Below are 111,250 nucleotides of genomic sequence, written 5' to 3' on the forward strand. Positions count from 1 at the left end.
GGGGCCCGCACCCCAGGCCACTAACAGGTGGGAGCCCAGCAGGAAAGCCAGCAGCCACTGCTCAGCAGTGCAGGTGGGGCCCGCCTGGCCGGGCTTTCTGGACTGGGCTTTAGGTGCCACTCAAGCCCCCTCCGAGGAAACCACCCTCCATCCCGGGTGAGGCCAGGGAAGGAGGAGGGCTCCACCCCCAGGTCCTGCCCACAAGTCCAGAGGGGTGGGGACCCATGTGTCCCGGGTCCCTGGGTCTCAGAGGAGCCTCGTCTGTGCCACAAGAGTTTGCCGTGCCCCACCTGTCGGAGGAGGACGTGGATAAGGGGCCGTCCACGCCTGGGCTGTGGGTGGCAAGCCCACGCTCCACCTGCCGCTGTGTGGCTGCCAGCAGCTCCCAGAGCCCCTGCTCCCTGTCGGCAGGGCCTTGGGCTACCTATAAAGCACCTCCTAGCCCTTGCCTGTGTCACCTCACAGTCACCCAGTGAGGGAAGGAGGGCCAGCTGTGCATGCCCACAGAGGGGGAAAGTGGACCTCAGAGGGGGCAAGAGGCAGGCTTCCAATCCAAGACGACTGGAGTTCAAATTCCTCCTCTAGTGTGACCTTGGGCAAATTACTTAACCTTTCTGAACCTCACTATGAAATGCAGGCAACCCAAGTTCCCACCTCACTAGGTTCAATGAGCTAATGTATCTGCAGGGTTGAAGCACATAGTCCTGTGCAGATGTAGGTCATCACCGTGGTCATTCGTCCAAGCTGTGTGTCCACACACACACACACACACACACACACACACACACACCTGGCTGGAGTTCCAGAGCTAGAGCTGGGGTGGGGGGCAGGGCTGGAGGGACCACAGGCTTGCACCTGGGGTGGAGGGGGGTCCCCACCAGCTTCTGCCCTCACCCGTCACCCTGGTGAGGCTCTGGCTGCTGTGCCAGGGACCCCAGGAAGGCAGGCAGACAGACAGACCCCAGGCCTGGGCCAGCCCCGGAGCCCACCCGTGGCCTTGGGACCGGTCCTGTACACAAAGGCGGGGAAGCGCCTGTTTGTTTTCCTGGGGCTCCTCGGGCATTTTTAGCTCCTCCAGATGAGGAAGAGGATGTGGATGTTTGGACGTCATGGTCTAGTGGCCCGGCAGCTCCCTCTACTCGCCTTGGACGCTGGCAGAACTGGAGCCAAGCCCTCCGGGGTAAGGGGAGCCAGGCTCCGTGGCTGGGAGATCCCGCGGGGCTGGGTGGAGCCACCCACCTCGACACAGGACAGCAAGGTCACCTCTCCCAGAGAAGACAGGTCCACCTGGGCCTCTGCGGGGATGGGGGCTGGCCCGGAGGAGCTCCCGGGCCCCGGTACTGAGCACCAGGGCTGTGTTCCTGCCGAGGCCCGCAGCCCGTGAGGAAGGAAGCATGACCAGCCCCTGAGTCCTCCGCTCTGCCCTGGAGGGCTGGTGCTTAGAGGATGCTCACACCTGGAGAAGAGGAGACTGAGGCTCAGAGAGGCAAACCAGCTGGCCCAGCACCCCCCAGAAAGGAAGTGGCAGCACCAGCATTTGACCCAACGCTGTGATGCCAAAGCCATTTCCATGTTACAGGAGGCTTCCCCATGGTGGGCAGAGTGGCCCGTACTGGTTATCCTGGTGACTCTGACTTGGGAGGCTGAGGCAGGAGGATCACAAGTTTAAGGCCAACCTCAGCAACTTAGGGAGACCTTATCTTAAGATTTTAAAAAAGGAGGGCTGGGGATGTGGCTCAAGCGGTAGCGCGCTGGCCTGGCATGCGTGCGGCCCGAGTTCGATCCTCAGCACCACATACAAACAAAGATGTTGTGTCCGCTGAGAACTAAAAAATAAATATTAAAAATTCAAAAAAAAAAGGGGGGGGGCTGGGCATGCAGCTTACTAGTAAAGTGCTGCTAGCTTCCATCCCCAGTACCCCCCTTCAAAATATTAACTCAGTGCATCCCCGTGTGGACTAATGGGGGAGGCCCAGCCTTTTCCTCATCCTGAGGCACCGGGGAAAGGTAAGAGCTGGTGAGGAGCAGAGTTCCGGGGCCTCCAGCACCCACCCATCTCCCCAAGGCAGGAAGCCGTGTGCTACCTCGGGAGAGAGGCTGTGTCCTGGATGTGGGTTAACTTGCCCTCTGCAAATCAGGGCGTCCTCCTGCCCCTCCTAAGGAGCCCATGGGGGATTCTGGAAGGGACAGGGCCGGAGAAGCCCAGGCAGGGAGGGGGCAGCCTCTCTTGCCAAAGACAACTCCTTGTAACCTCAGGGAACCTGCCTGTCAGAAGAATGGGAAGCAGCCAGGTGTAAAAGGCACAAATGATCACTATCCCATCTGAGCAAAGGCACCATGACACTGTCGGGCAGCTGCTCCAGGCCCGGGAGGTACCGTCACTCATTCAAACTGCACAGCGTGCCTTCGAGAGCTCGGCCGTCACCACCCCTCTTACAGATGGGGAAACCAAGGCCTCCGGCGGCTTTGCCAGGGTTGGGGTGACGAGGAGAGAGCTGGGATTCGAACCCAGGCAGCCCGGCACCAGCAGCACCCCATGAACCTCTCCCCCACCCACCCGACAGGCCAAGCGAAGACCATGTCTGCCCTGGCACCTCGGCTGCCCTCACTGCGGAGTTTGACAGGCTACCTCTGCACCTGGCTCATAGTTGTGCTGGGAACCTAAAAATAAAGCCTCTCTCTTTTTTTTAAGGCAAACATGGTGATGCTGCATGGTTCACTCCTACATCAACTGCCCGGACCTCCCAATAACCTAGGGAAGGTTTGTTTTCCCCACTTACAGACAGAAAAACTGAGTCCAAGGCCTCCGTGTTCTTATCTGTAGAATTGGGGTGCAGATGAGCTGGTTCTGGGGAGTATGTGCAGATGAGCTGGTGCCCTGAGGGTGTCCTCACAGAGGAAAGGTATGACTACCAGCTCACTGTCGGGGAGCCCCTGTCCTGGAGGCAGGCCTACAGGCCGAGGCAGACAGACAAGTGCACACACAGCTGGGCAGCGGTCACAGGAGTGGGTAGCACAGGTAGGGCAGGTCACCCAGCAGGTGTGACTGACTGTCTCAAGAATGCTCGGTGCTCCTTGGGGGCAGATGTACTCCCAGTCACCGTGCACATCCCCTGAGGTCACCCAGGTATTGTCCGTGGTCCTAGATGGGGGCTGGAGGCCCCTCCCCCTACCCCAGGGCTGTGACACTCTTCCTTGGGTGAACACAGGGCTGTTGATGTTGTGGGACCACATCTGGAACCTGGTGAGTGGACACTGGTGCTCAGCACGGAGAGGGCTGGGGAGTGGGTGCCTGGTTCCAGTGCCCCTGCTGGGGTGGGGCTCCCGGGTCACCAAACTCACTCCATCCCCACAGTGGCATGGGAATGGCCTGCCCGCGGCACAGAGGGGAAAACCAAGGTCAGGAGGGAGACAGTGATTTCTAGATCGCTCAGCTGCCTAGAGCTGGAGCTGGATCCTAAGTGCCCGGACTCCCAGAACAGGGCTCCAGGGAAGGAAGGGGAGGCTTGGGGACCGAGCCGGCTGCAGGTGGGATCTGGCTGGTGCGCAGGAGGGTGAGCCTGGGTGGCGGGGGGCAGCGGGCCTGGGGAGATAGGCGGCTCTGTGTGTGCACCCCAGCTACACAGGCCTGTAAACGCGGAGACTGGCCGGGCAGGTGACACCCGGGTGCCAGCCCTGGCCACCCGGCCATGAGCCCCGCGCAGGCCCCAGGAGCCTGCCCTCCAGAGACCACCGCTGGGTGGAGGATGATCTCAGCTCCCTCCGTCCCCCACCCCCCCCCAGCTCCTTCCTGTTTTGATGGAAGGAAAAATTTTCAGCTTTTCCTTCTTTATTTTTCCAGACGGGTGACTCGCTGGGGAAAGGAATTCCCCCTCCCCACACCGCCGTCATGCCTGGTATCGATGCCATAGATCCAGGCCCATCCTGTTGTGCTGGGACAGTGGCAGTTATTTTTGGGTGCCTTGCGGGGGTGGCGCCCCAGGGGAGGGGACGTGGGGTGCCAGGCTGCCTCCTTCCAGTCCTGGTCCCCCCCAGGCTCCTCCCCGCCCCCACCGTCCTCCGGCCGCGCTGGGGGGAAGGAAGTCCGGCTCCCTCCGCGGGGTATAAATAGCCCAGGTGGTTACTCAGCCGCGGGAACATGATAACATGAGTCACCCGCGAAATCAAGACAGCGCCGTCAGCCCGGGCACCGCCCCGGGCACCGCAGAGGTGGGCTCCCGGGAGGGGCTGCGGTGCCGGGACAGCACCCTGCGGGGTCCCAGCCGGCGGAGAAGCTGCCAGGCCACAGGCGGAGTGGGACAGCTCGGCGTCCCAGCCCTCTCTGCGCATCTGGAGGGGCGGCTTCCTTCCCAGGGCCCTCCCTAGCCAGGAAGGAGGAGGAGGGCAGGGGCCACACTCCCAGCATCCTTGGGTCCTCTCCCTGTGCCCGTCACATGTGGCGTACAGAATAAGTCCATTGGAACTTTTGGTCCCCTCGCCCCATTTCCAGGACAAGTGGCTTTTGGGGTCCCCTGGGCCTCGATGGGGACCTGTGGGATGGAGCAGGGGGTTGGGCAGCAGCAGAAGGGCCTGCGGGGCCGCGCCCACCACAGTGGCCCTGAATCGAGGACACTCTGCCTAACACCTTCCTCTGCGCCTGGCTGCAGCGTGGGCCCAGAAACAGGACACCCTCAAGGACCTCGGGCGGAGCCATGTGACCAGCCAGGCGGCAAGGCCAGGGCCTGGCCCTGCAGGCTGGATCAGCAGCCACCCAGCTCCGGCTCCTCAAGTCCTCTGCTCCAACTCATCTCCAGAGCCACACAGGCCTGGACCCCGTTGCCATGGCAACGGGCTCTGGAGCCAGCGCAGGCCAGGCCACGTCTCCCATCCTCCTCGGGCAACCAGGCCTGGTGGGGACAGCAGGGCCACATGGGAGGGAGGAACCCACCACACCTGTCCTGGTAGGGGAGTGTCTGGCAGGGCAAGGCGGGGCACAGCGGGTCTTCTGTCCAGGCCGCCTGTCAAGGCACTAGGGTGACCATGTGACCACATGGCTCTGTCCCTGGGACTGAGCCTTAGGACCCCAGAGTCAGGGGGAGATCGTGAGTCTCCTGGCTGTTGGGAGGTGGCACAGCTGAGGGCTGAGCACTGGGACCCCAGAATCCCCACCTCGGCCATGCAGCACCCCCACCATCTCTGGCCTTTGTCCAAAGGGAGCCCCCAGAGCCGCGCCCCTGGCTCCCAACCCTGGCCTTGTCTCTTCTCCAGGAGACACAGCCCCACCCTGCCCCTGCCCCCTGCATGCCCAGACAGCTTGGCATGGCCCGGACCCCGCCATTCAATGGGTAGCCTGCCCTCTGGCCCCTCACACAATAGGGACTCCAGGAATACTGTCCCCCAGGCTGAATCAAAGGCTCTAAATTTAGCCCATCTGCTACTGCGAGCTTCCTGCCCCTGCTCCCTCCTTTCCAGGCGATGAGGTCACCCCGGAACCGCCTGCCCCTGCAGCCAGGCTGGGGGGTTTCCAGGTCCGGGGTGTTCTGCGGCTCTTGGGGAGAAGGCCTTGAGCGTCCTCCTCCCTCCAGGGCCCTGGGGCCCCTCCTACTCCTGGCCCTGCGGCCGACGTCCTCCTGGCAACCCCGGCCCGGCTGAGTCCCGGGAATGTCACCAAAATGACTTATGGAGAGTCCAGTCCACGCTGGCCCTGCGCCCAGGAGAGGGCAGCGGACCGGACCGGGACATGTCCTGCCCTCTCGGCAGGGACAATCAGCAAGTAGACCATAAACCAACCAGACAATGTCACTCACGGAAAGTGGCATGAAGGAAATAAACGAGAGATGCCATCACGCACCAGGGTGAGCGGAGGGCATCGCCTAGAGGGGTCAGGGAAGGCCCCGGGTGACACCTGAGCCGGGGCTCGGATGACCAGAAGAACTATTCGAAGATCTGGGTGGGGCTGCACCCTCCAGGCCAGCGGAGGGTGAGGCAGACACCGGGAAGAGCCCCCTGGCTCCGGGCACAGCTGGGGGGAGGTGGCTGCGAGGGGGCCGTGTGCGGGACGGCCAGCAGCCCGACTCAGTTTTAAAAAGCTGTGTCGCTGGCACATGGACAGGACGAGGAAGGACAAGAACTGAGCACCCTCAACTGCGGGCAAAGGCACCTTGAGGAGTTTCCTCCTTTAGTCCCTTCATGAATCACAGTGGTCCAGAGAGGATATGTGTCCCACAGCAGGTCAGCTGTCCCCGGGACACTGCTGAGAGCAGGTAGTAAGAGGCACTTGTCACCTGCCTTCAGCCAGCAGCATCCCCACCTCCAGGCTGAGCTAGGGTCCCGACCAGGCTCCATGTGGGGGTGAGGGTAGGCAGAGCCCGGATGCCCGATCCCTGAGGGGGGAGGGTCCCCTGTCTCCTGCCGGCTCCCTCCCTCAGCACTGACCAGCAGCAACCTCCCCTCTGTCCCTCCCTAAATGGCTCCACAAAGCCCCTCTCCCCCACTCTGCCAGGAACCCAGGGTAGGCAGGGAGTGCCTACCCTACCAGGGAGTGCTGGAATGTGGCCTTCTGATGCCACACTGTGTGCCAGCCTCGGCAGAGACCTGGGGGGCACACAGAGGGACCATCAGCTCTCTTCCAGAATGGGGAGGCTGACAGGGGCCAGCCGAGGAGGGCAGGGTCTCAGCTGGGGGACATCTCCTGTTGGAGCTGCTGTCCCTGCTTCCCCCAGGGTGGGAGCTGAGACCTAGCAATGGTGACCCTACCCACCCCTGCAGTGTCTCTTGCCACAAGGGCTCAGTGTGAGCATTTAGGAGGTGACAGACCCCAACCCAGGCCAGGCTTATCCTAGCACTCCTGATCTCCCCAACCTGGCCCTGAGAGGACATTGAAAACCTCTCTGCTGGCCAGGGGAAGCCCAGGGAAGGTGGAGCGAATGGGAAGTGGGATACTCAGTGAGGACCCTGACTCCAGCTGTGTGACCTTGGGCAAGTGACTAAACCTCCCTGAACCTTGGTCTCCTCATTTGTCTAACAGCAATAATTATGGGGCCTAACCCACTGGGGTTCCTGGGGCAGAGCGTTTTCCTTAGTGAATAGCTGGGGGTAAGAGGATGTTGGGGGTTCATGCCCCCTCAGTGGTCCCAGGGTGCTGGAAACCTCTGGTGAGGGTAAGGAGCAGCTGGAGGAGCCGGGGCCAGGAGAGGTGGCGGACATCCACCCAGTCCAGGTCCACGGTGCGCGGGCACTGGCTCAGCCAGGCTGTGGCAGGATGGCAGGCGGGTGAGGACTCCTCGCCCGGCGGCTGAGCCCCCTCCCTCCACAGCAGGACCCAGGCCAAGGAGGCTTTATTTTTAAACCTCAAACAATGGCTGGCCCGGCTCAGCCTCTCCTCCGAGGACAGAGAGAGCGTGGAGCGGAGGGGCCAGGCTTCCTGGGCCAGCATTCCTCCCCAGAGCATGCCGCCCTCCTCCAAGACAGGCAGGGAGCCGGCTGGACCCTCCTTCTCAGCCGCAGGGGGTCGGGATTCCAGAATCTTCAGCAGCCCCCCGGCCCGCCCCGGCCAGGCCACCCACCCCCACCCCCACCTGACAGACGGGGCCCCTCCAGCCCTCGCCGCTCCCCGGGGGCTGCCGCGAGGTCAGAGAAACACGAAGCTGGGCGCCGGGTGACCCCAGAGTGTGGAGGACACCGGGCGTGTCGGGACAGGAACGGGCACCAGGCTGGAGGTGCGGATCTGCACGTGGGCCACAGTCCCGCGTCCTGGGCGAGGCTGTGTCCAGGCCTGGGGCCTGTGTGGGCTGCAACCTTGGGTGAGCGCCGGGGGGGTCAGGGGGACACGAGGAGGGCGTGCAGGGGTCCCCTCCTGGCCAGTATCGTTTCCTGCTGGACGGGGAGCACAGGTCACCAAGGTCCCCTCTCTCCCGAGCTTGGCCCCCCCACCCCAGAGGGACGTCCCGGGGAGAAGGGCAGGGCTTGGCGTCTCCTGCCTGGGCATCCTGGCTCCCTGCCTGTGACACTGCGAGTCGTCCTTGGCCATCCCCCCATCCTGTGGACTCTCCTTTGTCCACTGCGGGGACCCGGTATCCAGAACAACGCCAGGCACATAGTAGGTGCTCAGCGAGCTACGAAACTGCCACCTCCGTGACCAGGCCCAGAGCGTCCCGCTGCCCCAGGGCCCCTCCTGCCCCTTTCCCGGGCCGTCCCTCTCCAGCTCCCTCCCAGGCAGCCCCGACCTGCCCTCGGGCACCTGAATTTTGCCTTTTCTAGAATTTCTCGTAAGCAAGAGCGTGTGACCGCCAACACCTGACTCTGCAGAGCCAGCTCCCGTGGCCACAAGGGTCAGAGGAGGGGCCCGTCAGAAGGTGACAGGTGACAGGCACAGGTGACAGGCCCAGGAAAGGTGAAGGGAGGCTGGCTGGAGAACTGATTTGGGAGGACTCTGTGGCCAGGTGGGAGTCTGGGCCTGGGGCAGCTGCCCAGATCTAAGAAGGGCTCCTCAGCAGAGGCCAGGAGAAGTTTTGGGGGGGCGCTCACAGACACACACGCAAGTGCGCACTCACAAGCACGTGAGCACACTCCTGCTCACACATACAAGGAGGAAAGCAGGCCAGGCCCAGAAGGACGGCTCCGAGGCAGACGCACGAGGTCCAGGCCGGGGCCTGCTTGGTTCCTCTTCGCTGCCCAGGAGAACCCCCTCCAGGCTGCCCAGGGAGGAGCCATGGGCTGGCCAGGGTGGGCTGGCTGAGTGGAGCGAGCTCCTTGGCCCCTGAGGCTGTCACGGGAAGCAGCACTTGGTTCTCTGGACGCTGGCCTCTGCAGCCCCAGGCGGCCACGCTAGGACACTCAGCCGCCCACACAGTCCCAAGTCCAGCCACTGACCACAGCTGTGTGAGACCCCAAGCCACACAGCCTTGCTCAGCCCTTCCTGACTTCCTGACTTTCTGACCTGCAGAAGCTACGAGAACAAGCTACTTCTTGTAAGTTTTCTTTTCTTTTCTCTTTTTTTTTTTTTTGGTGGGTGGGGAGGGTACTGGGGACTGAACTCAGGGGCACTCGACCACTGAGCCCCATCCCCAGCCCTATTTTGCATTTTATTTACAGGCAGGGTCTCACTGAGCTGCTTAGGGCCTCACCATTGCTGAGGCTGGCTTTGAACTTGTGATCCTCCTGCCTCAGCCTCCCGTGCCACTGGGATTACAGGAGTGTGCCACCAGGCCTGGCTTCTTGTAAGTTTTAAGCTACTAAATTTGGGCTGGTTTGTTACGCAGCAGTAGCTGACAGATCATGATCCACTGCCAATCCTGTTGGATCAATGGTCAAAATAACCCACCACCAGCACCCAAAACCAGGCCACTGTGGTCTCCTGCCTGGCCTCCCCCGCTGTCCTTGACTCTGCCATCCATGCAGCACCACAGCCAGAGACTCTGCTCAAAGCCCCCAGTGACTCCCTCGGAGCCCAGACAGGGACGCATGGCCCTGTGCAACCCCACAACCTCCCTCTCCTCAGTCCCCCCACTCCCCTAACTCACTTCCACTCCAGCTCTGGGGCTTCGGGTTCTTCCCCAGACTCACCAAGCACACCCCTTCCTCAGAGCCGCCACCCACGCTGTGCCCACTAGCTGGGATCTCCCTTCCCACCGGCTCCCACATTCTGGAATGTGAGATGCCACCAATCAGCAGGCCTCCCCGATGCCTGCCCCTGCCTCCAGTACCCCCAGCCTTCACTTCCTGCTCCTGCTCCTGCTGAGGCTGGTAAATCGTGCTCGGTCTTTCGCTGCCTGTCTTTCTTGTATTTCTGCAAACCCCTGCCAACGGGGACTTTCTATGGTTTATCTTCAATGCCCAGAGCAGTGAGTGAGCGGATGGATGCATGCATGACTCATCTCACCCCTGATGGTGACAGGGTGACAGGGAGAGCACTGAGCCTTTCAAGACAGGTTGCTCACAGGAAAAAAAAAAAAAAATCCAGCCAGGCACCATGGCGCACACCTGTAATCCCAGTGATTCTGGGAGGCTGAGGGAGGAGGATCGCAGGTTCGAGGCCAGCCTCAGCAACTTGGCAAAACCCCATCTCAAACTAAAATTTGAAAAGGGCTGGGATAAGGGTCCGTGGAGAGCACTTGCCTATCGTGCACAAGTCCCTGGACTCAGTCCCGAGTACCAAGGGGAAAAATTCCACTAAGAAGTGCACAGAGGACCTGAATAGACATCCCTGCCAAGAAGACCTACAAAGGCCAATATGCACGTGGAGAAATGTCTGCATCACGAATCACCAGAGAGACGCAAATCAAGCCCCCGGAGAGCTCGTGACCCCGTCAGTGTGGCTATCATCAAAATCACAAGAAATATCAAATGCTGGGTGAGAACGTGGAGGAAGGGAGAGTCCCAGACCTGTGGCCAGCACCGGCAGGACAGCCCGCAGAGCGGAGGTTCCTCAAAACACAAGACCGCGCTCTGCTCCCCTAACCCCGCCGAGGGGCCCAGAGCCGGGCCAGGAGCACAGCAGGTCCGAGGTGTGCACTCCGCGGTGATCCCTGCAGCGTCCTTCACGGTCCCAAGAAGTGCCCTCCACCCCAGCGTCCATCGGGGGATTAGTGGCTAAAGAAAACATGGCCTGTCCACAGTGGCCTCCCACGCAGCCAGAAAAGAGGGTGATTCTGTCATCTGCAGCAACACGGGTGAGCGGGAGGAAGTGGCGTGTGGGGACGCGGGGACAGGGAGGGAAAGCCACGTGTGCTCACTGATATGCAGAAGTTGAGGAAGTTGCAGCAGTGGAGCAGCCCTTAGCAGAGCCAGGGTGGCGGCTGGAGCAGGGATGGTGGGGTCAGCGCTCAGGCTGGACAGGAGGGTGACCGCATGCTCTGCAGCGTCCTAGGATGGCCAGGGCCGAGGTCATTGAGAGAGTATTGCAACATCGTCAGGAGAAGGATCCTGAAAGTTCCCAGCACAAAGAAAGGATCCATGTTAAAGTGATTGACACGAGGGCTGGGGATGTGGCTCAAGCGGTAGCGCGCTCGCCTGGCATGCGTGCGGCCCGGGTTCGACCCTCAGCACCACATACCAACAAAGATGTTGTGTCCGCCGAGAACTAAAAAATAAATATTAAAAATTCTCTTTCTCTCTCTCTCTCTCTCTCTCTCTCTCTCTCTCTCTCTCTCTCTCTCTCTTTAAAAAAATAAAAATAAAGTGATTGACACGACAATCACCCTGATCAGCACACAGTGTGTGCATATAGTGAAATACCATGCCAAACCCCAAAATGCACAATAATCATGTCTCAATTAAAAATCAACATTTAGAGGTGCAGCGGCGCACGCCTATAATCCCAGCGGCTTGGGAGACTGAGGCAGGAGGATCGTGAGTTCAAAGCCAGCCTCAGCAACAGCAAGGCACTAAGCAACTCAGTGAAACTCTGTCTCTAAATAAAACACAAAATAAAAAGGATGTGGCTCAGTTGTTGAGTGTCCCTGAGTTCAATCTCCAGTACCCGCCACCAAATTAACATTTAGCAGGTTTGGTGGTGCACACTGTAATCCCAGAGACTCAGGAGGCTGAGGCTGGAGGATCGCAAGTTAAAAGCCAGTCTCAGCAAGAGTGAGGCCCTAAACAATTTAGCAAGATTCTGTCTCTAAATAAAAAGTGCTGGGGATGTGACTCAGTGGTCAAGCACCTGTGGGTTCAATCCCTGGTAGCAAAAAAAAAAAATTAACATTTAAATTTTTAGAAACTAGGTTGCTCTCCTGCCCATTCAAGCTACACCTCGTGCTTCAAAAAAGCTGGTGGGTCATTTGCCTGTTCAACAATGCTGGTACAGGGACAGGGTCACAGCATGTCAGAACTTTCTGGAACCTTTGAACCAGATCTTCTCCAGTCTCAGGGCTGCCACCCTCAAGCGTCGAGTTACCTTTGCCTTAGCTTTCACACGTTCACCAAGGGATGCCCCCCACACCCCAGGGGCATGGGAAGATTTACCCCGCAGCTGTGGAGCCCTGAGCCCCAGCACCTCCCGAGGAACCTCGCCCACCATGCTCACCATCACCCAAGTTTCCCTTAAAAGAAAATCTGGAGACTGATGCGCCTAATGGCCCTTAAGGCCCTGCCCTCAAGGTCATCCTGAGAAGCTGGCGAGTTACTGCCCTGGGATGGTGCCTGGCACAGAGTGGGCATCGAGGGCCAGCTCTGTGCTTGGAGCCAGGAGTCTTGGGTGAACAAGACGGACCACGCCCCGTCCCAGCGGAGCCCGTGTCCGGGCCTGGCCAGGCGGGCAGGTGGCCCCTGGGGGAGCCTCGACAGACCTGAGGGTGAAGGAGGAGGCCAGCGGCTGGAGGAGACCAGAGAAGCCAGGGTGCTGGGGGGCTTCCCTGTCCCCACCTCTGAGGGACAGCTGGGTGCTGCTCTGCCACCCCCTCCCGCTTTCTGAGCTCAGCCCCACCCAGCCCCAGCCCAGCCTCCACTTCCCCTTCCCCTTGAGACCACGAGGCCAGGGAGCACAGCCTTTCCTAGACTGCATTCCCCGCCCCTGCAGAGGGCGGAGCGGGCACAGCAGGCGCTGGACACAGCAGCTGACCCTCCTCCCCTTCCCCTTTCCCAGCCCTCCTGGGAACCTGGGGCTCCCCCATGCATCAGACACACTCTGGGCCTGGGCGCCCCTCCTGCCCTTCTCCATCTGACTGGAGCTCAGCTGTCACCTCCTCTTCCCGAAACTCCCTGAGTTATAAGAAGAAAATGAATCTTGTTCCTGTCTATATCCCAGCGCTTAGTGCACAGGTGGATGGGTAGATGGGTAGATGGATGGGTGGATGAGTGGATTGGTATATGGATGAGTGGGTGGATGGATAAATGGGTGGATGGATGAGTGGGTGGGTGGGTGGATGGGTGGGTGAGTGGGTGGATGGATGGATGAATGGGTGGGTGGGTGGATGGGTGGGTGAGTGGGTGGATGGATGGATGAATGGGTGGGTGGGTATATGGATGAGTGGGTGGATGGATGGATGAATGGGTGGATGGATGGATAGGTGGGTGGGTGGATGGATGAATGGGTGGATGGATGGGTGAGTGGGTGAGTGGATGGATGAATGGGTGGGTGGGTGGATGGGTGGGTGCATGGATGGATGGGTAGGTGGTGGGTGGGTAGATTGGTGGGTGGGTGGATGGATGGATGGATGGATGGGTGAGTGGGTGAGTGGATGGATGAATGGGTGGGTGGGTGGATGGGTGGGTGCATGGATGGATGGGTAGGTGGTGGGTGGGTAGATTGGTGGGTGGGTGGATGGATGGATGGATGGATGGGTAGGTTGGTGAATGGGTGGATGGATGGGTAGATGGGTGGGTGGGTGGATGGATGGATGGGTGGATGGATGGGTGGGTGGATGGAATGGGTGGATGGATGGATGGATGAGTGGGTGGATGGATGGAGGGTGGGTAGGTGGGTTGGTGGATAGGTGGGTGGGTGGATGGATGAACATTAGTTCACAAAGTGACCTCCTCAGAATCCTGGATCAGGGCTGCCACCCTCAAGCGTCGAGTTACCTTTGCCTTAGCTTTCACACGTCCACCAAGGGATGCCCCCCACACCCCAGGGGCAGTGGATGACTGGGTGGATGGATGGATGGGTGGACTGATGGATGGATGGGTGGATGGATGGGTGGATGGATGGATGGATGGGTGGGTGGATGGATGGATGGATGGGTGGGTGGGTTGGTGGATAGGTGGGTGTGTGGGTGGATGAACATTAGTTCACAAAGTGACTAATGTGTCCGAGGAAAGCCATGGGTCTATGAAGAGCTTCTTCGCATTTCCTGAAGCAGCAGCTGGGAGGGTCTAACCACTCTCAAAGCCCAAGTCACAGGGTCGACCTGAGCCAGGCAGCCTTGTTTCAAATCCTGGTCCTGCCCTTTGCTGACCTTGAGTGAATTTCTCAACCTCTCTGAGCCTCATTTCCCCGCCATCGGTGCCTGTCTAGCAGAATGGTTCTCAACATTCACAGAGGTGTCTGTGGGAAGCCGGGACCCATGAAGATCACTGGACACACATGAGTCCTTAATTAGGTCTGTGGCCCTGATCTGGGTCTATAGGATGGCACACACGTGTGTGCACACAACTACTACTTGTGAGAGCAGAGGAGGAGGCCAGGATGCCCCGACTGAGGTCCTCTGGCTCACAAGGCACCCTGGACAGAGGCCACCAGAAACCCCAGGCCCTATCCAGCTCCTGCTGGCCCAGGCTGAGGGGGTGTGTGCCACCTGGTTCCTGCTGGTGGACACACTGCTGCCCAGAGACGCCACCATCCTCCCCTCCCGGGCCCTCCCAAGGGTGATGGGGCAGGGGGACTGAGGGACACTGCAGGTGATCTCCTCCCAACAGACGGAGACCCCCTGGGAGACGCCCACCCTCACCGAGGACCCAGTCCCCCAGGGAACAGCGAATGGAATCACGGTCACAGCCAGAGTAAGGTTTCAGAGACCCTGGCCACTCAGGGGTCCCACTCAGCCTCCTGGTGCCTCCCCCGGAGGGCCGGGAGATGGCTTCGTGTAAAGAGGGAGTTTAGGAAACTTAGAGGCCTCTGGGCAGGGCCTTCTGCGGAGGACGCCCAGGCCCAGGAAGGTTGAGTGAGTCCCCACAGTCACAGCGCTGGGGAAGAGCCTGGCCGCAAGCCTGGACGCTGCCGCTGGCTGAGCTCCGCCCTCACCATGAAGTTCCTGGAAATCACCCCAGTTCAGACTCGGGGACAGCTGAACCTCTGGGTGCCAAAATCAATCCCGGGGACTCCCTGGCAAGAACACTAGCATCTTTTGGGGTGTCTGAGGCCAGAGCTGCTCTTCCAGGATCCGATAATAATGACACCACTGGACACACAGATGGTCAGGCCCATTTGACAGGACATACCACTGAGTCCCAAGGGGTTCGCCCAGGACCACGGCAGCGGCCCTGGTTCTGATACTCGGCCAGCACCTGCAAGCCCAGAACCCTCCCTGAGCCAGTGCCCCCGGGACTCGTGCAGCTGGGCAGGTCTCACACAGCCCCACCCCCGTTCCCAAAATGCTATTTTTTTTTTCATTTCTTTACTACAAAAGCGACAATACAAGCTTACTTACAAAATCTGAAAAATGCAGAAAAGTCAAAATAAGGAAGAAAGGTCACCACCCACTGCCCCCCACCCAGAGACCGTCATTGTTAAGGCGTGATGTATTTCCTCCCATAGTTTTTTTGTTTGAGGACTTTTTTTTAAAAAAACATGGCTGAGATCATACTGTATATTAAAAGGAAAAAAAAAAAAAAACGCCAACGGTGGCATCCTGCTTTGCAGCCCTGTCTTTAGATCACGGGCCCTTTTTTCGGTTATTTTGCCCCCATTTCTTTTTCCTTTCTCTGAGCTTCATTTTTATTGGCCGCCTAATATTTGGTCCAGTGGAAGTTCCATAGTTTATCTAGCCATTCCCTTCTTGTTGAACATCACGGTTATTTCCACTTTTTTGAAGTTATAAATAATAGTGGATTTTGATTGGTATCTCTGTATTGAAAGGCTTGTGTTTTCCATATTTAGGGACAACTCCTAGGTACCAGGCTGGTGCCCTCAGCCCAAGTGCCTCCCTGGGGACCTGGGCCACCCCCAGTGTACCAGTGAGCAGAGAGGCCCTCAGAGGTGAGAGCCCTGCCCCAGGCGGTCAGCAAGGCCCATAGCCTTCCTCAGCTTCCTGCCCTGCTGGTCATTCGTTCCTTCACCGAGTTCAACAGATGAGGGAAGCTACTCTGTGCCAGGGGCAGGCCTAGGCCCAGAGATACCACGGGGGACCCAGCAGACAAACCTGGGTCCTCAAGGCACTGCCACCTGCAAGGCATGATGGGAAGGAGGGCAAGTGCAGCCTTGGCAAACTGAGGTCTATTCATTTGCATATTGTCCATTTGCATACCATCTCATTTGCATGCCACCCAGGGAGAAGTGGGCAGCTCTGAGGGCAGAGCCGTGGTCTCCTGGGCCTCACACTCTTTCCTAACATCTGGCCTTCTCTTAAAAATTGGGAGATTTAACCAAAACCTTAAGGGGAAAGGCCACACCTTAAATGAGAGCACTTACCTGGGTTGATGTCACCAGGTGGCCCCAACCCTGGGGTTTTATTTTTTATACTGGGGATTGAGCCCTGGGGCACTTTACCAATGAGATAGTTCTCTGGTTTTTGTTGTTGTTGTTGTTGTTGTTGTTGTTGTTGTTGTTGTTTGTTTGTTTTGTTTTTGTTTTGAGGCAGGCTCTCACTAAGTTGCTGAGGCTGGCCTCAGACTTAGGATCTTCCTGCCTCAGCCTCCCAGGTCACTGGAATTGGTGTGCACCACCTGGCCGGGCCACCCCTCCTCAAAGGGTTTCTGATAAAAGAAGCCAGTGACCACGGGGGCAGTGCAGCCCCACCCCAGCCTCTTGCCTTCTGTCCAGGCCCAGCCAGGCCCAGCTCCCTGGGTTTCACCTCTCTGCGAAGGATCCTTCTCCCCAGATCCCAGGCTTCCTGCACTGAACAATGGGACCGGGATGTCCCTCAGCCTCTGGCCTGCAGGAGTGTGGGGACATCTGACCAGGACACCAGTCCCATTCCGGGATCCCAGGGAATGGAGCCATGGCGCCGGAGAGGGCCAAGGGGTGGCGGGGCCTGAAGTCCCTGTGCCCCTCACCGAGCGCCAGCCTCTGGCAGGGAGGAGCAGCATCAGGATGCGCCTGGCCTGAGCCAGGGCTCCACCCTGCTGGGCCGCGCTGTCCCCACTGCAAAATGAAGAATGACAAGGTCACCACCCCCACCCCCTCCCCCAGGAGCTGGTGCTCACTGTGAAGGCCTGGCCTTAGCCGGGTGGCGGGGGGCGGCTGCACCCAGAATGCCACCCTGCCTCGGGCAGAGTGTGTGGCCTTGGGCGAGCTGCTGAACCTCTCTGTGCCTCTGGTTCCTGGTCTGTAAAACGAGGCTGATAAATCAACAGCCCCGGGACGACTGCGACGGCAGTGTTTCACCTGCGAGGTGCTTGAAGGACAGGCTCAGGAACACGGTTTGTCCTCACCCAAAGTCACCTTGAGGCTTGGTCTCCAATGTGACGGTATTGAGAGGGTGGGACAGGATTTAAGAGGTATCAGGCCATTTCCAGAGAGCAACGCCCTCTTGCGGGACTGGGGTCACTCTCATGGCGGCAAGTTCTAAGGCCAAGCCCCTCCTGTTTCGTCTCTTCCACCTGCATCTGCTCGTTCTTCCTCATTTCCACCCGCAGGAAGCATGAGGCAAGCAGATGCTGACAGCACCCTGTTGGACTTCCCAGCCTCCAAAACTGTGAGCCCAAATAAACCTCTCTTCTTCATAAATTCACCGGTGTTGGGCATTCTGTTACAGTAACAGAAAACAGACTAAGACACGTGGTGATTTAAAACATTGCACACATCTTTGATCTCGCAATTCAAAAGGCCTGGATGTCGGCCGGGCTGTGTTGCTTCTGGGGGAGGACCCGTTCTCTCCCCTTTCCAGCTTCAAGAGGCCACCTGAGCTCCTTGGCTTGCGGCCCTGGCCTCCATCTTCAGATCTCCCCTCTGTCATCCCACCTCCCCTCTGACCCCACCCTCTTCTTTCCTTCTACTTTGTTAACTTTTAATTCTGAAGATCTTAGGTCCAAAGAAGGGGTTTCCAGGTACCCTACCAAGTCCCCTGAGGGCATCTCCATGACGTCATCACACTGGCACAGCAACGTCGCTCCGCTGGCTCCGTGAACTACAGACTTGATCCCGAGGTCACTAGTTTTTCTTTCCCTTTTTGGTACCAGGGATTGAACCCAGGGGAGCTTCACCACTGAGCCACACCCCCAGCCCTTCTTTTTCTAGAGACAGGGCCTCACTAAGTCACTGAGGCTGGCCTTGAACTTGTGATCCTCCTGCCTCAGCCTCCCAAGCCACAGGGGTCCCAGGCGTGCGCCACTGTGCCCAGCCGTCACCAGCTTTTCTGCTCATCCCTGGCCTTGTTCCCTAATTCCTTCAGGACCCCGTGGCATCTGGCCTTAGTCCCTTAGTCCCCTCTGTGTCCCCGTCTGTAGTGCTTCCTGACCCGTCCCTTCCAGGAGGACTGCTTGGGCACTGTGTAGGTGTCCCTCCATTTGGGGTTTTTCCGGCTGCTTTATTGAGACCCAGCTCACATGTCATACTGTTCGCCCATCTAGAACGGGCCGCTCAGGGCCGGGTCCCTCACCTGCTGACCGGTCGTGGGAACACGGACACACCTGGTTGTAGCCCTGCAAGTCTGGGGTCCCCTGCCTCCCGCCCATACTGACCTGTGATGGCGCCAGGCAGCCGGCCGAGGGACCTCAGCACTGAGTCCCTGGTAGGGTGGCCCACGGGCCCTGCGGGTCGGGCACGGTCACCTACGCGGCTGTTACCAGGCTCAGGTGCACCTTCCCGCCAGCCGCCTACGCCCAGGACCCCCTGAGCCCCTGCGGGACTTGGCTCCTAAAGGCCTGGTTAGCCCTGTCACTGCCATGTCCCCAGGGCCCAGATGGGGCCTGAGACAGCGACGCCAACGTTCCCCAGCAAGCGCTCTCCCCCGAGCAGGGTGACAGCACGTGAGTGTGACAGGGACCCAGCCCAGGGCCTTTCCCTCTCGCCTCATCCCAGCTCTTTCTATTTTTTATTTTGAGACAGGGTCTTGCTCAGGCTGGTTCACGAACATGGGATCCTCCCGCCTCCGTCCCCAGAGCCCCCATCACAGGCGCCGGCTGGAGCAGCTGTTTTATTAGGGGGGGAACCAGGGATTGACTTAGGGGAATCGACCATGAGCCTCATCCCCAGCCCCACTTTATATTTTATTCAGCTGCTTAGAGCCTCGCTTTCACTGAGGCCGACTCTGAACCAGCAGTCCTCCTGCCTCAGCCTCCTGAGCCACAGGGACCACAGGCCACGGCTCCCGGCAGAAGCAGTTATTTTTGAAGCAACCATCACACAGCGGCAGTGTCCTCGGGCTCCCCCACGTCCACACCGGGCACGGTGACCGGGTGACCGGCCGTCCACACCTGCCGCCGAATTTGCCAGGGCCTGACGGAATGCACCGCCCTCGGCTCCATTCACAGGTGCCCATGTGCATGCCCCCATGACAGGGACACCGTAGGCTGGGAGCCCAAGGGAAGAGACGCAGCTGTGAAAACCTGAAGTGACCCGAACCCTGGTAACTCGCCCCTGCTCCAGACCCAGTGTCCCCGCTGCAGGGACCGCACCAGAGGCCCCAGACTCCTCAAGAGCCAGGATCTGGTGGGCACTGCTGCCCGCGCCAGGATCCTCCAGGCACCTGACTGGCCCGTGCCCAGGCCACACTGGGTGTGACGGCTTTGAAATCTATGTTCTGCACATAGTAGGTGCTCAGTGAAAAACGGAGTGAAGGGGCCCGGCGCTCCCAGCTCCACCCCCAGAGCTCACCCCCACCCACTTCTCACCCCACCCATGGCCTCAAGAGGGACAGGCACTGGTGCTGCGGGCGGTGCCCGTCTCCGGGGCCAGTGGGTGACAGGGCAGCCGGGGCGGAACAGGAGAGCTGTGAGCAGCCTATCTCCGGAGGGAAGTGGGGCAGATAACAAGCTCTCACTTTCCCGCGGCCGCAGGCTGGAGATAACCCAGGAGGAGCCAGCCCCGCCTGAGCCCTGCGCACGGCCACCCACCTGCCCGGCTCCCACCCCGCTATCACCGACTCAGGCTGAAACCCAAGATGCAGCTCGGAAGAGTGGCGGGGACCTCGGCGATAACAGGGGACTTGCGTCGGAGGACAGTGACTCCCGCGTCCCTCGGAAAAGGGCTTCTAGGCGGCAGCTGCCCTTCCCCAAGCTTGTCCACCCCGTGCTCACCAGAGCTGCCCTAAGACACAGCCTCTGCCTGGACAACCCAGGGCCCTTCAAAAGTCCCCAGTCCAGCCCAGTGTGGTGGGGCGCACCTGTGATCCCAGCAGCTCAGGAGGCTGAGGCAGGAGGATGGCAAGTTCAAAGCCAGCCTCAGCAATGGCAAGGCACTAAGCCACTCAGTGAGACCCTGTCTCTCAATAAAATACAAAATAGGGCTGGGGACATGGGTCAGCCGAGTGCCCCTGAGTTCAATCCCTGGTACCAAAAAAAAAAAAAAAAAGAGCCCAAGGGAAGCCGATGCTCTGTCCAGCCCTCTTGCTAACTAATGAAGAGAAGCTGAAATCAGAGAGGTTGGGAAGCCTGTGCAAGTCACACAGCATTTTGACACCAGAGGAAGGACTTGAACACAGATCTCCCAGCCACTGCATGTTCCTCTTTAGCACATCAGGCTTCTGTCCTCAAATACTGTGAGGAGGGAGCCCAGGGGTCAGAGACACCAGATCTAATTCCAGAAGGAGGGTTGAGGATTGGAGAGGAAGGAGCCACAGGCATGGGGAGGAGCCCAGAGTCAGGAACGGGATCCCAGGTTTCTGTCCCCAGCTCTGCCACCGACTCACCGTGACACCTCCATCACGTCCCTCCTCCTCTCTGGGCCTCAGTGTCTCCATCTGCCCAAACAGATGGACGTGGGCTGTGGGGTCGCTCAGCACCAGCGTCGCCAAAAAAGAACAGGGAGGGTAACGACGGCTTCCCCGAGCGCCGTCCAGCGGGCCGAGGGACCTCCTCCGTCCCAGGGGCGCAGGACAGGGCCGCCCTCCTACAGGCTGCCCTGGAGGAGCCCCCAGCTGCTTCGCCCCCCTTCTGTCCACTGCTCCCCAGAGCTGCTTGAACCAGGGGCTGGCGGGTTGACGCGGTCCAGCCTCGGGCGCTGCCCCTCCGCGGGTTCCCGGAAGAGCCACCCCTGGGCCGTGCCTCCTCCTGGGGACCTCGAGGGTCGTGGAAGCTTCCAGCACCCAGGGCTGGGGGGATGATGAATGAGGAGGTGAACGTGAGAACCGGTGAGCCCCGCCAGGTCTGCAGCCACCGAGCCTCGTCCCTGGCGCCACGGCCACCTGAGCTAACCTGAGGCTTGCAGCAGAATGAAGCTGGCCGGTGGGGAGCCGAGGCGGGAGCTGGCGGTGCCTGGCTGGGCTCAGAGGTGGGGGCAGGCACGGGCCGGACTCGGGGCCCAGCTCTGCGGCCCGCGGTGCCAGGGGGCCCTGGGAGCCCACAGCCTCCACCCCACCACGGTGACAGGCTCCAGGGCCCTCGCCCTGGCCGCTGCCCCACAGCGCTGCCTCTGCCACCCTCCCGAGTGACTGAGCCTGTCACAGATGGTGATGACGACTGAATGAGACGCCGTCACTCAAATGGAAATTTCTCCAAAAGAGAAAAGATGGCCAGAGTGGTTGGTGTTTAGGGAAACGGGCACCCAACCACAGGGAGAGGCCCCGCACCCCCCGGGGGTGGCTGCAGGTAAAAGGCAATGACGACGTTGGTCGGACATGGACAAGTGGCGTCCTCATTTGCTGCTCTGGGGAACAACAGTTCAGCCACTTTGGAAAACCAGTTGGCAGTTCCTCCAAATGTGACATGTGGCCAGGCACCTGGAGTCCCAGCGCTCCGGAGGCTAAGGCGGAGGATCGCTTGAGCCCAGGAGTTGGAGACCAGCCTGGGTGACAGAGCAAGACCCAGAGACGCCATCTCAACATGTTCGACCCGGAGCTGCCGTAGAACCCAGCACTTCCCCTCCACACACGTGCGCAGACGCCAACGCCCAGTCATGCGCTCCTAATAGCGAAGGGTGGAAACGCCCCACATGCCACCAGCTGCTGAGCGTGTCAACTGTGGGAGAGTCACACAATGGAATACTATCCAGTCCTGAAAAGGAAGGGAGGTCACCAGGTGTGATGGCACATGCCTGTCTTCCCAACTACTTAGGAGGCTGAGACAGGAGGACTGAGGTCAGACTTAGCAATTCTGTGTCTCAAAATAAAACAAAATGGGCTGGGGGTAGGTAGCTCAGAGGTGCAGCACTTGCCTACCACGCATGGGCTCTGGGTTCAACCCCCAGTTCAAAAAAGAAAAAGAAAGAAGGAGGAGCTTCAGAAATGCACCAACATGCACTAAGGGAAGAAGTCCGACCCGAGAGGCCACAGATGGGGGGATTCCCTCTACATCAAATGCTCAGAACCAACCAATTTTCAGACAGAGAACATAGATCGGTGTTTCTGGGGCTGGGGGAGGTGACCTGGGGAGTGACGGCTGACGGACCGGCTTCCTTTGGGAGATGATGAAAGTGTTCTAAATTGGAGGGCGCGATGGTTGGACCTCTCTGCAAATACTCTCAAAACCACTGACTCACGGGCTTCAAATGCCTACGCTTTTTACCATCCGTGAATGACCCCTCGGTCGTGTGCTTAGGGGCCGGGTGTGGTGGCGCATGCCAGGCGGGCAGCTTAGCCAGAATCTGTCTCAAAAATAAACCCACGAGAAGGGCCAGGGCCGTGGCTCCACGGCAGAGCGCTTGTGTAGCTTGGGCGAGGCCCGGTTCGGTTCCCAGCACTACCCACTAAGAACCCCAGGTGCTGCACCACTGAGCTGCATCCCCAGCTCTACTCATTTTTTGAGACAGGGTCTTGGTAAATTGCCCAGACTGGCCTCAATCTTGCAGTCCTCCTGCCTCAGCCTCCTGAGTCACCATGCCCTGTTTAGGATCATTATTCTTGTTACTTTCACCATCATCACTTTTTTTCCCTTACACCAACCTATAAGGTGGGCGTTTGGCAGGGAAGGCAAAGTGAGTCCTGGAGAAGTGGGGTGTCCAGCAGGAGGTGAGGGGCCCCGACACCTCCCTTGGACATATGAGAGCAGGGCCAGGGCTGAGGGCCAGGCAGCCTTCTGGATGGGGAGGAGGGCGGAGCCCTCAGCTGCATGTCCTCCTGCCAGGCCCAGGGTAGACTGGGAGAGGGGACCCAAGGGCCCCAGGGCTGGCCCTCCTGTCCCTCCCACACAGGCCAGTTTTCCCATTTTTCAGACGGGCCAAGAGGAGATCTCAGCCACCCCAGAGAGGATGTCCCTAGGTCCCTCGGGTCCCTGTCTCCTCAGCCCTGGCCCGGCCCTGGAAGGCAGGATGTGGGTGGGGGGAGGAGGGCGCGGGGGCGGGCGCAGGAATCACATCCCAGGGACCAGGAGATGGGAACTCCAGGTGCTCCTGCCCCGCTTCCGCCGCAGCCTGGGGAAGAGGCCTCGCCGCCTCCCAGGACGCAGCGCCTGGCCCCGAGCCCAGAGCCCTTCCTGGACCCGGTGCCAGCCCTTCCGCTCCTTCTGGGGGGGGCACTGTGGAGCCCAGCCGGGGCCACAGGCCTGCGTGACCCAGGCGCCCACAGCCCCTGGAGGGTGAAGCCGCCTGTGCCAGGCGCCCGCGGAGAATGAGTGAGCAGTGGGCAGAGGCGGACCCCAGGCGCAGAGCCTGCTTGTCCCCAGAGTGGACAGCTGCCCCCGGCCCCGGCCAGCTGGGCTAGACCTGATTTTTCAAGAGAAGCCAGAAATGTACCTGGAATCTCCAGGTTTCGGACAGGCTGGCGAGCCAAGCACGCTCCCGGGCAGTGACAGGCCGCGGGCCACCCTCAGCAGCACTGGGCGGGTGGTGGACACCCAGTGAGGCCCAGCGGGGAGGGGAAGGGCCGGCGGAACCCTCAAGTTGCCGGGAGGGCTGGGGAGCAGGGCCCAGCCGCAAACCCAGGTCCCCCCAGACTCGCAAAGCTGCCCCACCAGGCGATTCCTTGGTTTAAAAAACAAACCGTCACCTTCTGCCCTCCATCTGTCCCCTCCGTCGGGCCAAGTAACAAAGGAGCACCCACCCAGGGCGGCTGCACGGGCGGCAGGAAGCACTTTGTGTGTGGTGCTGGTGGCCACCATTGTCCTGGACGCTGCCATCCAGGGGGCGTGTGTCTGGGGCAGAGCCAGAGGGCAAGAGCTCTGTGGCAGGCACCGCGAGGCCACCAGTGGCAGAAAGCTCGAGGACAGCCCAGTCCCGGTGGCCCTCCACGGCTTTGATCTCTGGACACGTGGACATCAGCTCCTCAGCAAGGGATCGTTGGGGTGTTTTGTTCTCCTTCCCCCTCATTCATCGTCCACTCCTGGGACAGGAAGGGGCACGTGGAGGGGCCTGGGCGGCTCCCTGGGAGCTGAGGATGGGGCAGGGGGCTCACCCTGGGTCACACAACCCAGGTCACGCAACCCGAGTCGTGGAATGTGGCTCTGGGGAGGGGCCAGGGGCGTGGCTCTTCCCCACTGGTCTCCCTCTCAGTGGAGGCTGGCCTCCAGCCAACCCGCCCCGGCTGCCTCCCGTTCCTTCCCTGAGCCACAGGGGCAGCCCCAGCCCCCAGCCAGGCCCCACGCTCCTGCCTGCCCAGCTGGACTTGGAGCAGCTGGACTCCTTCCGGGAATGGCTCAAGCCCCAGGTCCAAAGGCCACCTGTGTCCAGCAAGACATGTTCCCACCCCCGAATCTCCGGTCCAGCTGGGGCTACCACAGCCCCCAGCACCACCTGTGTCTGGGAACCCCAATACATCCTGCCCCAGGTGGGGCTTGCAGCAGGATGTCCAGGGGAGCTGTGGTGTCCCCTTGGGCCACGTCCAGCATTGCAGGAGGGGATCAGCACCCCATCGACTCCTCTGATGGAGAGACCAGAGAGATCAGGCCACTTGGTTAAAGTCACACAGCAGGAGGAAGATATCGCTGTGCTGGGTCAGGAGCCATGGAGGCCAGTTTGGTTCATAGAGCAAATATGCAGATGCCCTGGCCCACTGTTCCCTGTCCCTCTGCCCTGCCTCACTTTGTCCCCAGCAGTTGTCCCCTCTGGGATAGACCACAGAGTTGGATGTGTGACGTCATCTGTCCCCAGGAGGTGTGGTGTTGCGGGTCGAGTTGTGTTCCCAGCACCTTGAACCTTAGACTCAGATTATCTGGGGTTATTTGGGGGGCCCTATGTGAGCACAAGGGTCCCCCAGATGTGAAGAGGGACAGAAGAACGTCAATGTCAGAAACATTGGACGATCCTATGCTGATGGCTTTGTTTGCTGTTGTTGTTGGGTTTTGTTTTGTCTGTTTGTCTGTCTGTCTGTCTGTCTATTTGTTTGGGTGCCAGGGATTGAACCCAGGGGACTCCTAACCAGGGGAGCCACATCCACAGCCCTTTTTTCTATTTTATTTTGAGGCAGGGTCTCGATGAGTTACTTAGGACCTTGCTAAGTGGCTGAGGCTGGCCTTGCGCTTGCGACCCTCCTGCCCCAGCCTCCCAAGCCGCTGGGATCACAGGATAGCCCCCCATGGTTCACGCACATGCAGCCCCCTTGTCGTGTCCCTGGGTGGAGGACTGGCAGGCGTCCAGGGCCACTTTTCCTCTTTCACTATGACACACAGGCCACGAGGGTGCATGAGAGCACGTGGGCCAGTGTTCTCAAGAAACGCCTGGGCTGCCCCTCGCTGTGTGAGGCTGGGCCCGTCTCTCTACCTCTCTGAGCCTCAGTGTCCTCCGCTGTTGAATGGAGTACCTGATGAAGCCTCCTTCACCACAGCGTTCCTGGGCTGCACTGGCTCCAGGTGTCACCCCACCCTGCAGCTTGGCCTGGGCTGGGGCTGTCCCGTGGAGCCGCATACCCGCCCAGCCCAAGGCGCTTGGCCTGCAGCCCTGGGGCCTTCGAGGTCGGGGCTCCACTGAGCTCCACAGCGCTCACGGGGTCACATCCCAAGTGGGCTACTTCCTGCTGGGGACTTTGAGCCTGTCACTCGCCCTGTGGCTGGGTTTGGGCCTCCTCCCCTGTACAGGAGGCCGACGATGACCGGAGCCCTCTGAGGGGACACGGTGTGAACAGGGATGGGACAGACACACTTCCGGCCCTTCGGCAGCTCGGCCCCGGACCGTGGGAGCCCCCCGGGGGAGCTGGGAGCTCGGCCTGGGACCGGGGAGGACTTGCTGAGGACGGGGCACACCGAGGTCCTTGGGCAGCCGCTACACGGGGCGCTCTCCTGGGGGATGGGCGTCAGCTGTCCTGGGCCACAGGCGCCCGGGCCAGGCAGGAAGGTGGCGGGTTTCCTGGGTTCCTCAAGTTGGGGGACGAGGCCAGAGCAGGGCCGACCTGGCAGGTGGTTCCTTGTGGCCAGTGCTGGGCCTGCCCGGGAAGGCAGCCACCCTGGGCCCTCCCTGTCGCCAGCCAGCGGTCAGGCTCGGGCGGCCTGATGCCCCCTGTGCTGACTCATGTCCGCCCGGCTGGCCTTGGCGTAGGGAGGGGCCGACCCCACTCCAGGCTTGACCTTATCAGGCCTGGCTGTGTCCAGCGCTGGACATGGGCAGGGCCTCGGCACCTCCCCTCCCCCAGCCCTGGTTGGGCAAGGCCCGCATGAGCTCATGGGAGCCCAAGGCAAGGAAGGACAGGCAGGGCGGTGGCCCAAGAGGGACCAGAACCACAGCCCGGCTGGGGTGTCCTGTGGGCTTGCCCTCGGCCCCCTGCCCGCTGGGACAAGGCTGGGCACCGGCTATTTTTAGTTCCCAAATGAGGACCAGTGGGCCCTGGATGTGGCAGCTGCTGCACTGCCCTGGCCCTGCCCGGCCCGGGGCACACAGGGGCATGCGCCCAGCATGAAGCTCACGCAGGGGGACGCGCCCAGGCGCAATAGCACTCACGCGGCTGCACAAGCTCATACGGGGACAGGAATGGGCCCGGGGTCTGTCCACGGCCTCACACCTGCAGGTGTTCCCCCAGATGCTTCGTCTCACCTCGGACAGGCAGGCACCCTAACCCCAGGAGCCTGAGTGGCCGAGCGTCACTCAGCTGTGTAAGGGTCCCCAGAGTGCCACCCATGTCTACTCACACCTGTCCCCTGCTCCACAGACTTCAACCACTAGCTGGCCCTTCTGATGGTCCCCTCCAGAAGGCCTCGGCCTGGGGCTGTGACCAGGCAAAGACTAAGAGAAGGACCTTGGAGGAGACAGTGCAGATGGCTGGAGGTGCACAGAGGCGGGGCAGCCGGCCTGGTGGTCAGGGAAGGCTTCCTGGAGGAGGAGCTCCCCAAAGGAATGAGCAGTAAAGGGCTGTCTGTTTAAAAGAAGCCTGGAGTGAGGAATGTGCTACTGCTTAGACACTAAGGGTGACGATGGCATGACAGCTGCTGCCGGCCAAGTCCTGACGCAGCACCAGCCCCGCCCACATCAGCACACCTCACTGTCATCATCAGGCTGAGGGAGGCCTTGGCACAGGGCCGGTGAGCCTGCCTCCAGCACCACGCTCCTGACCCGGCCTGCGGGCTGCTGGTGACATGGCTGGTCATGGGGTTGTTCCAGCCACCTAATTCTGTGAAGCAAATGATGCCAAAATGTAGTGGCTTAAAACAAGAGTGGCCATTAGCTTCGCTCACAGATCTGCAATGAAGCCGGGCTTGGCATCGAAGACACATGTTTGCTCTCTGTGGGGTCCTACTGGGGCCACTTGGTGGGGGGCTGGACCGTTTGGGAGAGCTCTGCGGGGGGGGGGGGGGACAGCTGCAGCCCCTGTGCCCTGGGCGTGGGCCTTTCCCTGGGGCTGTTGAGCTTCCTCACAGCATGGCGGCCGATTTCCAAGCAGGGATCCTGGGGGGGGGGGGGGGAAGTTGCAGTTTATTACCATCAGGGGCCAGAAACTCACAGTGTCACTGCTGCCACATGGACCAAGCATTGGCAGAACCTGATTCCAGGGAAGGGCATGTAGACCCCCCACCTCTCAATAAGAGGAGTGATCAATAATTGCGGGGAAAGCTCGTTCTAGACCACCCTAGTGAAGATGGAAGGTGGGCAACTCGTGTCGAGCCCCCATCACTGTGCCCTGTCCCAGACCCCAGGACCCCACAGAGCCAGCCCTCGGTCCTGGTGCAGGCAGCCCCTGCCCTCTCCATTCACATTTTCTTTTGGGCCGAGCACAGAGAGGCCACTGTGTGTGGCCACAGAGCTCCACTGCGCGGGCATCTGGGCTACAAATGGGCAGCCCCAGTGCTGCACAAGAACAGGGTGCCCTAGGGCTGGGGATGTGGCTCAAGTGGTAGCGCGCTCGCCTGGCGTGCGTGCGGCCCGGGTTCGATCCTCAGCACCACATACCAACAAAGATGTTGTGTCCGCCGAGAACTAAGAAAAAATAAATAAATATTAAAAATTCTCTCTCTCTCTCTCTCTCTCTCTCTCTCTCTCTCTCTCTCTCTCCCACTCTCTCTTTAAAAAAAAAAAAAAAAAAAAAGAACAGGGTGCCCAGGCTGGGGAGTGAACTCCATCAGCCCTGCCAGAGGTCCCAAAGAAGTCCCCAGGGTTCCAGAGTGCCTGCCCTAGCTCTTGTACTTTCTCCTCACTCACCGCAGGGGATGGAAACCCAAGCAGGGTTTGGAAATTGGTGCCAGAATCAATGTCCTTCCAAGGTCCTCTACCCCTAAACCCTAGAATTCCATGAGTCTGGGTGGGAGGGACCCAACACTATCAAATCTGAGAGGCTTTTCCATGATCTTCTCCTTAATATTCTGTTTCTAACACTTTTGGGGGGTAGGAGGGTACCAGGGATTGAACTCAGGGACACGCGACCACTGAGCCCCAGCCCCAGCCCTGTTCTCTATTTTATTTAGAGACAGGTCTCACTGAGTTGCTTAATGCCTTGGCTTTGAACTTGCGATCCTCCTGCCTCAGCATCCTGACCGGCGTGCGCCACCACACCTGGCTCTAATACATTTTGACTCAGTTTGACAACATCCAGCAAATTGCAAATGAGCTTACCCTTTAAAAAAAAAAATTTAGTTGTAGATGGACACAACAAATTTATTTTATTTACTCATTTTTATGTGGTGCTAAGGATCAAACCCAGGGCCTCTCACGTGCCGGGCAACACTGTTCCTCTGAGCTGCAGCCCCAGCCCCAAGCTTATCCTTTTGATCCAGCGATTCTTCCAGGGAATCTTCCAGGCTTACATCAGGCATGGGCAAAAGAGACAATTCAAGGAGAAGCTGGGAATACCCTCCATGTCCATCAACGAGGACTCATTACCTGCGGGGTGATAGAGCCACACGTGGAGCTAACACCCTGAAAGGACAGAGTCAGCTTTGGGAGCAAAAACACGGAGCAGCCTGGAGTAGTGATGGCGTCCTGTAATCCCAGTGACTCCAGAGGCTGAGGCAGGAGGATCTCAAGTTTGAGGCCAGCCTCAGCAACTTAGCAAGACCCTGCCTCATTACAATATAGAAAGGGCTGGCTGGGTGACTCGTGGTGGAGTGCTTGTCCAGCACTGAGGCCTTGGGTTCCATTCTCAGGCCCACATGCAAAGGAAAAGAACACAGGTGGAGCCATCTCCCAGATAACACGCAGAAGGGGACAGAGCCCTGGTGGATGGACCAGGGTGTATACATACTGAAATTTCCAAATACACCTCTGTGTCTAGGCCACAGCTGTGCCTGGCTAGCAGAGAGAACCCCCGAGGGACACACAGCCGACTGGGAAGGCTGTGGCCTCTGGGTGTGTATCGGCTTCCTGTAGCTGCTATAACAAACGAGCACACACTGCCATCCACGCACACAGGCTGAAACAAGAGAACTTTATTCCCACAATTCTGGAGGCTAAAGTCCAAGAGCAGGGTTTGGGCAGGGCAGAGCACCCTGTGGGCTCTCGGGGAAAGCTCTGGCTGGTTCCACTCCTGGCTCACCATGCTCCCTGGCTGTGGGCCGGGGGCTCCAGTCCCGCCTTCTCTCCCGACTGTGTTCAAATATTTCTCCTCTCCCTCCTATGGGGTCACGCGTGGATTTGGGGACCACCCTAATCCAATGTGTCCTCATTCTGAGTGCCTACCTCTAAGTACATCAGCAATAGCCATGTTCTGAAGAGCCGGGTGGACATGGACTTGGGGGACCTGCTCACCATGGATAGGAGGGCAGGCACCCCTCCCCCACCCCTCGGTCTTGCTCCAAAGCTGGTGTGTCTGAGGCTCGGGTGGCACTCTGTCATCCCTTCCTTTAGGATCTTTTTACAATTCCAAATTCCCAGAAGACACGATGTCTTCAGAGATCCTTTGCCTCCCAAGCCCAATGTCTCAAGAGTCCCCTCCACCACGAGGTCACCTCTCCACACCTGCCCGGGATGACCAAGCTGGAGGTCACTGCGGTACAGTCCTGGGGCCTTGGGGGAAGGACTCCCTGAGTTCCTGGCAGGATGACCCTCAACACTCTCCGCCTGGCGCCTGCTCTGGGGGTGGGGACGCCATTGGGCAGCCGTGACCCACCTCCCCACGAAAGGGTCCTTGAGAGTCCTGGACGTTCAGGCCCCACCCCTCGTTGTGCAGACAGGGAAGCCGAGGTTGACAGGGCCTTGACCGAGGTCACCTCCTGTCCCATCCTGTCTCAACAGGAACCTGCCCCCCAGCCTCCTCTACCCTGCCAGCAGACACTCCCTCTCCCTGGTCACCCGGTGGGGACAGCAGGACAGGAACATCAGCCCTGATCACAGATGAGGGACCCTGAGGCTCGGGCGAGGGCCTGTCCTTTGTCCAGTCAGACACTCCTGGGCCCAGGCCTCCTGTCGTGCCACACTGAGTGCTGAGGACACACGGGGACTCCATGGCCCTGGGGGTCCAAACAGACCCGCGGACCCCAGCAGCCTCGCGCCCCATCTGGCTCTGGGTTCTGTCTTCTCCCCTCTGAGGGCCCCTCCTCTGCAGGCTGTGCTGTGGCCCGGGACCAGGAAGAGCAGGGTGGGCCGATGGCAATGACCAGGACTCCCCTGCTCTGTCTGGGGCCTGTCGGGTCCCATCCCTGGGGCTCCAGCACCTTGGAAAGGGGGTGGGGGCGGGGAGAGGGCACGCCGGCCCAGACATCAGGTGCACTCAACCGAGCCCCCATGGGTCTTGGGCAATTAATTAATCATCAGCTGCTTAAAGATTAACGAGGGCAGAACAGGAAAGGCTTGACCCCGATGGGGTGCAGAGCGGTGCCTGACCCTTTTCTGGACACCGCTGGCCCACGACACCACCCCTCCCGCCTCTGTCACCAGCCTTTCCTGGTCTCCAAGGAAGGAAAGCTGGCCTCACGCTGGGGAGCCGCTGGGCGGTGTGAGAGGGGACAAGGAAGCTCTTCCAGGAACCAGAGCCTGATCTCGGAGCCTGGCGTGGTGACAGGCCTGGAATCCCAGGGACTCTGGAGGCTGAGGCAGGAGGACTGAGTTCATAGCCAGCCTCAGCAACTTAGCAAGGCCCTAAGCAACTCAGCGAGACCCTCTCTCTAAATACCCAAAAAAAGGGCTGGGGGTGTGGCTCGGTGAAGCGCCCTGGGCTCCCTCCAGGTACCACGCAGCTCCACTGGGCTGCGGGACCCTCAGTGAGGCTCCCCCCAACCTCTGTTTCACCATCCACAAAACAAGGGCACCCGTGGCCTTGAGGATCCCAGGAGATGACACCTGCCAAGCTCTTAGGTGCTGGGTGTCCCCTGAAGACGGGACACGGAGTACCTGCATCCAGTACCCTGCCCCCATGGCAAGGTAACAGTCACCTTAGGTTCAAACCCCCAGGGAAGAGAAAATGGCCCTGTCCCCAGGACCAGGTGGGGGAGGTGAGTCAACTTCCTCACCTGGGCTGGCTCACATCTGAGCAGGGGCCACACCCCCAGGCCCCTGGTGGCCAGTGCCAGCAGCCCCCAGTCAGCGAGGGGGAGAGGGGGAGTTCCAGACGAGCCCCCAGAGAGGCCCGGGATCACCTTCATCTCAGCTCCCCAGAGGCAAGGCTGTAGCTGGGGACGGCGCCCTGTCCCCTTCCCCCCTCCCCTGCACGTCAGGTAGCAGAGGCCAGTCGTGCCCTGCATGGCCACCAGCAGAGCCAGCCACCTCCCCTTCCTCTGAAGGTGCCGAAGGGTCATGGAGTGAGCCGTGGTGACTCAGGTCTGGGAAAGACCCATGAGGTCATCTGGCCGCCTGGGCCACCGTGTGAGCTCAGGAGCCTGTCTCGGCCCCTGGACTCACTGGCCTGGCGGGGTCCCCAGGAAGGGCAGCATCTGCCCTGCGACTGCAGGATGGAGCCCTGCCCGCTGATGTGCATGGAGACTGACCCTGAGGTTCCCAGGCCCTGTGTCCACCGTGGAGAACAGGTCCGGCCACAGCCCCTCCCCGGCAGCCACCTGAGAGAGGAGCCCTTCTGGGCCTGGCACAGAGCTAGGTGTGGCAGGCGTCAGGGGCAGATCGTGAAGGTGACCGTGTGCTGAGCCTTCTGCCGAGCAGACCCTGATGACCAGACGAGCTGACAGTCCCTCGCCCGGGACCACCCCAGAGACGTGGGTGCCAAGCCTGCACCCCAGCTGCAGGCCCTGGAGCCTGGCCAGTTGCCCCTCTGGACCTCAATTGCTCATCTGGGAAATGGGGATCCTGAAGGCCGTCTGGCCCCGTGGCAGGGGACACTAAGGTGTGACTCCCCTCCTGGTCGGACACCAACTGCAGCAGGTCAGAGACCTGGGGAGGGGCTGGGGTCCACAGCTGGGCGGGTGGCGGGGGAGGGCCGAGGGGTTGGGGAGGCCCTGCAGAGGGGGCACAGGGCCTGAGGGGGCAGGAAGGCCAGAGCCACCCCTGGGCCGAGCCCACAGGGAGGGACCTGGCTGCAGGAGGCAGCCTCAGGCAGAGGATCTGGGGACGAAAGCTCTGCATGGGTAGGCTTTGTTCTGGGGACAGAGTCACGACCAGAACAGGCAAGTCCCGCTGCACGAGGGGGAGGAGGGGAGTGAGACATGGGGAGTCCCCTCGATGGGCTCAGAGACCCTTCACACAGACGGGGAGAGTGAGGCCCAGAGGGAGCGGGGACTCGCCTGAGTCCCCCAGCAAGTCAGTGGCACAGACAGCTGGTGCCCTTCCCTGTCACCCTTCCAAAGCCCAGAGGCCGCTCAGACTTGCAGGGGGTGGCACCAGGGAGACCTGGCCCCCGGAAACTCCCAGCCCCTGCCGTGCCAGGCTCTGACTCTGGACTGCGGTGTCAGGTGGGCAGGACGCCAGCCTCGGGCGCCCACAACAGGGGAGCCGGCCACAGGGGAGCGTCCCAGACAGGCCGGGTGCATTCCTGACGGGTGCCATTCTGCCCCCCCAGCGCCCCACCCTGTCCCCCATACACAGTGCCCATTGTCTGCCCCAGACACTTGGAACTGCCGCTCTGGCCCCAACACCTCCCGTGCCCTCCCCTTCCAGGTAGGTCCCGCAAGCCAAGCGCCCCTTCCAGGTCCCCAGACCCAAGGGCAGCCGAACAGCCATGCATTTATCTGGGAATCAAGCAAGGATCAGAGAGAGCCGGTGGCTTGTCCCAGGTCACACAGGCCAAGCCCAAAGCCCTGGGCCTCAACTCCTTCCTCTCCCCTAAGTGCAGGCCACGGGGCAGCCCAGCCGGCCAGCGCCAACCTGCACCCTGGTGGGCCAGGCCCTGCCTGTGAGCGTATCCCCCTTCTGCAGACCAGGAGCTGCTCAGGGAGGACAGAGGCCTGCCAAGGCCACCCAGCGAGGCAGCAGCATGTTGAGAGCCAACCCAGGTCAGCGTGGATCCCCGGCCCACGCGCTTTCCACCTCCCGCAGGGCACAGCTCAGCGCTGGAGGCGGAGGCTGGACGCAGCCAGGAGAAAGTGGGTCCAGAGCCGGCCCAGAGGGCGAGCCTGGTGCCGAGGCGGGACAGCTCTGCTGAAGACTGAGTTTGCTCCTCTGTCCACCCCGGTGGAGATGTCCACCCCGGGTGGAGATGGACTGATGGGGCCAGATGACAAGTGCTTGCTGGGCGAAGGAGCCCAGGGGACATCAGCCCGTGAACACCAGCCCCCCACCTCCACCCCTGGGGGTTTTCATTCCCCCGGGCCTTCTGTGACCTGTGGTGACCAGCCTCACTCTAGCGAGGAGCCTAGCATGAGGTCCCTCCCCGGGGACCCTCTCTCCCCCAGGAGCCTGGAGCCCCTTCCCATGCTCCCCTCAGGACCCTTCAGACACCTGCAGACTGGCCCCGTCCCCCGACACACCCAGCAGGCGTCCTCGGTCTCTCCCTTCCTGATGTCCATCTATGACGTTTTTACCTGTTTTTCTTATCCAATGTCTGCCTGCCCCCTCACCCCCCAACCAGAATGGAAAATGTAGAGTCGGGGTTTCGTGTCTTTTGCTGATGAAGAAAGAGAAGCATCAGGACGAGACCCTGATAGTCTCTCACCAGAGCACCCCAGCACCCTCCAAGATCAGGGCAAGAGCCTTCCCCACAGAAGCACCTTGCTCCAGTCAGTTGTACCCACCCCGTCCCCAAGGCTGCGCACTCTCTGTCACCAAGTGCCCCTCCTGTTCTTGACCTTCATGCAACAGGACCTGTGGGTGCCCCCCGCCCACACTGGCTTCTGTACCCAGTGAGATTCGGCCGTGCTGCTGAGGGTGAAGGGGTGACTCGTGGCCTCGGCTTCGGCAGCGAGGTGGAGTGGGTGCCTTCAGGGAGGCCAGGGTTCTGGACTACCAGGGAACAGTCCTGGGAGGCATGGAGGCCACGGGGCCAGGACCAGGCTAACGCAGAGCAACGCTTGAATCACCCCCCGCTGATGGCATCAAACCTGCAGCCACCAACTCCAGGCCACCTGCTCCAGCCACCTTCCGGCCTCCTCTCCACCGTAATGAGCCTAAAGGCCCTAGTTTGGAAATTGACCCCTAGTTCAAGATAAGAGTTGATGTCCAGCAAGGGACAGTAATTTTCCCGAGGTCACACTGCTGGGTAGGGCTGAGCCCAGGCTCCTTGCTCCGCCCTGGGGACCCCCACCCTGCCCTCTAGGTGTCCAGGTGGGCTGGGGAGGCCCAGCGCTCTCCCCGTCAGACCTCATCTATGCCCAGGGTCCAGGGGAGCCAGGACGTGTCTGAAGAGGAGGGTAAGCCCACGAAGCCCCCTCCCCCAGGAAGCAGGCCTGGCCCTGGGCCTGGGGAGCCTGGGGCAGGGTAACCCCCGCCTGAAGTCACTGTCTCCCCAGGGTGACATCATCAGCGAGCCAGAGGCTCCAGGGCAACACAGCTGGGGGACCAGGCAGGCTGGGGCAGGCCAGGTGGGTGTCTAGAAATACTCACCAGAAAAGAGAAAGAGGGACGTCTGCAGCCCCAGGGCCAAGCCCAACAGGGACAGAGACCCCACGCGCCTCGGAAACCAGAGCGAGGGGCCATCAGGCTGGGGAAGGCCTAACGGATGGGAAAACTAAGGTCTGCAGTGTGACAGCCACCCCATGTCACAGCAAGAGGGGTCAGACAGGACAGGAGCCCCCGACCCCCAACAGGGTGCTGTCCCTCAGGGAGCTCCCTGGGACATCTCACCCCCTGGCCCAAGGCCCCCTCCCTCACGCCCGCTGGGCCGGCTGGTCAGGGCGGCTGAGTTCGAGGATGACCAGAGTCGGCAGGGCCCCGAACCTTCCCTCAGTGGCTCCTCCCACGACTTAACTCCTTCAGCTGCTGCTAAATTTTCAGGAATCTTGCAACCAGCTTTTGAACACAGCTTTTGCCAGACATTAAAGTCTTCAAACTTCCGCTTTCAGGAGCCCTCCTCGCGCCAGTGTCTCCCGCTCTCCCGCTGCGTGTGCTCCCGAGGTCCCAGCGTCTCCTGCATCTGGACGGTGGCAATGCTGCAGAGTGATGTCACGGGGTGCTCCTATGCACGTCTCACCTACTGGGCCCAGCGGCTTGAAACTGACCCTGACCGTCCAGGCGCGGTGGCCCCCGCCTGTAATCCCAGCAACTTCGGAGGCTGAGGCCGGGGGATCCAGGTTTGAGGCCAACGATTTAGCGAGGCCCTAAGCAACTCAGCAAGACCCTGTCTCAAGATAAAACAAGAAGCTCGTGGTGCAGCCCCCGGGTTCCATCCTCGGGACTGGGGGGTAGGAGTATTTACACCACTGAAATTGGCACACGCTGCAATTGCTAAGCACTCAGCACCACTCTGCCCACACCCGGCCCATGAGCCAGGCTCTCCCTCGGGGACACCTCCAGAACCTGCCACCTCTACCCTCTGGGTCCCAGCCTGCGTCCTTTCTCACTGGGACCCCGTCGCACCCCCTGCCTGGCCACTGCCCATTCTGCGCTCAGCAGCCAGAAGCACCCTGTGGTTGTCAGGGATGGCTGGTGCCCCGACTGTCCTCCCACCACCCCAGCGTCAGGGTCTCCAGCTCATCTGCATGTCCCCGGGCGGTTCTGGCCTCTGCACAGCTCCACCAAGGTGTCTCCACCAAGAGATGCCCCTGAGCCCCCTGAGCAGCAGGCCCCAGCTGCTACCTGCCCAGCACCCGCTGCTTCCTCACAGGAAGTTCTCCACACCTCGTCTCAGGTGTCTGCGTGGACGGGATTTCTCTCTGCCCTTCCCCGGGCTGCAGCCCAGCGAGGGCTACTTTATTGAGCACCTACTATATGCCTGGCACAGGAGGCCTCTTGAACAGTGGCCACCTGAGCACGTGGGAGGGCTGAAATGATAGGGCTGGGGGATGAAGCCGGACCCTGTGCCCCCTCCTCCACCGTCCCCCTGCCAGGCCCCCCTGGCCCTGGGTCCCTTCCCTTCCCTCCCTGTCCCGGTTTCCAGCTTGTGCCGGGGCCCCTCCCACGGCAACCCCTTCCCTGGGGCCCACGGGGAACAGCGGCAGGAATTCCTGGCCCTGAGTCAGAGGAGGCGCCCCGGCAGGCAGGAGGCAGAGCGCAAGCCAGGGACCGCGCCGAATTCCAGCTCCCACGGCCGCTGAGAGCCCGCCAAGCAGGCCCCTGGGCAGCCGGAGCCCCTCCACCCAGGGAGCCGAGGAGAGGGCAGGGGAGCCGGGTGGAGGGGGTAGCCGAGGGCCCCCAGGGATCCACGCCAGCCCAACTCTTCCCAGAGATGGCCGGAGGGAGGCACGGAGGGAAAAGAACGGGGAGGCTGACTGTGACAGGGACGACACCCAGGGAGGAGGGTGACCCAGGGGCGGTCCCAGCTGTCCCCGGGAGCCCAGGGGGTCTGGGCGCTCAGTGGGGCCGCAAAGCCCCTCCCCACGCTGTGCCCGCCCCTGCCCAGCCCCGTGAGCGTGAGCGCAGCAGCAACAGCTGGGCACAGAGGAGGAAGGTCCCCTGCCTGGCCCCTGGGTCCCTCCTGTCGCTGTCCCCTCCTCTTCCTGGGTCAGGGCCAGTTGTGAGAGGCTCGGGCAGCGGCCTCTGCCCAGCTGTCAGCATCAGAGCTGCCGCCCACACCCACAGCAGCGCACCTGGCCGCCACCACCCCAGCCGGGCCCTCTCCTCCCCCAGACCCCAGCACCGGGACACCCCCACCTGCTAGGTGGCATCAGAGGGACACAAACAAGACGTCCAGGACCGCCAGGACCACAGGGCCTGGGAACCAGAAAACTCTAGACCCACAGTGGCTGTTGGGACGTTTCCTGTTCCCCTCCCAAGACATTTCAGGACCCCGTCACCGCCAGGATGCAGCGTCTGGCAGACGCAGATCAGACCCCAGAAACTTGGATTTAGGGACCTTAAGGAGCAGGGCTCTAAGGACCAGAAAACTGCTCAAATCCCAGTGTTCCACAGGACGGGAGCCCAGGAGGAGGAGGCCAGGAGGCTGTGCCTCCACAGGATGGCGGGAGGGCTGGGAGAAGCTGGGAACAGGCCCAGGAGCCGCGGCCCCCCTCCAGGCCCCGAGGCCAAGAGAGAGAAGCAGAGGAGAAAGACCAGGTGGATGCCAGGGGTTGGCGGCAAGCGGTGGTCACCGGGGGTGGCAGGCTCGCTCCCTCCTGGCTGCAGGAGCCTGGAATTTTCTCCGCAGGAAGGGCCCACCCTCCTAAGGATGGAAAACAATCCTTGGCATCTGGTCCCTGCGGCGGGAAGGCCTTCCACAATCGACCATTATTATCCTCCCTGCTCCACCCGCAGCCCGTCACCGGGGAAACCGAGGCAGGTGGGGTCTCGGGCTAGATCAGGAACCTGAGCTGGGCCTGGTAGCTCCTGCCCTGAATCTCAGCCACTCAGGAGGCTGAGATAGGAGGATGGAAAGTTCGAGGCCAGCCTCAGTTATTTGGTGAGGTCCTGAGCAACTCAGTGAGATCCAGACTCAAAATTAAAAAAAAAAAAAAAATCTGAATGAGCCCCCGGCAGACTCCCAGCCCTGACTGCCCAGTGGGAGCTGAGACCCCAGGGAGGGCCCTGGTCGGTCCCTGGCCGGGCAGGTGGGAGCTGAGACAGAGAGGGCAGCGGTTTGCCTGAGGTCAGCTGGTGCCCGCTGCTCTCATGCGCGGTCCAGCACTCGCAGGCCCCTCCTCCAGGACGCCCTCAGGGCTTCCACAGCTCCTCCGGCGGCCCCTCGGCCTTTATCACCCTGCCAGCCGGGTCCTCTAACTGCTCATCTAACGGCCCTGGACTTGGATGCTGGGTGCTGTGTGTGACTGTGTCCTCTTCACAGCCTGCGTCCCGCTGATGCTCCTGCTCAGACACCTCCCGTGGCTCCCCGCTGCCCAGGACCAAGTCTAAGAGGCCTCCAAGTGAGCTTGGGCCGCCCTCCACCGCCCCCGCCACCCCATCCTCCCGCCAGGCAGATTCTCACAGCCCCAGCGCCCCCTCCCTGGGGGCTTCGTCCTCTGGCCCAGCCGGGCTGCCCCTTCCCTCCGCCCTCTCCACTGGCCAGTTCTTCTGCACCTTCCTGGGAGCGGCCTCCTCTGGGTCCTCGGGCCTCCCCCCTGCACTAGGCGCCCCCACCTCCGCTGGCCTGGCCTCCCCGGGCTGGACCCTGGGCCGGGGAGGTTGACGAGGGCCTCCTCGCCTCCGTTCACCGCAGTCAGCCACGGCCCCGGACGACTCATCTCATTCCCATTTTCCAGGTTCCGAGACTGAGGCCCGGGGTGGTTGAAGGCTTCTCCAGGTCAGTGGCTGGTGGCAGAGCTGGGGTTGGCACCCAGCCAGGAGCTGCAGGCTGTGACCTCAGGCGTCCACTAGGGGCAGGACAGCAGCCCAGAGCCCAGGGCACCGTGGAGTCTCAGGACAGCCAGCGCCAAGGACCCAGAACCGTCAGGCCGGAGCCCCCCAGCGCCACCCACCTGGACCACCGGCCACCCCCCACCAGGCCCGGACGCACGCGGTCACACCAACATGGACGCGGCCTGGCCCGGGACCTGCAGGAAACGCTCGGCCGCCCAGGCCTGTCTCACTTCCGCTTTCCCTCAGTTTGCTGGGGAAGTGGCCGCGGCCTCCTCCTGCGCCCTCGAGCTCCACGCCACGTCCTTCCCACCCCCACTTGTCTGGCAGCCTGGAGGACAGTGGCCAAAAGAAAGGATCCCGCCCTGCCCTCCTGGGAGCAAGACAGTGAAGTGACGGGGCAGGGGACAGAGGAGCTGGCGCGGCCGAACGTCCAGGGCGCAGCAGGCCAGGGACCAAGCAGAGACAGTGCAAAGGCCCTGGGGTGGAGTCAAGCTGCCTTGCTAGAGCAACAGGAGGAGGCGGCTTGGCTGGGGCTGAAGGCAGAGACCACAGGGAGGTGAGATGGGGAGGCGGCAGGGCCAGGTGCTGACTCGGGCCTTTGCTCTGCATCCAGCAGGCACTCTGCAGGGCTGGGAGCAGAGGAGAGGTACAGTTTGCCCTGGTCTGGAATTTGCTTTGCTGGGCATGGAGCCCAGGGCTTGGGCCAGGCTGGGCCAGGGCTCTGTTCCAAGCTGCATCCAGCCCTTTCTTATTTTCTGTTTGGGGACAGGGTCTCGGCAGCGTGGCTGTGGTGTGGCTGCAGTGCCACCCTCTCTGGCCTCCTGGCTGGTCCCCCACCCTGCTCTGGACCCCACATCTTTTCACCCAGCCGCCAGCACCCGCGTCAGAGCCTGACACAGCGGTGTGTGCCTGTCATCCTGGCTCCTTGGGAGGCTGGGTGACCTCAAGTTCGAGGCCAGTCTGGGCACTTTGGCTCAAGAAGATCTCATGTGGCCGGGAAGATGGTCACAGAGCTGAAAGCAGCAAAAGGGGTGTTGGGGACAGTCAGGGAAAGGCAGAGGGCGAAAGGCCACATCAGGGGACCTTGGCACAGGAGCCTGGAGAGGCTCCCAAGAGGAGGTGACTGAAGCCAGGCCAGGAGGCGAGCAGGGTAGGTACGCCGCTCCAGAAGAGAAGGAAAGGCACCCAGCGGGCGCGGCCTGCGCGGAGCTCCGGGCACTGGCCCCTGCCTCCTGACCTTGCCTTCTCCCCTTCCTCCTGCCTGCCCAGGGGTTAGGAGCAAGTCAGAACCAGGACGGCTCCTGGCACACGACAGAGGGACGAGCCCCACTTCTCACCCCATCCGACTGCAGAAGGGGGCTCCTGAGACGAACTGCCTCCCTCGGAGGGCCTCCAGGGGCCCTGCGACCCACCTGCTGGCCTCTAGCCGCAGGCCTCTCTTACAACCCGCTCCTGGATTGTGACTTTCCTAGGTCATGGCGGCTTCCAGCCCAGGATTGCTCCTCAGGTGGCCCTGGCTGGGGCCTGGTTCATCCTCACACTCAGCAGGAGCCCCCTCCCGGGAAGCCCCTCTCCACCCGCACTGACCGTGGCCCTCAGCCTTCCCCGAGACCTCAGGTTGCCGACGAGGAAACCGAGGCCCAGGCAGGCCCCACCTCGCGTTCCCAGGGAGCTGGCACAGGGCCAGCTGTCCCCCCGCCCAGCCTGGCCGCTGTCCATACCCCACAGCCGTGGGGTTGACCATTTCGTATTTTCTTTCCTCTTTTTAACTTTTCACCTTGAGACAGGTGTCCCTCTGCTGCTCGGGCTGACCTTGAATTCCTGGGCTCCAGAGGCCCTCTCGCCCCAGCCTCCCCAGAAGCTGGGACTTCAGGTGCCCCCACCATATCCAGGGTGTCCTGGGGGGATTATACCATAGTTCCCACAAACCAAAGGACATGGGAAGGTCTCTCCATGTCCCGGGTGTCTCCCTGTGACTTGCTCTTTTGCTTGGTGACACGGTAGGGGTGAGGGGAGGTCCTGGGTCCCTCCTGTGGGACACAGGAGGCTCCAGGGCCTTGGTCTGTGCCAGGATGAAGCTCCCAGGCCTGGGAGGCCGCGCTGTCCTGTATCACTTCTGGCGTCCGGGACCTTCCGGTTCCTTCCCAGGACGGTGCCGTGGATCAGGCTTTCAAAGATAAGAGCCCAGCCGGCCAGCTCCTGAGGCTGAAGCCCCGCGTAACAGGAGCTCACGGGGCAGGCTCACGGGGCAAGTTCTGCGCTCATCCCTCTGCCCTGCCTTTGCCCCCCCCCCCCCCCCCGTCCCTCGCTGAGCACCTGCTTTGTGCTGGGCCCTGCTGACCTCTGGGACCACAGCACTTAGAGGCGGCCCAGCTCACAGGTGGGAGGACACCTGCAGGTCAGAGGGAGGTGCCCGGGTGATGGGCAGCAGCATCACAGCTCCAGGCGGATAGTGCCGTTGTCCCAGTTCGAGGGAAGATGGACATTTGAATTTTATGAAAGCTCCTGATTTTTCTTTTTTTTTTTTCCTTAGTACTGGGGATTGAACCCCGGGGTGCTTTACCACTGCGCTACAGCACCACCCTTTTCAGTTTTTATTTATTTATTTTTAATTTTATTTATTTATTTATACCTTTGGGGTTCTTAAATTTTTCTTTGTAGTTTGTAGGTGGACACCATGTCTTATTTCACTTGTTTAGTTATTTGTTTAATATGGCGCTGAGGATCGAACCCAGTGCCTCACCCGTGCTAGGCAAGTGCTCTGCCACAGAGCCCCACCCCAGCCCCTATTTTATTTTTATTTTGAGATAGGCTCTCACGAAGTTGCTTAGGGCCTCACTAAGTTGCCAAGGCTGGCCTTCAACTTCTGCCTCCTGCCTCAGCCTCCCAATTTGGGCACTTTGGATTTGGGGATTAGGAAATCTCAATTTTTCTGGTTACTAGTCCATGCAAATATTCAAAAATCTGAAAAACTCCCAAATCTGAAACACCCCTAGGCTGCAGCACTTCAGATCAGAGATGCTGAAGCTATCCACCACTTAACCTCCAGCACGGCCCTGGGCCCTGGGTTGGAGTCCCAGCAGGGCCCACACATCACACAGTCCATTAATTAACCACGAGCTCAGCCCTGAGAGCGGGAGTTTGGTGCTAGGAGGAGACTGAGCCCTCCAGCCCTGGCCAGCTCTCTCCCACACACCGAGCCAGGACTGCCGACAGGTCCTCGAGGCACAGGCTGGCGGGCCATCTGGTGTCTGTGTGGCCGAGGTACAGCAGCCTGGGGTGAGCTGGAGGCAGATGGGCCATGCCGGTCGCATAGTAGGTGCTTCATAAACGTTGCTGACATGAATAAATGAATGTGCGGTGCAGCCAGGGAGGCCGCTGGGCCAGGGAGGGCCCTGCACTGGACGAGGGGCGCACATTGGTGCTTGGAGGACAGTGTCAGGGGGCCCGTCTGTCCCTCCAGATCCTCGGGCTGCCCTTCCAGCCCCTGCTCTGTGCCCCAGAACACTGACCTCCAGAGATGATGGGTGACATCCACTGGCTACTGTGCTGCCCCAGGGGGGTTGGGTCCTGAGGGACCCGGTGGCTGGAAGCGGGGCCAGCCGTGTGCTGGTCCAGTAGCCACCTGGGGAGGAAAGGCCTGGTGTGTGGTGAACCAGCTTCCCTGGTGTATGCTTCCGCCACAGCGTGGGCATGGCGTCCTGATGGGCCTGGGTGCCGCCAGGCTGGTGTGTCCCCAGGCTGGTGTGTCCCCAGGCACTGGGCCATGGTGGAAACGGGGGTCCTGCTGGCGTTGGGTGTCTCTGGAGCCGTGTGCTCACAGGAGCCGGTGCCTCTCTGAGCTCAGACCTCGGTGGAGGGACCTCGTGGGACGAGGGACCCCTGCCTGGCCCAAGCCTGAGGTGTGCCGAGGCTCAGTGACAGTCACCATCGTGACCACCACCTGGGCCCCTGCGCTCTGCCCTGGGCTGGATGACCAGGCTCTGCAGTCTGGCTGGGTGCGGATGTCTGGGTGGAGGCCTTCTGGGGTGGCCACTGGCTCTGAGGTGGTGGCCAGCGGGATGGGGAAGTGGCCAGTGGCTATCTTTAGCGCCTTCGCTCACGGCCTCCTCCTCTGCCTGGCCGAGGGGGACTTGGCGGGGAGGGTCAGGGAAGCAGCCCTGCACCCCCTTCTGTGGAGAAAGCAGGGGCCATGAGGTGTCCTGAGACAGGGGCAGAGAACACAGAGTGCTGTGGGGACCCCTCCCTCAGGCTCTCCAGGGAGGGTGGAGCAGGGGGTGCTGGGAGCCTGGGTTCAAATCCTGGCCTCCCTCTCCTGCAGTCTGCCCTGAGGGAGCCATGCTTCATCTCTGTGCCTCAGTTTCCTCCTGTGGACTGTTGGGCTCATTCAGTGAGAACGAGCACCTAAGGAGCCTACTGTGGTCTAGGGGGCGTCTCTGGACCAGTCAGGCCTCACTCTCCATCTGTGAAGTGGGAATGGCGGTCACTGGGACTGATGAGACAACTCTGTGTCTAGCACGAGGCGTGGCACATAGTAGGTGTTCAATAAATGAGTCAAGATATGCCTTCTGTCCCCTCGTGGCACAGGGTGGGGGTGAGACGCTGCACCTCGGGCGAGTTACCTACCTTCCCTCAGCCTCAGCTTCTTCCTGGCAAGCTGGACAGTGGAACCTGCCTGAGGGACAGCCCTGCAGTCTCGGTGCCTGGTGCAGACACGCCATTCCCAGCTAGGTCCGCCTGTCCCTAGAGCGGCCTCAGTCAGCGTGAGGCTGGGCCCTGGAAGGTTCTGGATGCTTCCCCCCAACTGTACTCCAGAGAGCCTGTGGGTGTTCCCGTCCTGCCTCCCCTGGGTTTGGGGGCTTCTTCTCCGTGGTCCAGCCTGGGCTACTGCGCCTGCTCCTGAAGGGAAGGGGAAGCTCTTTGGGCTCCTGGGAGCTGACCAGAGGCTGGGCCCAGGAAAGGACTGTGATACTGGGTGGGTGGGCAGTTGGGGGGCATTGCCTAGAGGACAGGGAGGCAGGGCTGGACCACGAGGCCTCTGACGAGCAGCTGCCTGCCGAGAGCCATGGAGCAGGCGACGGCCCACTGCCCTGGCAAGGCCTCACCAGGCTCCAGGGTGGGAGCACTTTGGGGTGAGCCACCAGGTGCGGCCAGCTGGCCTCAGCTCTGCCCTGGGGCCATCCCCTGTGAGCTCTGCAGACTCTGGCTCTGACGCACCTTTTAAGGCAACGGCAACGGCGGCTCCTGCCACCACCTCCCTGTCCCCACTTGCTCAGAAATTCCCAGCAGGTTTTTTCTTTTCTTTTTTTCCTTTTCAGGGGGATTGGAATGAGACTCCGTGTTCTGTCGCCAGATTCCAGAGGCAGGTCTGGGAGTTCAGAACGTGACAGGAAGTGCACGCCATGCCACCTGGAGGGGCAAGGCACAGGAGCCAACGACCCACCCACTAGTCCCAGGGACTGCTGCAGGCCGGACCTGCCCAGGGCTCCGAGACCAGGGCGGTGCCCCTCCTGGAGCTCTGAGGACAGGGAGGCCTCATCCTGCCCCAGGGCTTTTGTGCTGCTCCTCTGCCTGGGTGTTGTCCCCACAGAGCTTCCAGGCTGGATCCCCCCAGGCCCGGGCCTTCCTCCTTTGGATCCCAGTGTCATGTTTCTTCAGTTTCTCTCTTCTAAAGCCACCCACCCCCTTTATTGTTCATCGTTTGTCTCCGGGAGTGGAACAGAGGTCCCTGGGAAGCTGGAGGTTTCTGCCATGTCCAGACAGCAGACTGTGCATCACAAAACCAAAACCCTGTGCCCCACCAGGCTGAGCCAGTGCTCTGCACTTGGCCTTCACAGCCCCAGCTGGACAGTGAACGTGGGGTCCCTTGAGGAACCATCCTGGCAGAAGGCCTGCCTTCCAGAGCTGGGACTTGAGGAGACTTAGGCTTGGAACTGCTGTGGAATGTGACCAGTCACCCCAACAGGGGGGGGGTCAGGGAAGGGATGTGGGGATGGTCAGTAGTGAGGGCCCTGCCCCTGCTCGCCAAGGCTGCCAAAGGCACCCTGTAACTTGGACAGGTGGACCTGCAGGGTGGCAGCCTCTACTGACGACCTGCAAGTGCCCTCAGCCTGGAAGCCACCCCAGGGGTCTTTGTTCTCAGGACCCCCACATCCCCATCCAGACACAACCACAACTGGACACCTAGCCCTGGGTAAGGGACAAGGCGCAGCCATTGTTCCTCAGACCAGCAAAGCCTTCCCTCCCCAAGCAGGAAAGGAGGTTCCAGAAGCCAAGGGTGGCCGCAATGGGAGGGGGTCTTGCCATAGCCCCAGCAGGCCTGGCTGAACCAGGAAGACCCGGAGGCCCCAGGGAAAAGGCCCTGGCCTTGGACAGTTTCTTGCCAAACTCTGCAACCCAAGGTACTGGTGACCTAGGGCCTGGAGCCCAACACCCTTTGCTGTGCAGTCAAGTCCCTGGACTGTGGGATGAGATCCTACCCCCCCATACCTGCAGCACAACTGAGGGGCTCCCCCTGGCGGCCAAAGACTTAAGTGCAGTGACAGCTAGGACCTTCACCCACAGCTGGGCTCCGACGATAACAGAACCTCAGGTAGAGCCACCTGCAGGCTGCAACCTCCTCCCCACTCATAGGTCACCCACTAGGCTGCCTGCAGTTCACAGGTCTCAGCACTTAAATCATGTAATGGGGACTTCAGCCTGAAGGTCACCTCATTTGAGAGCTACCAGGACCCAAGTTAAGTGGGGCTGAGCAAGGTAGGAATTCCTCCTGTTAACAGAAATGGCTGGGGGGGGGGGGCAAGTTCCTACAAGGGGTAGAGGTGGCACTCAACCCAAAACCCAGCTATAACATCAGGGTCTGTCCCAAAGGGAAAGACCTCAGCCCAGAATGGTCACTTTTAAGGACCTGGGTGCTGCTGCACCTCTAGGCCACATCATGCCTTTATAGAACCCTTCTAATTACTCCAGAAGCCATGAGGCACCACTCCTGCCTCTCCCACTGCTGTCTTGGATAAGGAACCTGAGCAAGCCACAACTGGAAGGCGCCCTGCGTGGATTAGCAGGATCACTGTGCACTGGATGGACCTCGTTTTGCCTCAGGCACCAGAACATCAAGTGCTCCTCTCTCCAAAGCCCTGGCATCACCCAAGCTGTGCAAACAGAACAGACTTCTATAGCTAAGGCTCAGCTGCCTCACCCTGGTGACAAACATCGACACAAAGCACCCCCCCCCCACACACACACACACACACAAGCTGGCTTTCCCAGGTGTGACCTTAGCTTCCCTCATATCTTGTCTACTCCAGAGATGGGGCCAGGTGGGCAGAAGGTCAGAGCCGACCAAAGCCACAGAGAGAGCAGAGAGAGCTGCAGAGGCCCCTCTGGCCACTGTGCACACAGGCCTTTGTCTCTGAGGCCTTGCTACTCCCAAGAAAAAAACAGAGGCAAATGTCACTAAGAAGGCTTTATTGGCCACAGCCAGCTGCTCAGGATCCAGACATCAAGCACCTTCCTCCTTGGCAATGCGGTCTTTCTTAAGTGGTCCCTGTAGAGACAGAAAGGCCAGAGATGAAGCAGGAGTAAGCACTCCCTAGGGGACCGAGGAGGGGAGCACCCAGGATGGGCCACCAGAGCCCCTAACCCCAGAGCAAGGTAGCTGGCAAAAGGGCTCACCATGAATGCTTTCTTCTCCTCCATGGTCTGGAAGCGGCCATGGCCAAACTTGGAGGTGGTGTCGATGAACTTAAGGTCAATCTTCTCCAGAGCGCGCCGTTTGGTCTGTACCAGCAAGGACTGTGGCAAGGGGGAGGGGGCTGTGACTTACAAAGGCCCCCCAGCATCTCAGCTCAAGGCCCACTGAGGCCAAGAACCCACACAGCACCATCTAGTGGCCCAAGCTCTGAACCTGTCCCATCAGGCAGAGGAGCAACAGGACCCTGAGAGCAGGATGACCATGAACACAGGAGCCCAACTAGCCAGACTAGGAATTTCCTCCTCCAGACTTCAAAGCTGGTGTCAAAGGGAAACCAACGGTCCGGTTTCCCCTTCCTCAACCCTCCCACCCTGGCTCAGCACCAAAAGCTAAGCCTGTGATTCTCCACAGGGGAGATCCTGAAAGGATGCGGGAGGTCACCCAGTCTTACCTTGCGGAGAGTGAGCACCCGCTTCTTGGTACCCACCACACAGCCTTTCAGCATGACAAAGTCATTGGTCACTTCACCATAGTGGACAAAACCACCCTGGGGAAAAAGCAAGGCCATGGGGTCAGCAGATTAAGCATGGAGGCAGCTGCCCTGCAGACCTGTGAGCTCTGCAGATATGGCAGACCTTTGGGGTCAGGTTGTCCCTGGCCATCTGACTGCAGGGTTTCTCAGAAGACAACAGGGAATGGTTCCTTGTCTGACTCCAGCGCCCGGTACACATTCTAGGCCTGATCACAGAACAGCTGGGCCTGAACCCCTACCTTTTTAGCCAGCCCCATCTAGAGGGACTAGACACATGACTTGCAAGGCACACAACAGGGTGCTGTGCAGGGGCCAATGATTGACTGCACCCAGCACCCCAGAGAGCAGGCCCCTCACCCCACAGCCAAGGCCCAGGCAGCTCCACAGGGTACCAGGGCATCTTTGCAGGTGGAGTCTGTCCAGCACTCACCAGAGGGTTGATGCTCTTGTCAGACAGGTCGTAGTCAGTGGAAGCATTATTCTTGATTAGTTTGCCATCCTTGATGAGGTAGCCCTGGCCAATCTTATAGATCTGAAAGAGATGCGTGAGGATCAGCACCTGGGAAGACAGGTCTGAGTGCCTCGGGGTGGGGTGTCAAGGGGGAGTCCCCCAAATAGGACAGAGTCCACCCTCCGCAAAAAAATAAATAAATAAATCACTAGGGGCAAGGTTAGAGCACTTGCCCAGCACATGTGAAACATTGGATCTGATCCTTAGCACCACATAAAAATAAGTAAATAAAATAAAGGTACTGTATTCGTATTCATCTATAAAGCTCAGGCAGGAGGATCTCAAGTCCAAAGGATTCCCAGCAACTTGGTGAGAACCTGTCTCAGAAGACTGGGGATGTATGTAGCTCAGTAGTCAAGCACCAAGCACCCCAGACTCAAGCCCTATCCCAAACAAAAGGACACTACTAGAGAAAATGATGCCCAGGTGCCCAGGGCAGGCCTATAAACAGAGGACCACTGCATCACCAGAAGAGTCGTCCTTCCTGGAACCATCTGATGGCATCCTGCAATTATCCTAACCCCCAAGAACCAGAACCATCCAAGACCAGTGAAGATCTGAGGCCCACTGACACACAACACAGGCTGCCACCCAAACAGCGACATGGACTACAGCCCCTCAGGGTTTCTCACCTTCTTATTGATCTCGGTGCGGTGATGGTAGCCTTTCTGGCCAGCCCGAGCCACAGAGAAGGCCACACGGGCAGGATGCCAGGCTCCAATACAGGCGACCTTACGCAGCCCTCGGTGGGTCTTGCGGGGAAGCTTTTTGGTGTGCCAGCGACTGGTGACCCCTGGGGAGAGAACAAAGCACTGCTACACCAGAGGCCTGGCACTCATACCACTGGCTCTTTCCTGCTGGGAGTGCCCAAGGGCAGAACCCCAGCCAGGCTGACCACAGGGCTGTTCTCAGAAGGAAGGCAACAGGGAATGGTTCCTCAGTCTGACTCGGGCGCTGTGCCCAGCGCACATTCCAGGCTTCATCACAGAACAGCTGGGCCTGACGCCACCTCCCCTCAGGCTCAGCACAAAAACATGAGCCTCTGCACAGCTTACCTTTGTAGCCTTTGCCCTTGGTCACTCCTATGACATCAATCATCTCATCCTGCCCAAACACCTGGTTCACTGGGACCTGCTGCTCTAGCCTCTCCCGGGCCCAGTCCAGTTTCTCAGCCACGGTGCCTCCATTCACCTGGATCTCCATCAGGTGGGCTTTCTTCTGGCGCAGAGGAAGCAGCCGCATCTAGGAAAGAGCAGGCACAGCTCAGCTCAGGCCTGGAGTCCCTCTGGTAGTAGATCAACGGAGGCTGAGACAGCCCTGTCCCCGTTACTGTCATTTTAGCCAGTTCATCTACTCTTGCCCTACTAACAAAGTTGATTTGGACAGGAAGGCCTGGTAAAGAGCAGACAGCAGGGGTGTGGCTCAGTATAGGAGTAGCTGGCTAGTGCACAAGGCCCTGGGTTCCATCCCCAGTGCCAAAAAGACAAACAAAAAACCTACACAAGGTGTTAAGGGTTAGAAAAAACTGCACCGAAGCACAAGCTGAGGGTTGCTGGTAAAGGTGTTTATCCTGTACCCCAGCTAAGCTTGGCCTCACATTCCTATAGTCCTAGTTACTCCTTATGGCAGGAGATCCCACGTTCAAGGTTAGCCAGGGGAACTTAGCCAAGACACTGTCTCCAAGAGAGCTGGGAATGTGGCTCTGTGTCTCCTGGTTCAATCCCAGTACAAAAAAAAAAAAAACCTCTATCGTCCATCCATTCACCCATCTAGTGATCTCTAACCTCACAGGGCTATAGAGGCCCTGAAGCTAGGACCGCACCACACAAGAGGCGCCTATTTTACCAAGCCAACAAAGGGCCCACTTAGTTCACATCAATGCAGCATTTCACAACTAACTTAACCAGTTGGGTTAACAAATTTGAAAGGGATTTTCCCAAATGAGGTATGGTTGCCTCACTCACGGTGAGGACACAGTGCCCTCTGCTGGAAAGAGAGACCTAGGCATATAGGGACCCTCCTGAGGATACCATTTGTCCTTGAAGGGACCTCATAAGGAATTGAGTCTTAAACTCAACCAATCCTGGTTGGGCACAAAACCCTTGTGAACTTAGATCTGAGCAGCACTTTTTTGGAAGACTCAAACCCTTACATGCTTGCCCACCATGCAAGAGGCCCAGGGTTCAATCCCCAGCATGAAAAATAAGTCTTACTTGATCAGGTACATCACCAACAAGATGACACAGCACATGCTTACCTGGGTGTGGGCGATAATGCGGATGACCTGGCAATATTTCTTCATGCTATTGAAGTCCTTCTCCAGTTGCTTCTTGCCCATATCATCCTGCCACTTCTTGCAGTATTTGGTAAAGGCCTTCTTCTTAGATTTATGCCTTCAGGAGCAGAGCAGAGTTGGGGAAGGGGCCGGGCGCAGACCTTCATCACCCTCGAGGGGGTGAGCGGAAGGCATACTGGCACCACCAGGGGATGGGGCTCATTGCCGGCTTCTAAGGAGCCTTTTCCACCGGCAAGCGGAGCCTGGATGAAGCTCATCGGGCAGAGCCGAGCGGAGCTAAGCAGAGGTCCAACAAGGTTAATATAAGTTACAGATATTCAAAGCACTATTCTTGCTCCAGGGTACCAGAAAGCTCCCTTTCTGTACCTTAGCAGGTACTATTCTCAGTTACTATTAAGAAACCAGGGTGCTAAGCCAGGGCTAGAAGCCCAACACTACCACTGCCTTATTTTGGGAGTTACAAACAGCCAAAGGAACACAGTCAACCAATTGCACTAGGCTGACCAGAATTAAGATGCCAGTTCTTAGATCAAGAACCTCCAGGTTTGGTTCTATTCAAGAGGCCAACTTAAAAAGGAGACAACAGCTTCCCACCACTAGAATTCAGGCTCTGTACAGGGTCTCCCTGCTCTGCAGCCCAATGTTGGAACTGCATATGTTCTGGCTCTTACCAGTTCTTATAGAAGCGCCTTTTGCACTCATCACTGATATGCTCAGCAAAGATGGTCTTGAAGGTTCGGAGGCCTCGAGGGGTTTCCACGTAGCCCACAATGCCTACAACCACCATGGGCGGTGTCTCCACTATGGTCACAGCCTCCACAACCTCCTTCTTGTTCACCTCTAAAGGCAGAAAATAGGACAGGAGTGAGCTGACACGAATGCCCACACAAGGTGGCCACACAACCTTCTCCTTGAAGTGTTTACATTTAACTTAAACCCAACATCAGGGCTCTAATACGGCTTCAGTTCTCTCCAGAAACCTAAGCAATCTCTAGGAACAGACAAATTTGTGACCTGGACAAGAGTCCCAAGTACAATGGTGTGTAATAACAGATCTAAATTTACTCAGGTAGACAATATAAACTAAGTGCTAAAAGCTTGTACTGTGGGCCAACCAAGTGTAAATAAAGGCAGTGTATATTCCAGCCTTGATAGTGAAAGGTCACCAAGTTATCACACACTCTATGCTGTGGCTCTTCACAAATTTACTCAGCATGTTCCATGCCTCCATAAGTACACTTAAACATCAGTCCTAAAATTTAACACTCCCATCCCCCAACTTAGACAACACAGTAGCATATACGTACTGGATCCTGGCCTATCAACTTCCCGGACGATGTGAGTCATGCCAGCCTTGTAGCCCAGAAAGGCTGTGAGGTGGACAGGCTTTGAAGGGTCATCCTTCGGGAAGCTCTTCACCTTCCCTCGATGCCTGCTGCTACGCTTTCGAGGCAAGAAGCCTAAGGATCCATGTCTGGGAGCGGAGAACTTCCTGTGAGACTGGGGGGGAAAAAATATATATATAAGCACCCAAACAAGAGGCAGCTCTCATTTCACTGCTTCCCAGCTGCTGACCTATACTCAACCATGAGGTTTTTTTTGGTACCAAGGATTGAATCCAACTGTGAGCCACATCCCCAGGTTTTTCATTTTTTATCCCAAGAAAGGGTGGAAGTTGCTCAGGGTCTCGCTAACACGGAGGCTGCCCTAGAACTTTTGCTCCTCCTGTGTCAGCCTCCAGAGTGGCTGGGATTACAAATGTGCCCCAGCACACTCATCCCACAATGTTGACTCTTAACTAGACATCCAGCAAGGCCAGGATCACCCACAACACACTGCCTCCTTCTGAATGTTGATTGGGAACTATTTTTACAAGAAACAAAGTCATCAAATGTGCTCTAAGAGAACTAGCATGTTAAAAACCGTGCTAACGGATGATTTGTCACCAAGATTCACACCAGTGAAGCGACTCACACGACAATAGCTGGTCACTAATAATGGTACCATAGTACTCTCCGGCCCCTGGGACAGGGCCAGCGTGGTACACAGTAGGCCAACAGGACTCACAGAGCCAAATCAGAACATGACAATCAGCACACAGATTCTGTCCGCCCGTCAATAAGTTCATCATGTGAGGTTTCTGGTGAGTCTAGAGGCTTTCAAGTTGCACCAAGGAATTTCCAAAGGGACCCTTTAAAACTCTTGCCAATAGTCTCCCCTCGCGCATGCGCCGGCCCCCGTTTACCAGAACACCGGGCGTCCCACTCAAGACCCTCCTGGCCCGGCAAATTGCTCTTGAGGATTAATAACAACTATCGCTAGAATCTGGCGAGGTCGGAGCCCAGAAACCATCTACGGCTTCAAGTGGGCGTCCAGGCCAGCTTCCGCCCCAAGGCCGCTGGGTGGCCGACTCGCAATCCCAGGGTATTCCTCCATAATTCCCTTCCCCACAGGCCTCGCGAGTTTCCAGAAAAATAGGCCTCACTGCAGTCCCTACTGTATCCCCTGCGCTCCCAGAACGAGCTCCCGGGACCGGCCAAGCCGAGATGGCGACGATGTGCGGCGGATTCCACGCCGACTTCGAAGCCAAGAGGAAAGACGCCATTAAGGGACTCACCATCGCCCCACCAAATCCCGCCGATAGAGGCCGATTGGGCCTTAGTACACGATATATAAAGAGCCTCTTGACACCGCCCCTTCCGGCGTGCGAGCGCGCGCCCGCGGCGGACGTCGGGTCGGAGGGGCGTACGGGGCGCCATTTCCACGCACGCTTTCCCACACCTAGCGTAAATTCTGAGAGGACGCATGTTTCAGAAAAAAAAAAGAAAATCTACTTAGAGGCCCTACGGCGAGCGGAAGAGTTCAGACTTATTAAAAAGATACTGAAACGCTGGGTGACTGCGCGGACTGCGACAGGTCTACGGTGTTCTGCAGCAGCCAAACTTTATGAGAGAGAAAAATGGCTGTAGTCGTCGGGGGTGGAATAACCCCGCTGTAGGCTTCTTTCATATGTGGTAGCCAGTTTTAAGCCTAACCACATGGGCGTTGTTGCCATTTTGTTTCGGAGTTGAAGAAGCAGCTCGATGGGGTGATCCACGGCTTTCGCGAGCTCTCAAGCCCTTCCTGGGACGTTCTGGTATCCAGCTGCAGGGTTCCGCGTCCCGAGCCCGCGCCACGACCTCGGGTCCTGCCCTCCAGATCTTCCCAGGAACCTGAGGTTTCCTCGGGTTCCGCATTACCCCCGAGGCTGCCGCCTGGCCTCGCTCGTGCCCCGACCTCCTCCTTCCCACCCGGGCATCGTGATCCTAGGCACGGCCTTGGCACCCACGGTGGGGTGAAAACCATTCTCTCATTTAACCCTCACAGCGTCCCTGAGAGGCAGCATTTGATAGGTCCTCAATCTATTACTGGAAATCGTTGGAGTCAGTGGTGTTTTGAAATCCAGCACATTTTGGATCTTTCGAAAGGAAACATGAGGGAAGGCGCGATGGCGCACACCTATAATCCTAGACTGCAGAGGCTGAGGGAGGCCGAGGCAGGAGGATCGCGAGTTCAAAGCCAGCCCAGTGCCCCTGGGTTCAATCCCCAGTACCTAGGGGAAAAAGAAAGAAGGTTAATATGATGCACATACTGTATACTGTGTTATCTATCCTCTCTGCACTCTTGACTGAGACACGTTAGCATTTCTACAGAGAAATGTGACTCCCTATAGTTGCTTTTTATCTGAGGGAGATATATTCCAAGACGTTCCTCTCCCTTGTCTGAGGCTGCAGATAGCATTGAATGCTATACACCATGCTATACACCATGTTTTTCATCTACATATGATACACACACACACAAACACACATCCCTTTGGTAAAGTTTAACATCAATTGGGCTGGGGATGTGGCTCAAGCGGCAGCGCGCTCGCCTGGCATGCGTGCGGCCTGGGTTCGATCCTCAGCACCACATACCAACAAAGATGTTGTGTCCGCCGAGAACTAAAAAATAAATATTAAAAATTCTCTCTCTCTCTCTCTCTCTCTCTCTCTCTCTCTCTCTCTCTCTCCTCTCTCACTCTCTCTTAAAAAAAAAAAAAAAAAAAAAAAAAAAAAAAGTTTAACATCAATTGAGCATTGTGAAATTATCAACCATAGCAAGTAATATAATAGAACAACTATTGCTTCCGGAGGTGGGGAGCACCTATGGTGCCCTCAGAGGCTGGTGCAGGAGGATCACAAGCTTGAGGCCAGCCTGGGCAGCTTATTGAGATCCTGTCTCAAAAAATAAAAAGCGTTTGGATTTTAGTTCAGTGATAGAGCCCCCATGGGTGGTTCAATCCCCAGTCTTGGGTAAATAGCAGGGGGAAAAAAAAGTGTGTGTGTGTGCGCACGCGAGCTATACACTATAGTAAAGACCACTTAAAATTTATGAATTTTTGAATCCCATTTCCCTGAGATTAGGGAGGGTTAGAGATTAGGGAGGAGCTGGGAGAGGGAAGAAAAGAAAGAACCAAGTCCATTTTAAAAGTAAATTGGAGTTAGTGGGAGGAAGGTTCTAGAAAAGCAGCGGCAGCGCCGGTCCTGTGTGGAGGTGCTCTTCAGCGGCAGTTCTCACTACAGCGCCAAGACGAATCCAGTTCGTGTTTGCGGAGATCTTTCTTATCTCACTTGCCTGCGGGAAATGGGGCTGAAGCGACTGATTCCGCGATGGAGAGAGAAAAGGTACAGTTCCGTAAACTCTTTATTGGTGGCTTAAGTTTTAAAACCACAGAAACTACTTCGAGCAATGGGGAAAACTTACAGATTGTGTGGTTATGAGGGATCCTGCAAGCAAAAGATGAAGAGGATTTGGATTTGTAACCTTCTCATCCAAGGCTGAGGTTGATGCTGCCATCGCTGCAAGACCTCATTCCATTGATGGGAGAGTGGTTGAGCCAAAAGGAGCTGTAGCAAGAGAGGAATCTGGAAAACCAGGGGCTCATGAGACTGTGAAGAAGCTGTTTGTTGGCGGAATTAAAGAAGATACCAAGGAACACCACCTTAGAGATTACTTTGAAGAATATGGGAAAATTGACACCATTGAGATAATTACGGATAGACAGTCTGGAAAGAAAAGAGGCTTTGGTTTTGTTACTTTTGATGACCATGATCCTGTGGACAAAATGGTATTGCAAAAATACCACACCATCAATGATCATAATGCAGAAGTGAGAAAGGCTTTGTCTAGACAAGAAATGCAAAAAGTCCAAAGTTCCAGGAGTGGAAGAGGAGGCAACTTTAGAGGAAGATCTGATGGATATGGAAGCGGAGGTGGATTTAGGGATAGCTCTAATGGATCTGGAGGAGGACCTGGAAGTGGTGATTTGGGAGATAGCCCTGATTATGGAGGAGGAAGAGGAGGCTATGGTGGTAGAGGATCTGGATATGGAAACGGGGTGGGGGCTATGGAGGTGGTTATGACAACTACGGAGGAGGAAATTATGGAAGTGGAAGTTATAATGATTTTGGAAATTATAACCAGCAACCTTCTAAATATAGTCTATTGAAGAGTAGAAACATGGGTGACCACGTAGTAGAAGAAATTATGGTCCTGGAGGAAGTGAGGGTTATGGTGGGAGGAGCCGATACTGAGCTTCATCCTATTTGCCTTGAGCTTCATTGTATAAGTAGGAGAGGATGAGAGCCCAAAGGTAACCGAACAGCTTCAGGTTATTGAAATAACAGTGTTAAGGAAATTCTTATCTCAGTCATACATAAATATGCAATGATATGGCAGAAGACACCAGAGCAGATGCAGAGAGCCATTTTGGAAATGGATTACATTATTTAATAACATTACCTTACTGTGGGGGAAGGATTGTAAAAAATAAAAATAATGAAAGCCTTTGAGACAGTTTCTTAGCTTTTTAATTGTTGTTTCTTTCTAGGGGTCTTTGTAAGAGTGTAGAAGCATTCCTTCTTTGATATGTTAAATTTGTAAGTTTCAGGTGACATGTGAAAACTTTAAGATTTTTCTCAAAGTTTTGAAAAGCTATTAGCCAGGATCATGATGTACTAAGACATGTTTTCCTTTAAAAAATTTAAGTGCATGTGTAGAGTTTTGTTTTGTTTTTTTTTTTTTTTTTTTTTTTTGAGAGAGAGAGAGAAAGAATTTTTAATATTTATTTTTTAGTTTTTGGCGGACATCTTTGTTTATATGTGGTGCTGAGGATCGAACCCGGGCCGCACGCATGCTAGGCAAGCGCACTACCGCTTGAGCCACATCCCCAGCCCCATGTGTAGAGTTAAGAAGCTGTTGTACATTTATGATTTAATAAAATCTAAAGAAAAAAATTTAAAAAAAAACTTATGAATTTTTAGTGCTGGCAGTATATCTTATTGGTAAAGCATGTGCTTTAACATACACAACGCTCTGAATTCAGTACCCAGCACCAAAACAACAACAACAAAATCTTATTAATTGTTTATTTCTGGAATTTTCCATTTAGTATTTTCAAACTGCAGATTACAAACCTTGGAAAGCAAAACTGCAGATGGGAGGGATGACAGTCACACATAGCAGGAGAAATACAAATAGCCGCACATTTGTCCCATGACCTCGGGTCCTGCCCTCCAGATCTTCCCAAGAACCAGGTGTTTCCTCAAGTTCCACAACAACGCTGCCTAATAATTTCAGGTTAGTTTAGTTTTTGCTGCCAAATTATTTAAGAAGTTTTTTGGTTTTGTTTTTGTGTTGAGATGTTATTCCCTTTTTACAGAGAAAATTAAGCTTAAGGCCAAGATATTGATAACTTGACAAAAGTCACACAATTAATGAAGGATGGAGCCCAAGTCTGATTCTAGTTTTGGATTTTCACCATATCTGACTTGGGAACCAAGAACACCCCCATCATTGGTGTGGTGGCACATGCCTATGGTCCCAGCTCCTAGGGAGGCTGAGGCTGAAGAATCACTTGAGCCCAGAAGTTCAAGACCAACCTGGACAATATAGCAAGACCCTGACTCAAAAAGTGGAATGTTCAGGTTTAAGAAGAGCCAGGCGTGGTGGCGCACACCTGTAATCCAAGCTACTTGGGAAGCTGAGGCAGGAGGATCACAAGTTGGAGGTTAGCCTGGGCAACTTGAAATCTTGTCTCAAAATAAAAAAGGGGGCTAGGGCTGTAGCTCAGTGGCAGAGCGCTTGCTTAGCATGTGTGATGCACTGGGTTCGATCTTCAGCACTATGTAAAACTAAATAAATAAAATAAAGGTATTTGTTCACCTAGAACTTAAAAAAAATAAAATAAAAAAGAACAGGTTTAAGGCTACTTACCAAGATGTATGCAACCCATCAAGGTTTGGGGGTGTAGCTCAGGGGTGGCACACTTGCCTAGTATGTGCATACCCTGGGTTCTATCCTCACTACTGCCAAAGAAAGAAAAGAAAAAAAGTTACACAGCGTTGTGGCCATGCCTATGATCCCAGCAACTCAGGAGGCTGAGGCACGAGGATTGAAAGTCTGAGGGCTTATTAACTTAGGGAAACTCTGTCTCAAAATAAAAGGGGCCAAGGTATAGCTTAATGGCAGAGTGCTGCTGGATTCATTCAGAGACAGTGAGAAAGAGATCCATGGAGATGTAGGATCACATTCAAAATATACATTTTCAAAATCAAGAGATCTCTGTGTTTGTGCCAGAGGTAAGTCGCCCTGCCGTTCAGTTCTGAACCTCCACATAGCCAAACCAAAAATGAACATTACTAACGTGATTCACAGCATCCTCATGATGAAAACGAACAAAGAGCCAAAGGAGTCCACTGTGCCTTTAGTGTTTGTTTGTTTTTTTGTTTTTTGTTTGTTATTGGGGATTGAACTCGGAGGCACTCAACCACTGAGCTACATCCCCAGCCCTACTTTGCATTTTATTTAGAGACGGGGTCTCACTGAGTTGCTTAGTGCCTTGCTTTTGCTGGAGCTGGCTTTGAATCCACAATCCTCCTGCCTCAGCCTCCTGAGTCACTGGGATGGATTACAAATGTGCACCACTGCGCCTGGCTTCAAGGGTTTAGATATTTCTCCTGGGCAGGGGGTTTCCTCCTAAAGGAGCCAGAGTGGGATTCAGCTGATGGTCCCCGGAATACCTCCCAGTGACACAGAGAGGCTGTGCACGCTCAGCCCAGCCAATCCCTTGTTAGGGATTGCAACCCCTCAATCCCTAACAAGGCACTTGGGTTGCGTGATTGGTGATTGCTAACTTAATTCAAAAGTGAAATCCAAAGTCTGGAAAGAAATGGATCGACTGTTTGCTGTGATCCTCCATCAGTACTGTTTTTCAAAAAGGAGCTTCTTGCAAGCAGTGGGAAAGGTCCAGGGTTTGGCTCTAATACCTGTAGGAGGGAGGTTCTCTGCTGCCAGGTAAAACCAGAGGTGTGTGCTTCAGCTGCACTAGAAGGTTCACAGGACCCATGGAGGACGGGAATGGAGAGACCTGGAGGGCCACAGAGGAACTGAGTGAGGCAGGTCATCGCCTTGCACAGACAAGACGGAGTCACGTTTGTCAGGAGAGGAATGGACATGGACACCCCAACACTCCCTATGGCAGCCTGCCTCGCCCGTGAAGCAACAATGCCCCTCTTGACAGGAGCTCCCACCCGCATCTTTTGTGCTGTCATTGATTGTTGCAAAACCACTCAGCCCAATTGACAGGCAGGGCGCTTGAAGCCGAGGTCAGTTAATATGGGCTTGTGGTATGAGTGCAGCCCCATTCCGCAGGGGCAGGAGCCTGGACCCAGAGCCTCCAGGTTATGAAAGCCCCTCACCCTGCTCCTCCGCCACCAGCTGTGGGGGAGAGGCCCTAGGGGGCGGGGCAGGCAGGAGAATCTGGCAGCTCCTGCTCCTGCTCCTGTTCCTGCTCAGCTTGGGCCTAGCGAACTTCTATGTGCCCCTCCTGGCGCTGCAGGCACAGATGACCAGCCCGGCCTCGCACTGCGTCTCTGTCTCCATCCTGGGCCTCTGCCTCCTGTGGTGCAGCAGCCTGCCAGTGGCAGGGGCGCTCACCTTCATCCTGGTCCACAGGCTGTGCATGGAGAGGCTGCTGACCGTGCAGCGGATCCTGTGGCAACGCCTGACCATCGCCAGGATCTGGAGTCTCCGGCTGCTCTCCACGCTGATCCGCAGAACCTGCCAAGGCACCCTGCGCCTCCTGCGGCACCTGCAGTGGGAGGCCAGCCTGACCCTGTTCTCCATGGCGCAGTGGGCCTTCTACAGCCTGGTCGACTCCCAGCATGAGAGCGACAAGGCCTTGGAGCTGCTGCTGCGGGTGGTGCTGCAGCCCGTGGTCATGGCCCTGCTGGCCCGCTGCCAGGACAGGCTGTGGGCTGCCGCGGCGTGGGTGGCCCAGGCCGTTCGGGGTGGTGGCCTGAAACTCCTGGGGCCAGCCAGGCTGTGCTGGGCAGGCTCCAAAGATCTGGATGCCGTCACCACCAGCCTCCCTGCCACCACGGTCCCTTTCAGCCAGCGCTTCCCTGGGCCTGACCCAGCCGTGCTGAGCAAGCTGCCATCAGCCTCCATCAGCCTGTGCGTTGTGAATGGGGACACAAACACCAGGCAGGGAGAAGGAGGCTGTGGTTTTGGGGCGACCAACATACCCCTCAGCACCAGGTTCCAGAGCAGCAGGCCGAGCCGCAGGGCCGCCAGGTGGTCATCCAGGCAGGCCCTGGCCCAGCAGGTCAAGGCCTCCTGCGTCCTCGTAGTCCTTCTCTATATCTACGCCGCGTCCGTCTTCGTGCAGATCTTAAAATAAAGTGATCTGATGTGGGCCAGCCCCGGCCGCCTCTCCTGCCTGGCTTTGTCGTGAGCAATTGAGCCATCCGTCCACTGAGGCGCATGCCCAGTTCAGGAGCAAGGAGGGGGTGCCTGGTGTGCACACTAGGGTCTGGGCTGGGGCCTGGGTCTCAACTTGTCACCACCGTGTCCTTGGGAGGGTTCCTTTCCTTCTCAGCCTCAGTTCCCTTTTCTGTAAAATACAGGTCACAGGGCTCCAAGGGGAGGGGATGGAGAGAATTTGTAAACTGTGGAGTGCTGGTCCCTCTTTAGGCACCCCCAAAAGAGTACATGAAGCCTCTCTGGCCAACAGTTTTATGTCCTGCCATAAATGGAAGGACACGACCAATTCATGAATGGACTTGTTTAATGTCTTTGAAATGTCAGTTATGCTGGGCGCCATGGTGCACACCTGTAATCCCAGCGGCTGGGGAGGCTGAGGCAGGAGGATCAGGAGTTCAAAGCCAGCCTCAGCAAAAGTGTGGCACTAAGCAATTCAGTGAGACCCTGTCTCTAAATAAGATACAAAATAGGGCTGGGGAGGTGGCTCAGTGGTCGAGAACCCTGAATTCAATCCCTAGTACCCCCCAAAATGTCAATTGCTTCTATATTGATCTATAAAGTCATTAGAGTTCCAATCAAAATCCTGGGGGATTTTTTTTTTTCCAGCAGGGTTGGGGGATTCAAACGGGTACTAATATGGTAAGGAAAAATCAAGGCCCTCAGAGCCAAGATGTGGATTGTCTACCAGATTTTAAGATATGTTACAAAATCCCAGTAGTGAAACAGTGTGGCAGTGGCAGAAATAACAGAAAAATGGAATAGAATGCAGAGCCGATGGAGGCCAAGATGGGAGCTTGGTACTCAAAGAGGGACTTCCCAAATCAGTAGGGAGGCAAGGGCTATTTAACAGGTGAGATCAGAGAAATCTGGTCACTACGTGAAGAAATAGAGAAATACCTAGTGGGGTGACTGGTGCTACCTAGGGGTAAGGCCACTGAGTGCTGGCATGGGGGCACACACCTACAATCCTAGCAACTTGGGAGCCTGAGGCAGGATGATGGCAAGTCTGAGCAGCCTTGGCAACAGTAAGACCCTGTCTCAAAATTTAAAATGAGGGCTGGTGTATAGCTCAGTGGTAGAGCACCCCTGGGTTCAGTCCCCAGTACCAAAAGAGGGGGAAAAAAGGATAAAAATACACCTAGAGGGCTGGGGATGTGGCTCAAGCGGTAGCGCGCTCGCCTGGCATGCATGCAGCCCGGGTTCGATCCTCAGCACCACATACCAACAAAGATGTTGTGTCCGCCGAGAACTAAAAAATAAATATTAAAAAAAAAAATACACCTAGAACCTGTGGATGTGGGTGGCCCTATTTGGAAAAAGGATCTTTGCAGGTGGAATTAGGCTAAGGATTTTGAGATCAGACCATTCTGGATTAGGAGGGGCCCTAAACCCAACATTATAAGAAAAGTGAAGCTGGGTACAATGGTGCACACCTGTAATTTCAGCAGCTCGGGAGGCTGAGGCAGGAGGATCGCAAATTTGAAGCCAGTCTCAGTGACTTAGGCTGTAAGCAACCTAATGAGATCCTGTCTCAAAATAATAAGTCTGGGGATGTGGCTCAGTAGCTAAGAGCCCTTGGGTTCAATCCCTGGTACTGAATCAATCAATAAATAAATAAAAAGAAGGAGAAGAAACAAAAAGTGAAGAGGAGGAGAAAACACAGAGAGGCCATATGAAGATTGTCACAGGTTAATGTGACTAAGCCAAGGCAGGCTAAGGGTTGCTGGCAGCCACTGGAAGTTGGGGGAGAGGCGTGGAATAGGTTGTCAGAGCCTCTAGTAGGAACCAACCTGCAACAACTTGATATTGGGCCTTCTGCATCCAGAACTATGAGAGAGTAAATTCTCTACTGTTCTAAGCCACAAATATTACGTAGTTTGTTATAGCAGCTACAGGAAACTAACACTGATTCCTACTTTGTATCTCAACTGTGAACCTAAGTTCCAAAAAATGTTTTTTAAAGTGTTACATCAATGTAAAGGTCATTTTGTATGCCAAAGACATTTATTATTTTGGGGAAATAATACTAGCCACATTTTTTCTTGGTGCTGGGATCAAACCCAGGGCCCACGCATGCTAAGCAACCCTCTGCCATGGGCTACACACCCGACCCCTCAGCTGCCATTTTTATTTATTTATTTTTTGGTGGTGCTGGGATTGAACCCAGGGCCTTGTGCATCCGAGGCAAGCACTCTACCAACTGAGCTACATCCCCAGCCCCCTGCCATTTTTGAAGGCAGAATAATCCTTTATCTCATTTCTCATCCCAGCAACTCTTTGAGGAAAACACGGTTCTGTTGATCTGTTTTATATCTAAGGAAACTAAGTTTGAAAAACTTATAAATTCCTGAAGTCACAGAGGAGCTCTGGCCTTGAACCACAGGCCTTGCAGCCCCTCCAGGTTCCTCTCACGCCCCTTTCCTACTCTTCCCTCTCCACTAGCGGACTTCCCAGTGTCCCTCCAGGCCTAGGGTAGTGCCTGCCAGCTGGAGCAGAGGATGACCAGCTCCAAGGCCAGAGGCCCTCTTAGGCCCCTCCCCCACCGCGCCCATTCACTTGCTGCTCAGGGAAACTGGTGGCTTCCTCACTTAGCCCACCACACCCAAGCCCTGTCCTCCTCCCCCTGGACTCCTGCGCCAGCCCCTGACTCGCCATCAGGGGAGAGAACCAACCACTCTTCTCTCCCAGCGTCCAGTGACTGCCCCCGGAATCCTGACCCAGCACCCAGAGAGGTTTTATTTATTTATTTATTAGTTATTGATGGGCCTTTATTTATTTATTTGTTTAGATGTGGTGCTGAGAATCAAACCCAGTGCCTCACACATGCTACGCAAGTGCTCTACCCACTGAGCCACAACCTCAGCCCCCAGAGAGGTTTTATTGACACTGTAAATCAGACCACGGTCATTCCACCAATTAGTACCCTCCAGTGACTCCCAGGAGTTTGAGGCCCATAGGGACTTTGAGCTACATCCAGGCACATCCCTGGGCTTCCCAGCATGGCTAACTCTTATTTTAAAAGTACATTTTGAAAGAAGATTAAGTTGATTAGTTTTTTGGGAGCAGGGGGGGTACTGGGGTTGAACTCAGGGGCACACAATCACTGAGCCACTCCCCAGTGTGTGTGTTTATTTAGAGACAGGATCTCACTAAGTTGCTTGGTGCCTCACTTTTGCTGAGGCTGGCTTTGAACTCCTGATCCTCCTGCTCAGCCTCCAGAGCTGCTGGGATTACAGGTGTGCACCACTATATCTGGTCAGTTTTTTGACTCTTGGTGGCAGGGCGCCTGCCCAGGCTTTGGGGCCAGTTCCCTAGTTTCCTTTCTCAGCATGAGGAAAGTTTGTTGCAGGGGAAAAAAAAGTTGATCAGGAAATTGGGGAGATGGAGACTTTAATTTTCTTTTTCTTTCTTATTTGTTTGTGTGTGGTACTCAGGATTGAACCCAAGTGTGCTCTACCACTGAGCTTCACCCCCAGCATTTTTAAATCTGTTTTTTAATTCTTTTAAAGATTTCTTTTTTAGTTATAGATGGACACAATATCTTCATTTTTAAAATTTTTTTTATATGGTGCTGAGGGTGGAACCCAGCCTCACACATGCTAGGTGAGCACTCTACCTCTGAGTCACAACCCAGCCTGTTTTTCAAATTTTGAGGCAGAGTCTTGCTAATTGCTGAGCCTGGCCTCCAGTTTTCTGTCCTTTGCCACCACGTCGTCCCTCTGGGGCTTACATTTTTCTTCATTTTGTCTTGGTGTTTATAATTTTAAAGGGCTCTGTGACAACACCCACTGGCTGGGATCTATTTGCAGGTATATAGATCAGGTTCCTTGCATCACTCTTCTTTATTGCAACGTACAGAGCCTTGAAATAGTCTAAGGGGAAGAAGAGCCTGTCGGGGACACAGGACCAGACAATCCCTGGGTGCAGCATTCATTGAAAGGAGTGTCAATCATCTCTTTGGTTTATTCCAAAATCTTCCCATCTTCCTTGCCCTCCTCTCATCCTCTCTCCTCGAAACCTTCCCCTGTCCCTCCTCCTCTGTCCCCCTCCCCTCCCTGTCCTCTTCTCAGCCCTGATCCTCCTCTTGAGATTCTAAATTGTCATTGTCAGCTCCACCAGCGATAGGGTCACCTCTGTGATGACCAGTACCGAGCACACAGTAGGGCTTCACAAGCATTTGTGGAGGAACGCCAGGTGAGCATGTTTGTGGGATTGTCGACAGCACCGGGTCCCCTCCCTCCCTTGAAGCTAAGTGGTGTCCCGTGGGAGGCTGGGCCACCCTTCCTCCTGGAATGGCCGTTTTGTGTCCTGGCCTTCAAGTCTCTAGGAACCTCCTCTTTGCCCTCCCCAAACACCGTGGGGGTGCCCCCAGCACTTTGCTATTCTAACAAAGTGACCAAATAGCCTGAGCCTTGGTTTCCTCTGGGTAAGGAGGGAAAGGCCTTATCTTGTGCGGTCACATGCCGGGGTCTGTTATAGACGTTACATACTATTCATTATAAAGTTCTAGTAGAAGTTTAAGATTGACTGTCTCATCAATCTTCAAAGTCCTCCAGAACAGTGCTCTTAAACCTGTGTTGTTTTTGCAGTGCTGGGTTCTAACCCTGGGCTTTGTGCGTGCTAGGCAAGGGTCCGCTACTGAGCTACCTGCCCGGGCAAAGTCTCCATAAATCACCTTCCAGCAGCTTACTACGTGGGTTCTGATCCCAGTGGCTAGGGAAACTGAGGCAGGAGGATCACGAGTTCAAAGCCAGCTTCAGCAACTTATCAGGGCACTTAGCAACTCAGCCAGACCCCGTCTCAAAATAAAATATTAAAAAAGGGCTGGGGGTGTGGCTCAGTGGTTAAGCACCCCTGGGTTCAATTTTAGTACAAAAAAAAAAGTGTGTTCTGGCCCAGGAGGACTGGGATGCTGAGGCTGCGGGTCGGAACACTCCTTAAGTAGCAAGGTCCTAAGTAGATCTTATTATCCCCATTTTGCATCCCAGATTACTAAGGCTCAGAGAGGTTGAGGGCCCCACAGCTGACAGAGGTCAACAGGAGATTCAGGGACAGAGTAAAGCCGAAGTCGTCAGCCTTGGCTGCCCATTAAATTCACCCAAGGAGATCCTAAAAATTCTGACTCCCAAGGTAAATTTCAGAACAACTAAATTACAATTTCCAGGGGCGAGAAGCAGGTGTAGAGTTTTGTTTGTTTGCTTACTTGTTCATTTTTTGTTTTGTTTTTGTAGTGGTGGGGGTCACATCCAAGGTCACACACATGCTAGGCAAGTGCTCTACACTGAGCAACATCCCCAGCACTCCTTATTTTATTTTATGACAGGATCTTTCCAAGTTTCCTAGGATGGCCTCAAACTGTGATCCTCCTGCCTCAGCCTCCTAATGGCTGGGATCACAGACCTGTTCATTCTCCTGGCCACCATTGGGCATTTTTAAAAGCTCTCTAGTAATTGCAAGGTAGAGTAAAAACTGAGAAGTACTGGACTAAAGAACCCAGTTTGCTGAAGTTAGGGCACATCCTAGCCCTTTTTGTTTTTTATTTTGAGACAGGTCTTGCTAAATTGCTTAGGCCTTTCTAAGTTGCTGAGGCTGGCCTTAACCTTATGATTCTCCTGCCTCAGCCTCTGAGCTCACGCCCACCTCTTTTTATTTATTTATTTATTTATTTATTTATTTATTTATTTATTTATTTTTAAAGAGAGAGTGAGAGAGGAGAGAGAGAGAGAGAATTTTTAATATTTATTTTTTAGTTCTCGGCAGACACAATATCTTTCTTGGTATGTGGTGCTGAGGATCGAACCTGGGCCGCACGCATGCCAGGCGAGCGCGCTACCGCTTGAGCCACATCCCCAGCCCCCACCTCTTTTTATTTAAAGTGTATTTTTATATTGAAAAGGGTCTCACGAAGTTGCCCACGCTGGCCTTAAATCTAAGATTCCCCTGCCTCAGTGTCTGGAGTCACTGGGATTATAGGTAGGTGCCACCACACCTGGTATAAGAGATATTCTCAGCTTAAAAGTTGAATAAAAGCTGGCAGCAAGCTGAATTTGGTGACCCAGAGGAAGAATACAGCCACCCACCTGGGAAATTATTTGCTTGTAAGGGCTGTGTAGAAAGACTAAAAAGAACTACAGATCAACAAGAAAAATACAGAAAGACTTCATTTCCCAGGCTCCTTTGCAGCTAGGAGTGGCCCGGGACTGCACTAGGCCAATGGAATGTGGGTTGAGAGATGGGCCCAGCCCTGCTGCCTGGGCCAGATCGCCAGCACCTGATCCCTTAACTTTTCTCTTTGCTTCCCCCCACCCCACCTGTGGATTGAACAACCCTGGGCCTTGTGCTGGTGCTAGCCAAGTGCTCTACCACTGAGCTAGCCCCATCACTTTTTTTTTTTTTTTTTTTGGTAATAGAGATTGAACCCAGGGGTGCTCTGCCACCGAGCTATATCCCCAGTTCTTTTTATTTTATTTTCAGACAGGGTCTAAATTGCTGAGGGTCTTGCTAAACTGCCAAGGCTGGCCTCAAATTTGCGATCCTCCTCCCTCAGCCTTCCAAGTTGCTGGGATTACAAGCACGTGCCACTCTGCCCAGTGTCACTCTTTTTTTTTTTTTTTTTTAGTACCAGGGATTGAACTCAGGGGCACTTGACTACTGAGCCACATCCCCAGTCCTATTTTGTATTTTATTTAGAGACAGGGTCTCACTGAGTTGCTTAGCGCCTCACTTTTTGCTGAGGCTGGCTTTGAACTCGCCATCCTCCTGCCTCAGCCTCTTGCGCTACTGGGATTATAAGTGTGTGCCAGTGTACCCGGCCACTCTTTCTTTTTCCAGTGTATTCTGCAGTATCACAGAAACCACACACTGAAGCCAAGCATGATGGTGCACGCCTGTAATCCCAGTGACTCCAGAGGCTGAGACAGGAGGATCACAGAGGCCAGCCCCCACAATTTTGTGAGACCTCGTCTCAAAATAAAAAATAAAAAGGGCTGGGAATGTGGGCATGTAGCTCAGTGGAAGAGCGCCTCTGAGTTTAATCCCCAGTACCACAAAAAAGGGGTGAGGCCAGGAGATGGAGGCTGGATGGTTTCAGTGGGAAAGTGGTTGCCTGGCATGTGTGAGTTCCAGGGTTTTTATCCACAGCACCACAAAAACAAAGACATGGTATCAAGGGGAAGTCCTTTTTTTTTTTTTTAAATTGTATTTGGACACAATACTTTTGTTTTATTTATTTTTATGTGGTGCTGAGGATGGAACCCAGTGCCTCACATATGCTAGGCAAGTGCTGTACCTCTGAGCTACAACCCCAGCCCCAAGGAGAAGTCTTTAAAGGCCAAACTGGGGAGGATTACACAAGATATTTTGAACTGATAATCTTTGGCCTCAGCGATCATCACAGGTGATGATGTGAGGTTGAACTGACAGTTGCGGGGTGGACGTCCTTGTGGAAGTACTTTTGCCCAAGACTGAAGTGGCTTTTTTGCACGGGTTAGTTCTGGCAGTCTCGGGTGGTGGTTAGTAGCAGGCAATCGTGTGTCAGACCCTTCCTCACAACCTCCTGGCTTTCGTTACTTCTTTGTCAGGGTTGACCCAAGCGACTCCATCTTTTTTTTTTTTTTTTTTTTAAAGAGAGAGTGAGAGAGGAGAGAGAGAGAGAGAGAGAGAAAGAGAGAGAGAATTTTTAATATTTATTTTTCAGTTTTCGGCGGACACAACATCTTTGTTGGTATGTGGTGCTGAGGATTGAACCCGGGGCCGCACGCATGCCAGGCGAGCGCGCTACCGCTTGAGCCACATCCCCAGCCCCGAGATTCCACCTTGATCATGGCAACTCTCTTATTTCTTTCCTGCGGACGCCAGCTGGGTAAACTAGAGCTCAACTCTAACGCCGCCTAATCCCGGGAACTAGTGCAGACCTTCCAGGTGAAGGGTCTAGCCTCCGGGGACTGCCCCTTGCTGCAGATGCCAGTCTCAATCCAGGTGGTAAGCTGTCTTCTGACCATCCCACTATAAATCAGAGCTCCCACACCCCACCGGGGCCTCGGTCACTTGCTAGGGGGGGCTCACGATGCTCATGCTTTGTTCCATTGCGTGGCTTATTATGAAAGATATTTCAGAATAGGAATGAAGAGACACGTGAAAAGGGACACCAAGTAAGGACCTGAAAGGTGCTGTGGGCAGGAGCATCTGTCTCCTTGGAGTTGGCATGTGCCACCCGGATCCATTCCCTAACCAGGATCCTCTGAGCCCTGCTTGTATTGTTATGGAAGCATCATCAATGATTGGCTAAATCATTGATCATCATCAGTGATCACCTTAACCTTCAGTCCCTCTCCCCTCTCTGGAGGTCAAGGCTGGGGCTGAGAATCCAACCTGGTATGCCCTGGTTGCTGTTCCCTTGGTTACTCTAGGAGCCCCCGGCTCCCAGTGATGTCGGTAGCACACGGAAAGATATTATCAACAGGACGTTCCGAGAGCGCTGGGGGCTGTGCGCCAAGAGACAGGACCCAGACGTTCTCATTTTCTGGTTGTTTCACGATGCCCACGGACACAGGATGAGAGCTGACTGAAGGGGGCTCACCAATGGTGGGCATGGGGGTGGGTGCGAAAGCAATCTTCCAGATGGTTCTGTATACCCTGCTATATTCTTCACAGTGAGAATGTACGCAGGATTAATTACTTGTGCAATTAAAAAAAATGTGTTCTGAAAAGAAACAAAACAAGGGAATCATCTGGGATTTTTTGAATTATAAATAAATACCTCCTGGCTCCTTCTGAATCAGAAGCTGGGGGAAGGGGAAACAGGGGTGATCGTGAAGACCCCAGGTATCGCTGCGGGGCACAGGGCTCTACACCACTCAGCTGGGGCTCGCAAACCAACCAAGCTTAGAACCCTAACTCCGCTGTCCCATGGTACCCGCCAGCAACCCCAGCTACTCAGGAGGCTAAGGCAGGAGGATTGCAAGTTCAAATCCAGGCTCAGTAACTTAGCAAGGCCCTAAACGACTTAGTGAGACCCTGTCTTTAAATAAAATATTTTTAAAAAGGCTGGGGGTGTGCCTCAGGGGTTGAGTGCCCCTGGGTTCAATCCCCAGGATCAAAAATAAATAAATAAATAAATAAACTGAAACTGGAGGCTGTGCAGACCCTGAGCCGGGGCCCCGGGCCCAGGGAGTCAGTGTCCCTCAGCTTTCTACCCATGGAGCTGTTGGCTTCTGAGCCTGGCTCAGTCTGTTTTATTTTCCCTTCTTATGTTTTATCCATGTCTCTCTGGGCATGCACCAGAGGCCTCTGGTGGCTTATTCTTATGCTGCTCCTAGTGCTGGTGACTCAAAACCCCTGCCATTTCACTCACTGCCTGTCGTGATGTTGTGCTGCAGGCATTGGGGCTCAGCGAGTCTTCTAAGAGGTGCCAACTGAGGTCCCCTGGAGGCATTGGACTGATTCCATGGGTTAGTCTGGAGGGTGACAGCAGGGGATGGCTGGAAGCTAGTCTCCCCTGGGACCCTTGGCAGGAGTATTTATAGGAGGTCTCCGTGGTCTCAGGACTTCTTGCTTGAAAGCTCAGGCTTAGAGAGTTCCAGTGAAAGCTGGTATTGTCTGTTATTCTGTCAATCAACCAATCACCAGCTGGTTTACATTCAAGGGTAGGAGACATAGACCCCTCCTCTCCGCAAGAAAAGTTTTTCTTTTTTTCCTTTTTTTTTTTTTGTACCAGCACTTAACCATCGAGGCACATTTTCATTTTTTATTTTGAGACAGGGTCTTGCTAAATTGCATAGGTCCTCACTAAATTGCTGAGGTTGACTTTGAATTTGCAGTCCTCCTGCCCCAGCCTCCCGCACTTCTGGGTTTAGAGGTTTGTGCCACCGAGGCTGGCCACGGGAGAAGTTCTGACGAATATGTGTCCATACTTCATTTGCCACCTTGCTTATTTTTTTAAATATATTTTTTAGTTGTAGATGGACACAATACCTTTATTTTATTTATTTATTTTTATGTGGTGCTGAGGCTCGAACTCAGTGCCTCACATGTGCTAGGCGAGCCCAGCCCAGAACACCTTGCTTATTTTCACTCCCTGGACCATGAGATCCTTATAGGGCAGAGATCATGCACAATGTCACTGTTGGATCCCAGGAGTCTTCAATTACCTGGCGAACCTCAGTGTTTCACATGCATTGAAGAAGTGACTGGCTGAGTGTGTGACACACAGGCTTGGCTTTAACCTCACCTGTGTGAATGTCCTTGAGAAAAGAGTGGGTCGCTGGGTTTGATGAGAGAAATATTGTTGAGTTGTGCTAAATTTCATTTCAAGGACCAGAGGATAGAGTAGGAAAGAAATGGAAAAATTTATCAGTTAAAATGAATCAGTAAGGGGGCTGGGGTTGGGGCTTGGCGGTACAGTGCTTGCCTCCCAGTTGAGGCTCTGGGTTCCATCCTCAGCACCACATAAAAATAAATCAACAAAACAAAGGTATTGTGTCCATCTACAACTAAAATAAATAAATAAATAAAACAAGAATTAATGATCGGCTCACATTACTGAATATATGTTAAACCTTACTCAGATCCATTGGCACCCATTGGCACCCTGAAGGGCCCACCACATCCTGCTAACAACCCCCAACCAACCCAGAAGCAGCGAGTCCTTCCTGTGGTCTAACCGTCCACCCCAAGCTTCTCTGATTCACATCATCCCACCCCCTTATCCGTAGCCGAGGAAGGTTTAGGGTGCTTTCCTTCCCCCAAGTCTACCTTATAGAAACCGCTTAGCTCTAGATCCAGCTGCTATTTAGTCCTGGAACTTGTCCCAGACCTGGTGTTTCTCTAGCGAGCGTCCGGAACCGTGCGTTTGTATCAGCCATCTCTGGGTGTCGAGACAGTTGAACACATCGGCAAACAGCAATCCAGAAAGGTCCCCGGGGATTGCATTAGGAGATCGCAGTTATGCCCAGGTGCTCCCGGCGCCGGGACCGCCCCGCCTCCGCCCAGTCAACTCCACCTCCGACCCGCACCGAAAACACCGCGGACGCGTCGATGCCAAACCGGCCTCTAGGGGGCAGGAGAGAGGCGGCGCGGCTGTCCGCGCCTCGGCCGGCGGGAAAGTGAACTCCGGCAGAGTGGGACGGGTTCCAGGCAGCCCCGGATTTGCAGCCTGACTTGCAAAACCAGCCTGACTTCCTTCTTTGGCCTCATCACTAGCACGGAACACATCAGCACAGATGGTCGGGGGATGTTTCCACACTGTGCAATGAGAGATCAAAAGTAGAGGTTCACGCGCAGGAGCGCGCCAACCTCCCCACTATCCATAGCTTGGAGTTCTAAGAAAATGCCTGGTGTGTTATCTTATTTAATTCCGACCATAATCTCCAGAGGCAGGTACTATCCTTATTTCCATTTTTCAGATGAGAAGTAAGGTCAGAGAGGTGAAGCCGTCCCCCCAAATATCTGATCTTGAAGCTCAGGATCCTAAACCCTTTCATTCCTTTGTATGATCAAGTCTTAATGCCAGTGGATTAAGGACAGTCTTAATTCTTCACCCAATGCCCCTATGGCTAGCACAAAGCCTGATGCAAATAAATAATTATTGAATAAAAAAGGAGTGATATTACTCATTGATCTGCACCACATTATACGTGCACATTTTTTTCTCCATTAAAAAAATTAAGGTATTCCCTTGTTTTCTTTTGTTTGGTACCAGCATTGGAACCCAGGGGTGCTTAACCCCTGACCCACATCCCCAGCCCTTTTTTGTTTTTATTTAGAGACAGGTTGTTGCTGAGTTGCTCAGGGCCTCACTGAATTGCTGGGGCTGGCTTTGAACTCATATTCTCCCTACCTCAGCCTCCCAAACTCCTGGGATTACAGGCATGTACCACTGCACCCAGCTCAAGGGGTACACCTATAATCTCAGCTACTTGGGAAGCTGAAGCAGGAGGATCACAAGTTCAAGACCACCCTGGTTCAAAAAAATAAATAAAAAGGGTTAGGGATGTAGCTCAGTGGTAAAGCACCCCTGTGTTCAATCCTCAGTACTAAAAAAAAAAAATAAGGTAGAATTTACATTCAATGAAAATCATCCCTTTTAATGGGAAATTGTGCAAATTTTAACACACATTTTCCATTTTATTAATAAAATATACTTGCTAGGTGCAGTGGCACATGCCTGTAATCCCAGCTACTTGAGAGGCTAAGGCAAGAGGATTGAAAGTTCAAGGCCAGCCTTAGCAACTTAGTGAGGCTCTGTCTCAATAAATAAATGCATAAATTAAATTAAAATAGGTATAATAATAAAAATATAAGAAGGGCTGGGGGTATAGCTCAAAGGGAGATTGGCATTCAGTTCAATCCCCATTACTACCATAAATAAATAAATATGCTTTATTTTCTTACTAAAATAAATAAGCAACTTTATTGTGTATCATCAACATATACAAGTATAGAATGTTTCCATCATCTCCCCAGAGTTCCCTCTTCTTCCTAGTAGTAAATCTTTTCCAGGCCCATAGCCCCTAGGAACCACTGATCTTTTTTCTGTCCTGATACTTTTACCTTTACAAGAATGTCCCATAACGCCAAGCCAAGTGCAGAGCACCTGGAGTCCCAGCTACTTACTTGGAAGACTGCAGCAGGAGGATTGCTTAAGCTCATAAAGCTGGTTTGGTTTGGTTTGGTTTTGGTACTGGGGGATTGAATTCACTCAGCTACATACCCAGCCCCTTTTATTTTTCAATTTTAAGACAGAGTATTCCTAAATTGCAGAGGCTGACCTCAAACTTGCGATCCTCCTGCGGAGGCCCTGGGATTCCGGGCATGTGTCACCATGCCCTGCTGCTCATGCTTTTGCCCCTAAGTGGAACTGAAATCTATTCTCCAAAGATTGGTTACAGCTCCCCTATTTGCAGGATGTTTAGGTTGTTTCCAGGTTTGGGCTACAAATAAAACTTCTACAAATATTTCTGTACTGGTTTTCAATTCTCTAGGGTATATCTAGGAATGAGATTGCAGGACCATATGGTAAATGAATAATTTACTTTATAAAGAACTGCTACAGTATTTCCATTTTGTCTTTCCATTGGTGTTGATAAGAGTTCCAGTTGCGATGTGTCTCATTGGCACTCAATATTGTCAATTTTTAAAAATATTTAGCCATCTTAATAGGTTTGTGGTGGTATCTCATTCTGGCTTTTTCGTTTTTGGCAGTGCTAGGGATGGAACTCAGGGCCTTGAGCCTGCTAGGCAAGCTGCCTACCATTGAGCTACATCCCTAGCCCTCATTCTGGTTTTAATTTGCATTTCTTTTTTTGGGTAGGGTGCTGGGGATTGAATGCAGGGGCACTTGACCACTGAGCCACATCCCCAGCCCTATTTTGTATTTTATTTAGAGACAGGGTCTCACTGAGTTGCTTAACACCTCCCTTTTGCTGAGGCTGGCTCCGGAACACGCAATCCTCCTGCCTCGGACTCCTGAGCCCTTGGGATTACATGTGTGGGCAACCCTGCCTGGCCTTAATTTGCATTTCTTTAATGGCTAATGATGTTGAACATATTTTTATGTGCTTAGTTACCGTTTGTAGGCTGGGGTTGGTGGCACATGCCTGTAATTCCAGTGGCTCAGAAGCCTGAGGCAGGAGGATGGAGAGTTCAAAGCCAGCCTCAGCAATTTAGTGAGACCCTAAGCAATTTAGTGAGAACCTATCTCTAAATAAAATCTGAAAAAATGGGCTGGGGATGTGGCTCGGTGGTTAAGTACTCCTGGGTTCAATCCCTGGTTAAAAAAAAAAATGTTGCCATTTTTATGTCTTTGGTGAGTGCATGTCTGTTCAAATCACTTACCCACTTTTTAAAAAGTGTGTCGTTTTCTTATCATTGAGTTTTGACAGTTCTTTGTATATTGGGGATACAAGTTCCTTATCAAATATACGCTTCACAAATATTTTCTCTCAGATTGTGATTTCCCTTTTCATCATTCTCTTGTTTCTTCTCCCCCCACCTTTTTTTTTCCTCCAGAGGGGTTCTCCCTGTTGCCTAAGCTGACTAGATCTTCTTGCCTCAGCCCCCTGAGTTGCTGGGATACAGGTGCCCACCACCATCCGTGGCTTCATTCCTTCTTTTAGCAGTGCCTTCAAGGAACAAGGTCCAATTTATTGATCGATTGTTCCTTTGATGGAATCTACTCTTGGTATCTATTAAGAACTCTTTGCCTAATCCCCAAGTCACAAAGATTTTTTTCTTGTTCTACAATATTTTTTTGTTTTGTTTTTGTTTTTGGTACTTGGGATTGAACCTGGGGTGCTATACCTCAGAGCTATATTCCCCAGCGTTCTCTCTCTCTCTCTCTCTCTCTCTGTGTGTGTGTGTGTGTGTGTGTGTGTATATATATATAAAATTTCAATTTTGAGACATACTCTTGCTAATTTGCCCAGGCTTGCCTTAAACTCGTAACGTACTCCTCCTGAGTAGCTTCTAGAAGTTTTATACAATGTGAGTTGCTACTTCATAAATTTGCTAGACTAAATGTGATAGTTAATGATAACCCCTTAGCACAGACCAGGTAGAAAGTAAACAATAAATTGAGTCTAAGATGGACATTGACCTACTCAATGTTAGAGGTGCCCTCAGCCTCACCACGCATTTCCTCTGTACAGATCTTTCTGGGATGATCGGACACCAGGGTGGCAAAAGTCTCTGCAGACATTCTTGTCCAAACTGCTCTGGAATCAGAAGGTCGGGGAAAGGCAGAGACCGGCTCCGCAGGGCGCCAGACCTGGGAGGCTGCCCTTTCCACTGCACCCAGAGCTGTTCCTTCCAGCCTCTGTTTCCATAAAACCCGGAGCTGTAGCCCAAGCTGTGATAGCGTGATGGGGACTAAGGTGTGTTTATTGAGCACCTACTGTGTGCCAGGCCCTTGGAGACAGCAGTGAACCAGACACAAAAACCTGAGCATCGGCAGCACAGAGACTAGCAGAGACAGCGAAAAACAATTACATAATTAATCACGAATTAAGGAAGGGGGCAGGGTGATGGGAACGAGGACGGAAGTCTGACAAAGAATTTATTGTCCTTTCCCAGTCTCTGCCCCTGGGCCGGGTCGCTCCAGGAGCCGGTGGAGGTGGCGCTGGGACTCGCATGACGTCACCTAGGAGCCAGGTGCAGAGGTGGTCCCGGGAAGCGGGGCTGCCTTGGGGGCTCTGGGAGGAGGTTACTCATTCCCGGCTCACTGACTCACACGGTGAATGTCCCTGCGGCGCCTACTGTGTGCCACACACTCCGTGACGGGGACGGAGGCGCCCCCTTTCTCTCTATATTTGGGGCAGATGGCGTCAGGAAAAGGGCAAACTCATGCATAATCACGGAGTTGGTTTCAGGCAGAGCCAAGGGCTTTAGGGCGCCCGGGACCGGACGCGTCCGTACGGGCTGCACACTCCACTCCTCCCCCTCACTTTGCAAAGAGGTCACCGCGCTAGCCACGAGCGCGTCCTCCGCCCGGGGCCGCAGCACGCGCGCCCCCAGCACGCGCGTCTCCCGCGAGCCGGGCGCGCGCCGCCCAGACCCCGCCCGCGTCCGCGAGCTGGGCCCGTCGCGCACGACGCCCCCTGGCGGGAGCCCTGAGCCGCGCCGGGCGCGCGCAGGGGAGGGGGCGGGGGCGCCGCGCACGCGCATGGGCCGGCGGCGCGCGCCGAGCGGGGGGCGCCGCGCGGTGCAGCCACGATGGAAGGGGGTGCGTACGGAGCGGGCAAAGCCGGGGGCGCCTTCGACCCCCACACCCTGGTCCGGCAGCCGCACACCATCCTGCGAGTCGTGTCTTGGGTAAGGACAGGCGGGTGGCAGGGCCAGGCCGGTGGGGTGTGGAGGGCGGCGCGCCGGGACCGACCCCGACCCCACCGGGCCCCGCGGAGATGCGGCCGCGGGCGGGAGCTGCCCTGCTGGCCGCGCTGGCGCCGCCGTCCCCCATTCCCCGGCCCGTGCGCGGGGCGCTGGCTCCGGAGGACCCCGTTTCCCAGGGCCCCCGGCTTGTGCGCCCCGCGCCCCCATCGCGTGACCTCGCGCCGCGGCTCTGCAGCTAGCTGCTCCGGTGGCGCGCGACCGTGGGGACCCCTTACGGGTCAGGTGGCCTCAGGAGGGGAGCGGATCAGGGCGTGGATCACCTCGCCGGGGCGCACTCCGCGCCTGCCCTGGACGCTCTAGTAGAGGACAGGGGACCGGGATTTTGTGGCCCGGCTGGGAAGATGCGGAGCGAGGGGTCTGGAGCTGAGCAGGATACCTGGCTTCCACCAGGATCTGCATCTCCTTCGCGGCGTGACCTTGGGCAGGGAACCACCCAGGGAATGTTAACTGGAAAGGAGAAATTCAGATCCGAGGTGGGGAGAGCCACCGCTTCTGTCATGCCTCAGTTTCCCTATTTATAGAGCAGGTGGGCGGAGCCTCCTTGAGGCCCCCTTGCCGCTTACATTTTATGAATCCCTAACCCCGCCTAGTGTGCACCTGGATGTCTCTGGGGCGAATGTGTCTGGGAGGAAGATCCTCTCCCCACAGTGAAAACAGGGGCCCATCTGGACCTGCAGCCCAGTGAAGCCCAGGACCCCCAGTGCTGAGTGGGTTCTTAATCAGATCTGGGGATCTGAATCCCCAAACAGTGAGCAGAGTGGGGGTTCAACATCCCAGGGAAAGAAGGCTGGGGGGTGCTTGGGGTTCCCTGAGGTTGGTTGGTCATTGTGAAACATACTCAAGGAAGGTCTTGCCTCTGTAGTCTTGGGGCACATTACTGCTGGGCCCAGACAAGACCAGCTTGGATTGGGGATTCTGGGCCTGGAGACTGTCAGGGGACTGTTTGTGACCCCGACAGTTCGGAAGTGCCTTTCTTTCTGGGGTTTTTCAGGGCCATATCAGGATCTGGTAGGTGAGACAGCTTGGGTACTTACTTATCTCTGGCCTCCCAAAGTGGAAGCAACTCTTTATCTAAAAAAGTTAAAACCCCCTCCTGAGGCCATAGGAAGGGTGGCCCACCAGATGGGGAGCTTTTTAAGGGTCGAGAAGCCCAGTTCTGTTTGTCTTTGTGTCCTGGCACCCCAGGCATATCCACAAGGGTTTGTGGCACTGAATTCATCTGGGGCTCCTAGAGACCCCAGCAGGCCTGCGGCAAGATGTGGGCCCTGGGGACCTGTCTGGTCAAGTTCACTGGCTGTGTGCACTGCTCCCACTTGCCAGCCCTAGGGCCTCTGGCCTGGGAGGCTTGGCTTGTGTGGGGGTGTGCTGTTTTATCTGCTTGGGTCATTTCTCCTGTGATGGCTTCATTTAGCAGAGCTTTATTGAGTCTGTGAGGCCCTGAGGGAATCAGGGCCGCATGACTCAGACACAGCCCTTGTGCTGGGGAGCCCACAGTCCCATTGGAGAGAGGGCCAGGTGCCCCCAGGCTGAGGTCATGGGAGGCAGGGGAGTCTCCCTGCCCTGGAACTGGTGGCCTGCATGGAGAAGGGGGTGTCAAGTTGGCAGGAGGAGGAGGGTTTGCACTGTACACATCGGGGTGACAGAAGGACATTCCAAGCAGGAGAAAGAAAAATAGCTGGATGGAGTACCCATCGTGGGCAGGCGCAGCAGCTCCCCAACACCTGAGGAGCTGAGGCAGTCCCTGCCCCTGGTTACTGAGCATGAAAGTGGCAGAGGAAGCCTGGCGTGGTGGCGCATGCCTGTAATCCAGAGACTCTGGAAACTGAGACAGGAAGATGGGGAGTTCACAGTCAGCCTGGGCAACTTAGCAAGACTGACTCAAAAGCAAGAACTGGGGGCTGGGGATATAGCTCAGTTGGTAGAGTGCTTGCCTTGCATGCACAAGGCCCTGGGTTCAATCCCCAGCACCACCAAAAAAAAAAAAAAAAAAAAGAAAGAAAGAAAGAAAGAACTGGGCTGTAGCTCAGGGGTAAAGTGCCCTTGGGTTCAAGCCCCAGTACCAAAAAATAATACTCAATAAAGGAAGAGTGCAGAATCCTGGAAGTTCGGGGTTGGAAAGGACATAAGGGATATCAAGCAACCCCCATCCAATGCCCAGATTTCTCCCTCCACCTCCCAGCAATGCTCCACACACCTAGATACAAAGTGTTCCTCATCTTTGTTGGGGTAGAGACATCTGATACAGGCTCATTGACACCTTTTTTTGGAGTGGGGGGGATTGAACCCAGGGACACTTTACCTTTGAACTCCATCCCTGGACCTTTTTATTTTTCATTTTGAGGCAGGATCTCACTGAGTTGCCCAGGCTGGCCTCAAACTTGTGATCCTCCTGCCTCAGTCTCCCGGGTCTCTGGCATTGCAGGTGTGCACCTGTAAATAAGCTTTGCAAGAAATAAATAGTTCTCTTTTCTGGTCATCATAATAATACCTGCTGATTATTGGAAAATATAGAAATCACACACGATGTTTGCACAGGAACATGAACGTGCTTCATACCACTCAACTGTCCATTTAGAAGTGGTGAAGTTGGGGTAGGGGTGCAGCTCAGTGATAGAGCACTTGCCTGGCATGCACAGGGCCCTGGCTCTATCCCCAACGCTACAAAAAAGAAAAAGAAGAAAAGAAATGATGAAGACAGCAAAATTCATGTGACATGTATTTTACCACAATAGAGAAAACTGGGCAAAAACACCCATGTGAAGGGTCTAGGAGGAGCTGCTGTTCGGCAGTCTGTGGTGTGCTGAGACATCTTAGTCACTTGGGCGCTGGGGGCAGATGCAGCCAGCTAAGGGCCCTCAGAGCTCCTAGTCCCCCTGCACCCAGAGGGCTTCCCTGCGAAGCTGATGGAGCTTGAACTCTGAGATGCAGGTGACTGATGCATCCTGGCTTGCCAGAACTTTCCTGGGTTTGGCACTGGAAGTCCTGTATCCTGGGAGCCCCTCAGTTCCAGAGAACTGAGCTGGTACTCCGGTACTACCCAGGCCCCCACCGCAGCTCTGAAAGTCCCCACCAGTATGTGCACCTAGACTTCTGGTTTTCTAAAATCTTACAAGAAAGGTGGTTTTCTGTTGTTTTTCCTAAGGAGGGCCCCTAAACCAGGCAAGCTGCTGGACCTCCCCAGAGCAGGACCCGCCCTGGACCCTGAGCCACAGAAGCCCTCAGCCTGGTGTGTCCCTTGACCAAGGCTCTTTGAGACCTTCTGTGTCACTGTTCCCCCAGGCTGGGCAAGGCCAGACCTGGGTTTTATCAACCCACCATCATCCCCAGTGGATCCTGACTGGAGAAGCCGGGCTCGCTTTGCAGATGCAGCAGCCTCCGGAGGAGCCCCCTCGCCTGTTCCCCACCAGGCTGCATGTCGGGCGTCCTGCAGAGAAATTCTGGAGCCTACTTACTGCAGCAGGAAGAGGTCTCGGGGGAAGGCAGAGCCCCCTGGCCAGCTGACTTATTCATTCCACAAATACCAAGTCCCCTGCTCTGTGCCAGCTTATGTCCCACTCAGGGGCACTTGGTCCAGTGAGGAGGACAGAGTTGAGCTGGCAAGCACTGCCCAGGAGGCTCAGGTCACTAAGAAAAGGAAGCCCTAGGGGTAGGAGACCCCTCTGCCTAGAGTGTCTTGTCGTGGAGCACTTTCAGGGGAGGTGACAACTGAGCTGTTAAAATAGTAGGAAGGCCAGATGGCACACGCCTGTATCCCAGCAGCTCTGGAGGCTGAGGCAGAAGGTCACAAATTTGAGGCTGGCCTCAGAAATTTAGCAAGGCCCTAAGCAACTTAGCGAGACTCTGTCTCTAAAGGGCTGGAGATATGGCTTGTCACTAAGCACCCCCAGTACCAAACAAAGGTAGGAGGGACGGTCCTTGCAGAGGAGCAGCCTGTGTAAATGCCCGGAGGCATGAGGTGAGGCTGGGTTTTAGAAATGATGAGCCTCTGGGGCCCCAGGGAGTGTAGGTAACAGTGACAGGGGTCAAGAGGTTGCCTGGTGGCTCTGGCGGGCTCTTGGTTGACACCAGCTGGACTTCATCTGAACATGGGGGGCTGGAGAGAGGGCTTCGGGAGGGGGAGGGGTGGCTGTCTCAGGGGCGCTGGGCCTGGAGAGGCCTCTGGGGGCTGATGTCCTTTCTGGAAAGGTGTGGTCAAGTTTGGTCTGCCTTTCCCACACCAGGCATGGCCCTGTCACCTAGGCAGAGGTGGGTCCATGGCCTTGTTTGGCGTTCATGGCCGACTGTCTCTGCTTCCTCCTGGCCTGCCTGCCTGCCTGCACCAACTCCTGAGCGGCCCCTCTCTCCGGCCTCTGTTGGGGTCACCCCCTGCAGGAGACGTGGGCTCTTGGGTTTCTGCCTTGTGTCTTGAGCAGCTGGGGGTTGGGAAGCCTGAGGAGTCTTGGGGTTTAGCTCAAGGACCATCGTGGGGACTGAGGAAGACCCCTGCCTCTCCTGGCCTTGACCAGGGATTGGAGGCCACATTGGCCGGGGTGTGGGGAGGGTGGTGAGCTCCTGGAGGGCCCTGATGTCCCCCTGTAGATGGAAGACTGAGTGCTGGGTGGAGGGAGCCACGGCCCTGCCTGAGGGAGTCCCTAGCCACGCGGGAAGCCGCACCTGACCAGCCCCACATGACCTGCCTGGGCAAAGCCGCGGGGCAAGTCTTGGCTGGAGAAGAAAGAACAGAGGCTGCGAGGGGGGAGATCCCACAGGAGGGGGGAGGCAGATGGCGGGGCTTGGAGGAGCCACACTTGGCATCTAGACCTGAAGAACTGGCTGTCCTTGGGGGGAGGCAGGCAGGGCGTGGGAGTGTCTGTCGCAGCTCCGTCCAGCCCTCGCTGACTGAGTGACCTGAGCAAGATGCCAGCGCTCCCTGGCCTCAGTCTCCCCATCTGTCAATCGAAAAGAGGCCAGATGGAGCGGGCTGCGGTTCCCAAGCCTTCTGGCCTCGCAGAACCCCACTCCTGCTTCTAGAGGGTTCCAGGCAGGCAATTTAGGATTGGCCTGTCCATCTTTAAATAACAAATCAAGACTGTCCCCCCATGCTCTTGGGTGGCCTGCAGCACAGCTCCCTGGGGGGTCCTCATGTGTGGCAGAGGATGTTACTGGAGTCTGGGAAGGTGGCCGTGTCCCCGTGTTTCTGGGGGAGCTCCCTCTTCCAGAGATGGAGTTTGCCCAGCTCCTCTCGGCTGGGAAGGCAGGCGCCAAGTGAAGGGGACTTCAAGGGACCTGGTAGCTGGTTAGCTTGGGTGGCCTCAAGCCATCAAGCCCTCGCTGTGCTGGTGGCCAGAACCCCAGTTAGCTGAGGCTCCCCAAGTAACTCGTAGCCCATGGGGTGGGATGTGACCTGTGTCCCCGAGTTTTCCCAGTAGCTGTGGCCTTGGTGTTGACTGCCTTGTAACCTGGCCTGTCCCCCACCCTCTGGTCAGCCAGCTTGGTGGGGCCTAGAGGTGGGGGTCCCCTCCTGGCTTCTGAGGCCACCAGGGGCCATTCTTCTGAAGCATCAGGTAGGAAGCCCCTTCCCTCCAAATAGACAGCCCAGGACATGTCCCCTGATGACACTCCTGCCCTCAGTCCTGGTTCTTGTCATGCCCACTCCATGTCCTTCCCACACCCAGATGCCCTCCTCCCACAGTCTTCTTGTCACCTGCCTCAGCCACTGTCACAGCCAAACCTGGGCTGTTCACGGCGTCCTGCCAGTACCCAGCCCTCCCCTCCCCCTCCAGCTCCCCACGCTCACCCTGATTGCAGGGCTCCTTGGGCCTGGACCACTGAGCCACTGACCCGCCTGCTGACCACCCTCAGCCCTGGTCCACCTGGGGCCTCGGCTGGTCACGGAGCCCCAACTCTGGCCCTTCTGACGGGGCACCCCCGGCACAGCTCAGCTGGCCCGCCGCTCTCCCCCTCCTCCTAGGTCATTGCTCCTGTTCGTAGACCAGGCCACTAGATGTGTCCCTCTCGTGCTCAAGGCCGCGGATGCAGAGCTCCTCCCCCCTCCCCCCCCCTTCTGCTCTTGTCTCTTCCTCAACTTATGATGGGCGAAGCCCCCTCTTAGGAAGACCCTCCTCGAGTCTCTGGTCCTGCCCAGGGGCTATGTGTCCATGGCCTCCTGCTTTCCGTCACACCCCTTCAGCAGGCTCTCCCAGCTGTCCCATCTTGTCAGGGTCATCTGTGACCTTCACCTTGCCAAATCCGATGGCTGATTGTCATTAGTGGATCTCAGCAGCATCGGATCTCTGAGCAGCATCGGGTGGCAGTGAGGGCTTTTTCCTGTCCTCCCATGGGATCCCAGCCGCGCAGGACAGGACCCTGTGGGCTTGTTTGACGTTGGCCTAGAGTAGGCCCTGGGTGCCCCACGCTGGCCAGGGAGGGCTCACTTCTAGTGGAGGGAACCGCGAACCCAGGTAAAATATGGGGGCGAGCATGTACCTGAGTGAGGTGACACTAGCTCAGGCCCAGGAACAGGGAGGTGACACTGGAGTTGGGAAAACTGGAGCCCGTCAGGCAGAGAAGGGGGCGGTGCGTGGCAGGGGCTGCAGGTCACTGTCCCAGGCTAGGGACCCTGGCTACCCTGCCTTCCTCCCTCCACCACTGTCCCCATTCAGGTCTCCCGCCCCATTCAGTTCACTTTCCCGGCTGGTGGGGTGAAGCCTCCTGGATCCCCCACCTGCGCCCACTCCCCGTGGGCCCTGTGCCCAGGGTGATGGCTGCCGGAACCCTCAGAGCAGGGGCTCCCCTCCTGGCGCCGGTCTCTCCAGGAGGCGAGGCAGGCCCGGGTCTGGGTCTCCCTCTGAGCTGGCCTTGGTGGGTAGGGGCTGGCCGGCAGGCGGACCCGGACGAGGAGAGCAGACAGACCTGGGTGAGGGAGCCACGGGCCTTGCTGCCCACCTTGTGAGCCCCTGGGGCCAGGGGCCGGGAGTGCTGGTTGGCAGCCCTTCCCCAGGCCGTGACCCCCGGCCTCCCTGCTTCCCGAGGGCCTGGGCTGGCGGAGGTTCTGGCTGGAGGTTCAGTTCGCAGCAGGAGTGCAGGTAATTCTGCCACTGAGGGGCTCTGGGCCAGTCAGGTGAGCCCTCCCTGGGCTCAGTCCCTCTCTGATGAGACCTCATGGCCCCTGTGGTTCCACAGCCCCGGGAGGGTGAAGAGTCAGTCTGCACCCACATCTCAGCATCTGGAGCCCGGGCCCTGCTGGCCAGCTAGAGCCTGTGTGAAGATTACCACCTAATCCCCTGCAGGTCCCTCCCAGGCCGCAGGGCAGGGCAGGGAGGAGGGAGCCAGGTGTCATGGGCAGCCATTTGTCCCTGTGCTGGCATTTCTGCCACAAGACCTCGGGTCAGCCCTGCCCTGTGGAGCTGTGAAGGGGGCCCTCGCAGCACCCGGCCTTTCTCAGGCCCAGGAGGGGATCAGGCCTGGGGCAGGTGCCTCCGGCAGGCAGGGCCCAGCTCCCAGGGGGTGAGGCCTGGGCCGGGTGCAGGCCCAAGCTGGGGCACTAGCGGGGAGCCCTTTCTCCTGGCTCCCTGGTGGCTGCCTGGCCTCTGTCAACCGGCTTTCACTCCCCTCGAGAGTCTTCCCTCAGTCTGGGAAGGGACTTTCACCCAACAACAGGGAGGAGAAGCTTTGTCAAGGAGAGCACTGGGGGACTAGGGGACACTGCTGATCTGGAGTCTGCGGAGGACTTTTCGGAGGACTTTTCAGAGGAGGGACCTCAGGAGGGAAGTTAGGTATCCCAGGGAGCAGCCAAGACAAAGGTCCTGAGGCCACAGTAGGAGAGGGGATTGAAGAAGAGCTTCATGGGGTCTGGGGTTCATAGGGGAGGGGGTTGTAATTCTGGGAAGGGTGAGCCTCAGGGGAAGGGCTTCCACAGGGTAGTGACATAATTTGGCTGCTGTGAGGGGCAAGACTGCTGACCTTGCTGGAGCAGGATGGCCAGGAGTGGCTGGGAGGTTGAGGGGGCTGGAGGAAGGACGGGGGTCGAGGGCAGAGCCAGGACTGGGCCTGGGCTGCAGCAGTTGGGGAGCCAGCGTGTGGATGAGGGGGCAGCTTGAGGTCCTGGGGAGGCCAGGAGTGGCCGGAGGCAAGATCAGTGGCCCAAGCTGGGCCTCTGAGCTGTCTAGGGAGTAGACTCCATCCTTAGCTGGGCGGGGTGGCAAGACTGGAGGACGGCAGGATGAGCCCTGCTGTTGCCAGGGCCTCCTTGGAGGAGGCAAGGAAGCCTAGGGGGAGGCTGAGATGGTACCAGGCATCTGGATGTGGGCAGTAGCCGAGGCCACAGATGAGGGCTATTGAGCAGGCCACCCGGCTGCCTGCAGTGAGGGGCAGGGACCATGGACTCCTCCCAGCTGCCTGGCTTGGGGACAGATATCTCTGTGCAGAATTGGAGATGGTGCTGGAGGACCGGGTACCACAGCCGCCAGGTGTCGTTTTCTGCAGCTTATCTGGGACAACCCCTGCATTTGTCCATGGGTGTGGCAGTGACCTCTGCACCCCACAGCGCTGGTCGCGGCTCCCCAGCAGCCTGGGTCATCAAACGGGCAGCGAGCCCCTGGCACACCTGAAGGCTCCATCTGAAGTAGAGACATCCTCTGGTCCCTCAAGACGGGCGGCCAGGGCCCCCTTTTGCCCTATAGGGTGGGGTCCAGGGATGGACCAGGGCCGCTCCTTGGTTTCCTGCTGATCTTGGAGTGTGGGTCTGGAGTCTGCTCCTTCGTGGGGAGGGAGCTGATCACAGAGATCACAGCTGTCATCTGGAATGGGCTCAGTGGACAGACCCCACTGGACACTGTGCTTCTACTTCCTGCTGTAGCGCCTGCCACGGGCCTCTCTGACCTCAGGGTCCCCCTCTATGCAGTGGCCTGAGGCTACGCCACGCAGATGTGTTTACCTTTATTTTTCTTTCGGAGGGTCTTGGCGAGGGTTAGTGGGATTTCTTCCCGTTATGCCCAGCCCACGCGGTCCCAGGTCTCACGGGGGAGACAGATGGGTAAATAAGTCCCAACCAGGAGTGCTGACATGGGGGAGAGTGACTGGGAAGGTGGGTGTCCCAGAAGGTGGCCAGGGTGTCACCACAACCCAGCAGGGTCTCCAAGGCTTCTATCTGACAAACAGAAAGGTGGGACACACCCTGGGCAGGGGACAGCAGGTGCACAGCTTCTTGACAGCCTGTGTCTGCGCCATCCCCTCCCTGTGGAGTGGCGGAACAGGCCAGGGGCAGGGACAGAGGCCTGCAGGCCACAGAGACCTAGTCCATCCCTGGGTCTCTGATTCTCTTGTTTTTTAATTCAGGAGCCCAAAATCCTGGAATTCAGGTCTGGGATTGTGGCTCAGCTGTAGAACGCTCGCCTAGTGCAAGTGAGGCCCTGGGTTCGATCCTCAGCACCACGTAAAAAAAAAAATAAAATAAAGGTATTGTGTTCATCTACAACTAAATAATTTAAATAATAATAATAATAATAAAAAGAAAAGATCCTGAGATTACAGGAACCGGAGCTTCCTGCAGGTTTGTTTTTCTGAGTCTGACGCGGACCAGCACCGAGCGCCATCTGGAGCTATTTCTAAAAAGACTCGGGATGGGATTCAAAAGAGGGTGGGAGCCGCGGGAGAGGCCTGGCTGTTGGCTTGGTGCTTGTTCTTCTCGTTTTTTTTTAGCTCAAGGGAAGAAGGCAATTTTGCCTGGGCCTATGGGTGCCCAGCGGCCTCCCTGGGTCCTGCCTGGCTGTCACCCGAGGTCTCGGGCCCCTGGTTCTGGCTTCATAGGCCCCTCTCCTCCCCCCGCAGGTCTGCTGTTGTGTGAACTTCCCCCAGGCCTTGGCCACTGGTGTCACATCCCGTTCTTTGGTGGCTCCTGGGGTGCCCGGGGCATGCCTCGCTGTCCCTGCAGAAACAGCTTTAACGAGTCACTCATGGCGGCTGGCTGGCCCCTGGAACCTTGGCTTCAGAGGGACTCTGGTTCAGGTGCCCACTCGGCCCGACCCAGAGCGAGTGTCCCAGGGACACCCAGTGGCCCGAGCGAGTCCCCCTTCCTCCTGCCTCCTACTGTGGGGGGCCAAGCAGTGGAAACCCGAGGCCTGGCCTGTTCTTGGGGGGCTGCTCCTGGAGATGTTCCCTCCCCTCCTGATCCTGGTCTTCATGTTGGACCCCTGGCCTTCAGGGACGTGGCATCTTGGGGTATGCACCATCTGTTCCCAAGCCCGCCTTCTCTGCACCCCCCCTCATCCGCTGGCAGGGTCTGTTGGCAGGTTCCGGGGGCTGCCCCTCCAACCTGTTCTGCGCAGCCCCTCCCCCGCCAGCTTTCCCCCCACAGTACCCGCTTAGGTTCTTTTCAAACCTAAGTCAGATCTGGTCTCTCAACAGCTCTCAAGTCTGCAGTGGCTCCTGGAGTCACCTGAGAGAGGTTAAGTCGCTGCCTGCGGTCACCCGCTGGGCAAGCGGCTGGTCTCCTGCCCCAGTGGTAGCTCCCCACAGCAGGGTCTCAGCAGGCCAGCCTTGCTGGCCCTCCCAGCACAGGGCCACTGCAGCCTGCTGAGCTGGGCTGCCCTGTCCCTCCCAGGTGTTTTGATCTTGCGCTTCCCCTCTTGGGGACATGTATGCAGCTCTTTCCTTCTGGCCTCCCCAAGGACTGCCTGCTTTATTCCCCCAAGAGGACCCAGTCTCACGGCTCCTCCTCTGCTGTCCCAAGGCCCAGACTGCCGCCTTCTGCTTTCCCTCCCAGGCTCTCCTCTTGGCCTCTGGGAGCCTGATGTTTCCTGCTTTGGGAGGGGGTCCTCTCAGGCGGCAGTGGCTTTTTTCCAGCCGCAGGGAATGTGGGTCTGTTAGGAAGTATTGCCCCAAAGGGGTCCTTCTTTCCTGGGCCTTTGGAGAAGGAAGTGAGCCCTTACTAATTGCCTATGGGATGCCGCCTGGCTCTTGGTACTTGTGTGTCTAAGTATCCCCAGAGGAGAGGTTCATTTAAATTGTGTGTGTGCTGGGGACAGAACCAAGGGCTGCACATGCTGGGCAAGTGCTCTACCACTGAGCTACACTCCAGCCGAGAAGTTAATTTTATTTTTTTTAGAAGAAAATCATATTTATTAAATTTCTAACCTATGATATGCAATATACTGTGTTTCATATTTTATTCCCTTTTTTATGCTTTTATTTATAGATGACAGAAGAATGCATTGCAATTCTTATTACACATATAGAGCACAATTTTTCATATCTTTGGTCATATACAAAGTACATTCACACCAAAATTGTGTCTTCATACATGTACTTTGGATAATAATGACCATCACATTCCACCATCCTGCTAACCCCATGCCCCCTCCCTTTCCCTCCAACCCCTCTGCCCTATTTAGAGTTCATCTATTCCTCCCATGCTCCCTCTCCCTATCCAACTATGAATCAGCCTTCTTATATCAAAGAAAACATTTGGTTTTTTGGGATTGCCAACTTCACTTAGTATTATCTTCTCTAAATCCATCTACTTATCTGCAAATGCCATGATTTTGTTCTCTTTTATTGCTGAGTAATTCCATTTTTTTTATCCATTCATCCATTGAAGGGCATCTAGATTGGCTCCACAGTTTAGCTACTGTGAATTGTGCTGCTATAAACATTGATGTGGCTGTATCCCTGCGACATGCTGTTTTTAAGTCCTTTGGGTATAGACAGAGGAGAGAGATAGCTGGGTCAAAAGGTGGTTCCATTCCCAATTTTCCAAGAAATCTCATACTGCTTTCCATATTAAGAAGTTAATTTTTATAAAGGACCAATCTGAGGCTCAAATTACTTGCCCAGGACCACACAGTGTGAGCAGCAGGCCTCATTTTTGGGTCTGACAGGTCTGTGTGAAAAATTTTCTCTAACCAAGAATTTTTATTTTTTAATGTTGATGGACCTTTATTTTATTAATTTATTTATATGCGGTGCTGAGAATCAAACCCAGTGCCTCACACATGCTAGGCAAGTGCTCTACCTCTGAGCCAAGACCTCAGCGCCCCCCCCCCCCCCAAGAGTCTTTTCTTTTCTGATGGTTTAGCGACATCTGGCCACATGCAGGACTAGACCTCAAACTCCTACCCTGGTAGTTTTTTTTTTTTTTTTTTTTTTTTTTTTTTTTTTACAATTTCACTCTATAGGTTCTTTTTTTTTTTTTTAAAGAGAGAGAATTTTAATATTTATTTTTTTAGTTTTTGGCGGACACAGCATCTTTGTTTGTATGTGGTGCTGAGGATGGAACTCGGGCCGCACGCATGCCACGCCAGCGCGCTACTGCTTGAGCCACATCCCCAGCCCCCTGCCCTGGCAGTTTTTGGTTACAAACTGGAGCTTGTCGCAGTGCCAGGGTTCAAAGTCACAATTCATAGGAGCCCACCTTTCCCTGCAGTGTGACGGAGTCTGCTTTGCCTGAGGGGTAGCCAGGAGCCCTTTTGACAGTTGTTTTGAAGCCTGGCTTCTTGTCACTATTTCTGTCTTCTGAGCCTCAGACTTGGACTCCGGTCCAGCTGCCTGATCCAGTGGCACTGATGCCGCTCCAGGCCTTTCTCCCTGCTGGTCCCTCTGATACCACGCTTTCTTCAGGTGCCCTGAGGCTGAGCGCCTGCTTGGCCAGGTGAAAGGAGCTCTGGCGGGAATCCAGAGACCTGGGCCCTCTCCCGCCTGTGCTGCCGAGGCCAGGACATCTGCCCATTGGGGCTGCACCTGTTGCCCTGTTAGTTTGGGGGCTGATGGAGAGGAGGCGGAGCCGTGGTGGGCGGAGCCGTGGTGGGCGGAGCCGTGGTGGGCGGAGCCGTGGTGGGCGGAGCCGTGGTGGGCGGAGCCGTGGTGGGCGGAGCCGTGAGCCAGGAAGTCCTGCCTCCACCAGAGGCCTTGGTCGTGTGGCGTCCCAACCAGGCCTGGCAGATGGGTGCTGTGGCCAATCCAGGACACGCCTCGGGTCCTTTCTTTTTATTGCGGCCAACTTCGCGCAGCTTTCCTCACCAGTGCCTGACTCAGTGGCGGGAGGCGCACTCTCCCTGCTGCCCGCCGGATGCTCGCCACCTCTCCCTGGTTCTCCCTGGTTTCCACACCTTTCATCATCCATAAGAACACCCCGTGCTCATCAAATAACCCCCATGCCATTCAGCAATCCAGCCGCCTCCACCTGCTCTCTCTCCACTTGCCTTTCATGAACAGAGCGCATAAGAGAAATCATACGATGTGGCCTGACTTTTTTGTGTGTGTGCTGGGGTGAACCCAGGGCCGTGGGCACCAGACGCTCCACCACTGGCCAATGCCCTGTCCCCACGTCCTGCTTTCCGTTGCTTATTTTTCCTTCACTTGTTCTCCAGGCTCGTCCCCTATCGTGCCTATCAGTGCTCTGTCCCTCCGTATGGCTGAACGACAACCCTAGCGCGGCCGAGCCATTGCTCGTTTCTCTGGGTCCCTCTGCCAGTGCGCATTCGGTGGGGATCGTGTCCTGGCCCAGGGTCTCCACTTTTGATCATGCCCTCCTTTCAGGAAAAAATGGAAAGTAAAGACAAGTGGACCTGGACGATAGCAATCCCTGCCAGGTCTGCCACCAGGGGCCAAATCTTCTGGAGTATATGTGCCTCAGCTCTGGGTCCCCTCCTCGTGGTTTCCGGGGAGGCAGGCAAAACAGGGAGAAAGCATGGACTTTGGTGTCGGGTCCCCTGGGCTTAGAGCCCAGCTGTGCCACATCCCAGGCTGTGTCTCTGGGCACGTTCACTAATACGCATGCCTTCACCACCCCATTGGTAAAATGCTGGTGGTACTGATGTATTCAACAGCTACTGCTGTGTAACAAACTGCCCCATTGGTAAAATGCTGGTGGTACTGATGTATTCAACAGCTACTGCTGTGTAACAAACTGCCCCCAAACTCAGATCTTAAGGCAACAAACATGGCTGCCTCACAGTTTCTGTGGGGCAGGACTCTCCCTTGCTGGGTGCTGCTGCCTCCAGGGCTGTCACAGGGCTACACCCACAGCACCCGCCAGGGGCCCTGGTCTCATCTGACAGCCCCCCACGGGCAGATCCAGTCTCAACTTCACTAACGCTGTGTTGGAGGAATCCAGCCTGTGGGGGGACTCAGTTCCCGCGGGCTCTTGGCTGTTCCTTTCTGGAGCTCAGAATACCATGCTGGCTTCCACCATTGGTGCAGGGACAAGCTGGGGGTGGGCAGGGCTTCTTGTGACCTGTACCCAGGAGGGAGACCTCATTGCCGCAGTCTGGCTGGGCACAAAATCACGAGCCACTCACAGCCTTGTAGATTCAAACAGCAATTCTTTATTCCCGAACTCTCACCAGCACTCTACACGCATGTTCTGGGGAAAATCCACACTTCCGCTGGGCTCTGCATCCCAAAATACTCTCTGAATTCCACGAGAACTCATGGGGAACTCAAGGAGCAGGCGGGCGCCTGAGGCAGCAGGATACGCCCTATTCCCAGCAGGATCCACACCCTAAACCTGGAACCACCCTAAACCCGGATCCGCCCTGGTCCTTGAGCAGGGTCACCTTTCTCAAACATTGATGCAATGTCACTGCAAATGACCTGGGTCCAAGGCAAGCCAATTTCCACAATGGAGAGTCCTCCCTCTAAGCAACATGGGGTAGGCTGACAAGGAAATTGCCATGCGTCATTCCTACTTGGCTATGGCTCTCAGCACCTCATCACCTTTGCCATATTTTTTGTCTGTTAGAAGTAAATTGCTAGGTCCAGCACTCTCAAGGGAACTTAGGGACACAAGGTCATGCACTGCTGGATGCAGGGTCATTGGGGCCACCTCAGCTGCTGCCTACCCAGCTGAAACATGCCTGTCTGGGGGCCGTTGAGGATCTACATGAGGTGGCACATGTGGTGCTGCTGTTGGCCCTGGCAACAAGGCAGGGACTGAACACAGCCTGAGACCCCAGAGGGAAGGGTGGGGTGGGGCTGGGCATGTTCACACTAGGAGGGCCAAAGGCTCCCCATTCTGGGGCCAGTCCAGCCTTGATGCTGTGTAACAAACTGCCCCCAAACTCAGGTCTTAAGGCAACAAACACATTTGTTGTTGTCCTGGGCCCTGACACTAGGGGACCTTGGTGTCAGGGCCCAGGACAACTTCTCTGGCTAGGGGTTAGCGCTTGCAGCTCAGGAAGGAAGCAGTTGACCCTACTTGCGCTGTGTGACCCCAGGCAAGCTGCCCTCGTGGTGGGCATCTCTGGGCCTCTGGGCCTCTCTCTGAAATGCCCACTCACTGCCTGCCCTGTGGCTCAGAGAGGTCAGAGGGGTGGGGGCAGGTCCTGGGGCTGGGGCAGCGTCCCCCCAGGCTCACCCCACACCCCTGCAGGTGTTCTCCATCGTGGTGTTCGGCTCCATCGTGAACGAGGGCTACCTCAACAGCCCCTCGGAAGGCGAGGAGTTCTGCATCTACAACCGCAACGCCAGTGCCTGCAGCTACGGCGTGGCCGTGGGCGTGCTGGCCTTCCTCACCTGCCTGCTCTACCTGGCCCTGGACGTCTACTTCCCCCAGATCAGCAGCGTCAAGGACCGCAAGAAGGCTGTCCTGTCTGACATCGGCGTCTCGGGTGAGCCCTGCTGGGGGACCTAGCTGCCGCCCCCTCCCCATTTTCCAAGGAGGAAACCGAGGTGTAGGCGGGTGAGGGGACAGACTCAGGGTCCCATGGCTGGCAAGGCCTGAGACCCCAGAGCAGCCCTGCTGCGCCCCCTCCTGGTGGAGCCTGTGAAAATTAAGCCAGGGCCATGGGACCCTGGCACCCAGTGGGTCCCTGGAGCCCGACCCCCTTCCTCTGGTGACCTGTAGGTGACCTGCCACCCTTGGCCCTTCAGAAGTGACCTTCAGCCCGGGCCCCCTGACCTGGGACCCCCAGATCATGTTACTACAGACCCCTCTGAGCCTCACCCCAGGTCTCAGAGGGCCCCGTTCTGAACTAGGGGGCTTTGTGAGGCTCCACCCCCGGAGCTGCCCCCACACCAGCCTCTTCCCCCAAATCCCCACTAGTTTTTCTAGAAGCCTGAGCAGGGGCACCACAGCCTTCCTCCCTGGACAGTGGCTGGACTCAGATGGGCCTAGTCAGGGACGGGGCTATAAATGGTGTCTGGCGGTTAGAGAAACACTGGCCACGCTGGCCGAGCTGACTGCTCTCTCTCCCTCTCTCCTCCTCCCTCTCCCCCTTCCCCCTGCTGTGGCCCTCCCTCTCTGCCCCACCCTGCCTTGTCCACTCGACCCTGGCTTGACCTCCTGTGGCCTCCCCCTCGGCATCTGACTGAATCCTCGGGCTCCTCCTCCTCCCCTCCCCCTGCACCTCCTCCTGCTCCCCTCCCCCTTGCCTTGCCCGCTGGGGGTGGGGAGCGCGGGAGACCTGCTCGTGAACTTGCCCTGTTCCTCGGTTTCCCTTTTTGCTTTCCACACACCCTGTCCCTCACGCTCTGTACCCTCACTGTTCTGCCTGGCCCCGGGGACCCCAGCCTTCTGGGCCTTCCTCTGGTTTGTGGGCTTCTGCTACCTGGCCAACCAGTGGCAGGTCTCCAAGCCCAAGGACAACCCACTGAACGAGGGTACGGACGCCGCCCGGGCCGCCATCGCCTTCTCCTTCTTCTCCATCTTCACCTGGGTGAGTACAGCACCCACCGGCCCAGCGCCCAGGGGGCAGCCTTCCCGCAGGGCCTCTGGCTGCCTCTGGAGCTCCCCCTGCAGGCCCAGCCTCACAGCCCAGCCTCACAGCCCCACTGCCGCCCTGGGCACAGCCAAGGCCCTCACTTTGATGCAGAGCAGCTGCCCCAAGGTCATAGACTCTTGGGCCTCTCTGGATGGTATTTATCATCCCATTTTACAGATGGGAAGGTGGAGCCCTAGACAGGGAGGTGGGGCTTCAAGTTTCCCAGGCTCAGGAGAGCGGGTTCACACGATGGGGCTGCCTCTGATTCCCCAGCTTCTGTCTTCCCATCTGGAGAATGAGGGGATTGGAGATGGCCGGTGGGGTGGGGGGATCACAAACCCTGGTGTCCAGGCAGGGCCGAGAGCAGGTGAGTGGCCAGGTGGCCTGTGCACTCTAAGGGGCCCCTCTGCAAAGCGCCTGTGGCCATGCAGAAATTTTTCCAGAGAAACAAGAAATCTAACTTTTCACATGAAATCTGATCTTCACGTGTTGGTAATTTATTTACATTTTTAAAAATATATATCCTGTGAGTCAAAGAGAGCAGGCCCCTGAGAACCAGGCTGGAGACCGGGTCTTTGTGGGCACACCGCATGGCCTCCCGCAGGTCTAGGAAGTTTCTCTCTCTTCTCCCTGAGCTCCGTCCTGCAGAGATCCAGGGTCACCCCAGCTCCAGGCCCCCTCAAGGGCTCTCCCTTCCCCACTGCGCAGCCCCTGCCCAGCCTCCTGCAAGGAGACCTTTGAGGCTGCGTGCACCCAGCCTTCCCTGCTCCTCCACCCTCTTGCGGTGACTTCTGCCTCTTCTCGAGGGTCCCTGGACTTGCACTTTCTTTGGGGACACCCAACCCACAGCACAATATCTGGAGCTGGAGTTTGGAGAGGAAACCGGTAGCCCCGTCCCCGTGGGCCAGCCAGGGCCACTCTAGGCTTTTATGTCTTCAAGTCTGGGTGGGAGATGGGATCTCAGTCCAGACGGGCACCCAGAACTGGGCCCTGCCACCTGCAGGCAGAGCTTGGAGGCAGCTAGCCCAGAGGTGGGGCCCACAGAGGAGCGAAGGTGAGGGGACACCAGCATTTCCGAGCTATCTGAAGCACCTGGCTGAGGTGCCAAGGCCTCCCTCCCTGCTAGCACCGCTGCCCTCCGGCTCCGCTCCAGCGGCCTCACCCCTGCTCTCTCCTGGCAGAGCCTGACCGCAGCCCTGGCCGTGCGCAGATTCAAGGACCTTACCTTCCAGGAGGAATACAACACACTGTTCCCTGCCTCGGCACAGCCGTAGCCCCAACCTACAGAGCAGGGAGCCCCGTGCCCACCTAGTGCCAAAGATGCCCGGGACCCCAGGACAGGGCACGGCTGGAAGAGTCAGACCCTCCCTGGCTCATTCCTTCACTCCTTGCCCCTTTGTCCGTTCTTTGTCCGTTCATTCATTAAGTAAACGTTTATTGAGCAGCTATCTTGTGCCTAGTGATGAGTTAGACAGGGATCCTGCTTCCCAGGAACCCCCAGGCTGGGAGGGGAAGACAGACATCAGAACCTCCCCAGTGGGCTGCAGGCTGCTAGAAGGCTGGAGGTTAGTCCATCCACGGGTTTGCCAAGGGTGTCCGTGGTCCAAGGTGCTGAGCTGCAGGCACCGTATGATCTCTGTGTCCACAGTTGTGGCATGAAGGATGGTCTTACTGTCTCCCTGGAGGCTGGCTGCCGAAAGGGGCCTGGCCTGGACTGTCAGAGGCCTTTTGATTTGGTTCTGCTCTTGTGTGCTGTGTGGCCTAGAGCAATCCCTGTACCTCTCTGAGCCTCAGTCCATATTCCTGGCCTGACAGGTAATAATGGACCAACCTTTCAAGGTGGTCATGCAGATGAAATAAAAGCCACACAGGGTTGGGCACAGGAATGCTCAATAAATGTCAGCTTCTGTATTCATCATTCCTTCACCCATTCACTCATCCTCCCGGAAAGTCAGGGGCAATTTGCGCTTTGGGAGGGAGCCTCTTGTGAGTCCTCATTCTGCCGAAGGCTCGGCCTCCCTGTGCCCTCAGCCACCTGGACAGGAGCCTGCCTCTTGCTCAACTCCAGGGCAGCAGAAGGCAGTGGCGCACCAGGCCTCAGGGCGGGGCCTCGGCTTGGCGGAGCTGAGCCCAGGTGGCTCCTGGCCAGGGGCCGGGGGCGCTGCAGGTGGACGGGGCTGCTGCCCTGCGGGCGTGCTGCAGAGATGTGCCTGTTCTGAGGAAGAGGGCCAGGTGTCCAAGGACCCCAGCCACCTACTGCGGCCTGGATAGTGGGAGCCCAGGCCTAGCCTCTGCTCCTGACTTGTGACCCATTGAAGTGGTGACCAGATGGGCCTTGAGCCCACAGGGTGGGGGCTGACCACAGCCACAGTCCTCGCTGCCATGGCCAGAGCCTCTCGGGAAAGGGTTCACCGAGGTCATCTGGGCCAGCTCTCTGCCTCTCTGAAGGAGACCAGCCTCCACAGTGGGAGTGGAAGTGCCGGAGGGGCCAGGACCGAAGGCCTTGTCCCTTTAGGAGTCCCATTGTGTGTCCCCTGTGAGCTCTTAGGGCTGCTGACAGCTCAAGGCCCAGTCTCCGAGCCCCAGCAGCCAGGACCCCAGACCAGCACCGAGGGCAACCCCAGAGGCTACCTGACGCCTCAGCGCAGCTTCTCCCTGCTCTACCCTCCTCAGGACTGTGGTGCTTTGTGGCGACACCCACTTCCCAGCAAGGGCTGCCAAGGCCGCTGCGGTTGGCACCTAGTTACTGAGCTCCCGGCGCCTCCTGGGCAGAGTGCCCCCACTGCCACCCCCTGGCCCTGTGGGGAAGGAGTTGGGGACCTCCGTCTCCCAGCCCTGCAGCTGGGGTGCTTAGCACAGCGTCTCCCCCAGGCAGGGTCCCCAGGCTGAAGATCCCCAGAGCAGGCGTCACCAGACCTCTGAGCTGGATTCGGATAGCAAATTTGATTTACCCTTAGCTCAGAGTGGCCAGTGTCGTTGTCCTGAAGACAGTGTAATTGCTTTTAATGAGAAAGAATGTCCCTACGCATGTGTGCACAGCGGAGCCTCCTCGCCTGGGCTCTGGGAGAACAGGGCTGTGGGGTCAGATGAGGTTAGCAAAGTTTGGGTGCCACCATTCCCCTGTGGGGATCTGGCAAGTCCTGTGGTCCTGAAACTAGTTTCCCTCCATTGAGTTCCGTTTCCCAAACTTCTCTGACCATGTGTTTCAGCAAGAATTAGAGGGAGCAGCAAGTGATGGAAATCTCAAATAACCGTGATTTCAAAGAAGTCTAGGTGTAGGGAGTGGCCCAGGACCAGCGGAGTGGCTCTGAGGTCTCCAGTGACCCAGGCATCTTCCCTCGCTACAATGTGCTTATGGACTCTGTGGTCCACTTTGGCAACTAGAGTTCCAGCAATCACATCTGTGTTCCAGGTATCAGAGCAGAGAGTGGGACAGAGGACATGGGGGCACCACAGTGGCTAAAACTTAGTCACGTGTCTATGCCTAGCTGCAAGACAGAGGATGGCTTTTAGGAGGTGCCAAGATTTCTCTGACCTATTAAGAAACTTTTTGCCGCATTCCACAGGGCAGCCCTGAGGTCACGGTTCGAGGAGGAGGCTGTAGGCTTTGGGGCCATCTTAACCCTCCACAGTGGAGGTCAAGACTTCTTGGTGGCCTAGAGTGACCTCTGGGCCTCAGGCAGGGTGGCCGCCAGGACGGCCCTCCTGCCCCCAGTTGGACTTACTTTCACTTCAGTGCTTTGAGGGCCTGAGACCCTCTACTGCCTGTGTCCTGTGAACTAACCTCCACTAACCCAGCTCTTGTCTGTCTCTCCCCTAACCACCCCTCCTACCTGTCCTTGTCCTTGCTGGCCCCCGCCCCCAGGCGGGCCAGGCTGTGCTGGCCTTCCAGCGGTACCAGATTGGCGCCGACTCGGCCCTCTTCTCCCAGGACTACATGGACCCCAGCCAGGACTCCAGCATGCCTTACGCCCCCTACGTGGAGCCTAGCACCGGGCCGGACCCCGCAGGCATGGGTGGCACCTACCAGCAGCCGGCCAACGCCTTTGACACTGAGCCCCAGGGCTACCAGTCGCAGGGCTACTGAGCCGCAGTGACCGCCTGCCCCACCCTCGCGTGTCCTGCCCCCGCCCTCTGCCCTGCTCTCCGCCCCACGCCCTCCCCTCCCAGGCTGCCCTGCCCAGCACCCCGCAGCCTCAAGGTATTCCACTGAGGTCCCGGGAGCTCTGGAGGGGTGGGAGCAGCCAGGTGTTGGGTTCTCTCTGCCTGAGTGTGCAAGTGTGTCCAGGACATGTGCCCAGCAGGGACTGGGGACGGGGGTGAGGTGCATTCATTCATTGCATCCTCAAGTGCTTGTTGAGCGCCTGCTGTGTGCCAGGCCTGTGCTCAGCACACGTGGGGAAGAGGCAGAGATAGTCCCTGTCAAGGGCTGGGTGAAATGTGGAGGGAGCCCTGTTAGCACCAAGGCAGGGCTGGGGTGATGCCCAGAGGTCTGGTGGCACGGGGCTCAGGCTGTCACCCCCCAGAACCTGTCAACACACCCGACCTGCTAGGACTGGCAGGTTGAGGAAGCTGAGGCCTGGGAAGGTCAAGGTCGCTTGCCCAGGTGGTTCAGGAGGCTGGCAGTGAAGGCAGGGCTGGGCAGGCAGTCCCGAGGCTGGTGCCTGCCCGCTCTTCCTGCCCTGCCCGCGCCCCCATCACGAGCCTGGCTCCGTGGTGTCCTCGTCCTGGGGCCTTGGGCGCCTCAGCCCCGAGACACCATGATCCTGCTGCAAGCCAGGGGCCTGCTCCTGTGGGTGCCCACCCTTGGCCTTGGCCTTCTCCAGGGGTGCTCACCCTGCTCGCCCATGACCCCGTGCTTCCTGCTCTGTGTCCTGCAGGGAGCTCTAGCAACTCCCTCTGTGGTCTCCCAAACGACTGGCTCCCCAGGTCCCTGCCCAGAGCTGGTGGGTAAGAAGGCCAGGTGGGGGGCAGGGCTGGCCCAAGGTCCCAAAGAGCCGGTGGAGCTGAGCTGGGTTTGCTGCCTGGGTTTCTTGACCCCAGTCACCCAGCAGGTGCCTGATACCCTGCCTGATCTGGGACACTCGTCCTCCTCTCGCTGGGGTCAGCCAGGGATTCCGGCTGGAGCAACCCTGGACATGGGGCATCTTTCCCTGGCCTTCCAGAGGCCTGCTGTGGGAGGCAGTGCAAAGCCCCCAAGGGGACCCAGGGAGGGCGGCTGGTGCAGAGTGGCTCAGGGTGACTGGGCTGCAGCGGGTAGGGCATCAGTGACCCCTAAGACACAGGCATGGGTGGGGCCTGTGGGCATAGCGGGCCCTTCTGAGCTGGGCAGTGAAGGCTCTTACATAAGGTTCCTCCACCCTGAGCTGCAAGTGACAGGGAGGCTGCGTGTCTGTGCCGTCCGTCCTCCTGCACCTCTCTGCCCGGTGCACACGAGCCAGTACCTCAGGCAGCAAGGCAGAGGGGATTGTGGGCTGGCCACAGGGATGGGGCGAGAGAGCCCTCGCCCCCTGACCCCTTCGCCCCTTGCCTTGTTCACTCTCAGCAGCCAGTTGTCAGGTTCCTGTGCTGGGGACACGGAGGGTGTGCATGGTCCCTGCCCCTGCCCTCAGAGCTTATGGTCCATTGGGAAGACAAGCACCAGCCAGAAAAGGTACAAAGAGCCCGTTGAGGGTGGGAGGCGTGGGGCAAACCCCGTGAGCCCAAGGCTCCCCTGAGCAAGGGTCCTGAGGTGGGCCAGGAGTGGGGAAGGAGCAGCACTGTCCCCCTGAACAGAAGGGACGCTCCGTGAGCACAGGCAAGCTAGCAGTGGGCGTGGATAGAACTGGGGTCTGTCCAGGCCACCAAGGGCAGTGGGTTGGCAGAGGGCCTGAGACAGCTGGACAGCAGCTGGGTTCCATGTGAAAATGAGACAGAGGGTGACAGATGTTCGAGGGTAGGATTTGGACGGGACACGCCCCTGAGTGCTGCTGGAGGCCTCATCGCCCTTCTGCTGTCTGCGCACAGCCCCTTGGGGCCCTGAGCCCGAGGCCCCTGGCATCTCGAATCCCCTCGGCCTCCTCCAATGCCCTCTGCTTTCCTTTTTTCCAAATTTTCCTTGGAGAAGTGCCCCACACCCCGCCCTCAGCCCAACCGTGCAGGGTTTGGACTCCCTCTTCCCCATCAAGCACAAGAGGCCCCAGAAATGGGTCCACAGTGTGGAGCTGCAAGGACCCTTAGAAAGGCTCCAGTCTGGACAGGAAGGCAGTAATCTGTCCAAGGTCAAGCACAGAACAAGAGGTGGGGAGCCCTCTCTTCTGCCTCCTGAGTTGACATGATCCTGTGCAATCGGCTGTCAGGCCTGGGTGGCTCCTCATCCACCTGGAGGTGTGATAATGGAGGGGCTAATTCCCAGGGGCCTGCATGGGCTTCCCCTCTCCCTCCTTCCCTGGTGAATCTCGATCTCAAAGACTCTTGAGGGCCCCAGGCTCTTCCTATGTACCAAGAGCTCCCACTTGTTACCCCTGGGGGCCGCTAGCCTTGGCCCAAGGCTCCTTTGATTCTCTAAGGAGCATGAAGGGGGACCGCCCCCCAGAGTTTATGGAGGATGGATTGGTCCAGCCACCTCCCAGCGCTGCCCCTGACCTGACACTCCCAGCCCCTGGTGCCCACAGCCCTTGTCTGGGTGCCCTGGCCCTTCCCGCAGCGGTACTGCCTGTGTATAGTATAAATATATATATTTTCTATATATAAGATGTATAATATAAGGCTCCACAAATATATCTGTGTGTGTGTGTGCGTGCACGCGCACGTGTGGTGAAGGGTGGTCCCCATCCTGGGCCCCCATCTAGACCCCCCACCACCTGGTCAAGTCTCTCAAGAGTGAATCCAGTGGCCCTGTGGCACCCTCCTTTGTGACATCTGTCCATTTGTGGTGAACCAAGTGAAGGTGGTGACTTCTGGTGACATAGTAATAAAGTGAAGACTCAGAACCCACCAGCGGATCACAAGTTGTCAGTGTTTCTTTGTGGCTTGGGGTTGCCATCGCCTCTGTCTCCCCTGACCTGGGCCATGTCTTATTTGTTTGTTTTGCAGGACTGGGAATTGGACCCAGGGTGCTCTACCACTGAGCTACATCCCCTGCCCATTTTCCTCTTTATTTTGAGACAGGTGCTTGCTAAGTTGCCCAGGCTGACCTCAAACTTGCAATCCTCTTCCCTCAGCTTCTCAAGTAACTGGGGTTACAGGCATGCATCACAGTGCCTGCCACGTCTTATTTATTTATTATTGTTCGGTTAATTTTTAATTACACAGGAAGTTATTAATTACATGAAGCTCCAAATATATTCTCCTTTTTAAAAAGTAAAATTGTAAAATCACTGCAACTGAAGCCAGTCTCCCCCTGATGTGCACAAATGCACACCCCCGCCCCCCACTTCCCTGTCCTGGTCTCTTCTCCAACTCCACAGGTAACCAGGATGAGGAGCTTGGCCTCATTCCAGACCATTTCCATCTCTTCAGTATGCATGGTCTGGGACTCTGTTTTTAAAGTTAGTGGCCCTGAATTGGCCACTGAGTTAGCCTAGAAAGTACCAGACACTGCCGGGTCTCGGAGTTCCATAGCAGACAAGTCCCCACCCTTGCAGGGATGGTCATCCAGTGGAGGAAGTCTGGGTTAGACAATCTCAAGCCAAAGTACAAACTGTGAGCTGTGCTGGGGCGGGTTGGCAAGAAGGCCAGAAGATGCGGGTGAAACCAGGAGCTCAGAGACAGCCCTCTGAGCAAGTGACACCCCGAGTTCTCTAGGATGAACAGGGGTTTGGCAGCAAGGGGGCTGGCTGGGGAGGAGCTTGAGAGTGGCAGGCACGGAAAGAGGAGAATGAAGAGGGACAGGCTGGAGGGGACCCACCACTCGAGGTCTCAGGAATGGGGCTTGTTCATTCTCTAGGGGTTCATTCTCTGGGGGTCTAGATGGGGGCCCAGTGACATGGAAAGCCACTAAGGGTGGTGGCCAAACTGGTGGGTTGCGGGCCGAATGACCATTGAAAGATGCCATCCATTGTGCAGACAGAAGGGTCACTTGATGATGAAAGAGCGGAAGAGGTCAAGACGAATTTGGAGGAGCCATCAAAAGGACGGAGAGAGATCCCAGCTGATCAGAGCGGGCGCGGGGTTGGGGTGGAGGAGCAGGTAAGTCGGCCCTCTGTCAGTCATGATGTGACCACGCCCACACTGGTGGTGGCTAAGCCAATCAGGTCGCCTTCCTTCACGATGGGGCACAAGGATTGGCTAAGCAGAAGTGGGAGGAGCCAATTCCGAGAGAAAGAGGCCTGGGGTGCCGAGGGCCTTCCGGGACCGCACTTCCGGTTCCCCAGGCGCTAAGCCCTTGCCTTGAAGGGACTTCTGGGCCGGGAGCCCCACCCCCTGGAAGACGCGGCCAGGAGGCTGCAGCCTGCCACAGGGAACGAGCCCTGGGGCCCGCGGCGCTGGGCCCTACCCAGTGCTGCTGTGGGCTGGCCAGGCCACCCACCCTGATGGACCCCGGGTTACTGCCCATCTCAGTCAAGAAGAGTAACTGGGACGCAGAGTCGGTATTGCTTAATGGTCACGCCACCCGCGACGTGCAACTGCTCCCCGCCCTCATTCAAGTCGAAGGGCCAGTCTTCAGACACCAAAGCATTTGTCACTTGTACTACCTGCCAGGGACCCGGATGTGCCCCGCCCCAGGGTAATTCAGCAGCAGAGTTTCACTTTGAGAGCTCTCTAAAGGGGATGATGGGAAGACAAATTGGAAAAGTTGGAGCTCCAGGGGAATGTGCCAGCCTTCCCAGGTGACCAGAACAGTTGTTCATGCTGTGATGTTTTAATTTTTATTTATTTATTTGCAACTGGAACTGGGGTTTGAACCCAGGGGCACTCTGCCACTGAGCTTTATCTCTGACTCTTTTTACTAAGTAGCCAGAGGCTGGCCTCAAACTTGCAATCCTGCCTCAGCCTCCTGAGTTGCTGGGATTACAGGTGTGCCCTACCTCGCCAAGTGTGATATGTATATTGTTATTATTTATTTATTTATTTAAAAATTAACCAATAAATATATTTATTTTAAAATATATTTATTGATTAATTTTTTAGTTGGACACAATGTCTTTATTTATTTATTTTTATGTGGTGCTGAGGGCTGCAAGGGGACAGCATGTGCTAGGTGAGCGCTCTACCGCTGAGCCACAACCCCAGCCCTGTTATTATTTTTTTAAATATTTATTTTTTAGTTTTAGGTGGTCATAATATCTTTATATTTTTAATGTGGTGCTGAGGTGACTCATGTATGCTAGGTGAGCGGGCTACCACTTGAGCCACATCCCCAGCCTTTGTATATTATTTTAATAACCTGTTTATGTGAGTCACCTGCTTTTTCTTCTATTACAAAAAAATTAATATTAAAATTGCCTTCCTCGGTAACAATGAAACTTCACCTGAACATACAATTATTTTCTATAGGATGTGATGACCTTTCTACATAATTTCCATGTGTAAACCTGAGGATTTTTGCTTTGCAATGTTGCAGCAGTTTTCAAAACTAGAGATTCTAAACTCTTTGGAAAATTCTCTGTTATGTTTTATTGCAACATCAGGCGGATGCTTTTATTTTGTAACAATTTAATAATTCACATGTTATATTTTAATAACTCACATATCATGACAAAGTTTACCACCCTGGTGCGGGTGGCAGGCCATTGGCAGGCGGGTGGCACCTGGCCAGTGCTTGGGCTGGAGAGCTGGGAGTGCCTTTCCAGGTGGACCCCTTCTCTTGCCTTAGCGTGGTGGGCTTGGAAGTGCCACCACCATTGTTTCTTCTGTTGCTGCCAGTCTGGGCACAGATTCTGGCCCTGCTGTCCCCTTGCAGCCCCACAGTGTCCCAAGCTGCCTAACCATGTGGGTGCATGCCAGGTGGCCAGGGCAACTACTAGGCACCTATGCTACTCATTGCCAGTCATTCTCACTGGCCTCAACCTGCTCAATGCCACCTGGCATATCCTCTCTGCTCCCGCATGTACTTCCTTGTGCACTGAATTTGCTGCAAAACACAAGTTCAAGGATGAAATTATGGAGCGTTCCAAGACAGCACAGGGATTTGGCAGCACATTATTCTGAGAGCAGGGCCAGCCTGTCAGGGTCACGTCCGAGAATCCAGCCCCGCTCCCAGCACTGATTCCAGCCCTGTGCATTTCCCCTTTGTTCTATTTTGGATCCTTTTTGCTTTTCCTGCTCTCCCTGTGAATTTAGGCAGCTGCACTTGACCGTGGGTTGGAGCTACGTGGAGCACTTTATAAAGCGTTATCTGGTTCACAGCTTCCGATACGGTGTTAGAGATGCCCTGATGCTCCTGTTTCACAGACAAGCTAGGACAAAAGGACACGTGCCACAGCCAGGGTCACCCGGGGTGGGGCAGAGCCTGGCTTGAACCATAGTGTGTCCATCTTTGAAGCCGCGCTCTCAGCCCCCGCTGCCTTTCCTTCAATCCTTCTGCACGTTTTGGGTCACTCGTGCCCCCTGAAAGCCTGTCTCTAATGTGAACATCCTCCCTGCGCTGCGTGTCTCTGGAGTGGCAAAGGCTTCTGCTTTGGCTCCCCATCTGTCCCCTGTGCTTCCCCTGTGTTCTGGTGTCTTCCCAAGCCCTGTCCCAATTATGTGACTTAGAAATGCTACTTCAGACGTGTGAGAGATTTCAGGCAAAACAGAAAGCCCTCTGCACAAGGTGCCTCAAAAGTCTGCAGGCATTTCACGAGGCACCTCCCTGAAAGGGGGGGTGGAGCCCTCGGGTCCACCTGGCGGCCCCAGGCCTATCCTGGGGCCTCCTCTCCTCCACACTCCCTTCCCTGCCAGCCCATCTGGTCTCCCAGCACCACATGTCCACTGTGTCCCGGCTGCTGTCCAGTGTCCTCGCCCAACTCAGGCCACTCCAGCTGCGTTTACCCTGAGACACTCAGGCCCTGTCTCCCAGCTGACACGCTCCACGCTGGCGCCCGGGCTTTCTCTTTCGGCCTCCCATCTCCTTCGGCCTCCCATCTGTGCTCAGCGCCCTTCTCGTTTTTCACATCTGACCCGTCAGCACATTCAGCCAGCTCCACTGCTGACCACCTCGAGTGCACTGTGGTCCCCCTAGTCCAGGCCACTCCGTTGCTCTGCCCCACGGGAGGGGCCACTCAAATGGTGCCAGTTTCCACCCTGACCTTAGCCAGTGTGTCCTCACCAAGAGCAGCGTGTTGATTGTCATTGTGTAATAACTCAGAATTCACCAGAGGCTGTCCTGAGCGAGACCCTTCCTTCTGTTAATCTTATTTGATCTTCAAATAACCATACAAAGGGAGTCCTGTTACTATCCCCACTTTACAGATGGTGAAGGCATGGAGAAGTTAAATAACTTCTCCAAACTCATCCATCTAGAGTGGCAGAATGGGATCCAAAGACCAAGGAAGTTTTAACCATTAAGCATTTAAAATACAAATCAAAGCCAGGCATGGTGGCGCATACCTATAATCCCAGTGATTCAGAAGGCTGAGGCAGGAGGATGGCAAGTTCAAGGCCAGCCTTAAAAATTTAGTGAGACTCTATCTCAAGATAAAAAAGAAAAAGAGCTGGAGATGTGGCTCAGTGGTTAAGTGCTCCTGGGCTCAATCCCAGTAAAAAAAATGTAAAAAATAAAAATTCTCTCTCTCTCTCTCTCTCTCTCTCTCTCTCTCTCTCTCTCACTCATACACACACACACACACACACACACACACACACACACACACGAACGGATTGGCTCATGGCCCACCTCTGCTCAAAAACTTTCAGGAAGTTGGCCAAGTGCGGTAGTTCATGCCCATAATCCCAGTAGTTTGGGAGGCTGAGGCAGGAGGATGGCAAGTTCAAAGCCAGCCTCAGCAAAAGTAAGGTGCTAAGCAACTCAGAGAGACCCTGACTCTAAATAAAATACAAAATAGATGTGGGGATGTGGCTCAGTTTTCTAGTGCTCTGAATTCAATCCCCAGTAACCCCCCTGTCCCCCACAAAATTTCCAAGGCCCCACAGGATCTGCCCTCTACTTCTTCAATCTCGTGCCTGGCCTCTCTCTCCCTCGTTCCAGCCACTGGTGCTCCTAGCACATTTCTGTCTCAGGGCCTTTGCACTTGCTGTTCCCTTGCCCTGGAATGCACCTTTCCCCTCTCCCCAGGTCTGTGCTCAAAGACACCTTTTAGTGGGACCACCCTTGGCCACACCTTTTTAAAGGCAGCCCCTCTTTATTTTCCTACATAGCACCTGTTACCACCTGACACACATTTACTGATTGATTTTTTAAAATTGCTCTTTTTTAAAATGTATCTTTAGTTATCAATGGACTTTATTTAATTTGTTTGTATACGATGCTGAGGATCGAACCCTGTGCCTCACACCTGCCAGGCAAGCGCTCTACCACTGAGCCCAGCCCCAGCCCTACTTATTGATTTTTTTTATCGTCCATCTGTCCTCACTGAATGTAGGTCCCTGAGGGTAGGGATGGTGTTGGTCTATCAGGTGCTAAAGTCTGTGACACACACAGCTGCTTAATTGAAGACTGACAGGTTAATGAACAGATCTGCCCACCAAACTTCCTCTTTCTCCTGTGTCACACCCAGTGACCCCCAGGTATGGTCCTAGACCAGTTCTCCTCTCACCCACCAGATCTCGTTGACTCACCTTCCTAAATATTTTCCAAACCGCCCACTCCCGCGTCCCTCTGCCCTGCTTCAGCCCTGGCCTCAGGTGCCTGGAGAGCACACGCTGCTGCGTGCTGCGGTTTCCTCTTCTGAACTTCTCAGTGTCTCCCACCACACCCTCTGTCCCCCGCAACCCTCCCCTGCCAGGCCTAAACCTGCTGTCCCTGGAGTGCCCGCCCCCACCCACCATCCGTCCTGCTGCCCGAGCCAGGAGCCTGCAGTCCCCCCCCCCCCTTCCCCTGCCGGCTGCTGCCAGCTTTAACCATTAGGATATTCCTGTGAACTGTCCCTTTCCTTCCACCCTCGCAGCCATCTCGACCCTTTATCTAGGCTGTCTTGGTAGGTAGCCTCCTAAGGCTGGCCTCCCTGCCTCCCATCTGACCCAGGGTGATCTTCCTAAGTCACGGTGACATGACCATGTGGCTGCCACTCCATGAGCCCCTCACCTTACAAGACAAAGCCCCTCACCCTACAAGAAGCTCCTTCTGGGTGAGCTGCTGCCCCCCTCCCCCTGGACTTCCTGTCCTTGCCCAATCTCACCCCCACTTGGGTCATGCTATTTCCTTGGCCTGCATGGCTCTTTCTCCCTGCTCGACTGCCCACTCCTCTCCCCTCCCACACCCAGCTTAAAAGCCATCTCCCTGTGAAGTCTCCCTGCCAGAATTGTGGCGGCCACCCCACCCCAGTCCACCCCAGCTCCTGAGCCAGATCACATTGACAGAGGTGATAAAGACCAGAAAGTGGCTTGGGGCCTAATGGTGAGGAGCTGTGGCCGCACCCCAGGGTCAATGGCACAGCATATGGAGGAAGGGAGGGGAGGGGAGGCCACACACCTGGAGCAGATCCCAGGTCCCCTGCTCAGGCCTGAAGAGGTTACTTCTTTAATCTCATAACACCCTGGGGAGTAGGGATTTTAAGAACAAAGACACCGGTATAGGTGTACAGGATTTACTAAAGCGATAAAGGTGGCATTTCAAAGCAGTGGGGGGAAGAAGAGATTATTCAATAAGCAAATTTTATAGGAATTTGGCTCTTTTATCTGGAAACAATGAAATTGGATCCCTTCCATCGAGTTGAAATCCCAAACAAGAATCAAGGTCGCCTCGTAAATGAATGTGGACATGAATTTAAGGTGGGGAGTCTTTTTCACGTGAGACACAGGAGACAGAGGTCATAGAGGAAAACATTTGATGTGGCCACGTAAAGATGTAAATGTTTAGCTGTCAGAACATAAATGAAATGAGAATGACAAACTGGGGGAAATAATCCCAACATGTTAGCAACAAAAACATAAGCCTGTCATTGAAATAGACAACTCACATAGGAAGAAATACACATGGGCCAATATATGTACCCCAAAATGTCCAATGTCTCTAGCAATCAGAGAAATGCAAATTAAAACAAATCAAAGTACCTTTGTGTGTGTGTGTGTGTGTGTGTGTGTGTGTCCCCTAGGGATTGAACCCAGGGGCCCTTATCACTGAGCCACATCCTCAGCCCCTTTTTATTTTTTATTTTGAAACAGGGTCTCACCAGTTGCTTAGGGCCTCACTAAGTTGCTGAGGCTAGCCTTCAACTTATGGTCCTCCTACCTCAGCCTCCTGAGCCACTAGGATCACAGGCGTGCACCACCACACCCAGCCAAAGTACACAGACGGAAAAAGTACCGTTCTGAATGGCCAATTTTCAAGCATCAGTGCAAGTGGAATGAGCACGTGGTGGGGTGCCACGGGAGAAGGCATCTTAGAGGTGCCAAGCTGCAAACTGCCATTTGTAAGATGGTGGGCAGTTTTTGCATTAAAGGGCCCGAGAGGGGATTTATTCTGGGAAGACCCTCCTTTTGTTCTTGAAAGGCGTGGTCAGGCAGCTGGAGGGAAGAGTCTGCCCAAAGCCAGGCACTTCCTACTGCGGTGTCACGTCTTCCATTCAATCCTGTGAGCTGGTGTGTTAAAGAATAAAAAAATGTTGACAGCGATATGCAGGAAAATCTTGAGATTGTGATTGTGTGTGTGTGCGCGCGCACGCATGTGCTCACATTGTAACCACCGCTTCCACAGGGGGCTGCCCAAGTTCAGCAGGGTGCCCTGGGCCTGGCTGGGGCTCTGGTGTTATCGTTTAGATATGAGGTGTCCCCTCGAAACTCACGTGTGAGTCAAAGCAAGAAAGTTCAGGGGTGAAACGCTGGGGTTCCGAGCGCCTTAGCCTACGCAGCCCGTGATCCACTTGAAGAGACTGACAGAGTGTAACAGGTGGGACGTGGCTGGGGGGCGCGTCACTGGGGGTGCCGTCGGTACATATTTCGTCCCTGGGGAGTGGAGCTCTCTGCCTCCTGGTGCCCTGGTCTGAGTGGCTTCCCTCCACCACACCCTTCTGCCAAGATGTCCTGCCTCACCTCCGGCCCAGAGCAGCGGAGCCGGCCATCTGTGCACTGAGACCTCTGAAACCATGAGCCCAAATAAATTTTCCTCCTCGGACTGTTGTGCCAGGTCTTCTGCTCACAGCGGAAGACAAAACAACAACAACAACAAGACCTGACAGAACAGGCTGGCAGAGCTCGCCTGGCTGGAAGATGCACGGTCACTGGTATGGCGGTCTGGCCGGGCCTGGGGAGGTGAGCAGCCCTCTAGCAGAGTCGGGACCTTCCCCAGGGGAATGGTATTCCCACTGTGGACCCTTCAGGAGCAGGAGCTGCAGCAGCCTCGGCCAGGGCCCCGGGTGCGGTGCCAGCCTGTGGCACTCCCACTGTGGGACACGGCCTGGGCCTGACCACAGACAGCGGAGAGGCAGCTGGTGCCATCCCAGGCAGGACCTCCCGCGGCCAGGGCCAGGCTGAGATCCGCTTCCACCTGCCCCAGACCTGCGAGAAGCTTCTGCTCAGCTGACGGTGGCCTCGTTTCTGTGATTCAGGAAGGGTGCCCAGCCCACAGGAGCCACCAGCCAGCCCACGAGGCCTGGAGAGGTCACCAGACTGTGGGAAGTGATGTCTCTGACGAGTCCAGAGGAGAGGCTGTGGCTGAGATGAGGAGCCACAGCCAAAGTCGGGGCAGAGAACAGGAACTGCTGGGGGGACATAAGCAGGGGTGGGGGCCTGTGAAGCCTGACCCCATGTACTGCCGCAGTTTACATCTGAGTTAAAAAGCCCAGAGGCCCAGCTGTAAACAGAGTCAGCTCTCCGGTCATCAACCATTAAAAACGGGCATGTGCTTACACACCAGAACCGGTCCTAGGGGGTTAATAATCTCAGGGCACCAGGCAGGGTGGTGCATGCCTGTCATCCTAGCTACTCAGGAGGCTGAGGCAGGAGGATCACAAGTTTGAGACCAGCCTCAGCAACTAAGCAAGACTCTGCCTCAAAATAAAATGAAATCAGTAAATGAAAAGAGCCGAGGCTGTAGCTCAGGGGTAAAATGCCTCTGGATTCAATCTCTAGTTCTGAAAATAAATGAAGCACGTAAAGAATAATAATAATTTCATGGCCCTAGAAATCCCCTATGTATCACCTATTCATCCTTCCCTCTCTTTCCCTGCATTCCTGGATGCCATTCCTTCCTTCCTTCCTTCCTTCCTTCCTGGGGATTGAACTCAGGGGTGCTCTACCTCTGAGCTACATCCCCAGACATCTTTATTTATTTACTTATTTTGAGACGGAGCCTCACTAATTTGCAGAGGCTGGCCTCAAACTCGCAATCCTCCTGCCTCAGCCTCCCGAGTCACTGGGCTTCCACCCACAGTACCTGGCTGAAGCCATTGCTTTCTTTGCCATCTCCCCAGTTTTGCCTTTTCCAGAATGTTGGAATCATACAGTATGTGGTCTCTACAGACTGGCTTCTCCTACTTAGCAATATACTGTGAAGTCCCTCCATGTCCTTTCGCGTCTGATAACGCATTTCTTTTCATCTCTGGTAAATACTAAGGAGCTGCTTCTTATGGTAGGAGAATATTCAGCTCTGTGAAGACCCCCTAACCATCTTCCAGGTGGCTGCACCAGTTTGCATTCCTACTAGCAAAGATCGGGAATTTCTGTTGCTCTGCATCCTCGTCAGCACTTGGTGTAGTCGGTGTTGGGATTTAGCCATGGAGGGTGTGCAGTGACGTCTCACTGAGGCTCACGATGTTCGGCACCCTCAGTGCTTCCTGGCCCTCCCCGGCCTGGCCTGACTCCCAGCCCAGATGGTGCTCTCTGCACGAAGGCTGAAGGCTGGGTCCCCTCACTGCATGGGGCAGCTTTTGCTGCAGAGCAAACCCTCCAGGACTCATCGTGCGTCTGTGGGTCCCCTGGTCAGCTCACCCAGGCTGGGTTGGCCTGGGGGCTCAGCTTCAGGTGGAGGTGCTGGGGCAGGGGCTGCTCTGCCTCTCCTGAAGGGAGACGGTCTGCTGGGGGGCCCTCACACCAGGTCCACTTGGGGCCACACAGGGAATGCTGAGTTGTGCTGTAGGATGTGCAAGGCACCCTGCAGGAGCCTGAGAAGCAGGAAATGACAGGCCATCACATGGGAGTGGGGGGGGGCACTCAGGCGGGTGGTATCTGTAGGTGGGCCACCATGTGGGAAATAAAACTTCATTGCAGAATAATAGCAGAGTGAAAAATGTTCACGTGATAATATCAAAATAGATTTGAAAATTAACTGGGCACAGTGGTGCACACCTGTAACTCCAGCAGCTTGGGAGCCTGAGACAGGAGGATTGCAAGTTGGAGGCCAGCCTCAGCCATGCAGTGAGGTCCTAAGCACCTGAGTGAGACCCTGTTTCAAAAAAATAAAAAGGGTTGAGGATGTGGTTCAGTGGTTAAGTCCCTGGGTTCAATCCCTGGTACACACACACACACACACACACACACACACACAAATCAGATTAGAAAATAGTATTACAGTGATACCAAATTTTTGTAAAGGTAAGTATGGAGTACACATATTACTTCTCTAGGTCATCTACCAAGTCATTAACAATGCAGTGGGGATTATGGGTGACTGCTGATTTATTTTTATGTGGCGCCGAGGATGGAACGCAGGGTCTCACACTTGTGAGGCAAGCGCTCTCCGCCTAGCCCCAGCCCCAGCCCCGCCCCATCAGACACAATTCACACACAATAAAACTCACCACTTCCAAGTGTGAAGTGCCATGAGGTCCGACAAACACAGCGGCACAATGAGGCCCAGAACATCCCAGAACATTCCCTGGGCTCCTTTACCAGCCCTACTCCTGTAAGCACTGATCAGCTTTGGTCATCATAAGTTACTTTTTGAGGCCAGCCTGGCAACTGAGCACCACCCCGTCTCAAAATAAAAATAAAAGGGGACCCAGCTATTGCCCTTCTCGGTCTATTCCCTGAGGACCTTAAAAGAGCATAATATAGGGATACTGCCACATCAATGATCATAGCAGCACAATTCACAATAGCTAGACTTTGGAATCAACCTAGATGCCCTTCAATAGATGAATGGATTAAAAAACTGTGGCATTTATACACAATGGAGTATTACGCAGCACTAAAAAACGACAAAATCATGGATTTTGCAGGGAAATGGATGGCATTAGAGCAGATTATGCTAAGTGAATCTAGCCAGTCCTTAAAAAACAAATACCAAATGTCTTCTTTGATATAAAGAGAGCAACTAAGATCAGAACAGGGAAGAAGAGCATGAGGAAAAGATTAACATTAAACAAAGACGAGTGGGGGGAGAGAAAGGGAGAGAGAAGGGAAACTGTATGGAAATGGAAGGAGACCCTCATTGTTACTCAAAATTACATATAAAAGTTTGTGAGGGGAAAGGGAAAAAAAAAAACAAGGGAGAGAATTAAACAACAGCAGATGGGGTAGAGAGCAAAGATGAGAGGGAAGGGGGGGGGATAGTAGGGGATAGGAAAGGTAGCAGAATACAACAGTCATTAATATGGTATTATGTAAAAATGTGGATGTGTAACCGATGTGATTCTGCAACTTGTATTTGGGGTAAAAAATGGGAGTTCATCACCCACTTGAATCAAATGTATGGAAGATGATATGTCATGAGCTTTGTAATGTTTTGAACAACCAATTAAAAAAAAAGAAATTGTGGTATATATATATATATATATATATATACACACACACACACACAATGGAAAAAATAAATAAATAAATAAAAGGGGCTGGGGATGTATGTAGCTCAGTGGCAAAGACCCCCTGGGCTTAATCCCTAGTTCCTAGGGTTGGGTGGGAAGAAAGGAAAGGAAAGGGAAAGAAGGAAAAGGAAGAGAAGCAGCTTGGTCAGGCAGGGATCCACACCTCTCCACCCAGCTATTTGGAAGCCTGAGGCTGGGGATTACG

General features: G+C 56.1%; 4 protein-coding genes and 1 long non-coding RNA gene across 12 annotated transcripts; 4 read left to right on the top strand and 1 right to left on the bottom strand.

Annotated features, from left to right (window-relative positions):
- Nucleotides 1-7,589: 7,589 nt before the first annotated feature.
- LOC308658441 lies at nucleotides 7,590-9,816 on the top strand. 2 transcript variants are annotated; one of them, XR_014024167.1, is made up of 3 exons: nucleotides 7,590-7,781; nucleotides 8,239-8,948; nucleotides 9,073-9,816. It is a non-coding gene; the product is annotated as an uncharacterized lncRNA (long non-coding RNA). The 2 variants fall into 2 exon arrangements; XR_014024168.1 differs by having other exon boundaries at nucleotides 9,148-9,816.
- A 20,170-nt stretch (nucleotides 9,817-29,986) lies between these two features.
- Nucleotides 29,987-34,025, top strand: LOC308659045 (uncharacterized protein; the record flags this gene model as incomplete). Its single annotated transcript, XM_081312038.1, has 3 exons — nucleotides 29,987-30,010; nucleotides 32,137-32,329; nucleotides 33,237-34,025. The coding sequence occupies 3 exons, from the start codon at nucleotides 29,987-29,989 to the stop codon at nucleotides 33,983-33,985; spliced, it is 966 nt and encodes a 321-aa protein (XP_081168164.1). The 3' UTR covers nucleotides 33,986-34,025.
- Nucleotides 34,026-46,237: 12,212 nt separating this feature from the next.
- RPL3 (ribosomal protein L3) lies at nucleotides 46,238-51,312 on the bottom strand. Its single transcript, XM_081311409.1, has 9 exons — nucleotides 51,125-51,312; nucleotides 50,489-50,657; nucleotides 49,779-49,914; nucleotides 48,577-48,763; nucleotides 48,154-48,314; nucleotides 47,441-47,542; nucleotides 46,930-47,025; nucleotides 46,460-46,579; nucleotides 46,238-46,331 (listed from the first exon to the last, which is right to left on the bottom strand). The coding sequence occupies exons 1-9, from the start codon at nucleotides 51,162-51,164 to the stop codon at nucleotides 46,287-46,289; spliced, it is 1,056 nt and encodes a 351-aa protein (XP_081167535.1). The 5' UTR covers nucleotides 51,165-51,312; the 3' UTR covers nucleotides 46,238-46,286.
- Nucleotides 51,313-52,571: 1,259 nt separating this feature from the next.
- LOC308657756 (uncharacterized protein) lies at nucleotides 52,572-72,535 on the top strand. Of its 3 annotated transcripts, none has more exons than XR_014024048.1 (3): nucleotides 52,572-52,905; nucleotides 54,330-54,523; nucleotides 72,423-72,535. XR_014024048.1 is itself a non-coding variant. In XM_081309768.1 (3 exons), the coding sequence occupies exons 2-3, from the start codon at nucleotides 54,483-54,485 to the stop codon at nucleotides 59,578-59,580; spliced, it is 768 nt and encodes a 255-aa protein (XP_081165894.1). In that variant the 5' UTR covers nucleotides 52,572-52,905; nucleotides 54,330-54,482; the 3' UTR covers nucleotides 59,581-59,643. The 3 variants fall into 3 exon arrangements, 1 of the variants encoding a protein (XP_081165894.1); XR_014024049.1 differs by lacking the exon at nucleotides 72,423-72,535 and adding an exon at nucleotides 67,360-67,385; XM_081309768.1 differs by lacking the exon at nucleotides 72,423-72,535 and adding an exon at nucleotides 58,854-59,643.
- Nucleotides 72,536-75,281: 2,746 nt separating this feature from the next.
- Nucleotides 75,282-106,734, top strand: SYNGR1 (synaptogyrin 1). 5 transcript variants are annotated; one of them, XM_081309766.1, is made up of 5 exons: nucleotides 75,283-75,470; nucleotides 90,895-91,132; nucleotides 92,034-92,179; nucleotides 100,271-100,393; nucleotides 106,469-106,734. In XM_081309766.1, exons 1-5 carry the CDS (start codon nucleotides 75,372-75,374, stop codon nucleotides 106,496-106,498), a joined length of 636 nt encoding a protein of 211 aa, XP_081165892.1. In that variant the 5' UTR covers nucleotides 75,283-75,371; the 3' UTR covers nucleotides 106,499-106,734. The 5 variants fall into 5 exon arrangements, with proteins under 5 accessions (XP_081165889.1, XP_081165892.1, XP_081165890.1 ...); XM_081309763.1 differs by lacking the exon at nucleotides 106,469-106,734 and having other exon boundaries at nucleotides 75,282-75,470; nucleotides 100,271-100,600; XM_081309764.1 differs by lacking the exons at nucleotides 100,271-100,393; nucleotides 106,469-106,734 and adding an exon at nucleotides 96,090-96,392.
- Nucleotides 106,735-111,250: the final 4,516 nt, after the last annotated feature.

Source organism: Spermophilus citellus (assembly GCF_964194105.1).
Source record: "Spermophilus citellus genome assembly, chromosome: 10".
Taxonomy (NCBI): Eukaryota; Metazoa; Chordata; class Mammalia; order Rodentia; family Sciuridae; genus Spermophilus; species Spermophilus citellus.

Excerpts from the sequence above, each read along its gene's own strand:
- LOC308657756 (XM_081309768.1), top strand. The coding sequence starts at position 54,483 with ATGGGGCTGAAGCGACTGATTCCGCGATGGAGAGAGAAAAG. Across the intron at positions 54,524-58,853 it reads CCGCGATGGAGAGAGAAAAG|GCTGTGCATGGAGAGGCTGC; the intron begins GTACAGTTCCGT and ends CCTGGTCCACAG.
- RPL3 (XM_081311409.1), bottom strand. The coding sequence starts at position 51,164 with ATGACTCACATCGTCCGGGAAGTTGATAGGCCAGGATCCA. Across the intron at positions 46,580-46,929 it reads GGGTGCTCACTCTCCGCAAG|TCCTTGCTGGTACAGACCAA; the intron begins GTAAGACTGGGT and ends CCCTTGCCACAG. Across the intron at positions 46,332-46,459 it reads AGGAGAAGAAAGCATTCATG|GGACCACTTAAGAAAGACCG; the intron begins GTGAGCCCTTTT and ends CTGTCTCTACAG.
- SYNGR1 (XM_081309763.1), top strand. The coding sequence starts at position 75,372 with ATGGAAGGGGGTGCGTACGGAGCGGGCAAAGCCGGGGGCGCCTTCGAC. Across the intron at positions 75,471-90,894 it reads TCCTGCGAGTCGTGTCTTGG|GTGTTCTCCATCGTGGTGTT; the intron begins GTAAGGACAGGC and ends ACACCCCTGCAG. Across the intron at positions 91,133-92,033 it reads GTCTGACATCGGCGTCTCGG|CCTTCTGGGCCTTCCTCTGG; the intron begins GTGAGCCCTGCT and ends CGGGGACCCCAG.